Here is a 124688-nt window from a genome sequence, read left to right on the forward strand (position 1 = left end):
TTCAGCTCGCAGCTCCCTGAGCTGCAAGCTTAAATCCAGCGAGTAAATTACTGTATTAACGGTATTTACGCGCAATATTACCGTATTAATGGTAATATTTTTGGAGCACGAGTATTTCAGCGATCTCGCTAACAATTGAATACCCCCCTTACAGTTACATGGCCACTATAACAGCCCCATGCTACTGAATAATATAATGCCCCCACATAGGGGCATATTCAATTGTTCCCGTTTTCCGCAACGTAAAAAGTATTACCGTTATTACGGTAATACTAAGCCGGATTTCAGCTCGCAGCCCCCTGAGCCGCAAGCTGAGATCCAGCGTGAAAGGTACCGTAATAACGGTATTTACGTGCACTATTACGGTAATGACGGTAATAGTGCGCAGGCCGCGTTACTTTGGCCAGTAACTCCAACAATTGAATATGCCCCATAATGTCATATTACAACCATTTAGCCTTTTAATGCTATCATATAGCTTAATAATCCCTCCATATAGCCACTTAATGCCACACTATAGCTTTGTCATGCCCCATATAGTGTTATAATGCCACTATTATGAAGTACTGTGATGTCATTATGAGGCTATAGCACATAGTACATGCCTCTAAATGCCTCTATCACACCGCCCCCATGTCACTATGGGAGCGTAGCCTCTCTACCGGAGGGCTGCCTAGTGATGTAAAGCACTACACTGCCCCATAGATACTTCCTTCTCCTGCAAACACTGCAGCATGCACTAGTAGCAAGTGCGCTACGGGGCTGGCTGGGCAGGGGGGCATCTGCCCCTCGGGCAGATCCCATTGTGGGCTGCTTGGTGCTGGGTCACCGGCCTACCTGCATTTTTGTCCCTTAAAAACACCAGGTGACAATCTGATAGAGCCCCAAACTGTGTGTCACGCCGTGGTCAGTGTAACTTGGCCGCTATGATTTGAAGTCCCTTGTTTTACTGTAATTTAGGACTGTCACTTTCAAGGCTATGATTTTCAAGATCACTGAGGTAGAACACTGTAGCCAATCAATGTTCACACAATACAGCATTTAGGAGAGGAGTGCTGATCTTGTTGCTGCATGTAACAGGATGTGATGAGGATAATGCATGCAAGCAGGAAGCCATAGACTATGGGGCACTCACAGCTCTCTCTCTGCAACGATAGTTGCAGAGACAGAGCGGGGATCTTTGTTCGCGCAATTGAAGGAAGAAGAGGAACGAAGAGGACCAGTAAGAGATCCGGAGACACCGCGTCACGAAGAGGGGGGGTAAGTGTGATTTTTTTTTATCACAGAAACAGCAGTTTTTCGGAACTGCTGTTTCTGTGTTCCATTTTTCATAAATTTGAGAAATACATCAATCCTTATCCATGCGATAAGGATTGATAAGTATTTCTCGTTTTTCCCGATAAATGATAAATGTGCCCCTATGAGTTATATCATAGAAGGAGCTGGGTACTCCAACAGCACTGACTAGTGGTGTGGGGATCCTGCTAAACTGCAGTGGAAAGATTAGGGTGCCAAACATCCCTCTATAGGAAAAGCTTATGCATCCGAACTTCTCATTATTGACTGGCTACACGGGACCACTTCACGTGCTCTCCATGATGGGTATAATTTGAAGTATTTGTTCTCATTCTGCATGATTGCACTGTTGCATAGTACTGCTTATCTTTATGCTAGGGGGGGATTCACTTCCCCCCGAATCAACGCAGCGTGAAATGTATTACCGTTATTACGGTAAATTTAACCCGGCTTTCTGTTCGCAGGTCCGAAAGCAAAAAGTCGGCGTTGAATCTACCGTAATAACGGTATTTAAGCGCACTATTACCGTAATAAAGGTATTTAAGCGCACTATTACCGTAATAACGGTATTTAAGCACACTATTACCGTAATAATGGTAATAGTGCGCAGGCCGCTTTACTTTTTACAGTAACACGGCCAATTGAATTCCCCCCTAGATGTAACACTGGGTATACTTCCCAGAATCTGTCCTCATTATGTTTGTATGTAGAACTGCACAGTACCACTTTGCTGGTTTTTTTTATACGCTTGGTGTAATTTAATTTGTTCTTATATAGATTGTTAGTATTATTATTATCTTTTAGTTATAAAGCACCAACATATTACTCAGAACTGTACATTGAGGGAATCTTGATACAAATATCATACAATGACATGGAACAGCAGACAAAGCTGACCCTGCCCAAACGGGGAAACACTTTATACATAAGGTACCGGAAGGTTATGTTAGGGGTATCAGTATAGAACGTCAGTATCACCATGACTCTGTGTTATGTTCCTGATCAAGTCCCTGGAAAATGCACGTACACTTTGGCAATTATTCAATACCACCTGCTCCTATCTGACTTTTGCAGGGCCTGTTCCATGCTGTAATGCTAACCACAGGATTTGATAGCCTCAAAATTCCACTATAGTTTCCTATTAATAAATTATATTTTGTCACCTCCAAACATTTATCCTAGTACTTGCAGGGAATGAGGAGACACACAGTATAATGGATGGGTAGCACGGTGGCTTAGTGGTCAGTAATTCTGCCTCACAGCAGTGTTCAATTCCTGACCATGGCCTTATCTGTGTGGAGTTTGTATGTTCTCCCCGTGTTTGCGTGGGTTTCCTCTGGGTGCTCCGGTTTTCTCCCACACTCTAAAAACATACTAGTAGGTTAATTGGCTGCTATTAAATTGCCCTTAGTCTCTCTTGGTCTGTGTGTGTGTTAGGGAATTTAGACTGTAAGCTCCAATGGGGCAGGGACTGATGTGAATGAGTTCTCTGTACAGCGCTGTGGTATTAGTGGCGCTATGTAAATAGCTGATGATGATGATATCTCAGACAAACACAGTAGCGGATTTCTCAGTATGGTTGAGGCTATCAAAAAAGAAAACATTCTCAATGTCTGGGTAATCGTTATTTGCACTTTATTTTTTAATAGAACATAATTCATTATCTGCTTTTGACTTCAAAGGTACAGTGCCCCTAGTGGTCAAATTATTACAGAAAATGGTACAAGCCTTACCAGCTTTAGATCAAAGCACATCTTCAACATGGAATACACATTATTTTATTCAAGTAAACGATATGCAAAATGTACAATCTCCTACAAACAACAATTGTGGGTTTATCTTGGGAATTGGCAAAATGATTATGAAATTATTTGGCAAATTTGTTATTTATCATGGTAATCCAATATCATTTTTCAGAACAGCTCCATTGCAACTGATATAAATAAGCTTAGGAGAAATATAGTAAAATTTTTATTCTGTTAATGTATAATTTTATTACAGCAAAAAATGCCTTTAACTATTGTGAATAGTGAATAGCAGCAATTAGTGTTGGCAAATAACCATTTTATAACAACCAACTTGCTCCATCAGCTGACACTCTTCTGCTTCTGGCTGGATAATGAAGAATTATTAAATGGTGTTGTTAACCTGTAATGAACACTTTCATTCACTGATAAGATTTGCAGCTATTTCCTGCAGCTGTGTGAGTAGATGAATAACATTATTATTGATGTGTTTGTATTTTTGACACAAGTATTATTTCAATGCTCCTGACCAGCCACAGTATATTTACATCAGTTGGAGACTCTGGGATATATTTGCTAAACTGCGGGTTTGAAAAAGTGGAGATGTTGCCTATAGCAACCAATCAGATTCTAGCTAGCATTTATTTAGTGCATTCTGCAAAATGACAGCTAGAATCTGATTGGTTGCTATAGGCAACATCTCCACTTTTTCAAACCTGCAGTTTAGTAAATGTACCCCTCTGTCTCAATCCCAACATTTATTTACTGTAGCTAGTTATGGCTGTCATGTGCTTGTGTTCCATATGCCCTTGTAACAGACCAAGGTTCCCCTGAAGGGCGATGAACTGAAATGCTAAGTACTGAATGGAAAAGTTCATAGTGGCGCAGGATCGGTGGTAACCTGGTTATGTCATGTCGATGATATCCAGGAATTCCCTGTTTGGTGGGGGCTCTAGTAACAGTGTAGAAGAGGTTTATATTGGATCTCCCCTGGCATTAAAACTATGAGATGCAGTTTTACCAGTACCTAGCAGGACCAGGTGGTGTGGGGAAGCCCAGGTGCCCCTCACCACCTGCCCCCAAAGCCTTTGCGCTCCCGAGGCCCACGCTCTGACATCGCCGGCCCCTTACTAAATTATGCTGTTGGGACCCACAATGCACCATTCTGGCCCTGTGTACTACCTGGATCTATTAGCTGCATACATAAAACCTATTATTAGATCCAAATAAAATAGGGTTTAATAATATTAGTGTGTAGAGAAGATCCATTAGAACCTCTCCTCACTATTGGGTTTCCCCATATTGTTAAAAACAATTTAAAATCAAACGTTTCACTTATATAAAGCCCATTAAATAAATAAGATATTGGGCCTATTTCATTAAGGAAAGGAAAGCAAGACAATAAGTAACTTTGAAACTTGGCAAAACCATGTTGCAATGCAAGGGGTGCAAATGAGTTTATTATTTTGCACATAAGGAAAATATTGTCTGTTTTTTATGTAGGATGCAAATACTTTATAGCTTTATTTTTACACTGACATTAAAAGTTGATCTAGGACATGCCCTACCCAAACTATAAATCTGTCCTCACATATTAAATTTACCTCCCCCTCCAATGCAATATGGTTTTGCCAAGGTCCAAAGTTACTCATTTTTAGGGCACAATTATATTCTATACCTCAAACACATTACACAATACAGATACATGGCTCTCAAGCAAAAACAAAGTCATTTTTTTCCTATACCTAGGACTTCCATCATATTAAAAAAAAACGTAACACCCGTGTGAAATGAAGTGTGCTTAGGTCATAAATTCTACCCAATACTTTGTTTCAGGTAGAATGGTTTTAAGAAAATATTCAAACTTGGGTCCACCAGGAGTTTAAATTATGCAAAAACAGGTGTTTGGGTGGGAAAAAAAGTGACTGGACTGTACTGGCAAAACTGGAATACTTAGGGGCCCTAAGAATCCCGTGTGGCCCATTTAGGAGTGGGGGCCACCATTGGATATCCTGGTATCTTCACTGGCCAGTCCGAGCCTTGGTACCACAGCCATCCAAGTCTCATTGCCTCTCTGTCTGTCTGTGTGTGAGTGTGTCTATAGTAGGGAATTTAGACTGTAAGCTCCAATGGGGCAGGGACTGATGTGAAGGAGTTCTCTGTACAGCGCTGCGGAATTAGTGGCGCTATATAAATAAATGATGATGATGATGATATTTTCTTCGGGTATCCATGCCTTAAGAATAAAGTTTCCTGGAGGCTGTGTCAGTGATGTCACAGACGAAGGATCAGCCATGTTTGTTAAGGGAGTGAGAGATTATATTATGAAAAAAAAAACCCTGAGAAGTCCCTCTAGTAAATGGGGTCGTCTGCTTGCCGACTGCACTCACTAATCATAGCACATATGACTAAGTGCTGATTCCGAATTCAAGTAATGAGCTTTTCAATAGTATATAGAAGTTTTCACGTGTTCTATGGTTGCCACGGTAACCTCCTATCTCCATTCCATCCTTAAACAGTAAGATGGGAGTATTATCCAGATTACAGTCGCACTCCTGCCATTAACCATCTTCTTTATGGCAGTTAATGTGAAAAGATCTATCTTTATCTGTGTGGCAATGATTAGTGACGTACTTCCCAATGTTAAGTGTATCTGGCCACTGTCAGCCGCCACGGACACTTCTCGGCTGATCAGAAGTTAGGTTGTGTTTTCTTTAAGGCCATAGCAACACAAATCTCTTGCAATCTCAATGCCACGTGTGCATATTATCTGTAGCCTGCAGTGCATTCTGACTGTGATTACACAATAGGACCTATACATATATTTACCATAACATATGGAGATCAGCAGCAGATTCATAGGCATCACGTGATCATTTCTTAGAACTATAAATAAAGGCATCATGCTGAGAACAAGATACAGAAGATCCAAATATAGAATTAATATGGGGTCAACTTTTCTCTGAAATAATGTATCTGTGTATTCACCGCTTGTCCTTAATCAGCCATATGTCATCAACAATCGTACCATCCTGGGGAAAATACAAAAGCAGGTTATATATTACTTTTGGGGATTATATATTACTTTTTTTGTATACTGGAATGTATATTTGTATTTTTATTTATCATCTATAACAAATTCTCTATATTATGATCAAAAACATTTTCATACAGATTAAAGATAAACCTATAATTGAAATCTTTTTTCTTTAGGAACCCTAAAAAAACCATTTTAAATATTATTTTTACCTTTCATTTCAAAATTCTAAAATAAAATGTTTTTAATTTCAATATAATATATAATGTTGTAAGGTTTTTTTTTTTTCAGTATTTCTTGTTTGTTTTGGGTTTTTTTCTTATTGGCCAAGAATGACTCTGACGGTTGGTGTTTTGCTTGACTTAGTATAGGTCGAACAGCCTTGCCCACGTAATGTGATAGTCTGTGAAGAGGCTGCCCCTGTCCTTTACTAGACCTCCGAAAAAATTATAAATAGGGGGAATAAAGATAGGCAGCCAACTCAGACTCGGCGCGGGCAAGGCATACTTTGGAACTTTGGTGTGGGCAAGGCTACTTTGAAGGAGAAACCTTGCAAGTGAACCTCGGGCATTGACTTGAAAGTTTAAACATGGAGAGAGGTGAAGACCAGATCTAGGTCTCACTGCGTAACCTGATCATGAAACAGAAGATAAACATGCAACACCGCTAGAAGAAATGTCTTGACCTAAGGGATAGAGGCCAGCAACATCTGGACAAGAATTGTGAAAGCAGAAACCTGATCCCTTGAGTGAACTTAAGACCAGCCTTCTGTTCAGATGACTCTGAATGAGGACAAAAAGGTGAGTTTAACAGAAAAGTGCCACAAGGGAAATGGTGATTCATACACCTGTGAATATAGCTGTCCCATAGTTTATGGTAGGCCCTGGATGAGATAGGCTACGTAGCATCACTTGAATCACCCATTTGTTTGTGCCTTAGGGACTGAAGAGCACCATTGGTAAGGCTAAGCACAATGGAGTAAATAGCCAACATTATATTACACTGTAACCACATCTGCATAGCTACATCTGTAGGCAAACTAGATAAGTGTTAGGGGTGTATTCACAAGCCAGACAGGATGGCTCTTTGTGCCTGATTTAATCACCTTAATCACCCTGTATTGTATTCCTATGCCTTAAGATCCTGAGACACAGAAGAAAGCCAAACACACCCCTACAGCCTGAGGCTATTCTGCAGTTATAAGAAGGAGCAGTTCAGTATTCAAGGGATTAACAAATATCAAGCTGGTGTAGGGAGTAATGGTCCCTGCCAGCTGACAGAGGACGGAGATCTGGAGAAGGACTATGAGGACCCATGTTGCTCTTCCTTTGGATAAATTACCCTAAATCTTGTTAATCTGTGCACTCTCCAAAAGCAAGGTGACTGCTGCCCTGCATGCAGACACTGGGGCTTCGCAATCCTGGGACTTGTCCTAAGAAGCGTTGAAGGAGCTGGTAACAAAGCGTAAGCCTACAGTCGGATTGCCCAAGGCAGCCATAATAGGACTGGTATCGTATTGTATGTATTACCCTTGTGTCCAGTAGGCTGTTCAGCCTCAGGAGACGCCAGTTCTTCACATTGATCTTTTTAAAAAATCTAGGAAGAAGTGCCAAAGGAGGGAACAGTTTGCCCAGAAGGAAAGGTTATGGGATCATCATTGTGTCCACTTAAAGTACATGTGGCTCCCACGAGTAGTAGCAGTAGCGGGCTACCTAGTGGTTCAGCCTTGAGACCATGAGATCCATTGGCAGGCCAAAGTGAGACACTATCCACTTGAAGAATTTCGGATGTACGGACCATTCTGTGGGGTGTACAGTCTGCTGACTGATGAAGTCTCCCAGTTCTCCACTCTTGGTTTGAAATTGGCCAACAGGATGACTCTGCAGCTTAGCTCCATTTCTGCCACGGCTAGAGAGTTGCAGGTGCCACGTTGGTGGTTGGAACACTGTCATGGGAAATACATTACAAATCTTCTCAATTTGTTTGATTTTCTTCATCACAGCTCCTCCGCCTCGCTCTTCATAGTGCAGCTCATGACTACCCAGGGGAACGAGCTAACTCCTGTAATGTCCAACTATAGTCCTAAGGGAATGACCACCCCTGTGCCAGGCAAACTGTCCTGAGCACCAGGAAGGTGCTCAGAAGGAGACCACAATCTTCAACCTATGCCAAAGAGTGTAAACCACTCAGGACACACAAATCCAGTGAGACAGGTGAAAGACAGAACTGTCCCACCCAGATTCAGAGAATACTTTATGATCTGTCATCTTTGTTCCAGCAAAGTGGTCTGCACATAGGTCATCATGGTTTCCCAAGAGGAAGCAGTAATCATAAGATCATGCAGGTATTGGATAATGGTAATCCACTGCTACTGGAAGTGAGTCACAATTGATGGCATCAGCTTGGCGAACACCTGACTTCAAAATAAATGGCTGCCGTGAAACTGCCCCTATAGGGAGATAGACATCCTGGATGTCAAAGAGCAGTCTGTCCAGTCTGTGAACTGTGCAGTGATGGACTGTAGATCCTATGTTACTGCAGATCTGCAGATATCTATCACATGCAGGAGGAAAGGCTAAGCTTCTCCTTGAGTCCATGTGACATCTCCAACATGGGACCACTATTGACCTCAATTCCCCAAGTAGACATTTCACTGTGGCTGAGTTTAGGCTTTGAACCCACAATTATTAGCAGGAAACCTTAAACAGGTCTTATGTGCTGAATCTTCACACTATGCCAAAACACTAAATGTGAGACACTAGGAGCACCTGATTCCCTGTTGAGAAGAAAAAAGAAGTGACATAGCTGCCAACCTGCTGCCTACAAGGTCAGATACTGAGAACAAGCAGGGACCCCATGTATCAGACAAGGCCGCTAATGCATACGCTCATTCCTTCTTTGTCCTCATACTACAAACCTCTGCTGTATCCCACTGCCCAGGGAGAGCAGAAGAGAGACACGAGTGAGGGAGGAATAGTCCACATCAAGAGTAGGGGTCAGAGGGAGAGACCAGAGTCCCTGTGACACTCCAGACATTACGGTAAGTAATGACTGATGACATTTTCTTCAAACTAAAAAAATGAAGTAAAGACTCAAGCACAGACCTTTCCTATGGCTCTAACCTTCTTGCCAACGGCACTTTAAAAACTGGAGGAAGGCATGAAATGAGGATAAAAGTGCCTCTATCCAAATTACCTACCCCTGCCCTCACCTCCCTCTGTAACCTATTGTCACGAAATCAGAGTCAGGATGGGCCTCGAAGTCTGTTCAGGTGGATCCTACCCCTAGAGAGGTGCGGAGTCTATCGGAAAGAGAGGTTTCACCAGGGATCCCTGCAAGGGAATATGGGCTTAGCGGCTGTCTAACCACAGGTCACGGTCCTCTAGGGGGAGATGAGCAAGACTAGATGGAGGAACAGGAGATATTGGTTGCAGTAAGGATATGTCAGAGTGGGTCGAACAGGTAAGTGGAAGTTCAGGATTGTAGGAGAGCAACAGTCTGCAGGATACTGATGCATCGGGGTCCTCATGAGACGGATGGCCCTGGAACAGGATCAGAGGAGATGCACAGCGATATGTAGAGTAGTGGCAGCGTCTTAACTGCAGAGACGATACAGGTATACACAGGTGAGCAATAGACTGCAGGGTGATAAAGCACTGAGGTCCTAATGAGCTGGAATATATATATATATATATATATATATATATATATATATGTATATATATAGATACAAGGGGTGTAAGGTGATTAATTTCCATTGTCAGTAGCCTTCAGGTTACACTGAATAACAAAATAAAAATAGGGGGTGCGGGTTGTGTTTACCAGTTTAGTAGATGGGCATGCTCCCGTACCCACCATATGTTGTTTTGGGTGTACACTCCTATTTTTCTTTCTCAATTTCTTTTGTATTTACAAAAGGGTTTACAGTGAACTGAACTACACATCTGAATGGAAGGTCCCCGTACCCCCCACAGGATGTGGGCCCGCAGAGCATCAAAGCCTTGACAATTTTCAGGGGTTAATAGGGTGCTACTGCCCAAAAACATATCCCCAACGCCTTGGCAAGGATCCCAAAGACCCTTTTGATTTCAGCTAGTCCTGGGAAAGAAGGGTTTATCTCAACATTTTTGGGAGGGTAGATTACCCAACTTCTTGTCTCTCACACATCCGCTTACATATACCAACTGTTTGGAAACTGCTGTCACACAGAGCATATTAAGCACTGATTATAAGCTGTGACATTTATAAATGCTGCACTTTTCCAGCTGCAATGGAAATTCTATACAAGTTACACATAAACTCTTCTAAAGCCGGAAACGCACTAGTGTGAAAACTTAAAGTTCCCGTTGACACCACTTTTAAGTTGCTATGAAATAGCACCCCCCAGTGGCACAATTATGAAGGAAAATGGTAGAATATTTGATTGACTGCACAAAGTAATATCTATTAAACCAAAACATCATCATTATATATCTCAAATCTCATATCAAAATACTCTCCCTCCCGCCCTCTTAGATCTACCTCTGACCTACGGCTTGTCTAGTCTCTGGTAACCACCTCTCACTCCTGCCTACAAGACTTCTCCTGTTCTGCTCCCTTCTTATGGAATTCCCTCCCACGCTCAATTAGACTTCCCCAAAGCCTTCAAATCTTTAGATGCTTTTTGAAAACTCATCTCTAATTTAGAGGTGACCTTATCCTTGATAACACTATTCACACTAATGCACCCTCACAACTATCCCAATCTCCACTCTAAGCCACACTCACTCCTCTTGTTTTAGCTGTGCCCTCTTCTCTTTAGCATATAATCTCTCTAATGAGCAGGGTCCTCCATACCCTTTGTTTTCATGTCTGCATTTATTTTGTCTGCCTTGTATGTCCCTGTTTTATGTTTGTCCTGTTTTCCCTACTGTGCGGCGATGCGGAGCACTGTGGCGCCCTACAAATCTACGACAATAATTAGAATCATCATTTATTTCTATAGCGCCACCAATTCCTCAGCGCTGTACAGACAATATCTGTAGCTCACATCAGTCATTTCTCCGACAAGAGACCCTCTTATATTAATCAAGAAGAACTAACAATGTACATTATCCCATATGAACCAACCACTCAAAAATTATACAGTAAATCACTTCACATTTGTACTTATATTCTATTAGACACCATGGGAATGCTGTGGAAGCCATAAACTGAAAGACTCAATGTACATTTGTTTGCCAGACCTGCTTTCAACACCCTCTCAGTCCCCTTAGTCTGCTCATTTACCAACACATACACTCACCTGGTCATCTGACACCTGTTGGATGTGTATGTGAGTCTTGTTCGCTATGTTAATACGCGTATAGCCATAATCTTCAATCCTTACTGCGCTCCACTCCCGATGCAGCGGAAAGAAAGGATCCAACCGCTCACTACACCCCTGCAGGAGAAAACCAGAACTGCACAATGAAAGACTGAACTACATTTATATAACCTTAACCCACTCACCTACGTCCAACACATATCCCACCTCAGACGACAGGCTTATTCTAATTATCTGGAATACGCCAAGTTATCTGTATCATTGTCTGTCTGTCTGATCTACTAAGCAGTAAGTGGCCTTGTTCTTATAACCCACAGAATCATCAGCTATTTAAATAGCGCCAGTAATTCCACAGCGCTGTACAGAGAACTCACTCACATCAGTCCCTGCCCCATTGGGGCTCACAGTCTAAATCCCTGACACACACACACACACATACAGACTAGGGTCAAATTTGATAGCAGCCAATTAACCTACTAGTAAGTTTTTGGAGTGTGGGAGGAAACCAGAGCACCCAGAGGAAACCCGCGCGAAACACGGAGAGAACATACAAACTCCACACAGCTAAGGCCATGGTCAGGAACTGAACTCGTGACCTCAGTGCTGTGAGGCAGAAGTGCTAACCACTGTGCCACCATGCTGCCCATAGATGATAATGAGATAGCAGCTACATTCACTACATCCTCTCATGTCGCTCTCATCACCCCCAATGTTTCTCTCACCGCAGATCCTGTGGTTATGTGGACAGGGGCCGGGGGATTGGTGTACGGAGCCTCAGGAGATCCTTTATAAACCTGAAACGAATGAAGATCTAAGTAAGAATTCTGCACATTTGTCACTTCCACAAACAGATCATCAAATATTCCTCATGAAGCAGAGGAGTAAATATCACGTAGTGTTGAGTTCAGACATATGAATAATAACTCCCTGGGATATTGTAGACTGACTGCAGTACTCACCGTACAGTTGTAGACCGGCCAGAGACGCTCATAGGAATGTTCATGTGCCCAGATCTCCAGGTCCACCCCTGAGGACAGACAGAATAGTTTACTCACCTGTACATTTCCTCTTCTTGCACAGCTGATTGGTAATAAGTAGCCAAATAGTAACTTTCCCCCCAGATCAGTAAGTAAAAATACAGAGACATAGAAATTGGGTATGGTAACTGGTTGGTGAGGTGCAATATTGTGTCTAAATAAATGTAATTAATTTTCCCCTGAAATTCTCCCTTAAATGCTCCTAAAGGCACTCTGTTTTCTGAAGCCTGCATTGTATGACGTGCAAATTTTGCAAAGCAAACAAAAAAAACAAATTCATAATCACTGGAGCATTATGATGACAGAGCAATAAGCACTATTTATATATAAAGGTCTAAGGACTGTTTTACTCTCGTTGTAAATGTCAGACCTGTATGGAAAACAAAGATTCTAGGCAAGGCTTGTAGTCACATATTTACTGAAATACCGTATTTAAAGAACAATTCCTCCAATGCGTACTGTCCTCCAGGTAATCCTGTGCGTATCTGAAACACAGCACATAAACCAACATAATTACTCCTTCAGTCGAGTTGAGGCCACCTACAAGAAATACGGCATCCTCCTTCATTATAGGACGATAATCAGCTTCAGCCTACCCATCATTGTATTACACACCTAGGGGGGGATTCAATTAGCTGCGATGTTCCTTCGGCTGCAAATTTTTTACGAAAATCTCCACTGATATTTCCTCGTACCCCATAGAGGTGTAAGGAAAAATAAGCAGAGATTTTATCATAGTAACGGTTAATTGAATCCTCCCCACCCCCAGTTGAAGACATAATATACACAACCCTCCACCAAAACCCTAGGTAGAGAAGAACCTTCAACTTTCGTCGCCGAGAGACAACTCCTGTTACACAGTTGACAAAACATCTTCAATTATACCAAATTAAGGGGGGGAAACACAATATAGACATATGCTAAATTGACAGATCCACTGAACCTGAACATTGAAACATCAATTGTCCAAAGAACAACCCACCAGGTTGTGAAGAACGTCTGAGATACTTCCAAGACCTCAAGAAAGACCATTCAGAGGAAACCTGAAGATTGAAACATCAATTTTCCAAAGAACAAGCCACCAGGCTGTGAAGAACCCCCAAACGTCTGAGATACTTCCAAGACCTCAAGAAAGACCATTTAGAGGAAACCAGAAACCAGAATTTCAAAGCTGCATTAGAAGGTTAAACGTAAGGCAAACACAATCTACAGTAATGACTTCTCTTCAGGCCTCTCTCAGATCCCTTCCAACCCATGCGTTACTTCTTCAGGTCATTGCCCCCTCAAATCTTTATCATTAATTTTTGTTCCTTAGAAGGTCTGCTCACCCCACCACCCACCTATCCTCCCACCTCCCTGCACATCTCTATATCTGTCCTTCTCACCGTGCTGTCATGCTTGACACAGTCGTCACTATCGAAATTGGTACAGTACATGGGGCGGTGTCCCATTGTGATGATCCACGGGCGCTCAGAACGGCGAGCCTGGTTGGTGGCTTTCTGTAGGAGACAAAGGTCTGAGGTCATGCATAATGGATTAAGGCGATATTCACCCTAACATGGGTATTAATACTCAATCATATACTGCCAAAAATGTAGGTCCGCACTGCTTCTCTATTTGTATCTAGCTATCAGTTTAGTGTCTTGGGTGCTCGGATCCACCTGGAAATGCACTTGTTGAAAAACGTGAAAAGTGAAATCAAAGTACAAAATTATTATTACCAGTTATTTATATAGCGCCACTAATTCCGCAGCGCTGTACAGAAAACTCATTCACATCAGTCCCTGCCCGATTGGGGCTTACAGTCTAAATTCCCTAACACACACACACACACAGACTAGGGTCAATTTGATAGCAGTCAATTAACCAACTAGTATGTTTTTGGAGTGTGGGAGGAAACCGGAGCACCCGGAGGAAACCCACACAAACACGGGGAGAACATACAAACTCCACACAGATAAGGCCATGGTCGGGAATTGAACTCATGACCCCGGTGCTGTGAGACAGAAGTGCTAACCACATAGCCACCGTGCTGCCCACAATATGATTACAGTTTAAGACCCCCCCCCCTCCTTCACCTAAACATTTTCATTTTGTTCTAAATATGATGTTTTAATTTAATTTATGTCTTAAATATATTAAGAGAGTGATTATGGGTGTCTGTTATCTGTGTCACTTCTTATTGCACTATTTGCATGGCATCTATAAATGTCCTTTTCTGCTAAATTGCAACTAGAAAGTGCAAACTACATCCCACTTATACTACAAGGTGAGCGCCGTTCTCCTCTATCTCACTGCACAAAACGAAATCTCTTTTTTGCAAATGTAGGCACATGTTGGACTTCATTTCAAGTTATAATATGGATAAAATCCAGCGAAAGGGTACAAACTTACACCTGGACAAATCATGTTGCAATGCTAGCGGGGGCAAATTATGTTCATGCTGGGCCATAGCCGGATTAAGGGGGGGGCACAGGGGGCAAGTGCCCCGGGCCCCCCAAAGCCTTAATCCAGCACTGTGCTGGGCATATACTGCTTACATGTAGCACACAAATACTGTGGCATCTTTATTTTAAAGCTATGATTTAGAGTTGAGCTAGGTAGCAAACCCCTCCTTCTGTAAATCTGTCCCCACATATTAAAGCCCCCACCCCAGCAGCACAGCGTGGATTTGCCGCTTCCCCCCTGAGCATTGCAATATAGTGTGTCCAGGAACGAATTTTCAGTTTGTTTTGTTGCTTTTAACTCTAAATTAAGTATTTTATTTTAGTTTATTTTAAGTGCTTTAATATACAATAATAAATTAATGAAACATCTATCCTCTCTTTCCGTACCTTAAACAGGCCATGTTTTAAGCATTACCCTGATATTGCACACAGTTTACATGACCACACACAAACGTTGTATCTCACCTGAAGATCTCTCTGCAGCCATTTATACTGCTCCCCCACCAGCTCTTGGCCATATTTCAGGTAGAAATACACCTCTGTGGAGAATGAGATGATGTGAGCAGGTCCTAGATCCCAGCTGTGGAAACATGGATATGTTAATGTCACCGGTCTCTCCTGCATAATTATGTGGCACCAATATATCATCTACTTACCTGTACCAGAGACCCTCTGTCTTTCCTGGCATGGAAAAACGGTTACGGTAATTGGAGAAGTTACTAAAGAAAACAAGAGGGGGACAAATGTAATCATTTTAATAACTGAATTCTACATACCATCATAGCTGCGAGTCACACTTACAGCTTAAGTGCAATTATAAGTACTAAGTGTCGAAGTCAGCTAATTGGATAAAGTCATTTCAATTAATATTGAGCAAACTTGGTTGTCTTTGACTGAAAATATGCGTAGAGCGCGCCACGGCGTGGAAGGACGTATCCAGCCGCAACAGGTGGCAATAACAGTTTTTACACTTTTAAACACATTCACACGAACACACACATTTGTAATTAGTACACATTAATTGTAGTTGCAGTACATAGTTATTTATGTCAAAATATAGCGGTATTTATGTTTAATATTATAAGTTATATGCATGTTAGTAAAACTCAAGGTTCAGGTTGCAGGAACTGTGTCATGTTTAGTATCATTTTAATCCCCTATTCATCAGCAGCTGTCTGGTTCATTCGCCGAAGAAGTCGCACATTGCATACTCTAGTTAGTGATGTTAGGGAATAAATGTTTAAAGTGATACTGACTATAAAATGCTAATAGACTAGTTGAAACTGGAGTCTGGGCAGGAAAATCAGAGCACATCCCCTGGAGAGATGACCCCCACCTTTGTATATTTTGGTTTGAACTGGCCTATGACCTGCAGTACACTGGACCTTCCTGAAGACTGGACCAATAGAAGCAAGCCACATCATCTGCTTTGCTTTACTGTATTTCTGACTGCATATAAGCAGGAGCTTTGGACTTAGTGACCAGTCTTCCTTGACCACAGCCTTCAGACCTGAATGACTGTTCACTGGATCCAGAGCGCCTGCGATAAGTAACGGCTGTACTTATTATTATTTCGCTTGAATTATTCTGCTACTTTTGGATAATAAATTAATTTGTGCTTTGGAAACACAAATCGAGATTCGACAATCGTTATTGGATAGCGACAAAACATGCATAACACAAGTTATCCCCAAGGTAAGTTGTAGCTAGGCTAAATGTATAAAAGAAATTGTACTCCTGAAGCAGTAACACTATTTTTTAAGTACTTTTTTTATTTTATTTTAGACAGGTACAGTTGGGAGCACAAAATGCGTTAAACTTTGGATGAGGCCCAAAGTGACTTGTCCGCGGTCTTAAGGACTAAAAACCAGTATTCAAATCGGGTCACTAGTGCATTGATTTTAGAGTCAGTGCTCTTAACTATTGAGCCATTCATATTAGACATTAACGGTTCCTGAGATTATACGGATAATAATGTGAGCATTATTCAGTTTCTGACTTCTATAACACATGTACTTCTCAGCCAATTACTAGTCTAAAGTACAGGAGTATTAACACTCACTAGGCCTCTTCGTGATTTCCAGGACACGTCATGTAGGGAACGTAAGCCGCAACTGACTCAATCTGACGCATAAATTCATCCCCCACTTGAGCATCGTCCTAAAAGAAGCAACGGATGATGAGAACTGCTGTATACAGGGCATTTGTCTCTGAGGCACGAGGCACTCTGAGGCTCCTAGTGACCCAATAGGCTACATTCTTGTAATGATTGTTTACAGGACAGAGGCATCAAAAATATTCCTTTAGTTTGGAAAAGTTCCATTTAAGTAGTTAAAAAAGAGGTGATCCTGGGATTGGGGTAAAACCACAACAAAAGTAAGTTTAACATTATTTTATCTTATATAAATGACATTTTATCCTTTGAGGTTAGTTTCTGTACATATCAGTGGGTACACACACAGGGTTTACTGTGCTATGTACACCGCACGCTGAATGCAGCATGAACAGATGTGAACAAAGAGATCATTGATTCCTCTAAAAAACATGAGGTGGGTAGAGACTGACACTTTTGTCAAAAACTGTCTGGATCAAAAATAAAATACAACAAGCATGTGGGGTCAGCGCTTGAAACAAGTACAGTGTACAACACACTTCCCACAGAGATTATTGGTCTCTAATGTTCCATTCAAGCTGCATTCACCATGTAATGAATGCAAATAAATGCAAACCCCATACCACTGCATGTACCCAGAGTCTGATCCAGTTAGGGACTGTCTAATAAGAGGTGTTAGCAAAAAATATAAATATTCTTTACCTTGTCCATATCATAAGCAAAATCACCTGCAAGAGATAGATATAGTGAGACCCATTCAGCTGTGTACGTTGTATACAACACATCTCTCTCAAGCTTGAGTCACACAACCATTTTTATTACACACTTCATTCTACTACATTACCCTTCGCTATTCATAACACACATCCTAAACACGTAGTACACTGCTTCCACCAATGGCAGTACACTGCACTCTCCACATGTAATACACTGCTCCCACCAATAGCAGTACACTGTACTCTCCACATGTAGTACACTGCTCCCACCAATGGCAGTACACTGTACTCTCCACATGTAGTACACTGCTCCCACCAATGGCAATACACTGCACTCTCCACATGTAGTACACTGCTCCCACCAATGGCAATACACTGCACTCTCCACATGTAGTACACTGCTCCTACCAATGGCAGCACACTGGACTCTCCACATGTAGTACACTGCTCCCACCATTGGCAATACACTGCACTCTCCACATGTAGTACACTGCTCCTACCAATGGCAGTACACTGCACCCTCCACACGTAGTACACTGCTCCCACCAATGGCAATACACTGCACTCTCCACATGTAGTACACTGCTCCCACCAATGGCAGTACACTGCACCCTCCACACGTAGTACACTGCTCCCACCAATGGCAATACACTGCACTCTCCACATGTAGTACACTGCTCCTACCAATGGCAGCACACTGTACTCTCCACATGTAGTACACTGCTCCCACCAATGGCAGTACACTGCACCCTCCACACGTAATACACTGCTCCCACCAATGGCAATACACTGCACCCTCCACATGTAGTACACTGCTTCCACCAATGGCAGTACACTGTACTCTCCACATGTAGTACACTGCTCCTACCAATGGCAGTACACTGTACTCTCCACATGTAGTACACTGCTCCCACCAATGGCAGTACACTGTACTCTCCACATGTAGTACACTGCTCCTACCAATGGCAGTACACTGCACCCTCCACACGTAGTACACTGCTCCCACCAATGGCAATACACTGCACTCTCCACATGTAGTACACTGCTCCTACCAATGGCAGCACACTGTACTCTCCACATGTAGTACACTGTTCCCACCAATGGCAGTACACTGCACCCTCCACACGTAATACACTGCTCCCACCAATGGCAATACACTGCACCCTCCACATGTAGTACACTGCTCCCACCAATGGCAGTACACTGCACCCTCCACACGTAGCACACTGCTCCCACCAATGGCAGTACACTGCACCCTCCACACGTAGTACACTGCTCCCACCAATGGCAGTACACTGCACCCTCCACACGTAGTACACTGCTCCCACCAATGGCAATACACTGCACTCTCCACATGTAGTACACTGCTCCTACCAATGGCAGTACACTGCACCCTCCACACATAGTACACTGCTCCCACCAATGGCAACTGCACTCTCCACATGTAGTACACTGCTCCTACCAATGGCAGTACACTGCACCCTCCACACGTAGTACACTGATCCCACCAATGGCAATACACTGCACCCTCCACACGTAGTACACTGCTCCCACCAATGGCAGTACACTGTACTCTCCACATGTAGTACACTGCTCCTACCAATGGCAGTACACTGTACTCTCCACATGTAGTACACTGCTCCTACCAATGGCAGTACACTGCACCCTCCACACGTAGTACACTGCTCCCACCAATGGCAGTACACTGTACTCTCCACATGTAGTACACTGCTCCTACCAATGGCAGTACACTGCACCCTCCACACGTAGTACACTGCTCCCACCAATGGCAATACACTGCACTCTCCACACGTAGTACACTGCTCCCACCAATGGCAGTACACTGCACCCTCCACACATAGTACACTGCTCCCACCAATGGCAGTACACTGCACCCTCCACGCGTAGTACACTGCACTCTCTCCATGCCATTTGGGTAAGAAATTATGCTATTTTACATCTCATTACTGCTTATTATCTTGTGTTATCTTTAATTGTGTGGTCTTCTATTAGCCCAGATGGGTCTCTTCCACCTCTAAGTCTATAAGTATTCAGCAGGGTTCTAAGACCATAGGTCAGTATGCTATCTGTTTCCATATTTTAGCCTCAGAGGTTGGAATAAAAGAGACAGCCACCTTTTGGTAAAGCCCTGAAGACAAGACCAAGGAAGAGCTCACAGGCCGTGAAGTTGCAGTTTTCATGACCAAACTAATTACTCTGTGTAATGACATTCTCATGCTTTGTCACTTGGTCCTCCCTCATCAGCTGCTGCCTCCTGGGATGAGCCTGAGGGCCAAAACTTTTAGGTCTCCCACCGCAAATTCCATTACTTCCAATGTGGGTTCCTGATGAACTCTGGACCCTAACTAGACTCAACACCTCAGATAAATTACTGCCATAGTGGGCTCAGTACTACCAGCATTCATGTCAACATCATCATCCTCACCATTTATTTATATATATATTGCCACTAATTCCGCAGCGCTGTATAGAGAACTCATTCACATCAGTCCCAGCCCCATTGGAGCTTACAGTCTAAATTCCCTAATACACACAGACACACACACACACAGACTAGGGACAATTTGTTAGCAGCCAATTAACCTACCAGTATATTTTTGGAGTGTGGGAGGAAAACTACGCAAACACGGGGAGAACATACAAACTCCTCACAGATAAGGCCATGGTCGGGAATTGAACTCATGACCCAAGTGCTGTAAGGCAGAAGTGCTAACCACTGAGCCACCTTGCTGCCCCTACTCTTCTCATCTCCACATAATTACCTTACTCTCCAATCCAAGCATTATCCAATAACACACCAGTACCTACCAACATGCAGTATGGCATCATACATGTTCATCTGTGTGTCCTTCTGGAGCCGTGACAAGGATTGTGCATTCTCATTTCCCATATCCCCAAACACAGCCAAGCGGGGGCCCCAGGAAGGCTCACTCTTCAGCACATGGAAGTAGAACTGGGGGCTCCAGCCAAGGGAACTGCCGCAGTGATAAGCTGAGAGACGGCGAGCGTGAGAGAGGGAAGGTTACACAGGAGACGTGAGACAGTCACAAAATATCACAGAGATCATAAAGAGACAACAGGGAGAAAAATGTTATAAATAAAATGCTGAAAACAGGATAAGTGACACATTTAAAGGGACATTATACTAAAACATTACTTTACAATTATTGTCATATTCGGGTGACTTTTATTTACTTTGGGGACATGACCAATAGAGGTCAATCACACCCAGTAAAAGGTGACACACACGTGAGGAAATTGTCACATATGTGACCCCAGCCTTCAGCTATTCAGGTTCCCCCAGATTGTCACTTCAGGGGAACACTGCACCTCAGGCTTTTGCTGCCAGCCCCCTGGCCAGTGGACCACGATAGACTGTCCATAATCAGTGGGGTTTCTATAACTTCCTAGGACACTGCTACACTTGACCTTAGCTTAGTGGAGCTTCAGGACATTCCCTACATCTGACCTGCAACCAACAAGCAACATGACATCACCCATTTATAAAACAGTAAACTACCCTGAGGTTCAAGCTTGTGTAACTCAGGGTGAAATTCCTAGGGGAATATCTACTAAACTGCGGGTTTGAAAAAGTGGAGACGTTGCCTATAGCAACCAATCAGATTCTAGTTATCATTGTTTCAATACATTCTACAAGATGACAGCTAGAATCTGATTGGTCTCCACTTTTTCAAACCCGCAGTTTTGTAAATATTCTCTTAGTGTTTATTGCTAAATTGACTTGGTGGTTTGGACCCTTCATCAGATGCTAAATATAGTTGAATACTTTTATTCTTTATAAGGTTCTCACAGGGCTGTACAGGAAGGTGTATGCAAATGTGTTGCACTGAACATTAATATAGAAGGTAAGTCCCTACAAACATATGCACATATTTATATTATGTAGTTAACATCAAAGACAACTGTTCAGGACCTGATTAAGTGTTCAGGCAGCCCAAGGTTAATACACTCATAGCCCCGCCTTACACGACAGACTAACACACGGTTTCAGGGGCAAACGCAGGATTTGTAGAGGAGGGTTTCCACATCACGCCGCCAGTAGGTGTGACCAGCATGCATGGGGGCGTGGCTAGCTCTCCAACTCTTCCTATTCCCATAATATACATGGGCAATGCTGCGTGCACTACTGTTAGGTGCATGCAGCTCTCTCTTTTCGAGCAGAGCTCATGTCGCCATCTTTGTTTCTCCTGCTCGCTTATCCTTCAGCGCCCGCCCAAGGATGACTCATTGTCTTCAGCCTTTACCATAGGAATACGTCAGGAATAAAACTTTACTACATATTGTCCTTCAGGTTTCCTCTTTACTTTGGAGAACAGCTATTCTATTATATTTTAAAAATAATTTCAGTTTACACCTCTCCATGTCACAGTTTTTACCCTCCAAAAGCCTTGCGCCCTAGGCTGAAGCCTTGTCAGACTATTGGATACAGACCCTGCTCCTGCTGGACCTAATTATATGACTGATTTCAGAAGGAGTTAATTTTAGTGGATCAGAATGTTCTAAATGTGGGATATCAGCAATAATGCGTCTGATTCTGTGCAGGAATGCAAAAGTGTCATTTTGTTTTACAGGATAGAGATATAGCTCTGAAAAATGTATCTTTTCTTCTTACACCTCCTGGGAAACTGAGGTTAACGGATGTCATCCACTACTTTCAATGGAACACAATTTGCTGCATCTAGAGCCTGATTCATTAAGGATCTTAACTTAAGAAACTTCTTATTTCAGTCTCCTGGACAAAACCATGTTACAATGCAAGGGGTGAAAATGAGTTTTCTGTTTTGCACATAAGTTAAATACTGACTGTTTTTTCATGTAGCACACAAATACTTGATAGCTTATTTGTACACTGAAATTTAAAGTTGATATTTGTGTGCTACATGAAAAAACAGTCAGTATTTAACTTATGTGCAAAACAGAATACTATTTTGCACCCTTTGCATTGTAACATGGTTTTGTCCAGGAGACTGAAATAAGAAGTTTCTTAAGTTAAGATCCTTAATGAATCAGGCCCCTAGACACAATTTAATGTGAAAGTGCTTTAGTATGCACACATAGCAATGTCGATGAAGACTAAAAATTGTGACAATTCAAATGAAGGTAGCGCCTAGTTCTCCTTAGTCTCATAAAGGGGAGGGTAGAACAAGTTGTATTTTGGTATAAAAAAGTAAAACTTCAAATGAATTCAGTCTCAAACTAATCACTCGCTAAATGTATCGTTAAAACTAGATGGATGACGAAAGTGTGGATTGGGGACATGATATAGCGCAAAATATGTCCATTTTCTCACAATAAAACACTAGACACCTCCACTTTAAACGTCCTCCGTGACATAAAACAGACAGTTAATGAGAGATAATGAGAAATATCTAACGAGATAGACCCGAGCTTGTCTTACCGTATCTCTGACCAGGATCCAGGTTTTTCAAAGTAACCCGATGGATAAACATCTTTCTCTGCATTTGGCCCCCATCCACAAACAGAGTGGAGTCACCGTACGCGGTAAGATTGAAGGAGGGGGGCCCGGGTAGAGGATAATACTCCACCACAGAAGGGGTCCAGCTGAAGGTGGTCCATGTCACAGTCATAGACGCCGGGAGACCTGGACAGAAAGAAATATATCACTGCAGACATCACACATCTCAGCATTAATCAAACCATTTCTCTGGCTGATAAATGTGAAGTCCATTTTCACCTGTTTTCTATATGCAGGCGAACTATATAAGACGGGTCTGTTTGCATTCAGTACAGTTTCATTATTTGCTTACTCCTGCCCAGAATCCCTTTACGTCTCCCAGAGCTCTCCCGTCAGTTTATTGCAGGTTTGTAAATCCTCTCACAATACAGTAGCTTGGGGGTGTGGCCTATTGTCAAGTGTGTGATGTCATTGGGAGGAGGACATGATGTCATTGTTGGCGCGGCCAGGAAAGGTCTGAAAATATGACAGTGCGAGGTAGCAGATGCAACGCCCGGAGTATGCCCATATCTGCACAGAAGGATCATATAAAACTACGTATAGCATATACATTATCCTGTACCAGGCACAATTACCAACAGACCGTTAATGTTATTGAGATTAGTGTCCCTTTAATTTGGGTGCCTCCCGAGTCTGAAGGGAAAATCAACATTGTGAGTTAAATAGATGCAAAAAAGGGGGTTTCCTTGGAAAATTGGGTGAGATGGGATCCCTTTTTGATAGAAGTACATGAGAAAGTCATCTGCCTTTGGAGAAAAGGTAAGAAAATTGTAAAACAGGGAAAAATTGATGGTGAAGTATTTCCAGGAGAATGATCATCATCATCATTGTGTATTTATAAGGCGCCACAACACTACACAGTCATGGACAGTCAGAGTTACAAATCATACAACATATAATTGCACATAAAAACAGAACAAGTACAGACGGGGTTCATGAAGCAGGGGCAGGGGCAGGGTACAGAGCCCGGCTAGTGACAGCTCACACTGACTTCAGATTCTTTATAACCTGGCAAGGCAGTTGTGAGATTTAATTGCCATATCTGTTTTAGGGTGATACTAAACAGCAGCTACAGCAACAAAGGCATAATTACCATATCTCATTACCTCCTCCCATGCTCACCTCCAAGACTTCTGCCGTGCTGCCCCCAATCCTTGGAACTCCCTAGCCCACCTCACTCACCTCTCCCCCAACCTTCAGTCCTTCTAACGCTCACTCAAAACTCACCTTTTCAAGCTCACCTATCCTACCACCTCCTTATCCATCACTTCCTCTTCCTTGCCTACCATCTCCATCATTTCCCAGTTGGTCCTACTGCCTCTCACCACCCCTCCCTCTAGAATGTAAGCTCTCGCGGGCAGGGTCCTCTCTACCTATTGTCCCGTGTCTGTCTACTGTCTGACTCCCTCGTACGTCCTGTCATGTCTTTTGCTGCACTCTTTGCGAGTCCCCATAGCATTACTCACACTCATCTGTGCGACTTATGTGTATTACAACATCTATTTGTTACTGGCTTCTGTATCTGGCGCTACGGAATCTGTGGCGCCTTATAAATAAATAAACAATAATAATCATAATAATAATAATAGTAGCGTAGGGGGGATAAACCTTCCATGACAACGTCTCATGTGTATATGTGTTTTATGTAAAGGTGACATGTACACAAGACCACCTCCCCTCCATACAGATGGTTTGGTCATGACAAATGATCACAAACACTAACCACACACAATGATGGTACTTACCTGTGTATGACAGGTGTACCTGCTCAGGTTGGTACCAGCCAATGTTAGCAGAGTTTACACACAGCATGGTCACACTCAGGAGGAGAATAGATATCCACATACTGCCTGAAAGATACAGAGGTTAGATTTCACAGTAATCACAAATCGGTGTTTAATAATATTTTTTATTTCCAACTGATAGATTTGTCGTCTTTAATACAATAACTCTGAACTCAAAGGGGCATATTCAAATGACGGTGGGATCGCCGAAAATCCCGCGCTCAAAAAATATTACCGTTAATACGGTAATATCGCCGAGCTGCGAGCTGAAATCCAGCGAGTAAATTACCATATTAACGGTTTTCCCGCGCAGGATTACCGTAATAACGGTAATATTTTTTGAGCGCAGGATTTTCGGCGATCCCGCCGTCAATTGAATATGCCCCATACTGTCAATACTGTCAATAGGACAATGTCATTAAGGACCTGAGTCATTAAGGAGAGCAAAGCATAAAAAAGGAGTAACTTTGCACCTGGGCAAAACCATGTTGCATTGGAGGGGGAGGTAAATTTAAAATGAGGGGGAAGATTTACAGTTGGGGGTAGGACATGTCCTAGATCAACTTTAAATTTCAGTGTAAATATAAAGCTATCATGTATTTGTGCGCTACATGAAAAAACAGCCAGTATTTACCTTGAGTGCAAAATAATAAACTAATTTGCACCCCTTGCATTGTAACATGGTTTGTCCAGGAGCAAACTTACTCCTTTTTTTGCTTTGCTCTCCTTAATGACCCAGGTCCCTGGTGTTTTCTGATAGATTAATATGCAATAATAGCGGCCTTTTTGACAATAATTCGAGACTGCAGATTACTCTTTAAAATCCTGGAATATATATCCCCCTGATTCTTAAGAAAGTGATGTGAGAGGTTTCTATATCTCCTTTGTGAACAAAAGAGGGCGCAGTCGCTAGAAGCAGCATGATATTAAAAAATCCGCCTGGTCCTTATATTACCCTTAAAAAGGGACAAATCTGGGGTTTAACAGACAAATGGTAACTCTGGGAGGATAAACCCTCGTAAGTTTCCGATTTTTGCTAGGGACACATAGGGGGAGAAATCAATTACCCGCAATGAGCCAAACACCACGTCAACGTCTGGCTCCGCTTATTCCTGGGTACCCGATCACCACGGATTATCCTACACACATCTATGGTGTGCAAGGAGAAGATCCATGATGTTACATCACTGCACAGTACCTGAGAGGAATTGAATTCCCCCTATAGGGTGTTTTATATCTACCCGCAGGAGGCTTGTGGGCGCTGCTGATACACTCTGTTGATGGTGGTAGCCATCCTGTTTCTCGCACGCACCTCCACTATTTATAAACTTCTCTCTTCTCCCACTGGCTGCGGCTTCTCCGCCCCCTTTCACCTAGACCAATTAAGGCAGCTGAGGCTACAAAATGGTGCCAGGGCTACAAGTCTATGCAAGTTGTGCTATCCTGACTGTTTGGCTACTATTCCGGTGCGTTCCTGCTATCAACATCACTCTGGTGTATTCCTGGTATCATCATCTATCCGGTAATAATCCTGGTATCTGTTCTTGATTACATTTACCGCAGATCAAGCCTGGTATCTGTGCGGAGGTCCACGACCTTGGACTGTGGTACTCCAAGAAGCTGGATTGGGACTTTTAAGACTGTTTGTCACCTGATGAAAGAAACTTTTATGGCAAAATTTGGCAGTAGAAGGAAGGTGCTACTGCTCCCCCTTTCCACCCATGGTGTCTTTTCAGTTCCAGATTGAACACCAGATTTCCAAAAAAAAGGCAAAGGCAAGCAGAGACATTTTTCTTGTGGTGACTGCCGACCTGACCTTAAGCCAAAAAATTCCATTTAGAATGACATGTCCAGGATGTAGGAGACTCGCTGTATCAGCTCTAACCTGGGCATGCTTGTTCTGTAGCCCCTCTGAGGGCTGTTCCACTCACCTGAAAGTAGTCTTTGCCACAAGCTGTAAAGACCTTGATGTTGAAAAAAAGGTTTTTCTGAAGTCTTTCCATTCTCATATCCAAGGGTTCTTTGAAGGATGCCGATTCCAGGAGAAGAATCATAGTCTTCTTGGACAGCCAGGAGACCAAAGTGCCCACTACAGGCAGTTTCTCACAATTCCAGATTACTCGGCTAAAGGAGTAAACATCACCGAAAAATTGCAAAGTGCAAATATGCACCATTAATTATGGAAAAAATGGCAGGACGGTGGGTCCAGAAAATGTAATGCAGAAGTTGGTTCCGGTCATTGGGATCCTGGATGCTCAGGGTCTAGAGTGCAGCCCTGATAAGGTAGTGGATGGCCTCTGAACTGGACAAAATTTTGTTGGACTCAAATGGGTGGTCAAGTTGTCCTGAGCCTCATCCTCATCCCTGGCTACTCTGTCCTCCTTTTCCAAGGAAAGATCCACCACTGACTTATCCAAACTGCTTTCTTGGAGAGCAGGTGTTTGGCACCTCCCAGCCATGCTCCTCGGGAAAGACGAGGTCACCTTCCCAAATGGAAAAGCTGAAACTTTCCCTTTAAGGTTGTACCACAAAAATCATCACTATTTGGGGGTAGAGGGCACATCTTATTCAGAGATGGAGCATGAGAGCGGGAGGGTAATAGAAGACCCTTCAGGGAGCCTACCTCCTAGGGGTGATATATAACCCACTATTTATATCCCCTTACTATTGAGGGGAAACAAGGGTCAGTTATAAATCACATCTATGTATGAAGGTATATGAATGGGAGAATGGGAGAAATGCATCACAAAACAGGTTTGCAATAAATGCACTGTTCCATCAATTCTAATACACTTTTGAAAGGTTTGCTTGGACAACATATTGTATACAATGAAAAATCCATCAAATGTCTTGTGTTAGATGTGTCTCTGTGACAAAATTGCTTGTGTAGACACGACCTAAGACACACTGGGGGAGGATATAATTTCAGCTTTAAAAACAAGGTGAACAAGTTGCAAACTATGAAGACAAAAGACATGAGAGCACAGACAGACAATACCTGACGTGAGGTTGTAATCTGGGTGGTGGGACTAGTTGCCTCTTTAGCACAGGATCATGTCAATGAACAGTAAGGAAATGAGGGGCTGAAGACAGTCTGGGAACAGCCGGAAACAAAACAAAGGGGACTGGCTTAGATAAGAATATCCTCTCTGCAACGTGGGTGCCCCCTTGTGAGTGAAACCAGTAGTGCACTCATGCAAATCAACTGGATATTCTTAGATCATCATCAATTAATATAGCGCCACTAATTCCGCAGCGCTGTACAGAGAACTCACTCATCCCCATCCATATCAGTTCCTGCTCCATGGAACTTACAGTCTAAATTATCAAACATACACACGCACAGACAGAGGAAGAGACAAGGGGCAATTTTGATAGCAGCCAATTAACCTATCAGTATGTTTTTGGAGTGTGTGAGAAAACCAGAGCACCCGGAGGAAACCCACGCAAAAGCAGGAAGAACATACAAACTCCACACAGATAAGGCCATGGTCGGGAATTGAACTCATGACCCCAGTGCTGTGAGGCAGAAGTGCTAACATCTTGAAAGACTGGAAATAACACTATTGATAGTAGCAATAGGCAGACTTCACAACAATGTTTAGGGGCATATTCAATTGTCCGCGGGATTGCCGAAAATCACGCGGACCGCGCAGGATTACCGTTATTACGGTAATCCTGCACGGGAAAAAACGTTAATACGGTAATTTACTCGCTGGATTTCAGCTCGCAGCTCAGGGATAATAATAATATATGGATGTATATAAATATACAAATAAATGTAGAAAATATACATAAAAAATATATGACCAGTGAGCTACAGCACTCACGGGACCCGAAAAAATACAACAGTTATTTTTAGAAGCACCATATATATATATATATATATATATATATATCTTTATCAAGACATTTAACAAGTGAAAAACACCATGATAAATACCTAGACAAGGTGCGGATGAGCACACATGATATACACATCATATGAGTATGAGTCATAAAATCAAAGGCAACATTATAGAGTGTGAGTCATAAAATCTCTGACAATAAGTAATCCTTCTAGGAGAGATAACCATCATACGCTGAAATCCATATAACAGTGATTTATTTCTGTTCCCTATTACTTTGTGCTTCCTTTATAGTGGCTGCCACACCGCCTCCTTAATTGAACTTACTTTTTAATCTTTCCTCTTTTTTTCTCTCTAAAAAAATGGTTCAGCGCCGATTGCTGCCATCCTCGCAGATGAATGTGTACTGTCACCTTGTGTTCCTCCACTCTTAGGCTAGGGACATACTACAGGATTTTCCAACCAATCTGTTATCTACAACGATTCTACCTATGGCTGAAGCTCCGATCAGTCGGGCAATTCATGTGTACACACTATATACGATTTACCTTCAGATCATACTTGCCAACTCTCCCGGGAATGTCCGGGAGACTCCCGGATTCTGGATGGGTCTCCCGGGAGAGTATGGCAGCTTCCCGCATCTGCCACTTCATAGTGAAGTGGGCAGAATTAGATCCATAAGGCACCGATTCTCAGGGAATCGTGGAATTTATATTATCCTGTTCTGCAAAATAAATATCTTGTTTTCCCACTTAAGTGCAAAAATAGGCACACTTGTACGCATAATCCGCACTTACCGAGTACACCACTAATCTGCCCACGGTCTACCATTGGATGGTGCAAACATTGGCACCCGTGCAGACCCGTCTCCTTGGCCCGGGAAGCCCATGCACTCCCCCAGATGCATTTGCGCAAAAATAGTGAATGCTGTCGCTTTTGCCAGTGACTCTTCTGTTACATATATACACTGTTCCTATAGAGTGTAGTAGAATTTGGCCACCACTCCTGTCTTCCTATTCCATGTATCTTCTACCAAAAAAGAACTAGGGGAGCTTATGTGTGACATAATGTGAACTGGGGGCACACTGAGAGAAAAAGGTTGCTGTCCCCTGCTGATATATATTCCACAATCTTGTTTGTCTCTCAAAAATGTATTCTGCTTTCTTTTTATGACATGTTCCTCAAATCTGTCTAATTTGTTTTATTTTGAGAGGTCTTGTAAGTTACTGTAATCTTCTAAGTCAAATAGGTTCCAACAATTCTTTGAAAATATTTACTTGCGAGTTTTCTGTATCTTCAATTAGCAGTTTCATTAGAAACGTAATAATTATTTTATGTTTATATAGCAATAATGACTTGTTTTATTTGAAACTCTGTAATATGTATAAGCACATATAAACTTTTTAATTATGTTATGCTAATATGCACCCCATTAACAAAATCAAGAGTGGTTAGAAAATAAACCTGCCAGTCACTGAATTATATATCTATCCCTGATATAGTCCACTGTAGACAGGATGAAAAGCATTGGATTTTAGCCAGGGCCGGCGCTACTATTAGGTAAACCAAGGTGGTTGCCTGGGGCGTTAATAGCAGACTTGCCAACTCTCCCGAAATATCCGGGAGACTCCCGCATTTTGCGAGAGTCTCCCGGGCGAGTGTGGCGATCCCCCGCATCTGGATAATTCTGCCCACTTCCTAGTGAAGTGGGCAGAATTAAGTCCCAAACGCCGCGATTCCCGGTGAATCGCGGTGTTTGGCCCCGCCCCCCGCTGTCAAATGACGCATTTTGCGTCATCACGTCATGGGGGCAGGTCCAAAATGACGCCACTTGGAGCCCCGCCCCCCCCCCCCGTTACGCCCACCTCCTCTGCAGGCTCCCGGATTTCACCAACAGAAAGTTGGTAAGTATGGTTAATAGTTAGAGGAGGTGCCTAAAATACTGAATGAGTGACATAATATCACTCATCCAGGGTTTTAAATGCACCTGGAGAAGCAGCCAGCAGTCTGTGATAGGCTGGCAGTGTGAATCGCAGCATTTTAGATCTAAGGGAAGTGGGCAGATGCTGGAGGCTGCCATACTCTTCCGGGAGTCTGGGATTCCAGCCCGAAATCCGGGAGTCTCCGGGACATTCCGGCAGAATTGGCAGGTATGATATAAATAAATTATGATGATGATGATGATTTTAATCTGGTTAATACGCACACAATAAAATAAAAAAAATTGGGGGGGGGGGGGTATAAAAGTAATATTTAAAAAAAAAACAAAGAAAAACAGTTCTTAAGAAAGTATAAATTACAAAGATCTTAAAAAAATGCTTTTTAATGTGCCCTTTTTATAGTAATAAGAATACAAACAAAAAAAACCCAGTATAAGTTGCATATGATAAACTATGTTAAGCAGGGTTTACAACTGTCCATAATTTCCAATGACAGTCTCAAGTTTTGAAGATTTCTCCCTGGTTCTTGAACTTAACCAATGCCACTAAATTCCTTTTTTTCTGCAATTGTTAACAATACATCCTTAACCTTTGGAACTTAGAAGTTAATATGTATTAAACATAGACATTTGAAATGCATGAGGCATATGTCATAATAACCTGATACCGTGCACGTGACGTGTCACGTGGTCAGACCCACCACCTCCGCAGCTCAGCGTCCCCGGGAGTCGTACGGATACAAGGTGAGCTTGTCAATCAAGTGATCCAGAGGGGCGGGGCTATATGACAGCATCTCATATCGCTGCAGTGGTCACCTGACGTGGGGGCGGGGTTACAGGACATGTAAATGAGCTGGCTGGTGATGGACGGGCCGGCGCTTAGGCTTTGGTAAGTGACATGTTGTATGCATGGAAATGTGATCTGCTGCAGGCACACGTGTGCTGTGTACATACATGGGGGTGCTAGTGATATGCACTAGTGACAGATGCCAGCAGCCTGTAAGTCTGCTGCAAGCTGAACATGCTAGTCACATGTATGATCACAGTGATCATGTGATGTGTACTAGGGATATATAGGCTGTATGTGGGTTGTCAGACTGTACCTATGAAGTACACATGATGCATAGTAACAGTTGTGGATTGCACCACTCCTTGCATGTTTCATATGTGTTTAATCCTATATGACTGGTCTCACTGCATGCTAGTGTCATGCCAATGGAACATGCCACTTGGATGTTTAGAACTAACAGTGACATCAGGTTTCCCATAACATTGTGTTTGTCTGTGGAAATCTTTAACTTGGACTATTGATTCTCAGAGTCCAGACTGGATGTTACAGATTAACCGGGTTAGTAGGGATCAGTGTGATAGGTGATCAGTGTAACTATCTTAAGTATATATCACCCAGAAAAAGAAAAGGGTGAAAGCTATAGAGAAAACAGACTATGTGGTGTCCTGTGGTTCTGTTTTCTATTACAGTTATGGGCCATGCCCATTAAGCATGTTACTTATGCATATAACAGTTATAACTAGTAGGATATGAATGAAATAAGTCCTTAAGACCTTGTGTTGGCAAATTTGACCTTGCTGTTGTCCCCTGTAATGTTATAGCTGCTTACGGAAGGTTCATGGTAATGAATGAAAGCCTCATAATACCACCATGTCCCACCTTTCACCCAGGAAGCAGTGTAGGGAGATGTATTTTATTCAGCTTGTAGGCTAATTACATGTATGTGTATGTATATGTATGTGTATGTGTATGTATGTATGTATATGTATGTATGTATCAAGGCCTATAAAGTGTTTGAAATGTGTGAAGTGATCCCTCCCCAGTGCCCACAGCTTGAATCGGACGCTGCTGCATGCGGTCCAGCTTGGCACGCACTTACTGTACATTGACTACGTGCATACGTTCGGTCCCCGCCCTGCTCTCACTCAGTAAATTGCAGGCTGTAGTAAGGGCCCATTGATGAATGGATGTTGCTGCGTTCACTGGCGTATGCTTTGGTTTTGGACATGTGACAGTATAGCTGCCAGCTTAACATGTTGGCCTGTGGAGCTGACAGGAAAGGTGACAGCAGAGAGACATCAGGAGCGGTGGCGTTGGAAGGGTGAAGATGGTGGTGAGACTGGTATACACTGGAGTTCTGTGTGGGGTTTTGTTTTTTTCATTGTTCCTCAGAGCATTAAGTTCCGCCCTCTCACCTGTGAACAAGTGCACCTGATTCAACACCACCAGGCCCCATTACCTTCCCTCTTACACTATCTTTTCCTGCACTATGACCAGTTCTGTTAATAACCAGAGCAGACTTCCCCATCCAGGTACAGGCTGCCCGACGTGTGGCCATAGAGCAGGGGTCTTAATGCTCAAATGATCCATTGATCTTGGGTCAGCCAGGTCTCAAAACAGTTTTGAAAGGTAAGGTGGCTGGGTGGACCTTTGTGACAGATACTGATCCTTAGAGGACCTGTCACTGGGTCATATACTGGTATTATTATTTTAATTAATAGTGCCTAGTAGGCAAACAAAAATATCGGCGCTTTCCATGCGAGAGAGCATTCTATTCATAGTACAAGTATATGGACAGGCTTCCTCCATCCCATAGATCAGGAGAGCTGTGGGATATACAGAAAGGTCCTGACTTACCTAACGTTCTGTTATCGGCTGGCTGCAGCGTCTTTCAGTGCCTTTATGGTAGGTAGGTGTGCATGGGGAAAAAATGCCTCCCCACCCAATTACAAAAGTATATTATTTTTAGTTCTGATAAGGCACCAACAGATGTGCATACATAATTGTGGACTGTATTAGTTGCTTTTATCCAAGGAATTTGAATTAACTTTATTTTTTAAAAGCCTGGAATTTGAGAACTAAGGAACTCTTAACAATTGAATGGAATTTGTCAGTATAAAACAAACAAAAAAAAAAGCAATGCCCCGTCTTCTCGTGCCTGATTCTCATCAACCTCATGTACACTAACTATCTATGCCAGTGTTAGGCTGTTGTATACCAGGAGAGCTGACTGATGTACAAGGGTCTTGTAAGAGACAAGGTGGTCCTGGATAAACACACAGCTATGTCACATCAATAAACATATGTATTAGACATTTCATCTGTGTAACTTGGGTACCAGGACACTACTATGATATTTAAAAGTAGACGTTACCAACACCAGTTGTAACGCTGTTTCTTCCCCATTATTGTCCTTTTCACATTGTGTTCTTGTCAATAAGCACAGTTGCAAACTGCGTATTCGTAAGCATTCCGGAAACCAGGGTAAGCAGTTTTATATTTGCATTGTATCTTACAGGTTGCACATTAGTGTTTAATTGATATTCATGTTCATTTTTGAAGTGTGGAATTCACTGGGGTGACTTTGTATTTCTGTCATAGTTTGAGCTCATAATGTCACAATTTACTATGGACCGCTATGCAATCTTGCAGAGACGACCACCTTACTTTGTGCATCATTGGCTGCCTCAAGGATATCCCGAATCAAGAAACGTTGTGTATGTGATGGATCTGGAGCCTCTTCCGGATGAGGTTCTCCTCTTGATCTTCAGCTTTCTGCCGGCCCGGGACCTGATTGCCCATTGTAGGTGCGTGAGCCAGCGCTGGAAGTATCTGGTAGACTCGCCCTCCTTGTGGAGGATGAAGTGTGAGCATGAGCGAAAGACTGAGATTCTGAGAGCCGCTGATATGTGTCACGACTTCTCCTGGCAGAGCGTTTGTCTGAAGAAGCCGTTTTCCCGGAACTTGGTGCGCAATTCATGTGGTGCAGGTGAGAGGACAAAGGCAGACTAGGTGGACCTGTACGTTCCTTTATGCTGTCACATTCTAGGTGTAGGAGAGAGTGGAGTATGTTGGCAGATCAGGAGCATTATACACAGATCAATGAAAGATTTTTAGTTATACCAAACTTACCCCTGCCCCTGTTTCACTGAGCAGTCCTGCTTGAAAAACAGAACATTCCACCATAAAAGGCTGTGTACGCTGCCAGAATATTGTGCATGCACAAAAAGACTTGCTCAGTGTCTCTGAAATTAGCATCTAAGATACAAACTAAACCGACGCATCCATGTTACATGGAGTATCTGTCCCTTAGGGCTCTAGTCTGCAGAAGGACAGGAATTGGAAGATCTGTAGAGTGGGGATCTTCAAGGATCCTATATATACGTGATGCATGCATAGATGTAGAGAGGTTTCTCCACAATAAGTAATGGTAAATCACTGGATCTAGGGACATAGAATCCTACTTGGAGCTTGTTTACTAACATTGCATTTAGGTGCAACATCTGCACTAAACCATCACAAGGAATCATATACTTCCTTTTATGGCATAACTTCATATAAACAGATGAGAGCTAATTGCTGATTGGCAGCTGTGATTTGCTGCACATTTAGCACAGAAGAGTACAGCATACATAAGCCCTAGTGAGTGGCATACACTGAGGCAAGCTAGGATTGTCCACGATCCTTTTTTAGACCAGAAATATGAATGATCTCTTTAAAATAAGAGATATTATAGGGCAGCCGAGGCAAAAGTGGAATCCCCCACACCACACCCTGTGCAAATCCTCCATTTCTCTCAACCATTTTCCTGTTGAAAAGTGAACGAGACAGAATTCAAGATAAAGGACTAAAAACTAATCGATGATAAACATTTATGAAGCCAATGCAGAACAACAATAAATGCACAGGGTTTTTAGTTTTCAAGACTTTTTGTAATGGAGTAATTTATATTCCCCCCCCCCTTCCTCCTCCTCCTGCTGCTGCTGCTTAAAATACTCCTCCCTTTAGAGTATTAAGCTGGATGCATGGTCAGTAAATATAGTACATATTTGGATACTTATGTAGATACATGGGCATATAACCCTAACCCTACAGTATGAATTCTAACCTACAATGGATAGACTGCAGGATGGAGCGATTGGCTCATGTTAGATAAAACGCTGGTCCACGTCGGACTTGTGCAGGACAAACGCTGCATGTCAGAGAACGTCCTCTGCCTCTAAACGCTGATTTCTATTCTTTTCCCAGAACAATTACAGCACTGGCATGCCCTACATAGAGCGGATGGTTGGGCGGTGGAAAACAACTATTCCGTTTTGGAAGGAGCAGAGAGCCAGACTTGCTTTGTCACCTCATTTTTGTAAGTAGCAGACTGGCCCATTTCAGAAAGGTAAGTCGTTCCCTTTTGTAACCCTCTGCAAACCTCTCCACAGATGGTGTGAGAAGACCCAGATCGTAGACCTTTTGAGAGCAGGACTTTGGGAACACTTCCTGGACGTCCACCAGCCTATCATCCACGTATCCGATTGGTGAATATAAACTGCATTCAGCATCTGCATGACGTTCATATACTAGAGCCGTCTTCTGGACAGATATCGTGAGAGACTGACATGAAATTGTGGTTTAAAGTACTGCCTCCTGGTTGGCTCTTAATGATCACATGACATTACACTTGCCCACAGGACAGCCCCCACCTATGGCTATTTTCCAAAGGTGGGGGCTGTCCTGTTAAAATGGCAGGATGTACAAGACCAAGGGAGAGGAATAGTGTTTTTATTCTAACAATATTATCACAGGAATATGTTAACTGTACGTTGCAAATAAATTTTACTCTGGCTGCAAGATTTAATGTTTTGTCAGTTCTGCATGACAGGTACACGTTATATCAGATGTCCACCCAAATTATCTTAACACTATTTTAAGCTGTGTTCAGATTTAAACATGTTTCATGACATACACCGTTTTTTATTTTTGCCAATTTTAATCAATAAAGTTTTTCTACAGATGTCTTGTATGCCATGCCTTATTAACCAGCGTTCAGCCAAACTTCTCTGAACACTGGTGGGCAAAGCATAGCTACAGAATCAGCAGGGTAATTCCAAATTCAAAAACTAAAGACAAGAATAACTTTTTCAAATCCCTGAAAACATGTTAATGTTTTTTTCAGACACTTTATGCCCAGTGTTGGCTTCTCCGTGTTTTTCTCCCAGGTATGCTGGGCGACGGGACTGTGGCTGCGTTTATGAAATAAAAGTCCAGCTCCTTGCTGTCGACAGGAAAACTGTGATCCAGGAATTTAAGGAGAAGCCTGAACCCATCCCGCAATGGAACGACACAAAATACCAACAGGTCGGATACTGGGGGAGTCGGTGCTTTCCAGCAGTTTGTCTTCAGCAACCGTATGTTAGTTACTGTCCTGAGCAAAGTCATCTAATATAGAGGTTCTCAAAGTCTTTAGGGACCCCTAACGGTGCAGGCTTTCCAGATCTCCTTTTTGGAGCACAGGTGTATTCATGACTGACTGGCTCATTATAACAGATCCACAGATGGTATAATTATTTCACTTGTGACCTGGAAAACCTGCACTGTTAGGGCTCCCTGAGGACTGGGTGTGGGAAATTATGATCTGGAATATATGAAACCTTTTCATAACTATATCCTGCACACTTGCGCCCTCTTCCGCCCCATGGTGTGCCACACTCATGCCCTCTCCTCTGCCCCGATAGGACATGCCCATCTCGCCCTCTCCTCTACCTGAAACGTTGTGACTTGTGCTCTCTCCACAGGTTTCTCATGAGTTCCACAGTTATGGACCTGGTGTGCGCTACGTGAGCTTTATGCATAAAGGAAAGGACTCGCAGTTCTGGCAAGGATGGTATGGCGCTCGTATCTCAAACTCCTCGGTCACGTTGAAGTGCAGAAACACAGAGCCTTGTACCCTGCCTTGCCCGCCTAGCATACTGGAAGAGGCATGACGATCCCTTGCCTTGTTCATACGACTTATGTTTCTCAGATCGCCTTTTTATATATATTCCTCGCTCTCTATCCGGATTACGGACTTGAAGTTTGGCTACTGTGTGTGTTACGGACTTCTATTTTTAAACAATAAACCATTGTTTTTGACAAAGTTCTCTCTGCTAAAAGGAAATAGTCAATTGTTGCATTTCAATCCTCTTATACAGGAGAAAGTACGGGGTTCGTGCTGTGAGGTCATCGTTGCATTGCACATATCCCCTGCAAGGCTTCAGACGTAAAATAACAATATGCGATGACACAATGGTTCTTCAGAATTCTCATTTACGGTTTGTTGTGGGCAGCAGTGGCTCAGTGCTTATCACTTCTGCCTCACAGCACTGGGGTCATGAGTTCGATTCCCGGCCTTATCTGGGTGGAGTTTGTATGTTCTCCGTGGGTTTCCTCAGGGTGCTTCGGTTTCCTCACACACTCCAAAAACATACTGGTAGATTAATTGGCTGCTAACAAATTGACCCTAGGCTGGCTGTCTGTGTATGTGTTAGGGAATTTAGACTGTAAGCCCCAATGGGGCAGGGACTGATGTGAGTGAGTTCTCTGTACAGCACTGCGGAATTAGTGGCGCTATATAAATGAATGGTGATGATACCTAGGTCCTCCAACACCCCTCTTTAATCTATTTATTCTGCACCCCAACTTCAAGACGGCTATGTTATAATCCACTATTCTAATGCAGGGTGTGAAATAACAGGCTTGTTACATTAATTGGCAGAACAAACCCTTTTACTGTCTCCTCGGAATGTTCAGAGATAAGAGCACAGCCCTGCTCTCCTCCAATCATTAATCCCCCCCTCCCCCACCGCTTCTGACCCTGTATACAAGCAATGGGTAGAGGAGTGAATGCCGCTGTATCGCACAGCATACTGCTACTTGGTATCACTGATAGGCTGTGAGCAGGGTACTCTGGACAAACTTCTGCCAATTAGCAATAAGCTTGCTTACATTATAAAGGTGTGCCACGTTTAGGGCACTAACAGCGTACCTGTGTAATGTTCTCAGTGCATTGCCTTAAACACGTTAGGCCACATACACAGTAATGTTTTTAACACTAGCAAAAATGTACAACCATATTTGAGATGCTGCTGTTACTAGTGTTTAGGAGATCACTGTAGGTTTAGCTTTGATAAACCGATAAACAGCTTTCTACCTACAGTTCTAAAGCAGGGGGAATGGAGGGTGGAACTGATGGTTTAGAGCAGGGTTTCCCAAACCCAGTCCTCAGGGCTCCCTAACAGAGCAGGTTTTCTGGATCACATGTGACATAATTAGGACCACCTGTTACAATGTGTCAGTCAGTAATGACTACACCTGTGCTCCGGCAAGGAGATTTTGAAAACCTGCACTGTTAGGGGTCCCTGAGGACTTGTTTTTCCCACTACCTTAATTTAATTACTACCCCCTCCTGCAAATGTTTACTGCAAACATTACTTTATCTGTGTGGGTTAATTTTGTTCTGTTCAGCCATGTATATTATTGATAGGCAACCTGATACACTTCAGGTACCACACGGGCGGCCCTCTAACCTACAAGAGGGCCGCACATCACCCCTAATCTCAGGAATAAGTTAAAACAATCCATTTATTAAAAGAGACACCTATCTGTAATCACACATCAGCTGGCATTCTATACAAGTGTTACAGGTCCGACAATAAAGCAGGATGGAGCTGGGGACCGCCTGCTGCCCATCACGTATAGCAGTCATACAGTAACATTATTTTATTCTTGTGCCCCTTGGACAGTGATAGCTAACCTGTGACACTCCAGGTGTTGTGAAACTACAATCCCCAGCATGCTTTGCCAGTAGATACCTAGCTGATGGCTTGCAGAGCATGCTGGTACTTGTAGTTTCACAACACCTGGAGTGTCACAGGTTAGCCATCACTGCCCTAGGAAATGACCTAAATCCGAAGTGCTCTCTGCATTACACCCAGCGTCTTGTCCATGGCCAGGGGAAATATACAAATGCCTCATTCGTAAGAGCTGAAAGGTAAAGCACTGTATTTAGTAACATTACCAGGAGAGCACATCCAAGCCAATAAAATAATCTAAAAGGTAGAAAACCCAAAGGTCATGTCACACTGAAGACATTAAAGGGCCAGGAAGTAAACATTGTATAACATTCCACAATAGAGCTGCCAATTATTTTCCATCAGCTGCTTTCATTTTAGCAGACAGGGTTGATTCTGGTAAATTTACATTAAATCTCCATTCTCAGAACCAGACTACTATAAATGTAGCGTGTTTACCATAACGTCACTAACTTCAATGTAGTGCTGGTACCAAAGAACCATTGTTTATTGACAAACAACATATTAATAGTCAAGATTGAAGGTGACTTACACATACATGATCAGGCAGTATTCACACGTGGCAGAAACTCTGTGTTTACACTGCCTGCTATGTACAGGTAAATATGTTAAAGTGTTACATGCCGCTGGGCACAAGCCTTAATGTTACTGAATAGATCAGTAATTGTACCACCTGGTCCCATAGGGAAATAATCACAATGTCATGTGTTGCAGACATGACTGCCCTGCAAAGATCATATGTTATTAGTGCAGCTAAACATAGGATACGATCAGCTCTGCTAAATCTAATGAAAGCAAGTGTCACCCAATAGCAATCCTGCACATAGATTGCAAATCAATTTAAAAAATAAATAAAATAAACATTAATTCAATTTATTTTTTCTAACTTTGAACACAAAGATTTGAATGGCTTCATCCCATGAAAATCCGACATAGTAAACAAATATTTTTGTTTCTGTTTTTACCCTCTTCCCTTTGCTGCAATTAGTAACCCCCTGCCCCCCATGAGGTGGAGACTGAGTTTCCACAATAGGTGGTGTTCGCTGCCCTCTAGTGGAGGAAGTGGTGTATAACAGCCCAAGAGTCACTATTGCTTCTTTTTCACATGGCCACAGTCATATTTTCCCCGGACCACTTTAAGTTTCACCCCGGGAAGATCCTGCGTACGCCCACCCTCCACCAGGACGATGTTGTGTTCCTGCAGGTTGTGTCCTTCTCCTGGAATAAAGCACACTACTTCCTTGCCATTGCTGAGACGTACACGGCAACACTTGCGGTTGGCAGAGTTGGGTTTCTTGGGCTTACGGATAATGGTTTTCAATACGACACCCTTGAGCTGAGGGCTGTTTCCCAAGATTCCTAGTTTGGGTGGGGGTCTCTTAGGTCGTCCTGCTCTGTGCATCTGATTCAGGGTGGCCATGCTACGAGAGTTCTCCGCTGGAGGGACATGGCTGGTTGGGAGAACAGCTCGGGAGAGGAAAGAACCTAGAGAGAGAAAGAGAGACAGTAAATGTAAAGAGAAAGTGGACTCTGAATAATCACTCCATTACAGCATAGCAAAATCCCATCTGTTTGATTCTCTTAAAGTACTTGTGAACATTGGAGGAAGCTGATTTGTGGGCGGAGTTAAAATCATACTTGCCAACTCTCCCTGAATGTCAGGGAGACTCCCTGAAATAGGGGTGATCTCCCTCACTCCCTTAAGAGTCTGGCATTCTCCCTGATGCTGAGCCAGTACAAGACGTGGTTGGCTTCGCCATCTGTGGCATGATGACACAGTTCAGAAATTGTGTCCTATGTCCATGTATTGATGCCTATGGAGGTGGCCATTTTCATGGAGACCAAGATTTAATCAAAGACTGACAGGTAAGACAACATGACTTCAGTAATGGAGACAGAAATGTAAAAGACACTTCAGTCTCTAGAGATTCATTAGCTGCTTTTCTTTAACGCATAGTTGCCTACTCCCCCTGGAATGTCCAGGAGACCTTCCGGGAGAGCAGGGCAACGTCCCGGTTCTCACCCCCGCAATAGATAGTGGTGGGGACGGGGCTTAATGACAAATATTGCCTCATATTAGCCCCACCCCCTGCTGTAATTGGCCCAAATTGTGACAATCATTTAGGGGGCGACACCAAAATGAGGCAATTCATTAAGCCCCGCCCCCGCACACCCAACTCTCCCGGGATCACCCTGAAGCCAACGAGGAAAAGTTGGCAAGTACGGTTAAAATCCATGAGAATGCAGTCTAGAAAGTCTATAGTAAGATACAGTCAAGAACAGGCCCTACTACAGTCTGTTAAATAGAACTCAACATAACTTTTTTTTTTAGTAAAGAATGAAACTCAGAGAAAACTAATCAGAAGAGGTACTTTTAAAACATTTCAACGCAGAGGGGGTAGCTTGGTATGCATCAATTATGATTATAAAATTCATTGCACAGAAAAGTTTGGAAAGACCGACTCACCCCATCGCCAAGCTGTGGAGACAAGATTCCGTATTCCGGCACAAGACATCTCGGATCAGACAGACATTACCTGCGAAGGTCCAAAACCATGATGTAACTTACACTAGTCCATGCTGCCTGCCAACATGTGTCAATGTAGGTGGAAGTATTAAAACAAAATACTGTTAAGAATCACACCATGGATGCGAGAACACCTCTCTGAAGTGCTGCCCGTATTCAGTGTCCGCAGTGATTTTCCGCTTATCCTTTGAAAACCCCTGTAACACATAGCTCGATAAAACTAGAGGAAATACCAGCTCAGCTTCTCATTTTCTTCTGCAGGTCTTTGGGGAACATTAACCCTTACTTTGCTGGAGTCATGTCCGAGATAACAGACTAATCTAGAAAGTAAACTCTCACGGGGCAGCTCTCTTCCTTATGTCTCCTGTTCATCCGCTGTCTGTCTCCCTCGTATACCCCATGCCATGTCTACATTTTGTACAGGCGTTTGTTCACTCAAACCCACGGAATTTATGCCCGTATCTGTAATTATTTGCACGTTGCTTGTTTTTTTTATATACGTTGCTTACTCTCTCTTACCTGACATTGCTATTGTGCGTAATTGCATTCATCATCAACATTTATTTATATAGCAGCACCAATTCCGCAGCGCTGTACAGAGAAAATTTGCCACTCGCATCATGTATTTGTTAATATGTTTAACCATTTGCATGCTTCTGGTCATGCTTGTTACATTCATGTATGTCATATCTGTAATCCTGAGCCCATCCCCAACTCTCTTGTTTTGTTAAACAGTGATCTTCTTTCAAATTAATGCAATTAGTAATCCATTGATTACAATTTTTTTTTATTTTACCAGCGATGTTGTAAAATTTTGGAACTTTTCCTATTCACATCAATGATTTTTCCACAATGTTTGCTACATGTAAAAACCCAATTGAAATAAATGGGAAACGCTCTGGTAATAAATAAATAAAACCAGGGACACTCATTTTCACCACCAGCCAGTCACAAGCGGGCATTGGGTCGTTACACTGGGGACGAAGATTTAATGTTGGATAAAGTGGTGAATTAGGGTTTACAGTCTTACATTCAATTAAAATTTATTTTAAAATTGTGTATGCGTTTACTTATTTTTTTACTATTTTAATATAATGGTCAGGGGTCCTTTATACAAAGATCATAAAGTTGCTAATCCAAACTTGTTAATCCACCACAGCCCAGGAGGGTCATAAGGAGCTTCCGTGCTTATCAACGCAAGGCTGGCAGTCTCTGGGAGGAAGAGGGAAGGGTGGGTATGGTGTTTTTTGACAGCCACCCCCAGAGGCAGAACTAGCAAGCTGTGGACCCCACTGCACGGAGGCGGAAACTGGGGGCCCTGACCATTTGTCAAGCAGTGGGCCCATGCACGGTACCTGCCACTCCAATGGTAGTTCCACCACAGGCCACCCCCATAGAGGCACCAGCTTGCTAAATTTCACAATAGCAGGGAGACTTCATGTGTAAACCAGCAAGGCTATCTGCCACCTGGGGCTGGGTAAAGATTTGGGTGGCAGGGGGCTATGCTACATTTACAAACCCCATTGCAATGAATGGGCCTACTGTTTCTGTCAATGGAACATGCATATTAGTTGTTGTTTTTTAATCTTGCTCATTCAATGGCTTTGGAGTAGCTGAAACCAGGGAAACCACTTTTTAGGCCCCTTACCCACTAGCATTAGAAGCCATGCATCTGCTGCAGGCTCATGCCTCTACTTATAACACACAGGTATGGACTGGTTACAATGTCACCACACACAGCTTCTAGTCTTTGCCTACTGCTCTTTCTTACATTCATTCTTAATTTTGCACAACACAATTGTGCAATGTGTCCCTGACCTGCTGCAGCCCCTCACTCACCTTGAGCTCCTGTATCCCCATCACCATGTGCAGCTACTGCCGGGTCACACAGCCTGTGGGCGGGGTTTACTGTCCTGCTACCAGCAATCCCGATGTTATCCTGCACTACAATCTGATTGGCCTCTAGCTGCAAGCCACGCCCATCATGAGATCTGATTGGTCTGTTTACGACCACGCCCAATTGACATCGCATCTTGTCACCAAGATCACGCCTCCTTCTCTGGTCGACCCGCCTTATAGCTACAACGACGCACTTTGTTTATTGGCCAATGGCTGTGTCAGTCACGGCGCTCCTGCCTCTGATTGGACCATTCCGGTGACAGTGACAGGCGCTGTACGATTGGTCGGGTGCCCTTAGTGAAGATGGCGGCCCGCATGCTGGCCCGGGTGTGTGCCCGCTCTGTGTGCCGGGGCCCCGCAGGGAGAAGGGCCCTGAGCAGCCGGCTGTACGAGCATGTGCGGGAGGGCTACAGTGCGCGGCCCCAGCTGGACATGGAGACTATCAGCCGGGACCTGGAGGCTGCAGAGCGAGAGCTGGGGGAGAGAAGACCGGGGAGACCCCGAGAGGGGGAGCTGCGGACGGTGGTGAGAGGAGGCGGCGCACTGACGTGTTTACTGTCATTATAGCACCATGGGGGCTCCACTTACTGCAGTGCTGCTAAAGAAAAATAAAGTTATAGGGTTAATTCTCTCATTGTATACCTGGTGTTGTGTATATTATATAGATATATACACCAAGGTGATTACATTGGTATTCCAAACTGCAATCTCTACACTCTGGCCACTATATATATATATATATATATATATATATATATATATAATTTATTTTATTTTTATTTTTTGCTACTGCGTTAATTGTAAAACTATCAAATTCGATTCCCATTACATTGTCCACACTGCTGCTTCTAAATTTCCACTGTGTGTGTTTGTGTATATAATATATATATTTCTCACACACTGTATAGTGCAAGCTCTTGCTCGCAGGGTCCTCTCCTGCACTTTCTTCATCTACCGCCTATGTTTATATGTACTGTATAGTTTGTTTTATATATGTTTTCTTCTACCCAGTAACTGATGCTGCACCTTACAAATAAATAAAGTAAAAATGTACCTCCCAACTGTCCTGATTTAGGTGGAATGTTCCTGTTGTTCTGACAGTCAGGACCTTGTTTCGGCTGCCAGAAGTGTTGGGATGTATGTCCCACTCAGCATCGCAAGGGATTTTTTTTTTTTGATTTTTTTTTTTTTTTTTTTTTTTTAGGAGAAACGTTTTGACCTAACACGTCACCAATTTGTTGTGACCATCTCCTTTTTGTGTCAAAATGCACATGTTCCAATTGGCTCCCAGTCTTAAAATTGGTGGCAAGTAATTTTTTTTGCCAACCAAAAATATGTAGGAGTCCTTTTCACTACTGAAGTGGTGTTACAACGAAGGGGGGAATGTTTGCTGTGAAGTTGACAGGGCTGGGAGTACCTGGGACAGGGGTCACTAACAGACTGAATCTATGAAATAAGTCACGGCTTATGAAATTCATATTCCTTAGGCCAACTGAAATAGATTAACTGATGGAACCTGTCATGTACAGAAGATGTGTGATTTATCTCCTTGCGCTATTACACTCAGAATGAGGTTGAGTGCTTCAGGGAGTAGTAAGCTCCCCCAAACGCACAATTTTGCATTATGATCATAAATAATGAAACAATGAAAATGTGACTACATGTCTGGGAAATGACTCAAGTTCATTTGAAAATGTAACCATTCAGATTTGATTCATTTAATTGCCCATTCATTAAAAACAGTTATTATATATCACTTAGTATTTGCAGATTTAATGATTGTAATAAAGTATTTTAAAATATAAACTGGTATAAATACTTTTATAAACAGGTGTAAAATATATCATTATCTTTGTCCCTCTTTGACAAGTAAATACAGAATAAACAAAAAAAAATACCAAAACAATCTAATACAATGAAAATAAAAATTCTGTAATGTTTGATTCCTTTGTCAAAATCTACTGCTGGCATATTATAAAGAATAATGTACAGCCTACAAATATAATGTATGAGAAGACACCTTCTGTGCTGTGTATAAAAGCACTAGGGCCCCAGCCTCATGCATTCATATGCATGGGGCGCCTCAGTGATTTATAATATATTATTTCCTAGTAGGGGGTGTATGTCTATTTGTTTTCTGCGCATGCTCAAAATCTCAAGTGACTGAAGTGTATTGTTATATGCTAGAAACATAGGGCAGTTTATAAGCTAAATGTAAACAAACAATTGGTCAATAAAGTAACATCAGCAGGAATTTAGGGGATGATGTCTTGTCTTATACTCTGAAAACCTGTGTTCTGTTGTGTGGTAGTGTTAATGGGAGGCCATGTATAAAGTAATCACCAGTCATCTTGTTGTAACAGGTTCGCTCCTGGGAGCAGCTGCAACGACTGAGACAAGACATCCACAGCCTGGAGGAGGAGAAAACACAAATCGCCAATGAAGTCAAGGGTCTGACGGTGAGCGCTGGGTGTTACGTGGTCCCTGATATTGATGGGGGAGTTGTATGGTAGGGGGGGGTGATCAGATTGTGTCCATTGCTGCATTATTCATAGCATGTCCACCATTGGGGTCATGATTGTGATGGGGTTTTATATATGCAGGTTGTGTTTTACTGAGGGACCCTATTATAGAGGGATGGTGTTATATACAGACCACATACAGCAATAGGGGGACTCTGGTATAGAGGGGAGGGGAGTTTTATATGCAAATCATGTGCATATTGGTACCTCTGCTAAAGAGAGAGGATTGTTCAATACAGATCATGGGGTCCCTGGTCTATATTGGATGACATTTTTACATATAATTCTGCTCAGCGCTAGGAACTATCATAGTGCCAATAGGCACCAACTGCCCAGAGGCAGGGACTGGCACAGTGCTTCTAATGACCAAGTGCCCAGAGGCAGGGACTGGCACAATGCCCGTATCTACCCACTGGCCGGAGGCAGGGACTGGCACAATGCCCGTATTCTCCCACTTCCCGGAGGCAGGGACTAGTGCTCTTCTTGTAATCGTTAACTGGCTGGACAAGAAGTGCGAGCTGCATTGAAGCGCACACAGAAAGAGACCATGGTCATTCATGCCAAGTTGAGGGTGTGCCTAGCGTTAGGCTGCCCCTAAAACTCCTCCCCTAAAAATTAAATTCAAAATGATAAGCGCCCTACAAAATGCTAAATAAAATTAAGCGAGTACCGCGGGGTAGAGCTCAGCGTGTGTGTGTGTAGGAACACAGGGCCCCAGGCGGTTGGCTACTTTGCCCTCCTTTAATTCTGACCATGGATATAATCCCCATTGAGTACATATTACCTCAATAACTCTAAAGCACATACTAATTTGTTTTCTTTCCACAACTACTGAGCTTCGTATATACCACTGTCTGCTTTATCCGGTGAGATCTATTTCTCATCTTTAAAGATTTAGGCTGCTGTGAATCTCTCTCTCCTATCGCTGCTTCCTAACTCTGTGTCTCTCCCACAGCAAACACACGATCGTCAGAGCATGCAGTCTGTAAGTACATGATTACTCCTTTCGTGATCTATAGCATGTGTCTTTGCTGTGTTGGATCTGTTGATGTTCTGGTCCATATTTATACTCCACTCAGTTAAACCCAAACCAAAAAAATATGTAAACACAGTCAGTATTACTGATGATATAAATATTAAGTATTAGGACATGGACTTGTGACAAAATAAGGTTAATTTACAAAAAACTTTTGCTGCAATTTTTTTTAATGGCTAAGCGCATGTGTTTGCAGGTCAAGATAATCTATACAGAGGGGGGAAATCTGCACTGATTGTTGGAGGAGTTGAGGGGGGTAATTTGCCTGGTTTTGCGCTTACAGTGGATATAACATGTACTCACCCTTAATTGAAATTGCTGGTGTTTGCGATGTAAAGTCTAAAATCTTGAAATCAAGATAAATCCCATCAGGCATTCTTCCACCTTTTAATATGACTTTGGAACCAACAAAAATTAAAGTTAAAAACAAATAGACAACTTTTTGGAAACCGAAAAGCATTTTTATATACATAGAACTATAGTTACCGCCATATAGGATAAAATGATGAAATCATAAAGCATTGCGTGTCAGTTATGTTTGCTTTGACGTCACTGGCAATGCCTTCTGTAGTCTGTACAGAATAGGAAACGAAAAAAGTGGTTTTCCTGTAGCGCTTACAATTAAATTTTTCGACATCATAGGAGGATATTGTATAAAAGCTGAGAAATCTGATAACATTCTCTAAAATAGCTGATGGAAATACTAAATTTACACCATATGCAAAGTATTTATTTAGGATGTAAACAATTATTTCTTTGTATGTTTTCTTTAAAGTTTTCTGCTTGCTTTCTTCCTAAAATCACACTTTTTTTTTTTGTCGTTCCTTATTATAATATGTTAAAAAAAAAAAAAAAAAAGACCCAGTTATGTATATTCTACAAAAGTAATGTTTTATTGTGGCATTAAGCCACACTCCCTTTTTTTTTTTTATTCATTAGCCTAAAAAGTGGCAGAAAAATGTCAATAACTTAATAGCATAAAAAGGTAACATCTTCCATTCTTCCCATTGTATAAGTTATTTTTTAATTAATTTACATCCTCAATTGATAATGACGGGCTCCTTCTATATGTGAATGTGGTTGGAGGGTTCTGCTGACTGCCAGACAAGGTGTGTTCTTAATGAATGAGTCTGACATAAGGAAAGAGGAAGTGTGTGCGTCAGACCGGTAGAAATGTTAAACAGCGTTAGTAAGTACTTTATTTCCACGCAAACATAATCATTTGCAAATTGTTTTACTGATATACATTATAAAACAGTGTGGCTTTCTCCTGGAAATAATTTGGCATTATAATGTCCTTGTACTGGAGAGCGATTATGAAACCTATGTTATGTGAGGACAAGGTGAAAACAGGGACTTGTAGGTGCACAATCGCTGGAGAGCTTCAGGTTACCAAGCCTGGTGTGAGATTCTGCTCATGTCACATGTGACTCAGCTCCCCAGGTACCTGTCAATCAGGAACAGAGGAAAGGAGATACGTCAGCAGCTTACAGCGCTCTACCAGCAGGAGACTGAACAAGAGGAATCCTTTTACCTTGAAGCACTTAAGCTGCCAAACAGAACCCATCCTGATACGGTAAGAATCAGGCACCACAAAATAATCACCATTTAAAGTTGTAATTTGTCGGTGGGGGTGAAGTTTTATTATGAAGACCTGGGGGTAGATTTATCAAACCTTCTAAAAGTGAAGGTGTTGCCCATAGCAACCAATCAGATTCTAGCTATCAATTTTGAAGTACATTCCAGAACATGATGGCTAGAATCTGATTGGTTGCTATGGGCAACACCTTCATTTTTGCTTTTTAGAACATGTGATAAATCTACTCCCAAGTCTGAAATAAGTGGTAACAGAGAGCAATAACTTGTGCTCAGCTGTAAAGAGTATAAATGCAGGGTTTAGTGTAAGAGTTGGCACATCTAAGCTTGCCACACATTACAAACCTGTTGGATGTATGAAAAATGTAGCCATGCCCATTGGAGGCTAAGTTGCCCTAATCAGATCATTTAGACATCATGGTAGATGAAGAGATTGTTATGTGATTATGACAAATGCCCCTCGCTGCTCCTGGTGAATGATCTCGCATTCTGCCATCTGGGTCATTAACCCACCCGTCTTAATCCGGCTACAATAATTGGCCAGTTTAGTCACAAATGGCTCAGCAGACCTATATGCACGGCCTGCTTCGGACATATATGTGAAATGTTACAAGTTGATTTTTCATATTGAATCAACTCCTATTTTGGGTTTATACAGTTCTGTGTGATTTTATTGTTATAATTTGTGTTTTTGTAAACTGTGAGCCTTGTAAATTCCGAATGTTGATGGATTTTTGAAGCAAAGATGGATTCTTTTAACAACATGCTTAAATGTCCTTGTATCCCATCCCTTGTTTGTTACAGGGGGCTAGTTTTACTAGATGTTGCCTATAGCAACCAATCAGATTCTAGCTGTCATTTTGTAGAATGCACTAAATAAATGACAGCTAGAATCTGATTGGTTGCTATAGGCAACATCTCCACTTTTCCAAACCCGCAGTTTAGTAAATATACCCCAAAGTCTTTAGTGAAGTGGTAATTATACCAGATATGATACCAGATAGTGCCTTTAGAATGCAGCACCATATTCCATGAAGCTAATGAATTCCCATTGATCCTGCAGCCTGTTGGGGACGAGAGCAACGCTCGAGTGTTGGAGGTTGTCGGGGTGAAACCTGGTAAGGACTAGAATGACTGGTGTCAGCATTTATCAATGTCGACGCGGGGTTTGGATTCCTGTTTACGTTGTAGGACGTTAGGATGAATGTTGTTAAGAGAGGCCTGTTTTTTTTTGGGGAGAAGAACCATCAACACTGCATAATTTATATTTAATTTGACTGTATAATTGACAGCTATTTTGTTTATTTAATTTTTTTACAAATTAATTTTTACTGGACTGCAAACACTAGGTCCAACAGGAAACCATGTAATATTTCATTGTAGTGTTGGTAACAGGGCATTGCCCTATATTAGAAGCATAAAACGTGATCGGGCCCCGGTCTGTGTTGGATTTGAGAGTGATGTCTGTTTAGCATGAGAGTTACTGTAGACATGACACAGATTACTGGGCTGATGGATTTGCTGGGCAAATATTCTAATCACGTTTTTTTTCTCTACCAGAGTTCGATTTCGATGTCCAAGGACACCTGGAGATCGGGGAAGATTTGGATATTATCAGACAAAGGTAATAGAGCATCACTCAGTCCTTGTCTAATCCTTATCCATCTCTATAGGATGTATAGAGGTAAAACGTCTGCAGCTCGTTAATTATACATGAACCTCCTGTATGTAACGAATGTCTCATTAAGTAATGGTGACCTCGGGCATTTTCCGGGCTGAGGTCTTATGTTCATTCTGTCTGTGCTGTAACCTGGGAACATGCGTCAGCGTGATGTGTTTATCAGGACGGAATGGTTGCCATCAATATATCTTACTATGGAACCTATGTCTGTTGCTGTATCTTAGGCCAACGTGTTTGTTTATGTACAACAATGACGTTGTCTAGAAAACAGGATTATAGCTGATAAATTAATCACAGTAGGAAAGAGGATTGTGGCCGACGGGCAAAGTCTGCGCTGTGATATTAAAGGGACATGGAGCAAATATGACAGTAATGGAGTTTCAATGACCAAGGGAATTGTGACGTTTGTTTTCCAGGCGCCTGGCACACATCTCTGGTAACCGCTGCTATTACCTCCGCGGAGCTGGCACCATGTTGCAACACGCTCTTGTCAATTTTACGATGGAGAAACTTGTGAAGAAGGTAAGGAGAACGGCTCCTCACCATACGGTGGATACGCTGGTCTTGGCGTTGGCCCCGTCTGTGTATCACTCCCCCGTCTTCTCTTTCCTTGAAATTGACTTTTGGTTTCCCCTACAGGGTTTTATTCCGATGTCTGTGCCGGACATGCTGAGAGGAGTCATATTTGTGAGTTCACTTTGTGTCGCTGCGTTCGTTACTCTGATGGAAAATTAACATTTGTGCACAGAACCAACACAGATATTGACCTTCAGAGATGTTTAAACTTAATATCCGCCCAATTTCTTCTCCGCTCTCCTCTTGCTCTTTTCTCGCCTACCTCCATCCACCTGATGTGTCCCAGGAAGGTTGTGGTATGCAGGCCACCGCTCACAGCTCTCAGGTTTACAGCCTGGATCCATCCGCACATCCTGACTTACACCTGGCCGGAACCTCGGAGGTCGGTATTGCAGGTAATGCTACGTACATATACGCAGAGGCTCCTCCCTTGTGTACGTTTAGAACCAATGACAATGCTGCAGCTGGGGGAATTATAATGTATCCGCCCCCCCTTATTGCAGCCTGTTTTAATGGAAGTGCCAATAGCATGAGCAGAAATTAATGAATAAAGATTTCCGATTCAAATCCATGGATCTAGTTCTCGAACCTGTGTCCCGTCGGTGGGATCCGTAGTCTGCACCCTAAACCCACCTGATGTAATGTGGGAGGAAGCTGAGTGTGATTCAGTCGTCTAACACTGTGTTTTGTATTGCAGGGTACTTTATGGATCATGCTGTACAAATGTCTGATCTCCCAATAAGGTGAGCCGTATCCTGTGATATTACCCCACCTCTGGTCATACCACCTTCTGTATTAACCTGTTTTGTTTTTAATTATATCTGACAACTTCTGCTATATACAGACATACTGGACCTTCATATGCGTCCTTGGCTGTATGAGTTCTCCACTTAGCTCTATGTATCTTATCTCCTTTACTTTGGGCAGATATGAGCACATCATTGACTGGAGTGATAGGGAAGGAAAGAATTGTTGTGGATGCTGCATTGTTCAGCTTATACCGTATCCTGTGTCTCCGTGTCTGATCCTGACCTACTGCTCTGTCTGGGAGAACTGTCAAGTTCTTCCACTTCTTAGAACAGGACACTTGGCTTCTGTAGGTCTGCAGATCATTCCTCCACATACAGCACAAATCAGATTGTTATTACAGTACTGCTCCTACATTGTATATCACTACATCCATCCACAATCTTTTTAGTCATTGCCAAGTAATGTTATAATTTTGCTATTGATAACGTTTATATCTGCAGATCATTTAGTCAGCGTTCAGCACATTAGACTTGATCTATGCACTCGGAGACGGTGCTGCAGATCCTTTCATACTTCACTTCCTAGGACTGTATTTCAGATCAGAGGCTAAAATCCCATCATTCCCTCTGTGCTCCTAGGGGAATCCTTCAGTTCTAGAGCGCCATCCACCTACTAACCCTTATTGTGGTTCTAGGCCTTCCATCATAACCCAGTTATCTAAATGGTGAGATGTATTAAAATCTCATCTTCAGACACGTCCTAGCCCTTGTGCACCATCCTGTGCCTCCAAGAGAGTTCTACACTTCTCTTATCTCTCCATGGTGGAGCTGTCCCTGTAATTCTTCTGCTCCTCTCTCTTTGCTGTTTTCCTGGACTCTGAGAGTCGTATTTATGATTTTTGAACAGGACTGTTTGCTGCAGCACATGTTACAGAGCAGAGACTGAGACCGGACGGGAGACGTGGGGTCTCTATCGAGTCCACCATTTTACCAAGGTCAGTCTTTCGCCCGGTGTCTTAGGCCACCGTCCTAATCCTGGGTATATCGGTTACAACCGTCTTCACTCTTCAGGTTGAGATGTTCGGGGTCACGGCCAACGAGAGTGGGAAGGAAAGTCAGGAGTTGTTGGATGAGTTTCTGCAGATCCAGAAAGAGATTTTCTCAGATCTCGGTTTACACTTCATGTGAGTTAAACGCGCGTTCATCATCTTGCCGTAGTGCCGGGAAGGATTGTGTGTCTGTGTGTGTGTCTGTGTGTGTGTTTCAGGCTGTGTGAGCAAATCTAGTACTTCTGTCACAACCAATACCCTTTCTGTCTGGTGGATTGATTAGTTCTTTGTATATTTGGTTCTGTCTTGCAATGATCCCTTTAGATCTGTGTCTGGTTGAATGATTTGGACGATGTATATGCTTATGTTCTGAAAATACCTCTCATAACTCTGCCGAATGCTTTACAAGGATCCTCTGTTTAGAGCTGAGGTCACCAGTGTATTGCTTAGTTTTGTGTTTGTAAACCTGATTCTATGTTACGTTTCTGTTCTGCATCCAGGTGTTTGCTCTGATTTAGCAGGAATACTTCCTAGAACTGTATGTGACTGTCTGCCAATGTTTGTTATCCTAATGATGTTTGTGCCTTTGTGCCAGGGTTTTGGAGATGCCATCTCAGGAACTTGGGCTGCCAGCCTACAGGAAGTATGACGTAGAGGCTTGGATGCCAGGTCGAGAGAAATATGGAGAGGTACATATTAGAGAAAGACCTCTAACTGTAAAACAAAGCTTTGTGTGTGTATATTGTATAATATTCATCACCGTACGTGTAGTAATCGAGCAGTGAAGACAGGGGGCGCTGAATCACAGCTTTAGTAATGTTCAATGCAAGTTGGTGAATAATAATGTACACATCCGTGTCAATGTTATATCCTTCTCCCCTAGATTTCCAGTGCATCAAACTGCACCGATTACCAGAGCCGGAGGCTGAACATCATGTATCAGAGACCTGATGGGGGTCTGCGTCATGCTCACACAGTGAGTGTACAAACACCATGTGTGTTCTGGATCATCTTACATTAGCCAGGCATGCCTGTATAATGTCCACATAGATACATATTTGGTGTGCGCTATACTTGTAATGACATTTTTTTTGTAATGTGACTTTTAGAGCCAGACAGAGTCGTCTGGCTAAATAGCAGAACCAGGACACAGCCTGAACTCTGATATTCTTTCCTCAATTTATTTGGGTTGTAAATCGCCCTGACCTGTCCTCTCGTTCTTCGGTTATTGATATCTTTTATGGCTGATGTATAGTACAATTTAACACATACTTGTTAATAGGGGATTGGTCATTATACTAACTGGTCTTTATACTTGCAGGTTAATGGTACGGCTTGCGCTGTCCCACGACTCCTCATCGCCATTCTGGAGTCCAACCAGTTAAAGGTGAATGTTTTAGAAAAATGTTTCACCTGCCTTTGCCCTATGATGTACTGCCTGAGCTTTCTCTGCCCCCTCTTGTTTTACTGCCTGTGCGTTCCCTGCCCCCGACACGTTTTACTTCCTGAATTATCATTGTCCCCTACACGTTTTACTGCCTGAACTCTCCTTTGCTCCCTACACGTTTTACTGCCTGAACTCTCCTTTGTTCCCGACACGTTTTACTGCCTGAGCTCTCCTTGCCCCGACACGTTTTACTGCCTGAGCTCTCCTTGCCCCCGACACGTTTTATTGCCTGAGCTCTCCTTGCCCCCGACACGTTTTACTGCCTGAGCTCTCTCCGCACCCCTCCTTGCTTATCGCCTCCGGTCTCCCCACCCAAACCTACCATTTCTTTCTCTAACCCATCCCATTTAATGTTGCATCTTCTTTTAGGATGGCAGTGTACGTGTTCCTCAGGTCTTACAACCGTTCATGAACACTGACGTCATAGAAAAGCCACCTTACACTCCACAGAAATACATCGGGCCCAATCAGAGGAAATATGAAAGAAAGATAACGTGACCTTGTTGGTGGAAGGAACATTGACCATGTATCGGGATGAGGAGTGGACAGAGATAGAGTACTCATCTAGAATAATAAAGACAGTGGGACCCATGATGATCTCTGTACGGCTGCTGGAGAAAGCTGGACCCAGCCCCAGTTCTATATCATGTTTTATAAATAAACTTAATGACAAGCTATGTGCTTATAATTCATGTCACTATAATAATCTGTTCATTATATATGGAATAATGTTTCCCTGCTCTAATTTACAAATAGCTCTGTGACCACACATATGCACTAGGCTACAAGTGAAGCACTTTTTAAATTAGCTTGTAGAATGTCAAAGTGACAGTAATATTTCTTATTCCATATAAAACAAGTGTTTATAATGATTTCACAAGTAAGTTTCTGCTAATAGTATTTACAAGTGTTTATACATCTGTTAACATCATCTGTGGATTATATGCTTGAAGTCTTAAAATAAGGTCATTGGTGATTACCAGAGGGATGTCCTCCCGGCACAACTACATGAGATACAATACTGCCTACTATAGTATGTGTTCAATCATAATGTTATGTTGTACACCCCATATATATGATCTGTGAGGGGGGGGGGGGGGGAGTAGTGTTAAATAAATCAGAAACTGAACCACCCTGATGAGTAGAGGAGTCGGCCCACTGGGTGCAGGTTAGAGAGAGTAGTTTGGAGACACAAGGAGAATGTTGATAATCAATAGGGATATTCCCAAGATGATGGTGATGATGTCAACAGAGAAGAAGAGAGGGAACCAGTCATCCGGTTAGTATGTACTTGAAATTATGAAAACGTGAGTGATGGGACATTTGGTAGATTTGGAGTTGGGGGTGACGTGTGGAAGGTCAGCAGGTTGGGCAGTGGCTGATTGTGTGATCCGTGTCTCTTGTTACTGCCGGAAGGTTGAGGTTTATTGAGCGGAAGAGATCGTGGGTTGAGGTTACAGACAGCGGACATTCAGTAGGACATATTTACAGGATTTTGAAAGTGATAGAGGACAGGTAAATTGTTTGAGGTTTCTATAATATTTTGAATTGGAATGACTTGTGATTTGCTTATATAAAATATGTGTGTGTGTGTATGTATGTGTGTGTATATGTATATGTATGTATATGTATATGTATGTATATATATATATATATATATATATATATATATATAAAGCAGATAGAGATAAAAACAGATGACAGGTTGAGAATTTTACAGTTAATGAATAAAAACAATTATCTAATTGTTAAGAGGAGCGAGGAGTAGGGATTGGGCAACATGGCTAAAGGGATGTGATGCTGGGAAGGAGGAGAGACATTGTAATTCTAAGGATAATGCCCTAGAAGGACAGTAAGCAAAGCAATTTGTTAAACATTATAGGTTTTGAGACTAAGTGACAAGAAGACAAAAGACTATAGAAATAGAGAGCGAAAGAATAGAAAGTTCCCATATACTTTGTCCAGGTCAGTAAGATAAGAGCAGTATCTGGGTGATGCTGTTCACTGTTACATTGTGTCATTTAATTGTGCTTAATCCATCACTATAGGTCACTTAATGAGGAGACCACAAACACAGCTGCCCCTAGTAAATCCCAGTAGGTACAGCGCAGAGTACACTGTCCTATATATCATCTGAAGCACGACCAGTGGCGGATCCAGGGGGGGGGGGGGGGGCGATCGCAGGGGCTTGCTGCCGGCGGCTGCACACTGTGCAGGTCCGTGCGGCAGTGATAATATGCTGCCCGGCTGCTCTGATTGTGTTTTAAACACAAAGCAGCGGGACAGCACATTATCACTGCCGCACGGACCTGCACATACTGTGCAGCCACTGGCAGCCTTAGAAGTTAGAAAGGGGGCGGGGCTTAAATTCCCCCTCCCTCCCTCCCCTATATCGCCCGGGGTAGAAAAAAATTCTAGATCCGCCCCTGAGCACGACTAGAGGTCTCTGTCTCTGTAGTACATAGACCAGTGTTGGCTAGCCTGTGACACTCCAGGTGTTGTGAAACTACAAGTCCCAGCATACCCTTCCAGCAATAAACTGCTATATATTGGCAAAGCATGCTGGGACTTGTAGTTTCACAACACCTGGAGTGTCACAGGTTAGCCAACACTGACATAGACAGTGGACCTCTGAACAAAGGTGCCGTCGTTTAATCTAAATGTGCTTATCTATCTGTCCCCTAGAGGGGTGCACCTGGAAAAGCACCTGCCCCTTCCTTTGTGGCATTACGGGTTCAGCAGATAACGGTGGAGAGAGTATGTTAGTCACTGCTAGGTCCAGCCTGATGTCAGTTCTGGATCAATACTTGCAACTGTTCTAGTCTATAATCTTGGTTGAGCCGTACCTGCCTCTATTAATCACGTAAGTGAGGGGACATCAGGACTGTGATACACTTTAAGTGGTAGAACTGTGGTTTCCTATATAACATACTCAGGAAGGTACAAATGGTGGCATATTGGCTGTATAAGCACCGATCTCTACAGACTCTGAGGATGTCTACAAACGAAGTATTTCTGTGGGGAGATAAAGGCTTTGAATCTCCCTATGATAGTAGATGCTCTAGAATCTCTTTTAAATATCTTGTCCTGCAAAAGAAAATCTTTATTTTTATGTATTTATCTGATTTCTCCTGCCAAGAACCCTCCATACATTTTGTGATTGCTGCTGTTATCTCCATTTTATTGGCTGATCACAGTTTAATACATATGGGCACTTTTATCAATATTCCTCAAAAATTAAAAATAGTGATCAATCCTTATCGCATGGATAAGGATTGAACTATTTCTCAAATTTATTAAAAAATCTCCACAGGAGCAGCAGTCATGAAAAAATGCTGTTCCTGTGAAGTTAAAGACTTACCTTTTTACTGCCTCTTCGTTCCCGAAGCTGCTGTGCGATCCATAGAAGTCTTGTGCGCATGCTCCCTCTGAAAACTTCTTTCCACTTCACTGTGGCAGAGAGCGGAGTGTGACAGGGAGGGATCATGTGATCCCTCCACACATGCGCTGTGTGACAGGGAGGGATCGTGTGATCCCTCCACACATGCGCTGTGTAACAGGGAGGGATCATGTGATCCTTCCACACATGCGCTGTGTGGCAGGGAGGGATCATGTGATCCCTCCACACGTGCTGTGTGACAGGGAGGGATCGTGTGATCCCTCCACACATGCGCTGTGAGACGGAGGGATCATGTGAGACAGGGAGGGATCATGTGATCCCTCCACACATGCGCTGTGTAACGGAGAGATCATGTGATCCTTCCACACATGCGCTGTGTGGCAGGGAGGGATCATGTGATCCCTCCACACATGCGCTGTGAGACAGGGAGGGATCATGTGATCCCTCCACACATGCGCTGTGTGGCAGGGAGGGATCATGTGATCCCTCCACACATGCGCTGTGTAACGGAGGGACCATGTGATCCTTCCACACATGCGCTGTGTGGAAGGGAGGGATCATGTGATACCTCCACACATGTGCTGTGTGACAGGGAGGGATCGTGTGATCCCTCCACACATGCGCTGTGTGGCAGGGAGGGATCATGTGATCCCTCCACACATGTGCTGTGTGACAGGGAGGGATCGTGTGATCCCTCCACACATGCGCTGTAAAGCTCTGCTCTTCGGTGCAGAGCTGAATAGTGCAGAGGAATAGCAGAAACGGTAATGTATGTCAGCCTGAGCACATTACCGTATGTGTAAAAGGATTTTCATTCATTCTTAAATTGCGGTACATAGCAGTCCCTATAGACCTCTATGGGGACTGCTATGTATAACAAAGAAAAGTGCAAAGCAGCAGATATCTGCTGCGATGCACTGTTGATAGATTAGAGAAATACTTTAATTGGCGTCTATTGACATGAATATGAGGTTTAATAAATATGCCCCATAGTCCCTCTACTATCCACCTGTGTGATGGAGAGCCAGGCGTTCCGGATAACACGTTAATGTGGTTTGGATCGTAGTGTCTTCAGGCAGTGTTCCATCCCCATCCAGGTGGTAGGCAGGAGCCCCTGCAGCTAGCATTATACAGACAAAGACAGGCACAAAGGAGAGGGGGACACCTGCCAGGGATCTAGCGGGAACAATAGATAGGAGGCGGATGGAACTATGACTGTACATTAACTGTGTGCCTGCCACAGACGCCAAACAATAATTCCTCTTTATCCTGTTGTTTCAGAAGTCCCACAACACATCTGCGTCCTGGTAACACGTCCTTGTTGTGTATTTAAATATCTGTGTTTAATTGAAGGTTTTCTGTAACCTGGAACTTTCAGCTTATAATTGCATATAACTAAACACAACGTCTGTGAGCACGTCACTGTCGCATTATTCCTCTTACCAATCACTTTAAAACCCCAGAAACTTGTAGTTTCATAATGGTCCAATTTCAGCCTCGTTCACAGGCGAAAACCACAATTCTTCAGTGCTGTGGCTGCTGCTGGCACTAATAACCTCTGGATTAAAAGGATAGAGCTCTTGTCTTGTGACAGATAATTGTGGAACTGATCGAGTGTTCTTTTATTTCCCCTGGTATCCATATTGAAACTCTATCTCACTGTATCTGCTGTAAACAGAAACTGATGAATTCCTGCAACTACAGAAGATTCTTCCATTGGAAGATTTAAACGTCCATTTGGGGTTTTTTTCCTACAGAGGGGCTTCCAAATGTAAAAGGTTCCGTTGAAAGTGAACTAAATGGGGGAAACTCAGGATTCCTACTGGTTTTGTTGCATCAGCAGTAGAGCAGGAATATAATCATCATCAGTTATTTATATAGCGCCACTAATCCCGCAGCGCTGTACAGAGATCTCACTCACATCAGTCCCTGCCCCATTGGAGCTTACAGTCTAAATCCCCTAACATACACACAGACCGAGAGAAACTAGGGTCAATTTTGATAGCAGCCAATTAACCTACCAGTATGTTTTTGGAGTGTGGGAGGAAACCGGAGCACCCGGAGGTAACCCACACAAACACAGGGGGATCATACAAACTCCACACAGATAAGGCCAAGGTCGGGAATCGAACTCATGACCCCGATACTATGAGGCAGAAGTGCTAACCACTAGGCCACTGTGCTGCCCCCAATATAAAACTTATAATAACTACAGCATATATAACTCCCATACTAGTATAATGCACAAACACTGTATAATAAGATATGGTTTGAATGGAAGCATTCCGTAATAGATGGCCTAAGTGTCGCATGTTGCTTTTGACCAAGAACCGTTTCCTCTAAAGCAGGACAGTGCAAGTCTTCACTGCACATCAAACTATCAAGCTATGCAACCATTTTCCCATGATTCCACTTGAGGATACCTACAAAAAGATCATTTTCTGTTAGGCTGTCTGGTCAGATAACGAACCTGCAGAACTGATATACGGAAGTCTTCACCTATAGCAGCCGCCTTTCCTGTAGAGCTAGACGCGCTCACAGGTACTCGGATGCCCCCAGGATTTAACTCCAATGTAGTGTATGTTCGTTATACTAAATCGAAGCTGCAGGGCAGGAGGCAGCGGAGATGGTGATGGATGGTCAGACGTAAGCCGAGGTCAGAGGTCACTTGCAGGGTAGAATAGTCAGATAACACGCCAAAGGTCAGGGTCACAGGCAGAACAGCAGAATCCAGGGTACAGGCCAAAAGGTCAGGGTCACATGCAAGCAGGCAAGGTCCAAGAAACAGGCAGAGGGTCACAACAGATATCCAACAATCAAAGTATCCAGAGCAGGTCAGCAACAGTACACAACTGGGACGCTATAACCGGCAAGGAGGCTAAGCCCTCCCTGCCTTAAATACAAAACACAGCCAATCAAAGCCTAGCTCTGGGAGCATCCACAGCCCCTGAATAATACCTACATAATTATTTAATTAGCCCGCAGGCTTGTGAGGATGTTGCGCAAGCGCCCGGCTTCCTTACCTTGCCCGGATGCGGCGCTGAGGAAAAGCTTAACGCAGGTGATATTTCCTGCACTACTGCATTAAACCGCAGTCCCCATACAACTCAATGCGGTCTGGGCAATTTTATATTTTAGCTTTTTGTAGCTGAACCGCGATGGCTAAACGTCATGTAAAGATGGGGACAGCTTCGAAGGAGAGGGAACCTTTGTCGCACATGCGCGCTAAACCTTGAGTCTTCAATAGAAAAAAGTAAGCGCCAGGACAGCCTCCTATCGGACGTGCTGTCCTGACATGACGTGTAGATTAAATTGAGCTGAAAAGTCATCTGTCATCGTTGTGACGACAGATGATACTTAACGGGGCAAAAACCTGTTAATAATTAAACAGGCCCCTATGTCTCCATTTCACCCCTTACATGTTAAGTTCTCAACAACAGGGCCATCTTTACCCTCTGTTTCGGTCTGTAAATGTATATATCACCCTTTAGCAATTGTACAGTGCAAGCGCCTTATAATACTGGTTAATAATGTCTGTGTTGTGTCTGTACCACACATAGTTAAAACCCCATTGGGCCCTATGCAAGATACAGGTTTGGGGCCCCTTCCCTCCACCATAACGAGTTAGAGTAATCCGGGCTCCTCCATGCCCACTGGCCCTTAGACAGGAGCCTAGGCTGCCTAATGGATAATCCGGTTCTGACACTAAGTGACCTGCAGGATTCTGTATCCTGAGAAATGATCCAGGACCGGCTCACCGCTCGTATATGTGAAGATAGGAACCATAAGGTGGTGACTTGTAGGATGTAAAAGTAGGGAGCACAGATCTGACCTTCACTTCAGGGTGTTTTTAAACAGATTTAGCTGCAGTTGTAATTCACCTCTAATTCTGTTCTGTATTAATGATTTGATGGGACCAGACGAGTAAAGAATAAAAGCTTTGCTGGGGAGGAACACACACAAGTCTGTGTATCTGGCTCCGATACCTACAGGAGAAGGAGTAGCCGAGAGGGACCTCTGAGGTGATGATCTGTGGAGTGCTAATGAGACTGCCCAGCTGTTCTGGATGTAGTCACAGGCAGGAGAGGGAGGTGTGAGAGACACAGGTAGAGACAGCTGGGGGGGGGGTCACATGATGACATTCCCCGTGCATCCTGCCAGCTATATAATCTGCTGCAAAAACAGACTCAGCAAACTCTGGACCAGTCTCCCTGCATCCTTCCTGTGATCTCTTTCTGCAGCCCCCTCACCTACATCAGAGACCCCCCTGTCTGCAGCCTGGGCAGAAGGATTGTCTGCACATCCAGGATGGGTCCAGTGAAATGTTTACTGCTTGCTGCTGTCTGGATACAAGGTAAAAACTGCAGTGTTAGAAAGGATCTGTTTATCTATTTATGTGCAATGTCAGTGCAGACCCCGTCCTCAGCACTACAACAAGGTGAGCCCTCCGTCAGCAGTAATGCAAGATAGGAAATTCATCAATATATGGGATGGATTTTTAATTTCTCCTGGGTCCTTCCATTTATCTTGGGGATCTCTCGTGATAAATCTCTTAACAAACAAATGACTCTGTGGAGATCCTTTTACACATGATATAATCAACGTAATAACCCATTTCTCTGTTATGTTAATATTATTATGATCCTAGTAATTATCGTCTTCTTCCCTGCTATTTACACTTCCTCCTATCATGTTTTTAATGGTATTGCCGGCTGGATCAGATTTATAACCTATATGGTTGTATGATCTTGCACGTCCCTGAGTAATGACTTGTAATAACAGTATATAGTGGGACAACAGTCTCCTCTCGCTAGTACGGCACAGTGTGGAGCCCTGATGGGTATACACAAATATTACTACTTTCTTTGCCTCCCTGTAAAATACCTTATAAATTTATCTCTCTTATCTCTTAGTCTCGTCCATTCCCCTGTCCAGCAAGCTATCTGAAGAAGAGGAAAAGGTGAGAGGTCTTGTTCTGAATAAGTACATGTATTATGTAGTGAGGCAGATTATGCATTAGTGCAAGTAATTTCGTGTGTGTGTGTGTGATGTACATCAGTTAGAATAATACCCCAGAACAGCTCACAAATGTGAGCTTTGATAAACATTCAGGTTCTATCATTAAATGTGGTATATGGAGACTGGTGTTCTAGAGAAGACAGTGACCGCTGCAAACAATGAGGTTGACACTGGGATGCATGCTTAAATGTTTTGATCAAAATATGAACCAATAGCCCATGTTTTTTCATTTTTCTAGATACACACAGATATGCAGTGTTAAGGATAAGCGCAGGCAACAATTGTCTTTTTCATTAGCTAATGTATTTCCCTGGCAGAGAAGTTATAGTACAAAGTTTAGCCACTTTCAATGAGTTCCGTGGGGTAAAAATGTCAGATTTAAAAAAAACAAAAAAAAACGGGTTTGCTACTTACTTGTATAGATGTTCAACATATGGGGATGCCAACAGCATCGAACTGCATAGGGCAGTGGGACACTCCTTCACAAGGCTGGTGGGTCCACAATGGTGGATAAGTTCATCTTCTCAATGATTCTCTTCTGAATTTCATGTAGGACTTTGATTGGCTTCCGCATCTCAGGTGATGAAAGCTCCTCTTATATCCTTTATGCACCTGATGAAAATACTTGTGATGGACCTGTGATATTTACTAAACAAGTCATGTTAATGATGATCCAGTAGAACATTGGAAACTCCCAAAATGTTAATGTCTTAAAGACTGACCAGTGAAATGTGTCTCCTAAATTCTGATGTTTGCTTAATTACCTCTGGAGAGACATTACCTGCAACAAAATTTGTTTAAGTTGTAGAACATTCGATACGGTTCTATACATTAAAGATCTTATTGAAATACAGAGATCACTGTTCAATAGCTATTGACAAATATTTAAACACTGTCACGGTATACTTGCCAAGTGTCAAAGCTGCTTAAATAGCAGTTACATCTCTCTGTAGACAGCAAACGGCAACAATACCGAACAGAATACCTTGTTTAGCAGCGCTCTACACAGTGACAGTGGGAGGAGACACTGATTATGTCTGGTTATGATATCCCTCCCATTAACTAGTGCAGCAGTGCTCCTCACAGTGCCGGAAGAAATGGCACTCTGTGATTATCTATGTGTATGACATTATCATGCAGCAGTGTATTTACTTTCTCTGGATTCAGAGACTCTGATAATATACTTATGTATCTATATCTATGTTTTATGGAAATGAAAAGGTTGAACATGCCGAATAGTATAACCTGTTCCTGTCTCTTTAGGTCACAAAGTGCATCATGGAGGTTCTAGCAGAGTCTCTGTCCACACAGGGGTCAGGCAGGGTCAGCAGCAACTGTGTCCGAATACTCAAAGAAGGTTGTGAACAATTTTAATTTTTTTGTGCCTCACTCTTTATACCTTCTTACTCTGTGTACTCCTTCTGTCTCTGTACACTCAGACACTCTCACTCTGTGTACTCCTTCTGTCTCTGTACACTCAGACACTCTCACTCTGTGTACTCCTTCTGTCTCTGTACACACAGACACTTGCACTCTGTGTACTCCTTCTGTCTATGTACACTCACTCTCACTCTGTGTATTCCTTCTGTCTCTGTACACTCAGACACTCTCACTCTGTGTACTCCTTCTGTCTCTGTACACTCAGACACTCTCACTCTGTGTACTCCTTCTGTCTCTGTACACACAGACACTTGCACTCTGTGTACTCCTTCTGTCTCTGTACACTCACTCTCACTCTGTGTACTCCTTCTGTCTCTGTACACTCAGACACTCTCACTCTGTGTACTCCTTCTGTCTCTGTACACTCAGACACTCTCACTCTGTGTACTCCTTCTGTCTCTGTACACACAGACACTTGCACTCTGTGTACTCCTTCTGTCTCTGTACACTCACTCTCACTCTGTGTACTCCTTCTGTCTCTGTACACTCAGACACTCTCACTCTGTGTACTCCTTCTGTCTCTGTACACTCAGACACTCTCACTCTGTGTACTCCTTCTCTCTGTACACTCACTCTCACTCTGTGTACTCCTTCTGTCTCTGTACACTCAGCCACTCTCACTCTGTGTACTCCTTCTGTCTCTGTACACTCAGACACTCTCACTCTGTTTACTCCTTCTGTCTCTGTACACTCAGACACTCTCACTCTGTGTACTCCTTCCGTCTCTGTACACTCAGACACTCGCACTCTGTGTACTCCTTCTGTCTCTGTACACTCAGACACTCTCACTCTGTGTACTCCTTCTGTCTCTGTACACTCAGACACTCTCACTCTGAGTACTCCTTCTGTCTCTGTACACTCAGACACTCTCACTTTGTGTACTCCTTCTGTCTCTGTACACTCAGACACTCTCACTCTGTGTACTCCTTCTGTCTCTGCACACTCAGACACTCTCACTCTGTGTACTCTTTCTGTCTCTGTATACTCAGACACTCTCACTCTGTGTACTCCTTCTATCTCTGTACACTCAGACACTCTCACTCTGTCTACCGCTTCCGCACCCATTTTCACATATATATATGGCTTTCCTCTAAATAGTAAGTAGACTCCATAGTCTGTAACCAGTGGCTGTCTATGGAATCAGTTAGTCGGGGGACTTTTAGACTCTATGGCTGTTCCCATAGGGATCCATTAGTTACAGATTCAGCAATGTATCTCATGTGATTATTCGCACATAAAGCCCTTCCTATGTCTCTTCACACCCAGACACTTTCTGTATTTCTATACACTATAACTACAATTTCTGCACATTTTGGATGACACCGTCCCTTTAAGGCACAAAACCTTGGACAATATACAGAAAGCAGGTTGTGTTCTCTACACACTTATTTATGTCTCTTGTGTTACAGTCAGAATGTTTTTGGCTTTTACAGATGAGCGTCTGATCTCCGTTCTGCGTCACCAACATCTTCTCAGAGAACTGGAGGATCTGACCCATCGAGGTAACTTATCACGGAAAGGGGCTGAGGAAATTTAGGGATCATTTCTCATATTCCAGCTATGCTTTATACAAAACAGACAAAACAGACATACAAGTAGTAAAGGAAACAGTCCAGGATGACTTCAGTTCAAAGTCGACCATGATAACAATTATTCAGTGACAAACTGGATTATATACTTCTGTCCTTCATCTTAATGCACTTTATACCCTTATCCTAATACTAACCTCTACATTACTATGATAACCATATACGTCATCCTGTGTAAACTAATCTCTGTATTTAATCACAGTACCAGATTTAATTTGCCTATTTTGAGCTCATTCATAACTTCTTATCCCCTCCCATTAGTTTATTCTACCTGTGCTACACTTTATCATATCTGCCCTGCCCATTATCTGCTTTTTATTCTATCTACATTGCATTTTATCATATTTTCCTCTCACTGCACCTTATTCTACCAATGCTGCCTTTTTTATAACTATGTATATTCAGCTCCTCTGGCCCTTTTTCTATTTATACTTCTTGCATTAGAATTTATCTAATACAGCATGTTGTCTAAATGGCTTTTTCAGTGCACTTTATGCTATCAAATTACCATTTTTCTTATTTCTCTGTACAAGAGTTCACCCCTCCCTGTATTTCCTATCAGCTACCTCTGTATACTGTGCACTCCTGTCTATAATTACAGTCTCTCAGTTTCATCTATAGATTATTGCCTCCCTACAACACTTCCTGTCTCACGCCCGATGTGAATATTTCTGTACAACCCCTATATTACTAATGCCCTTCTGTGTTCCCTCTGCTGCCTGCTAAGGGCGTGCTGTATCCTATGTCATTCTCCAGTGCTGCCTCTATTCTAATCACCCTCTACGTGTTTCCTGTTTTTGGACTAGCTATATACTATTCACCTTCTCAGTGCTTTTTGTTTCTCAACTAACTATGTACTATTCATCCTCTCAGTGCTTCTTGTTTCTGGACTAACTATATACTATTTACCCTCTCAGTGCTTCATGTTTCTGGACTAACTATATACTATTCACCGTCTGTGTTTCCTGTTTCTGGACTAACTATATACTATTCACCCTCTCAGTGCTTCCTGCTTCTGGACTAACTATATACTATTCACCCTCTCAGTGCTTCCTGCTTCTGGACTAACTCTATACTATTCACATTCTCAGTGCTTCCTGTTTCTGGATTAACTATATACTATTCACCCTCTCAGTGCTTCCTGTTTCTGGATTAACTATATACTATTCACCCTCTCAGTGCTTCCTGTTTCTGGACTAACTCTATACTATTCACATTCTCAGTGCTTCCTGTTTCTGGATTAACTATATACTATTCACCCTCTCAGTGCTTCCTGCTTCTGGACTAACTATATACTATTCACCCTCTCAGTGCTTCCTGCTTCTGGACTAACTATATACTATTCACCTTCTCAGTGCTTCCTGTTTCTGGACTAACTCTATACTATTCACCTTCTCAGTGCTTCCTGTTTCTGGACTAGCTTTATATTATTCACCTTCTCAGTGCTTCCTGTTTCTGGACTCGCTATATACTATTCACCTTCTCAGTGCTTCCTGTTTCTGGACTAGCTTTATATTATTCACCTTCTCAATGCTTCCTGTTTCTGGACTAACTATATACTATTCACCTTCTCAGTGCTTCCTGTTTCTGGACTAACTATATACTATTCATCCTCTCAGTGCTTCCTGCTTCTGGACTAACTATATACTATTTACCCTCTTAGTGCTTCATGTTTCTGGACTAACTATATACTATTCACCGTCTGTGTTTCCTATTTCTGGACTAACTATATACTATTCACTCTCTCAGTGCTTCCTGCTTCTGGACTAACTATATACTATTCACCGTCTGTGTTTCCTATTTCTGGACTAACTATATACTATTCACCCTCTCAGTGCTTCCTGCTTCTGAACTAACAATATACTATTCACCCTCTCAGTGCTTCCTGTTTCTGGAATAACTATATACTATTCACCTTCTCAGTGCTTCCTGCTTCTGGACTAACTATATACTATTCACCCTCTCAGTGCTTCCTGTTTCTGGACTAACTATATACTATTCACCTTCTCAGTGCTTCCTGTTTCTGGACTAGCTTTATATTATTCACCTTCTCAGTGCTTCCTGTTTGTGGACTAACTATATACTATTCACCTTCTCAGTGCTTCCTGTTTCTGGACTAACTATATACTATTCACCTTCTCAGTGCTTCCTGTTTCTGGACTAACTATATACTATTCACCCTCTCAGTGCTTCCTGTTTCTGGACTAGCTTTATATTATTCACCTTCTCAGTGCTTCCTGTTTGTGGACTAACTATATACTATTCACCTTCTCAGTGCTTCCTGTTTCTGGACTAACTATATACTATTCACCTTCTCAGTGCTTCCTGTTTCTGGACTAACTATATACTATTCACCCTCTCAGTGCTTCCTGTTTCTGGACTAACTATATACTATTCACCTTCTCAGTGCTTCCTGTTTCTGGACTAACTATATACTATTCACCCTCTCAGTGCTTCCTGTTTCTGGACTAGCTTTATATTATTCACCTTCTCAGTGCTTCCTGTTTGTGGACTAACTATATACTATTCACCTTCTCAGTGCTTCCTGTTTCTGGACTAACTATATACTATTCACCTTCTCAGTGCTTCCTGTTTCTGGACTAACTATATACTATTCACCCTCTCAGTGCTTCCTGTTTCTGGACTAGCTTTATATTATTCACCTTCTCAGTGCTTCCTGTTTGTGGACTAACTATATACTATTCACCTTCTCAGTGCTTCCTGTTTCTGGACTAACTATATACTATTCACCTTCTCAGTGCTTCCTGTTTCTGGACTAACTATATACTATTCACCTTCTCAGTGCTTCCTGTTTCTGGACTAACTATATACTATTCACCTTCTCAGTGCTTCCTGTTTCTGGACTAACTATATACTATTCACCTTCTCAGTGCTTCCTGTTTCTGGACTAGCTTTATATTATTCACCTTCTCAGTGCTTCCTGTTTCTGGACTCGCTATATACTATTCACCTTCTCAGTGCTTCCTGTTTCTGGACTAGCTTTATATTATTCACCTTCTCAGTGCTTCCTGTTTCTGGACTAACTATATACTATTCACCTTCTCAGTGCTTCCTGTTTCTGGACTAGCTTTATATTATTCACCTTCTCAGTGCTTCCTGTTTCTGGACTAGCTATATACTATTCACCTTCTCAGTGCTTCCTGTTTCTGGACTAGCTTTATATTATTCACCTTCTCAATGCTTCCTGTTTCTGGACTAACTATATACTATTCATCCTCTCAGTGCTTCCTGTTTCTGGATTAACTATATACTATTCACCTTCTCAGTGCTTCCTGTTTCTGGACTAACTATATACTATTCACCTTCTCAGTGCTTCCTGTTTCTGGACTAACTCTATACTATTCACCTTCTCAGTGCTTCCTGTTTCTGGACTAGCTTTATATTATTCACCTTCTCAGTGCTTCCTGCTTCTGGACTAACTATATACTATTTACCCTCTTAGTGCTTCCTGCTTCTGGACTAACTATATACTATTCACCGTCTGTGTTTCCTATTTCTGGACTAACTATATACTATTCACTCTCTCAGTGCTTCCTGCTTCTGGACTAACTATATACTATTCACCCTCTCAGTGCTTCCTGCTTCTGAACTAACAATATACTATTCACCCTCTCAGTGCTTCCTGTTTCTGGAATAACTATATACTATTCCCCCTTTCAGTGCTTCCTGCTTCTGGACTAACTATATACTATTCACCCTCTCAGTGCTTCCTGTTTCTGGACTAACTCTATACTATTCACCTTCTCAGTGCTTCCTGTTTCTGGACTAGCTTTATATTATTCACCTTCTCAGTGCTTCCTGTTTGTGGAATAACTATATACTATTCACCTTCTCAGTGCATCCTGTTTCTGGACTAACTATATACTATTCACCTTCTCAGTGCTTCCTGTTTCTGGACTAACTATATACTATTCACCTTCTCAGTGCATCCTGTTTCTGGACTAACTATATACTATACACCTTCTCAGTGCTTCCTGTTTCTGGATTACCTCTATACTATTCGCCATATAAGTACTTCCTGCCTCTGTGATACCTCTATAGTATTCTCCCTCCAGTATGTCCTGGCCATGGACTAACTCTATACTATTCCCCCTCAGTGCTTTTTGCTTCTGGATTACCTCTAGACAATTCATCCTCTCAGTGCATCCTGGATCTGAATTACCTCGATGTTAGTCACCTCATCAATACTTCCTCTTTTTTGACTCCCGTTTAAAAATAAAAATAAATATTTACACTTTTTCATTAAAATTCCTTCTATCCATGTTCTCTTGAAGACACCAGATTTTCATACCTTCAGCTTGTTGCCTCACTGGGTGTGCATGGCACAGACTGATGTAGGCACATTTGTCTGTAGTGTATACTTGTAAGTGCTATCTATACACCATGCACTATTTCCTGGCAGGGTCCAGGGTCCATTTTCATGTGGTTCACAGATACTGTTTTGTTTCCCTAGAAAAGTCACAACAGCATGAGGGCCATGAGAGCAGCGAAGAGGAGGAGCTTAGAAAGAGAGGCAGCGAGACTCCCATACCTGCCCCCAAAAGAGAGACTGAGACTAAAAGGAGATCAGATAGTGAGGAATCAAACGAGTTTGAGAAGGTAGAGAAGGTGGAGGTCAAGGAGAAAGAGCACGGCACATTGGCTGAGGAGAAAGCCCATGAGATGCTTGAGGAAGAGGAGGACAAGAGAAGCGCTCCTATGAAGAGATCTGAAGACCAGGAGAAAAGATCCGGGAAGGAAGTCCGAGGTGACGTAGCCACCAAGAGAAAAGACAAAAAACATTTTAGCGATGAGAATGAGGAAGACAGCTCAGAGGAAGGTGAACATGATAGAGGATACCACGGGAACAGCAAAGGGTGGTACAACAGGAACCATGAGGGATGGGAAGAAAAGAAGCGTGGATCACAGAGGAGGATGGCCGAAGATCCCAGTCAGGAAGAAACAGCCCAGTTTGAGTCTGAAGACAAAGGCATGAAATACTTCAACACCAAGGATCACATGCAAGGTTACTACGGGGAAGAGAAGAGACATATCCACCATCCAGAAGAAGTGGACAGGAAGAGGGACTACTATGGCCCAGAGGAAGAGGAGATAGAGAGGGAGAGGCACCACCACAATGGGAGGCCTGTAAGTCATGGACACAGAGAGGAGGAAGAAGAACGGGAGTTGGAGGAAATGGAGGAACGAGAGGAACACAGAGCTCAGGTGAGATTATGACATTCCAGACGCAAGATTTACATTATATTTAGAAGCTGTTTATCTTATAGCATGACCCTGGGGAACTTTATGTGGACCAGTAATGGGTATGTTAGTGAATTAGTATAGAGAAGTTGTAGGCACTGCAGGGAGGAGTAATAGGCAATCGTTGCATGGTGAAACCGGGTTTATCTGTCAATTTATACTGTAATGATAGGTACTTATTGGACCAGAAAGAGATACAAAGAGTACACAGTTGATATTACCCTCTAGATAAACTGTGCTTTGAAGGTGTGAGCTTAGATTTATTACAGTGTCAGGATAGAAACAATCTCTCTGTTTTTATTATATCTCTGTCTATTTGTTATTATCTCAATTTATGACTGTTGTTCAGAGAGACTGTTGGACTTTAGTAATTTCATATTAATGGAAAGATCACCAACAATAAACCGGCTTATCACTTTGCACTGTGAAATCTGTATTCTGGAGTCCAACCATGAGTTAGGCCCAGACGTCTTCTGGCGTCCCAGACATCTTCTCTCCCTTCCGCCTACAATACTTCTTCCGTGCTGCTCCCCACTTGTAGAATTCCCTACCATGCCCAATCAGGCTTTCTCACAGCCTTCAAATCTTCAGAAGTTCTCTGAAAACCCCATATCTTTATTAGAGCTTGCCCTACTCCCACCTATACTACCCACACTAATGCACCCTCACAACTGTCCCGATCTCCACTCGGAACCACACTTGTTTCAGCTGTCCCTGTTTTATGTATGTCCTGTTTCCCCTACTGTACAGTGCTGCAGAGCACTGTGGCTGCTTTTCAAATCTACAGTAATAATAATATTGTTGATTAATCTGAGGGTATAGGTACACACAATACAAAATAATGTCAATTAAAGTGCACCTTTCACCAACTTATAATAAAGGAAGCCATTTGGTTAGATGAACCAATACTCAAGTCACATGATCCAAGACCAATAACAATGTTTGCCTATGTTTGTGTGTCCTTCAGGAACGGGACATCCATGAGGTAGAGGAAGAGCTTAGGAAGGCAGCCGAACGACTGCAGGAGATTCACCGGGGCTGAGGGAAGGGGAAGGAGATTTCACCCTCTGTCTTCCAGTCTATAACCTGCACACACCTTGCACGTATTCTTGTATCTTGTACATACACAATTCCCTACTATTCACCCACATTCTCCTGGCTATATACTGTTTTAAAGATAGAGGGGGGGTGTTTTTTTTGGCTATACTAAAGTGAAATTTTAACCTGATGTTTGCTGGGAACAGATCTTGGCTCCAGAGTATCCAGGAGTAGATATGTCTATATTTTAAATAATCTTCCATCTGCAGTGAATGTGGTTCTCCAAAGGTGGCTGTCATTGCGATTGGAATTTAAGCAGAAATGGCAACCAGTGGACTACTGGTCTACTGCTCATCAATAACAGTAATGTACACGTCTTTGTCTTACACAGCTGCTCTTTACAGAATTATTTTGTTCATTAATTAAGTTACAATTAACAAGAGAGGCAGTGTCAGATGAGGACAGAGGAATAGGGTCTTGGTTAATTTTGGGAGTCACCTACAAATGTACATATTTCGACGGGCACAGATGTAATTTCAATGTCTGCTCTGTGATCATTTTCATGTCTTGCTTTGAGAACCCAATAAAAATGACAAATTCAAGTCCACGTTCTTTGTGTATTGATTACGATGGGTGGGTCTCTGAGTCAGTAGAGGTCCAGGTTTCTCAGTTATCTTCTACTGGCAATCGGGAGAAGAAATGACTCTCTTATTTCACTTTGTCTCAGTGCAATCGGAGTAATCCCATAAAAGCGAAAGGTTGTCCACGTTGGTTGTAATAGACCACATAAAAGTCCACGGAGGCGGATGTCTTATTCGTCACCATTCAGCGGACAAGGCCGGCCTACGCATGGTAAAGTAAGATGGGCCGCTGATCTGTCTCTTACAAGGTTCCGGCAGTGATCTCCGTTCCGTCGCCCGCTCTTCGCATTGAGGGACATCAGGGGGGTGTTCCAAAGTGGATTTAGGTGCCTTTTGAAGGACTTTGTCCACATGTGACAGTAAAGCCGGGAAAAATTCAGCAACCCCTTCATAGCCTGAAAAAGAGATAGAGTCAGCAAGGTGTTTAGGAGACTACTTATGGAAACACCGGTCACACTATGGAACCCTTTGGTAGTTAGAACATCACAGGAAGTCTAATCTCATTGTCTTCATTGTAGTTTGCACAGGTCAATGTGTATGAAAACCTTTTGGTTTTTTTCTATGTCTTGGGAACAATCATGATACAATGAGGTGGGATTTATGTTCACTCAGTGCTGTCCTTGCCTTACCGTTTGTGTTACCTCACTCTCCTCATAGCTTTTTGTTCCATTTGCCCACAATAAGCTGTGAGGAAGGGGACGGGGTGGAGGCATGAGATACACACCTATTACACAAATACATTTTTATTGAACAGAATACACACATTCAATTGCCCTCATAAAAATAAAAACAAACAACAGACACGCATGGACACAACGGAGGTAACCAGTCTCTCTCCCGTTATTGTGGAACTAGGAGTTCCAGAATGCCCAACATGCTGGGAGATATAGCCGGACAGTCACAGGCTGCACAATTCTGATGTATACAGTACTGTGTAGGCAAAGAGAAGTATTGGGATTCAGGTTGTGAACAACAGGGTTTTCTTTATTGGATTATTGTTTCCCAATGTCAGGTGCAGCACAGCTGTAATGTAAGGTAAACAACTAGGTGGTCTCGTATTAATTGTTTATAGTCCTAAAGTGAGAGTCCCAGTCATTCCCTGTAATTGTTTTTTAAAAGCCATGTTCTGTTACTCCTCTGTTCTAAGAGCTCCAGCCTTGTATGACCATCATCATCGGCTATTTATATAGCGCCACTAATTCCGCAGCGTTGTACAGAGAACTCACTCACATCAGTCCCTGCCCCATTTGAGCTTACAGTCTAAATTCCCTAACATACACACGCACACACAGAGACTTGGAGGAAATCCACGCAAACACTGGGAGAACATACAAACTCCACACAGATAAAGCCATGGTCAGGAATTGAACTCATGACCCCAGTGCTGTGAGGCAGAAGTGCTAACCACTTAGCCACCATGCTGCCCATAGACCAGACTGGTGCTGTCAGGCTCTCTGAACTTGATACGACATCTGGCAACAAGAAAGGTTGGAATCAAGTGTCCCACCAATATTGCCTAAGTAAGCAGCGAATACTGCTTGATGGTCTCTTCCGAAACCATGCTCAATGTGTATGTGTGGGGTTCTCAAAACTACAGTATCTTTGTACTTTAGTCAATGGGCGATGTAATGACCAGTGCTAAAGCATACCTGGAAAAGCGTTGACATCAATGACAGCACAGCGACCAGACTGTGTGTCCACAATTAAATCCACGCCAAAGAGAGACATTCCCAGAGCCTCCTGCAGTCCCTTAACCACCTGTCTGACAACATCATCCGACGGAGGAAGCGCCTCTGGGTACAGGGGTGTCTGGAAAAAGAGAAGAGCATTCTTGAAACCAGCCCTCCTGTGCTCTTTACCAATATATTGCTGGTAAGCCATGTTTTTGGGGGTTTCCAAAGGGACAGCACAATCAGAGGAACAAGTCCCTACCCACAATCCCCGGTGGTACATTAGTCCTGTAGCTCAGTGCTGTCTAAGTATTTATACGAAGATGAGCAAATACATATTTTACTGCATTGGTGCTGGGCAAATGCTATTAAAAAAAATACTGTTGTACATATAAATTGTCAAGAAAGGTGGGGATGCATTTAGCATTCTTTCTGACATGAAGGGACACACCTGAATGCCTATGGATTTACTGCTACCTGTAATACCTGTGATCTCACATATTCAACTCACACAGGGATAGATTTATCAAACCTCTGACAATGAAAAAGGGGAAGTGTTGCCCATAGCAACCAATCAGATTCTAGCTATCATGTTCTAGAATGTACTAGATAAATTATAGAATCTGATTGGCTGCTGCTGTGGGGTAGGATAAACCTACCCCACAGTCTTGTGATAGGTGTGACTATATCCATTCACCTCCCTTAGACATTCGGAGGTAATGGATCACACTATTTCACCTCACATAGACACACACGCGTGGCCATAGTAATCTCACACAGACACTAACCGGTGGTAGACATGACCAGATTAATTCATTTCACAAAGACATTTACCTGTGATGGGTGTGACCAGATTAAGACATTCACCTGTAATGGCTGTAATCACACTATTCACCTCATATAAACACTCCTATGACCATATTAATCTCAGATAAACACTAACCTATGACCAGATCAAACCACCTCTCTTAAGCTGGGTACACACTACAGAAATTTCAACCAACTTTTTATGTTGAGCGATTTTACATGCGATCGATGTTCCGATCGCTCGGTCCATGGACTGCATACACAGTAGCCTTGTTTAGGAGGATAAAGGGAAGAGCGGACGTCCCTTTAGCGACTTTTTACAGCCATGTTGTCGTGAGCAATGACTGTAATTTCATACTCACTGTTGTGGATCGGTTGGAAGTTTATACACACTACACAGCGGAAACGAGATTGGAACGAAAATATTAAACGGTACGACCAACCAAATGAGGCGACAATCGTCCATTTGGGCAGACTTTCGACCATCGTGTCACTGCACACACTGACCCGACTTTTGAACGAGCGGTCATATGTCGGCTGATTTAGCCGATTATTGGATGAAAACTGTGTAGTGTGTACCCAGCTTAAGACACTCACCTGTAACAGGTATGATCATATTAACTCACCTCAAGTAGCAACTCTGCTGTGATAGCTATGACAACACTCACTTGAAATAGCTTTGACTAAAATTCACCCCACACGGCAGGTAGTATCATACTAATTCACGTCACCTATACACTCACCTGTAAAAGGTGAGCAGACTGACTCATCCGGGTGGAGCACATCTGTGGACCACAAACGCTCATGCACTTAGCTAAGAGAAGTCACTTACACCTGTTTTGAAACATCCGCACTAAACAAGTGACAACATTCCAGCGTTATACACTCACCTGTGAAAGGTGTGAACAGGACTCTGCTTTGGAAACCTCGTGGCTGTTGAAGAAGATCGTTGTTTGGTCTGGGGATAGGAAAATTTGTGAGGGATATTTGTGACAAAACAATTAGCAATTGCTGTTTAAAGAGGATTCTACGGCATTGGTATAGGTGTATGGTTTAAGATCACATATTACAGTGACACTTCTCTACAAGTGGCGAACATTAGATTTTCAACTTGATAGGTCATGTTGGTAGATATGTTAGTATTTCACACTTGTTTTCCATGTACATTATGCAATGATAGATAAAGCAACTTATGTCAAAATATTTTTTAACATCAGTGAATAAATTCTGCCCAGTTTACAAACTTTCCCAGCTACATTTTACGTTGTTCTCTTGAAGTCATGAACAGGTGTCTGAGGCATCAAGCTGCAGAATTTCTTTGTGCTTCAGCGAAACCTTTCAACATATCTCAATAGTGACTGTAAGGACAGCATGAATCTTATGCCTCTAGCTCAAGATCGTTTGTCCCAGAGTTTTGTGCCCAATAATGTTAAGGGGGATATCCAATCACTGGCGATGTGGCACTCGGACCGCACCACGATGTACGGCTGCGCACACTGTCAGCCAATAAAGCAGAAATCTCAGGTCATTGTTCTGCGCACCTCTGTGGGGTCCTCTATGAACCCCACTTTACCTGAGGTGTCTTTTTTTTTTTTTATAAGAAAAATATGAATTTAATACAGAAATGGTGTAAATAAATTGCAATTGGAAATTTTTCCTACTAACTAGGATACCAAAGTTCAGACCTAGGGAAACAGCCTGCATGATGCTGTCTAGTTTTTTTTGTTGTGTTTTAAGCACTGTTACGCAATATATATTAACTTGTAAAGCCTAAAGAATCAGAATAGATGTCAAAAACCACATCTAACATAAGAGAATAGAGCAATCCAGTGAGTAATTAATTAGCCACGATGTTCCGCTCAACATCACGACTGAGCATATTTTCGGGTACTCCAAATCCGCAATGTGACATCACTGCGGAGTGCCCTCACCACCGTTCCGCTGAAAATTGAAGTACCTCCATAGTCTGTAGTTGGCCAGTATTTATAAATAGGGACAATTCCAGGAACATATATTTTAACCTGGAACTGTCTCTAGAAATTGGCAATTATGCATATGAAATACACAGCACATAGATAGCCATTGCAGGATTAATACCAACCTGTCTCTCCCAGAGGGAAATTGCGTATGGAAGGTCTCTGCACCACAAAACGCTGTGAACCCACAACAAACACCTTGTACAGTGTGGCACTGTGGTTAACGAAGCTCTGCAGGAGGCAGGGTGGGGTCACTTCCTTCAGACCCTGCTCGTTAAATATCAGGGACATCTGCCATGTAAGAGAGCAGGAATTAGACAGCGATTTCTAAAGCAGGCCTGGCCAACCTGTGGCTCTCCAGATGTTGAGAAACTACAAGTCCCAGCATGCTTTGCCAGTAGGTAGCCAGCTGATAGCTAGCAGGGCATGCTGGGACTTGTGGTTTCACAACACCTGGAGATCCACAGGTTGGTCAGGCCTGGTCTAAGACAAGTTTATTACAAGAAGATATATAAAAGGACACACTTAACTAAAAATACAAATGGTGTTGTATTAAAGAGCTACTTGTAGCATTCACAAGTATATGTGTAGAAGTTTCAGGAACTCATCAGAAGTGAAGATAAAATTCAAACTATGACAGAAGCACTCAAACGCATACTTGCCAACTCTCCCTGAATGTCAGGGAGACTCCCTGAAATAGGGGTGATCTCCCTCACTCCCTGAAGAGTCTGGCATTCTCCCTGATGCTGAGCCAGTACAAGACGTGGTTGGCTTCGCCATCTGTGGCATGATGACACAGTTCAGAAATTGTGTCCTATGTCCATGTGTTGATGCCTATGGAGGTGGCCAATTTCATGGAGACCAAGATTTAATCAAAGACTGACAGGTAAGACAACATGACTTCAGTAATGGAGACAGAAATGTAAAAGACACTTCAGTCTCTAGAGATTCATTAGCTGCTTTTCTTTAACGCATAGTTGTCTACTCTCCCGGAATGTCCGGGAGACTCCCGCATTTCTGGGAGACCTCCTGGGAGAGCAAGGCAACCTCCCGTGTCTCGCCCCCGCAATAGATAGGTGGCGGGGGGGGGGGCTCAATGACGCAATTATCACATAATCTTAGCCCCCCTGGTGTAATTGGCTAAATTGTGACAATCGTTTAGGGGGTGGAGCCAAAATGATGCGATTTGTCAAGCCCCACTCCTGCACGCCCACCTCCCCCAGGATTTCCCTGAAGCCAACAAGGAAAAGTTGGCAAGTATGCTTAAACGCTATACTGCATAAATTTACTAAAATATCTAAACTAAATTAAGTTTGTGAAGGGAGTTTGGCCAATTGCTACCTAGGTATATATCCAGCTTTTCCAAAAACTTTTTCAAAGGGGTTATTGCCATATATAAGCATAACAAATCTCAAAGTACAAAGAAAAACATGAAAGCACGAGCACAGCCCTTGTCCTATTCAGTGAATCTTTTAATCTTAAAAGAGGAATGATAAAGACTTCATATATATTCACATATAGTAAGTCAATGAAGTGTGTGAGTTCCAAGGAACTGCCTACATTTCATGTGTCATATTTCTTCATGTTAAAGTTTATATTATTTTCTCTTTAGTGTTGGGCAACTGGGCAACTATTACCCATGGTCACCCTATTAACCCTGACTGTTCTCAATAGGTAATCTCCTCGCTATCACAGTGTTTTCCCTTCAGCTTTACCTTTTACCTTCTTCCCCCCAGGGCCGGTGCTAGGGTCCTCGGCGCCCTAGGCACAATGTAAAATACTCCCCCCCGTCTTTCCTTACCTTGGCTCCATAAAGCTGCTCCTCTCTGCCGGGTCCCGTCCCTCACTGACACTGTCGGGCCGGGATGATGATGTCACGCCCGACAGTCAGTGAGTGGAGGGGAGGAGACGGAGTGCCCCATCAGCTGTTGGAGGGGTGATCCATAGCCCCTCCCCGTGGATCCATCTCAAGCTGTACGGCGGCCGTTTAAGGTATGCTCAGCGGTCGCCGCACAGTTTTAAACTACACTAGTAATTGCTTTTTAATTCTGAGGCGCCCTGCAGAGCCCGGCGCCCTAGGCAACTGCCTAACCTTGCCTAATGGGAGCGCCGGGCCTGCTTCCCCCTTAAGTGTTTTTGTGTTTTTCAGAGTTTGCAGCTAGTGAGATGTTTATTTTATTTCTTCTCTCTTCCCTTTGTCTCTAGAGGCTTAAAAGGTATATTGTCTACATTGTAGACTGGGAATATTTACTTAAGGTCCTTATAAAACAATTTGGATTTTCTGACCACTTCATACTAGCGGTTCGGTCACTTTATATACTGAACCGCCTCTTGTCTCCTGCCTTACCTATAACAGGTGGTTCTAGACAGGAATGGCCCCTGTCACGTCTCCCTTTCGCTCTTTCGAACCTAGCCCAGAGACTTATGGAACCTGTATTGCAGACAAGTAATACAAATAATCTCTTTTTGCCGGTGACATACTGTTCAGACTAACGAGACCTCTAGCACTTACTAAATGCACAATTCTTACTACAGCAGTTTAGCTGCATATCGTTTGTTTTTTTCTATCAACACCTCAACATCTCATAATATAACACTACCGGAAAGGGATGTTCATGTCCTGAAATGTAACTTTATCCTGAGTGAGATTCACCGTTGACTTGCTATATGCCAGTAATTGTATACCAGTTATTGCTCAACAGAAGCAGAACCTGCAAACTTGGCGCAGTTACATCAATTCATGGCTTAGTTAGGTAACTGCGGTGACTGTCCTACCCAGGATGATGCATTTGTTCCACACATTAACCATTCACAGCCCAACCCTGGTAAGTGATAAGACCTTGGAGGACTGCAGATAGTGTAATGACACATAGTAACCCTCAGGGAGATCAAGAGCAAATGATGTACAATTACATAAGTGGTATCTAGGGCTTCAGATGTCACTATCTCCTTGTGACTCCATAGGCTGCAATTTAATTAATAATAGTTCAGCTACAATATTCATTGTGTGTAGATAACAAGGGCACTAAAAAGCACTATTGGGAGACAGAGAGAGAGAGACAGAGAGTTCAGAGAGGGAAGATTAAAGGTAATTAAAGCATCAATTCATCTAGACTATGAACTAATTTAATAGGATAAGGCACCATATAGAATTCATAAACACAATATACATTTGTATTTACATTTTCTGTGACTGCTATTTTTACTGTCCATTGGCTTAAAAAGACAGGAACTTTTCTAGAAGAAAACGTTTCCCATATAATCAAGTATCCTGAATCCTGATAAATTTCTGAAACTTTTACATGTTATATTGTTATATATATATTATAATAACTAGCTCATAGCCGACAACTACAGACAAGAAAGAAAGACATATGTTAGTGGAAATAACAAAATACACATCTCGTCATGCTAAATGGCGGAGGGACTGAGGTCACAGGAGACACTATTATCCATATATGGTAGACGAGCCCTCCAATTTTCCCTTTTGGCCGTAACTTAAAATTGTCAGGGACTTAAAATTTTAGCGCCTGGGGGGAATAAAAAATCCCACCCCCCTAGCCCTAAGTTTTAGCCAAATGAACCTAAAATACTCATAAACAGCGCCCCCCTTCAGCATTGGGCACTGGGCGGATTCTCCTCTCGCACAGCCCTAGTTCTGGCCCTGCCATCTGAACACTATCCTTGAGGCCACCCCAAGATTTATATAGAAATCAGCACAGTGGCTTAGTGGTTAGCACTTCTGCCTCACAGCACCGGGGTCATGAGTTCAATTCCTGACCATGGCCTTATCTGTGTGGAGTTTGTATGTTCTCCCTGTGTTTGCGTGGGTTTCCTTCGGGTGCTCCGGTTTCCTCCCACACTCCAAAAACATACTGGTGAGTTAATTGGCTTCTAACAAAATGTGTGTGTGTGTGTGTTAGGGAATTTAGACTGTAAGCCCCAATGGGGCAGGGACTGATGTGAGTGAGTTCTCTATACAGTGCTGCGGAATCAGTGGCGCTATATAAATAAATGATGATGATAAACTGATCTCCCATACGCTAGCAGATGACAAACAGTGGCAAAACACTCACTCACCCCCCCCCCCCCCTTCCCTCAATCAGCCCTTAAAAACCTGGTTTAGCACATACCCTATATGGAAAAAATGACATTCTAACTCCATAATAGAGATTGTGTATATAGACGTGTGGGGATCATTATTGGATCCCATATCCAAGCACACTCCTCCCATAATAATGGGACTTTTTAACTCCTTAGTGATTTCCAGTTTTACATTGATAAAAAACGCTCCAGGCTCTTATAATCCATCAGGATCAGAATTTAAAAAGGGTCTTTTTTACATACCCTACCCATATTTCCTGTAGTAATACCCTGACCTTTTTCTGATCCACCCTATTTTGTTATCGAATCTTTTGTCTGTTTAAGACATTGGGCTAGATTTACTAAGCTGTGGGTTTGAAAAAGTGGGGATGTTGCCTATAGCAACCAATCAGATTCTAGCTGTCATTTTGTAGACGGTACTAAATAAATGATAACTAGAATCTGATTGGTTGCTATAGGCAACATCTCCACTTTTTCAAACCCGCAGCTTAGTAAATCTAGCCCATTGACTGTACAAGTTATTTATTATGTACCTTCATCTGTACAATTGCCTGCTTTAGTTCTTTTAGTGACCATTTAAATAAAGAATGAGAAAAAAAATACACACCTCATGTGAGCTCGGACCATGGGCCACTCGAGTTTTGCAAACTGCAAGAGAGAAAATAACATTATTTATGGCTGTTTAAAGCAACATTTACAATTCACTAATCATAAGATAGACCGTTACTAACGGAGACATTGCCCCACCGATCACATGACAAACCCCAAACACTCACTTCTATACCCAGCAATCTTTCAATCAACAAATGCTAATTACTACAAAATACCCCTGATCTGCAGGATTAGTCCTGGTTTTTTAACAATATGTGCGTGATGGTTTTCATCATCACCATTTATTTATATAGCACCACCAATTGTGCAGCGCTGTACACATCAGACCCTGCCCATTGGAGCTTACAGTCTAAATTCCCTAACACACACACACACACACTAGTGTTAATTTTGTCAACAGCCAATTAACCTACCAGTATGTTTTTTGAGAGTGGGAGGAAACTGGAACACACCCACGGAGAATACACAAACTCCACACAGATAAGGACATGGTTGGGAATCGAACTCATGACCCCAGCGCTGTGAATCAGAAGTGCTAACCACTGAGCTGCCAACAATTTTATTTTAAACACTGATTAATTGCACAGTATCACTTAGCGAGTATTGTATCCAGCATATAAAACAAGCCGTCTATACTAATTCCGTATTTATAAACAACTCCATTGCATCACAGTACATATGCTCTAGCCTTCTTAGTAATGCTTCCTTTGCTCTCTACACTCTGTCAATTTCAGAATCAGTTACTTTCTATGTGCAAATACAAATGCATAGTACTACTTCTCTCAATCAGCATGTAGGGTGCAACTCTCACAATCTATATATGCTATTCTGTTGCATATATAACCCATGGCATAGTACTATGCCTCTTGTCCTGTATACAGGATGTAATTCTCAGTGTTTTCCAACAGTCATAGTCACTGGAGGGATGAAAATATAATGAATATCTATTGTAATCATGTTGTTTTGTGTCATATCATTGTATTGTTCTGTCTGACGCATTTGATTTCTATAGATGCACCTGTCCTGCAGCAAAGAATCTTGTATACAGATATTGGCAACTATGCAACTTGTACACACACTAATGTGTATGAAAAAAAAAGCAAAACATACATCAAATAGAGCACTAGAAACAGACATAACAATAGTACACCCACAGAACCAGGTGACGTAGTAATACCTGCACTATAACTCATTCTGCACACAGTGACACACCTCAAGAACTTTGCTCTCTCTCAGACTGTGCGACACTGATCCCCACCCCCACCTGAGATAAGGAGTCATTAAACCAGGGAAAGCGCTACCACCTCCTTGTACCCACAGGATGGTAAATACTAGACAGGTGAATATATATATATATATATATATATATATATATATATATATATATATATATATATATCTCTATCTATCTCCAGTTTCCTCCCACACTCCAAAAACATACTGGTAGGTTAATTGGCTGCTATCAAATTGACCCTAGTCTCTCTCTGTCTGTCTGAGTGTGTATTAGGGAATTTAGACTGTAAGCTCCAATGCGGCAGGGACTGATGTGAGTGAGTTCTCTGTACAGCGCTGCGGAATTAGTAGCTATATAAATAAATGGTGATGATGATAGCTAGGGGACCTCTCTTAGGACCGCTGTCCATGTTTTTCTTTCACAAAGTGACCTTCCCTGTGTGTCCTAATTTTTAACCCTCTCCCATCCAGTTTTTATTTTATCCAGAGTAGATTAATGGAGAGGAAAATGACAATTGCACAATTTTTCTTTCATGAAATAATTTTTTCTTGTGGCACTGTTGCTATCCCTGAATAAATATCTAACCCCACGTAGCCAAGCTACTGCGCCCATTTGTGAATGAAGAAACACTGATATTCATATAGTTCAGTGTTGGCTAACCTGTGACACTCCAGGTGTTGTGAAACTACAAGTCCCAGCATGCTTTGCCAATATATAGCAGCTTATTGCTGGAAGGGTATGCTGGGACTTGTAGTTTCACAACACCTGGAGTGTCACAGGTTAGCCAACACTGATATAGTTCCTCATCGATTTTAAACTGACGTCCTTTAACGTACGATCGTGGAAATTTCCAACGTACAATGTCCTAGGTCAAAAACCGCACGCCAAACACATACATGTAGACTGGACTATCACATGTTAAAGTAATGGATTCCAGATCAGATCACGCTTACTGATGGGGAAAGTGAGGTGGGTTCTTGCCAGCGTCACAACATCACTTCGTTTGGTCATCAGCTCCACACAAGGGGGAGAGAACACAGCACTGACCCCTGCAGGACAGAAAAGGTAACGCAATTAGCGATTGGTACTAATGCTTTGGTTCATCCACCTGCCATCTTGCACTGCAGCCCTGGCTCACCGATCTGTCATTTAGGATTGTGCTACAGATGCCCTGCCATCGTGAATAGCCCCACTGATGCCATGACTTAGGGATGAACAAACAATTTCACATGGTTTGGGATTTCCTGGCCAGTTATGGGGGGTCTTGGATCAACTAGCAAATAGAAATTCATGTTCACTTATAAATCGATTACTTGAAGTGGAATTGCTAAAAAAATAAAATACTACTTTTGAAAAGTGAAAAAGAAAGATTGAAAAATAAAATAAAAATACTAATTTTAAAAAAAGACAAAAATAATAAGATTAACAACATTACACCAAAATAACTTCTTACAATCCAGCTTTCTTGTCTGAATAGGAAAATGGGGAAAATTTGGCAAAAATAGAACAACTATTGAACGTAACTATGTGAAACTAACTGCAACTGCTCATCTCTGTTCTGGCTCAACTGACCGCCATTTTGTACTGCCAGAAAGATGTATTAGCCAATACGTCTCTCGATGCAGTATAAACCCCCCCTTGTCTCTTGCATCACATGACAAATAATTTAACAATGCAAACTTTAAAATCATATACTAAAATGTGGGCTAATCCTTGCTATAATTTATATTAACCCTAATGTAGCTCCCTGTGGCTCTTCTCCTGACCTTGGTTGTGGTTCTCCAGGCTGCGTAGCAGGTGGTATGACTGGAATCGGTCAAGCAGTGTGTGCAGAGCAGGTAAGGGATCCAGGAGGATGGTATAGGGGTGTGTGTCCAGATAGACCTATGAAACCCAATTAATAATCGGTACTGCAAAATGCTTCTCAATATTAGGACTGAGATAAAGCAGTAGGTATTACTGGAGAAGCATAAGCAAATGGCACTATAATGGCATCACTAGGCAAGTAATGTATTACTAGAGCAGCAAGAATAGCAGACATCACTAGGCAAGTAAGGGCAGCAGGCATTACTAGATGAGTAAGAATAGCAGACATCACTAGGCAAGTAAGGGCAGCAGGCATTACTAGATGCGTAAGAATAGCAGGCATCACTAGACAAGTAAGGGCAGCAGGCATTACTAGATGAGTAAGAATAGCAGACATCACTAGGCAAGTAAGGGCAGCAGGCATTACTAGATGAGTAAGAATAGCAGACATCACTAGGCAAGTAAAGGCAGCAGGCATTACTAGATGAGTAAGAATAGCAGGCATCACTAGGCAAGTAAGGGCAGCAGGCATTACTAGATGAGTAAGATTAGCAGGCATCACTAGGCAAGTAAGGGCAGCAGGCATTACTAGATGAGTAAGAATAGCAGGCATCACTAGGCAAGTAAAGGCAGCAGGCATTACTAGATGAGTAAGAATAGCAGGCATCACTAGGCAAGTAAGGGCAGCAGGCATTACTAGATGAGTAAGAATAGCAGACATCTCTAGGCAAATAAGGGCAGCAGGCATTACTAGATGAGTAAGAATAGCAGACATCCCTCAGCAAGTAAGGGCAGCAGGCATTACTAGATGAGTAAGAATAGCAGACATCTCTCAGCAAGTAAGGGCAGCAGGCATTACTAGATGAGTAAAAATAGCAGATATCTCTAGGCAAGTAAGGGCAGCAGGCATTACTAGATGAGCAAGAATAGCAGGCATCACTAGGCAAGTAAGGGCAGCAGACATTACTAAATGAGAAAGAACAGCAGCCAGTGCTGGATGACTAAAGGCAACAGGCTTTACTGCGAAAGATCAAAAATCATCACTACACAAGTAGGAGCAACAGTGAAAGATTTTACGCAAACCAGACAAAAAAAAGGAGTAGCAGACATTATTAAATGAGCAAAAACAGCAAGTATCACACACAATTAAGGGGAGCAGGCATTGCTAGATGAGTAGGAAAGCATCAATTGACAAACAAGAGGAGCAGGCAACACTAGACATGGTAAAGTAGCAAGAACTTTAGACTAGTAATACCAATGGGCTTTAGTATACTAGATGTGGCTGTGGGCATTATTAAACTCTGCAGAAGGTTTCCTCATACGAGAGGGGTGCAGTCTTAGCTTCTCTCCCATTCTGGCTAGTGCATGCACTCTGTGATGATGGTGCTGCTGGTTTTCCAGTCAGGGTACATGAAGAATACACACAGAACACATGACAATAAGACATGTAATCTGCAAAGGTCTAATCTTCGGTACAGACTGGCAGCCCCCTCTGTGCGTACATGATAAAAGCATTTTAACATCAATGACACAGTTATATCAAATTAAATATTCACGCATTTAACTTCTAGCAAGTGATTTACACACCACTAAAGTATACATAAAAAAGAAGGAAAGGGAAAGGGGTGTGTTGGCCATACAGACAACTTTCCCCTGGATCATTGTGCAACAAGTATAAAGCATTTACTGCATTTCTGTCTACTGTATAGCTCAGCATCTCCGCCCTAGTCCCGGGAGCGGCAATCGGTGTCTCTTATGTGGATAGGTTAGTGTACCCTTTTCTCAAAGTCACATAAACATATGAGACTGTAATGCAGGTCCTATAGAGGGGTAAACTCCAGAGCCTCCACTACAATCTTGGGAAAATGTATGTGTTCCCATCTAATAAGATCAATGTAGGATAAGATTTAAATCATATGGAATAAACCTTCAAGGGGATTAAAAAAAACACGGGCACATCACAGTATTTACCGCAGCTTATTACGGGAGTACCCCAGCGACATGTACCCGGCTGAAGAGGGCAACCCAGAACTGTGACCATGTTTTGGGTTCACATCCTAATCCGGTCGCCCTACTTGGCCTGGTACGCTAAATGAAAGCTTTGTAGACAGTTTTAACAAGCGTGGTCTCTGCACTGAACACAATTTTATTATAGGCATGAGTACGTGTGACGTAACCCCTCTCCGCATTATGGAGAAGTTAATAAGAAGAAGTGATAAAGTCTAGTGCCGCAGGTCTACTCTGAAGCTTATCGTCACACCACGATTATTACATTATTAGATTTAGACATAAATAATAAAACCATATTATCAGACATTGCTACGGGTTCTCCATCTTTTTTTTTTTTAGGGTTACCTGAAGCTTTTGGACGAGGTGATGGGAGGTCAGGTCTTGACCAGCTTCCACCAGGAGGTCCGACAACTTGTGGATGATCAGATCAAACGGCCCTTGGCTATTGAGACATTTGGTGAGGTCAACCTGAGGAACACAAAACACAGACGTAAGCCCGGGAGGAGCTTGTAAGAAGCCGGCATGATATGTTTTGGTGATTACTGAAGACCGCAGACAGTCAGATTGGTCTGGCCTTGTACCAAACTGTCCAATCATTGCAGTGCGGGTCGCCATCCTAAAGTAATTCATTTGGATTTGATACAACAAAATGAAAATCCAGATTGCCTGAAGACTTTCTTTATAACTTTACTGAGTAGTGGCGGATTGGCATCAAAGGACTCATACCACAGTATTTAGAGGAATACTATAACAGCATATTAATGCAATTCCAATAGCAGCTGTCTGACCCACTAAGCCACAGGGACCCATAGTACTGTGCTATAATAGTTACACACTTGTTGGATATCTGCCTGGCATTCCATTGCAAAAATCACGTTATATTTTCAATGTCCCAGGCACTTTTACTCCCAAGAAAGAAAGCTGCTAAATTAATTGGGCTAGTTTATCCCTAATAAGAGACTATCATCTCTGGGAGATCTTTTTTTATCAGCTCTCAGTTATCTGTTTTTGTTAAAATATGTCATCTATGTACCTGAAAGCACCTCTCAAGGACACTGAAGCTATCACAGATTCTCTATCACTCTCTACGTTCTAGGAACACGCCTGAGGAAACGTTCATTATAAAGACACATTCAGGCCTGGGTGTCACTGAGGTGTCATGAAAAGAGCTAGAAATATTTGGAAAATTCTTACCTCTGTTACATCATAGCCGTGATTCCTGGAAAGCAAACACAAGGAGAATCAACATCAAATCAACATATACATAATATATAATGTCACTCATTTAAGAGACTCATTTAAAACAAAGCAAGAACAAAAATGAGCAAATATGCAACATAGCTAAAGCACGTTGCACTGGGGGGTGGGGGTGGATTTAAAAGGGAATGGAAGGGGGGATGTCCTAGCTCAACTCTAAATTGCAATGCAATAATAACGCTGACCAGTATTTGTGTTCTACTTGTAAAAACAGCAAGTATTTCCCTGCATGTGCAAAAAATTGCATTGCACCCCTTACATTGCAACATGGATTTTCCAGGAGCAAATTTGCTCCTTTTTTTTTTTTTTGCTTTGCTCCTAATGCTAAATGAAGTCCCTAGTCTTTTTTATTTTTCTCAGGGCCCCAGGACTGCATCCAGGCTACCCCTGGAATCTAAATTAGATTCACACCTTCCTCATTGGCTGTTAATGGGAAAGGGGGGGTGTGGAGACGCCAGAATTTAGGGACTCCCTTGACAGTAGGCCACCCTCATAGGCAAGGGGGGGGGGATGTCCTGGTGCCTGGAAAACCCCCTCCAAGCCTGGTGCACTGTGTAATTGAGGTGGCTGGATCCTGCTCCCACTTCACACAGCTCTGCTTGAAAAGGGAGAGCTGTGTGCACCTAACAGTAGTACACACAGCATTGCCCATGTATATTATAGGGATAGGAAGAGTTGGAGAGCAGCCAAGCACTGTCTAAAATTATAGCTACGCCTCCATGTATGCTGGTCACGCCCACTGACGGCGTGGTGTGGAAACCCCCCACTGCAAATCCTGTGTTTGCCCCTGACCCTCTCTGATCCCGCCAGTCCTTGTGAGGAGTGAGGGACGTGGCCTCGATGAGGCGATTCGCGCCTTCAGGCCTCACCGGGCAGATCCTGATGACTCGATTCTCATCATTATGGCCCCACCCCCTGTCGCCGGAGCAATGAATACTATAAAATATGCTAACTATACTAAAACGAATTAAAATCTTTGTAAATCACTGAAACGTAATAAAATACAAGATGGATGTTATTATTCATTCAGTCGCTAAAAACAAACACTATTGGGAATCAATAGAGAAGTCTGCACATCAGATTAAAAAGAGGAACAATTAAGAAGGAATGGAGGATAGTGGTCCAAAAAAAGTACCGTCAACTTATTAAACCTTTGTTTATGACCTCAACATAGGAAGCTTATTAAGACCTGTGCTACATTATATCTATAGAGAGTATAACTCACAAACACCCAGCAATTGATATAGATCAGACACTTACAGATGATAAAAAATAAATTATTTTCTTTGCCAGCACTATTGAGGGCATAATGTAAGCAGATGTCCCACTGATGTACAGCAAGTACCTGACTTACTGCTGAAGTCTATCTTGCTATTCATGCCCAGTCTATGACTAGTACACACAACAGACAGGAGATAGAAGAGGAGAGTAACTAATATCTATGACCCAGCATGACAACCTACCTCCACCCCTGGGTACAAGGGTGGAGATTAAACACAATCTTTTGATAGTTTGACACACATAATAATACTCCTGTACACATAGCAGGAGGTGTGATTACAGTTTACACCTAAGGACAATCTATAACTGATTGTGTAAAAGACACACCAAATGTCATTTATTAAACACAAATACCATAAACGTAGATGATTAACGTCATTGGGCCTGATAATGATTTGGTTCACGTTGCGCGCAACTTACACAAAAAATAGACGCCTGTACAACAGTGTTCAGCTAAGTACCTGTAGCATATACACTAGGTGTACGTCAGGCTTACATCAGATACACACACATACGCAAACACACAACCAGGTCGTAAGGACACTAAAAGTTTGCTGCCGTAAATAATATTCCTTCTTGCCCGGAAATGAACGTAGTATGGAATATTGTCGCACTAGTTTGTTTATTTTATTACAGATTTTCTTTGTACAATATTTATTGTGTAAGTACCTATTATTGCTTTCACAAATAACACTATATCATCTTAATTTGAGGTATTACTGAGGTGAAACCTGCCAACTAGTACTAAATAGGAGTTTGAGGAACAGGAAATTGGCTTTACAATGGTGCCTCATAGTAAAGTCAATTTCTCTTTCCCTATGTAGAAATGAGTAGCAAAAAAAACATTTTTAAAATACAATCCTATAAGACAGGCGTGAGCAATGAAGGAAGCACCTATCAGCTTCAGAGGTGAATTATGCAATCAGCCAATCAGAAGCAGTTAACTAGTGCTGGTGAGCGTGATCATCTTGAGCATGTATTTGCACCAGTCCTGACAAGCGTATAAGGGTCTGTGTGCTGGTCTTCCTCGCCCTACGTTAGATCAACCCTTCCCTCCTCCGTTGTATCTCTCACGCTGTAAGGAAGCGTCAGATGTGCGCACATGTATGCGTGCAGATGCACGCACTCTCCTCGTGCGCACACACAGTACAAATGTTGTATTTTACGTTACACAAACGAGCTAACGTCCAGCTCATTTATACGTATTTTGCACCTTTCTCATCCATTTAATATTCAAATCTAATATGGATGTGGGGAAGTGGGATTGTTTATTAAACTGAATACATGAAATTATGATTCTTATTTTAGTGGAAGTACCCCGGGGATCTGTCAGAGGTACCACAGTGGATACATGTAGGGGACGTAGATGAGGGGATGGGCATAGAACAGCACTGTGCCATCTTATAGTGCCAGCCTCCATCAGACATACGTGCATTGCAGGCGAGCAGTTGTTTATACACATAATGTGGGCGCACGGACACTCCAGTCTGTCATTCACTAACATTAATAAGTGCTTCAAACTGTGTTGTGCTGCACCACACACACATGTAAGAACGCACTAATTATTATTAAGCAACCTAGGCTCCTGCCTTGGGCTCGTGGGGCACGAAGCGGTCTGGATTATAGAAACCAATTTATATTTGTGTGTTGTTTTTGACAAATGGCGGAGGGAAAGAGGCCCATACCAGTGTCCTGCCTAAATTTGTTTAGCACCATTTACAATATATTTTTCAGTGTGTTTTAATACTGTGTGAAAGAGTAACATACATATTTATAATAATACTATATACAATGTGTCATACAGTAATACACATGTACAATGATACTATATATACAGTGTCATACAGTATCACACATGTACAGTAATATTAATGTGTGATACAGTAACAGAGACATGTACAGCAATATTATATATGTGTTATACAGTAACACATGTGTACAGTAATATTATATATGTGTCATACAGTAACATACACATGTACAGTAATAATGTGTGATACAGTAACACACATGTACAATAATGCTATATATATATATATATATATATATATATATATATATATATATATATAGTGATACAGTAACACACACTTGTACAGTAATATTAATGTGTGATACAGTAACACACATGTACAATAATACTTTATATACAGTGTGATACAGTAACACACACATGCACAATAATGATATATATCCAGTGTGATACAGAAACACACATGTACAGTAATACTATATATACAGTGTGATACAGTAACACATATGTACAGTAATACTATATATATAGTGTCATACAGTAACACACACATGTACAGTAATACTATATATATAGTGTCATACAGTAACACACACATGTACAGTAATTCATATAGTGTCATACAGTAACACACACGTACAATAATACTATATATATAGTGTCATACAGTAACACACACACATGTACACATGTACAGTAATACTATATATACAATGTCATACAGTAACACACACATGTACAGTAATACATATAGTGTCATACAGTAACACACACATGTACAGTAATACTATATATACAGTGTCATACAGTAACACACACATGTACAGTAATACATATAGTGTCATACAGTAACACACACATGTACAATACTATATATATAGTGTCATACAGTAACACACACATGTACAGTAATTCATATAGTGTCATACAGTAACACACACATGTACAATAATACTATATATATAGTGTCATACAGTAACACACACATGTACAGTAATACTATATATATAGTGTCATACAGTAACACACACATGTACAGTAATACTATATATATAGTGTCATACAGTAACACACACATGTACAGTAATTCATATAGTGTCATACAGTAACACACACGTACAATAATACTATATATATAGTGTCATACAGTAACACACACACATGTACACATGTACAGTAATACTATATATACAATGTCATACAGTAACACACACATGTACAGTAATACATATAGTGTCATACAGTAACACACACATGTACAGTAATACTATATATACAGTGTCATACAGTAACACACACATGTACAGTAATACATAGTGTCATACAGTAACACACACATGTACAATACTATATATATAGTGTCATACAGTAACACACACATGTACAGTAATTCATATAGTGTCATACAGTAACACACACATGTACAATAATACTATATATATAGTGTCATACAGTAACACACACATGTACAGTAATACTATATATATAGTGTCATACAGTAACACACACATGTACAGTAATTCATATAGTGTCATACAGTAACACACACGTACAATAATACTATATATATAGTGTCATACAGTAACACACACACATGTACACATGTACAGTAATACTATATATACAATGTCATACAGTAACACACACATGTACAGTAATACATATAGTGTCATACAGTAACACACACATGTACAATACTATATATATAGTGTCATACAGTAACACACACATGTACAGTAATTCATATAGTGTCATACAGTAACACACACATGTACAATAATACTATATATATAGTGTCATACAGTAACACACACATGTACAATAATACTATATATATAGTGTCATACAGTAACACACACATGTACAGTAATACTATATATACAGTGTGATACAGTAACACACACATGTACAGTAATACTACATATAGAGTGTCATTCAGTAACACACACATGTACAGTAATACTATATATACAGTGTCATACAGTAAAACATACATGTACAGTAATACTATATATACAGTGTCATACAGTAACACACACATGTACAGTAATACTATATATACAGTGTCATACAGTAACACACACATGTACAGTAATACATATAGTGTCATACAGTAACACACACATGTACAGTAATACTATATATACAGTGTCATACAGTAACACACACATGTACAGTAATACATATAGTGTCATACAGTAACACACACATGTACAATACTATATATATAGTGTCATACAGTAACACACACATGTACAGTGATACTATATATACACAGTGTGATACAGTAACACACATATGTACAGTAATACTATATATACAGTGTCATACAGTAACACACACATGTACAGTAATACTACATATACAGTGTCATTCAGTAACACACACATGTACAGTAATACTATATATACAGTGTCATACAGTAACACACACACATGTACAGTAATACTATATATACAGTGTCATACAGTAACACACACATGTACAGTAATACTATATATACAGTGTCATACAGTAACACACATACAGGTAACATGTTTTGTATACTGTATTACATTAGGTAATGTTGAAGCACATATTGTCAGAGCACCTGTACATATCACAGTCTGCTGAGAGTACAACACACCTGCAAGAAGACAGATTTACCTGCATAGTTCCTCAAATATATGAAAATTAAGTTTTCTTTTCTTTTTCTCATTCAGGCAGACACCGATCTTCTTCCTGGTCTGCAGGGCAGGCATGATCACTGCACCTACCAGTCCCTAGACTGGAAACCAGTCTGCTCAGTAAGCACCAGTCTGTTCCAGTCACCTTTGACCCCCCCACAACATGCTGCCTGTTCTCTACTGAGCAGAGGGCGAGGGGTAGAGCTGGGTAAAATACACATACTGCGGGGCGGGAAGGTATCAGCTGATGGCCATAAATATTGATTAGGTAACAGTAACCAGGGATATTGTGTGTGACACTCCTTGTGATGACAGCAGCTACAGTAAGGACTGGGATAGGGGATAATGACCAGAAGTGTGACAGGCTGCATGTTCCCTACACGTTATAAACTCTCTGCCAGTGCTTTAAGCTGTACTTATAATAACAATATGTCTGTTAGATGTGGATATCAGGGGAGCAGACGTACGTCATAGCTTGCACAGCACTTCAATGGCTGAAGAGAGAGACTTAACATTTGTTATCTCAAGATAAACAACTTCATTCTCTGCAAAACACTTGTCTGCATCTTGGCAGCCAGTTGAATTAATACATAGAGCTACCAATACTCCAACGACAAGGACGTAAAGAGTGAATGCTGCTGGTTGGAGTGACTCGGTCAATGCAGGGGTTTATCAACACAGAACTATAGAACGGACCCTGTAGTGTGGAAAAGAGGGGCAATGGTAAAATAGGAAAAAAATGCTTCACGGTTGATGACATAACGATATCCCCTTACTCATATCCTTAACACTATCATATGAATAAAGGAAATAGCACCAAACGTGTTGGCAAATAGAAAGTCGTTTATTTAATTCAGTAAAGACGTTATATGGTGGGGGAAGAACACTGTAAGCAGATCGGCCAATGTCAATCTGGATGTCCCTTCGCAGGTCACTTACCCTCTGGACAGCCATACTTATACGCCATTTTACCTGAGAGCACCCTTGTCATTTATCTTTTAAACAGGGACAATAATCCCAGGCATTCAAGAACCCGAACCCTTCTTGGTTAATCGTAATGTAACCACCAGAGAGCCCCCAGGGGTGGTACTTGCACCGAACCTAAGTCAACTCTTCGAAGGGAACGAGTGTTCTCCTGCCAAACCAAAGGCTGCACCAGCCATGGGTCCATTAACCTATGTATAGAGCTTGTGTACCACGGAGCTTCACACATCATCGGGTTTGCACCAGAACCCGACCTACAGAACAGAGCTCGTGACCAACGAAGCTTCACACATCATCGGGTCTGCACCAGAACCCAACCTAGAGCTTGTGCACCATGAAGCGTCACACATCATCGGGTCTGCACCAGAACCCGACCTAGAGAGCAGAGCTCATTCACCACAAAGCTTCCCACATCATCAGATCTGCACCAGACCCTGACCAAGAAAACAGAGCTCGTGTACCACAAAGCTTCACACACCATCAGGTCTGCACCAGAACCCGACTGAAGACAGAGCTCATGTCACGAAGTAGGATTGCGGCACCTGCGGTTATTGGCACTGCTACACTAGGAGGCGCGGAGTCTAACACGCCACTGGTCTTCACCAGGACCCCTGCAAGGAAGTTTGGATTTTGCGGCAAACAACGTGCAGGTCGCGGCCCTCCCAGGAAGCTATCCGCGAGATGATGGTGGAAATCGTGGTCGTACAGGCTGAGGTCCGGAACCGTGTGGGCATATGAAGTACCAAATCAGGAAGCAGAGAGTAGTCAACAAGCCAAGGGTCAATCCGGAGAGAACAACACAGAACCAAGGGAGTATCCAAATCAGAGTCAGGAAGAGCTGGGTCAGTACACAGGTCAGCAGACAGGATATGTAGGAACATGAAGTGCTGGAGACTAGACTACTAGATTACTAGTTGCTCTGGCACCCTAGTGATGTCAGAGCAGGATATTTATAAAGGGAAGTCTCATCTCATTGGTGGTCAGACGCGCTGACTGCCGACAGGAAGCTGGGGTGCGCATCCCGTTGCTGTGTCAACGGGCGCGCATGCGCCCTGGGGCCTCCGGAAGAAGCATCCCCATTGCCTAGCAACGGGGTGCTAGAGGAGGAGAAGACGTCCGTTCCCGGCTAGCGAGGACGCGCGGTGACGGCGTCTGACAGCTCATACACGACAAAGCTTCACACATCATCGGGTCTGCACCAGAACCCAACTGAGAAGACAGAGCTCATACACCACAAGCTTCACACATTGTCGGGTCTGCACCAGAACCCAACTGAGAAGACAGAGCTCATACACCACAAAGCTTCACACATTATCAGGTCTGCACCAGTACACCAGAACCCGACTGAGAAGACAGAGCTCATACACCACAAAGTTTCACACATCATCAGATCTGCACCAGACCCCGACCAAGAAAACGGAGCTTGTGTACCACGAAGCTTCACACACCATCAGGTCTGCACCAGAACCCAACTGAGAAGACAGAGCTCATACACCACAAAGCTTCACACATCATCAGATCTGCACCAGACCCCGACCAAGAAAACGGAGCTCGTGTACCACGAAGCTTCACACACCATCAGGTCTGCACCAGAACCCAACTGAGAAGACAGAGCTCATACACCACAAAGCTTCACACATCATCTGGTCTGCACCAGAACCCAACCTAGAGAGCAGAGTTCGTGTACCAAGGAGCTTCACACATCATTAGGTCTGCACCAGAACCTGACCTAGAGACCCCCCCCGTAGAGCACCTCTCCTGCTACTGTCAGAAGGAAGGCAAACTCCAGAGCCAGCAGTCGATAATGGGAGGGAGGGCACCCTTTCTTGAGTTCAAGAGAGCAAGATCACTCCTCCACGAACTTAATAGCCTTTCCCTTAAGTGTTACCCTCATGACACCCACATTTGGCGGACCCAAACCTGTGGGAACGAAATGAACCTCCTCTTGGTAGTTCTGCATCTTTCATTGAGGCCTTCAGGAAGGTCTTGGACGAACCTGGGAGAGTGTCTTCTGCTGCAGCAAGTTTGCTTTGTCTTTGCCAAGGTAAGCTTCTGTGGGACAGTACGCGGAACAGTTCCCGGACCCTGATGTCAGAGTTAAAATTGAATAATGAAGCTCTAGTAGCGACCTTTTGGCAAGGCCTGGTCAACCGGATCAAGGATGAACTTGTTTCCAGAGATCTCCCTCCAGATCTAGATACACTCATTTCTCTATGTATCAAGGTGCATTTGCGTTATCAAGAATGCACACAGGAACGCTCTTCTACCAGGCACTCTGTTCCACGATTGGCACCCCAATTACAAAATCCAGTCCTGCGCCAGGAAGAACCCATGCAAATTGGACGTTCTCGGCTGTCTCCGGAGGAATGTAAGAGATGTTTTAAGCAGCGTCTCTGCCTTTACTGTGGAGATTCTGGTCACCTTCTCAGAGCCTGTCCTAAGAGACCGGGAAACCCCTCCTCCAAAACGGTGGTAGGGAGGCCGCTTTATGGGAATCCCCAGTTGCTCCCTATTCCAAAAACTCCTCAGAACTCCTCGCGGCTGTCACCTTGAGCACCCCTAAAGGATCTTACCCCACCACGGCCTTTGTGGATTCTAGCTCCTCCGGGAACTTCATCTCGGCAGCTCTCGCTTCCTGACTGCAAATTCCTCTGTTGCTTACGGCAGTAGATGGTGATCGTGTCAGCAACGGTTCCATCTCCTTCGTTACTTCACCAGTTTGGCTGATGGTAGCTTTTCACAGTGAGACTATCCAGTTACTGGTATTGCTTAAATCGTCATCTTGGTGTTACCATGGCCCCGGATGTATTTGCCTCAATTGAATTGGGATCATGGGGATGTGGGGTTTTTGAGTGTCATCACAGAAGTATGTCCGGGGTCCTTCTCCCATGCCTCGGGTAGTTGGCCATTCCACGTTGGCAGATTCTACTCTTCCTCCTGTGTATGCGGATTTCCAGGATGTCTTTAACAAAGCTGAAGCTGAAAGTCTGCCTCCACATCGATCCTGGGATTGCTCAATTGTATTAACACCTGGGCAACCCATTCTCAAGGGTCGGATTTAACCCTTGTCTCGACCTGAGACATTAGCCATGTCCCAATATATTACTGAGAATTTAAAACGTGACTTCATTCGCAAGTTTTCTTCTCCGGCTGGGACAGGGTTTTACTTTGTCAAGAAGAAGGATGGTTCACTACATCCGTGTATTGATTACCATCCCCTTATCCACATCACCGTTAAGAATCGTCACCTGTTACCCCTATCTCTGACTTGTTTGATAGAATCAACGGTTCCCAGATATTCACCAAACTCGACCTTCGAGGAGCCTACAATTTGATTCATATTAAGAGTGGAGATGAATGGCCCTGCCATCTTCCAATCGTTTGTCTTCCAGGACTTATTGTATACCTCCGTTGTAGTCTACCTGGACGACATATTTATGTTTTCTAAAGACCTTGTCTCCCATCGTGAACAAGTCAAAGAAGTCTTACTCAGATTACGCAAATACCATATCTACTACAAATTAGAGAAATGCGTCTTTGAAGTGCCACAAGTATCATTTCTTGGGTTCATTGTGTCCGGCGAGGGCCTACAGATGGATCCCACTAAAGTATCCACTATTTTGGAATGGCCCCAAACCCAGGGTCTCAAAGCTATTCAGAGATTCATTGGATTTTCTAAATCCTACCGGCAATTTATCCAATACTTTTCCCCTATCATACACAGCATTAACTAGAAAATCCGCTAACCCCAAAGTTTGGTCTCCGGAGGCCATTGCCACCTTCGCCACCCAAAAGAAAGCGTTTTCCTCCGCACCAGTTCTTGCTCAACTAAATCAAGAGCCACCATTCTTCTTAGAAGTCAATGCTTCCTCTGTTGGTATCGGAGCAGTGCTTTTTCAAAAATTTTCTGGTACTCACACTCCTTGTGGGTTTTTCAGCAGACGGTTCCTTTCCAGTGAAAGCAACTATGGAATTGGAGATAAGGAGCTTCTTGCCATCAAAGCCGCACTCAAGGAATGGCGTCATTTACTGGAGGGTGCTCTTCATCCAGTCACTGTATTTATCAATCATCAAAATATCGTGCTCATCCGAGAGGCTTGATGTACTCAACCCTCGCCAAGCATGCTGGGCATCCTTTTTTGCACATTTCAATATAACTCTTACATTCTGTCCAAAAATTATTTGTATCCAAAAGTCCTGCTAGTAATGTCAAACAGCTTCTACAAGGTAGAAGCTCTGATACGCAATGAACTTAGTATATGCGCAAGGTCTATTTAGAGTATTAGTGGTTTCCCACAACAGTGTTTTACATTGCAGCAAAGCGCCAGAGATGACCAGCAATTTTGAAGATCAGGGTAAAAATCACATCTTGATACATTTGATAACTTTTGGACTAAAAACACCCGCGATTTGCTGTGATTTTAACACGCTGAAAAAAATCGGACCTTGATACATTTACTTCCCAGGGGGTAAATGTATCAAGCTGGGAGCTTTTAGCAGGTTTAAAAAGTGGAGATGTTGCCTATAGCAACCAATCAGATTCTAGTTATCATTTATTTAGTACATTCTACAAAATGACATTGACCATCTCAAACAATGTGTTTGTGGAGTCTTCTATTGCATTAAAGTTTATTTGAAAATTGCGTGTGTGCTTGTTTTCTACTCTTTAGCTGGTATGTGTGGATTGCAGCCAGACATGCTGCAGGATGCAATGAGACCTGTATCACTGTATCACAGTCAGGTGAGGGCCACAGATTAGAAGGCTTGCAGGCTGCTCTGCTGTTTAGGATTCAGGGCCTTAGCACAGGGGGACATTGAAACTCACCTACTGCGGAGCGTTTCCTTGCATGATGTTAAATCTATTGTTATCTAGGTTGTGATTACACTGTTGTGTATACCTGAGACAACATAACACAATAGTTTATGTCACTATGAGATGTTTGGAAGATCCTGTGTATTTGTGTGAGACTCGCTTGAGCGGAAGCACTGTGAGGCTGCAGGTACGCTTGTCGGATTATTCAAAAAATGTGGGGCAGCCGGTATTCACGGCAGGCGCGCACTGTGTCTGTACATACAAGGTAGCTCAGAATAAATTACCGCTGCTGTTCAATGATTTTGTCATATACACAGACATGATTGCCAAGCATTTCTTCCTACAGTGATTATGTTAAACAATTTAACGAGGAGGGAGATGCCAGGTTCAGTGTGTGGAAAGACATGAGTCACTTTTAAATCTATTTTACTTTATTTTATGCATAGTGCTCCAATTTATAGAAGAACGCCTTATATGGAGAATCCCAAACATTCTGGCTTTTTATATATGATGCAATTATATCCGTATATATAGCAACCCATCATCCTCAACATCACCATTTATTTATATAGCGCCACCAATTCCGTAGCGCTGCACAGGGAATATTTGTCATTCGCACCAGTCCCTGCCCCATTGGAGCTTACAGTCTAAATTCACTAACATACACACAGACTACTGTAAATTTTGCCAGCGCCAATTAACCTACTAGTATGTTTTTGGAGTGTGGGTAGAAACCGGAGCACCCGGAGGAAACCCACGCAAACACGGGGAGAACATACAAACTCCGCACAGATAAGGCCATGGTCGGGAATCGAACTCATGACCCCAATGCAGGCCCGGACTGATATCAGCGTGCTTGTTATGTATCATATAAATTGGAGGTATGGGTCATTACATATCAAAACAACTGATTTACTAGCACAGTGTAAAGACTGAATGTTGGTTTGCACCATTTCAATAAATCAAGCTCAGTGAGCATTTTTTTTTTATTAAATACTATATTTTTTATATATTTTAAGACAAATCTACCCAAGATAGAATAATACAGGAGGAAGCTCATTATCCTGCAATTCTTGGTTAGTGTTAAGGAATGACCCACTTTTCTAGGAGAAAACAGCACATTATACACAATGACAGTGTCTAGTATACAATGAGATAATCAGCTCCACTGTATCCAGCTAAGCAGTCGTTATAAAAATAAACTAATATTGCAATGACTTTTCATACATTTTAAGTGAGTGCAGCTCTCTTTTCTACCCTCTGCGCGTGGAAGGCCCCAGAAATGTTCCCTGATATCTCAGAGATCCCTGGAGAGACATTTCATTTTTAAAGACATCTGTATGGAACTCTGGCTGCTGCTATTGTTCCTGTGTATCTGATATTTGCCTGGATTTTGAGCCCTGACATTGCTATACTTAAGGCATACATGCCAACTCTCCCGGAATGTCCTGGAGACTCCCGAATTTCGGGTAGGTCTCCCAGAATCCTGGGAGAGCTGCCGATTCTCCCACATCAGTCCACTTCAATAAAATTAGAGCCGGCATGTACAGGCAGAGGGGGCGTGGCTTCGCAATTTGCGACCTTTTGGCCCCACCCCCAGTGATGTAATGCTTGTTCGGGGTCTTTTTACTACTGTTACTACTGTAAAAAGATGCATTACATCACCGGGGGCGGGGCCAAAATGACACAAATCATGAAGCCCCACCCCCTCCGCCCATACACCCCTCGTGCCCTCCAGGATCTCCCGGACCTGGCCAACATAAGGTTGGCAAGTATGATTTAAGGGCTGTGTTTCTTATGTCTCAGTGTTTGGCTGCAAATCCTGAATGCTTCTTATTTTAATGAGTACAAACTGAATATCAGCCGTGAATGCTGGTTGTTGCTTATTTAATATGTTTAAACCGAACGTCAGCCGTGAATGCTGATTGCTACTTATATAATATTTGTGATACGGACTTCAGCCCCTCCCTTTACTGCTGCTGTCTTTGTACCTGATGTCTACTGTAGCTTGTTCACTGTTTATTCCTCCTGCATATATCAGTCCCTGCCCCTGGAACATTGTGAGAGGGTGCCCAGCCGGGAGCACGTGAAGAGGGCGAAGGAGACTGGATTTACCCATCCTGGGGTCCAGGGCAGGTAGGCCCATTGCTTTCTTCCTTACAGGTCCCGATGCCGGCAACAGTAGGCAAGTGAACTAGTCAGGACTCACTTCCCCCTTTCTGCAAATCAGCAGCCAGGAAGGTGAGCCAATCCAGGCTCGCCTCCAGCTGTTTGTATTTTTGACGGTGCAGTGAGCCAATCAGGCTTACCACGTCACTGCGAAGCACTACCGCGTCACGCAATGATGTAGGCGCAACAACAGCTATTTAAGCCCATTGGGTAGTTTGTCGGCAGAGGGTGAAGGAGATGGACGTCATCGGACGTCCGGAGCGTCGGACCTGGAGAGACTCCGCTGGGTCATGAAAAGAAGAAGATGATCACGGCAGAAGGGAGCCCTTGTAAGAGAAGAGAAGGGGCGCCGCTGACTGGAGGGTCTGGTAGACCCGAAAATGACGGGAAGAAGCTGAGTATTCTGCGCGGAACAGGTAAGTATTAAACCTATAGATAGGTTGGGCACTAGGCCCATGGGCAATTATGGTTTGACTTTGGGCGCAGACCACTTAGGGCGTTAGGCCCTTGATGAAGCAGGGCGCAAGGCCCTTGAGTGTATTAGGGCGCCAGGCACGTAGGTACCAGGTAAATAGACCTGGAGTACCAGAGAGGCCTAAGGGGCACAGCAGGCTATGATTCCTGAGGGAGCAGAGTCCAGGCCATAGGCCTGAAGGTTTCAAGTGGCATTAAGCCAGTAACTATAGGTGCAATTCCCCATAGAGAGACCGCACCCAGTCTATCCTCATTGTAAGTGTAGGTGGCCATTTTGTGGTGTACTTGTATTGTGTGCTATAGTAACTGTGACCATTTGTGAGTTGGTCCGGTTGAGTAATACACTGTGCTGTGTGTTATTATCTTGTATTGTACCTAACTGTGCGTCTCTTTAAGTATTTTCCCCTGTAGGATCAGAAGTAGGGCCCTCATTAAAGTTAGGCTTTTGGTATCCTGTAACGTTTGCATTCTGTGACTTGTGTGCCCTGGAACTGGTGGGGTTAGACAGCGCAGTGCACTACACCCAGCGGAGGTTTAGCATCAGCATTTGAGCAGCAGCCGATCACTTAGACTGTTGATAGGATTGGGCGCTGCTTGTTTGCTGTTATTGTCAAGTTGTAGAATAACACTGGTGTGGGAGGCACATTAGCGCTAGGTCTTTGGTTGTTGTCATATCACCCCTGTCTCTAGGTTCCAAGTGGCAGTGTGCAGACAGCTATCAAGAGGAAGCTACCGTTTTCCCTGGTGAGAAAAAGTTTTGTCTCTGTCTTGGTAGGGCTCTCACCCGTACCACGGTGAGTAGGGTATTCGGGCAGGATTCTTCCCTGTCCCGAATAGTCGTAGCCCCGCGTGAAGGCCTAGAGCAATCAGAGGTGTTGGCAAGCGGGGTAGAGTGAAGAGTCTCTACTGCTGGCCTTCACCTCATACACCCCTTCTCCATCCAACCACACCACTGTCTTCTAGCAATTTGCTTTCCTCCCTAGGTTGAAGTGCTGAGGGGTTTGAATACGAGCTGGGATAGTGGGATTGCTGATGAGTAGTGTACGTCTCTTGCTCAGCAGGTTGCACCAGCGCACACTATCTATTCCCAAATATCCTGCACTGCAATTATCTGCATGATCTCCGTTTCCGCATCTCTTGTGCAGTACTTTTTGTTATATTGTATCACTACCACTAGTGGGCACATTCTCATGTTAATTCTGTATCTTGTCACAGACAGACCACCAGCCACTGGGGTCTATACTTCTGGATAAGCACTATCCGTGCTGCGATTTGTTACACAATAATCCGGCCCCACATAATGGATCCCGCTGAGGTTTCTGCCGTTTCTGAAGAGAGAACCGTCCAAACACTTCAAACTCAGGTGTCAACAGTGCAAAAACCATTAGGTAGAACTACAAGTAATTCCTGGGGGTAAATGTATTAATATGCGGGTTCTTCAACACCCGCGAGTTCAGCGTCTTCGGCGATTAAATTTCAAGCGGTGCTGCATTGTAAAGGGAAACTTCCCTTTACAATGCAGCGCCGCTTTAAATTTAATCGCAGAAGACGCTTAACTCGCGGGTGTTGAAGAACCCGCATGTTAATACATTTACCCCCTGGACTGCAACCAGCAGCAATAATGAATAACACAGATACTGAATCATTTTATGGATTGCTGTGTTACCTTAGATACCAGGTTAGAGAAACACAAACAAGGTCAAAGTTATACCAGGTCCCATGTTTCCAGTTCTGGGCCTTAGTCTCGTCAAAGTTTGGACTTTGACATTGAACCTATGTAGGTGGGAAGTGTGGACCATCAGCACAAGAAAAATCAAGAGGAAGAGACTTTGGGCTAGATTTACTAAGCTGCGGGTTTGAAAAAGTGGGGATGTTGCCTATAGCTACCAATCAGATGCTAGCTGTCATTTTGTAGAATGTACTAAATAAATGATAACTAGAATCTGATTGGTTGCTATAGGGAACATCTCCACTTTTTCAAACCGGCAGCTTGATAAATTTACCCTCTGGAGTGTCTGGAAATCGCTTTTTGAGGAGAGGGGTACTGTCACATGACCATGTCTGTGAGGTTTTTTTTTTTTACATTTAGCTTTTTTTTTTTTTTCCGTTTTAAATCTAGTGCTTTATGTTGTCATTTTGACTGTCTATTTTGTAAACTGTAGACATTTAAATGTCTACCTTTAACTGTGTCAACATTTGACTTTATGTTGTCGACATCTTGCGTGTACAACAGCATGGGGCTAGTTATGTGGTTAAGTCTCTACAGAATCTGTCCAGGAGGTACGAGTCATACACCTTTGCTGCATTAGTTTCCATGGTGGGACAATGACGAGTGATGTCATCACAGGTACTGCACATTCACCTGGGTCTATAAGTATCTGATAACTGCAAGCACATGGCCAGATTACCAAGTCCCTTGGACCTGTGTCTTGTGTTTCCAGGTATTCTGCATTTGTGGACCAAACATCAGTGTGAATTGTTTTTTTATCTCCTGTGTAGTTGACCGTGGTTTAACCCAGACCACTGCTCACCATTACCTATGACTCAAACCTTGGCTGTGAATATAACCGCTGAGTAATTCCTGCTTAAATATGGACTTTAGCTGTGAACTCTTACTTATCTGTTTCCTGAAATATCAGACATCAGCACGGACCTCTGACCGACATTATTATACCTGTGTATCGGATATTAGCCGAGAGTTTGAGCACTGACGCTGCTATACTTAAGTGCTGGACTTTGCTATGTTTCCTATGTCTCTGTGTTTGGCTGCAAATCCTGAATGTTGCTTATGTTAATCTGTATAAACCGGACGTCAGCCGTGAATCCTGATTGCTACTTATTTATTGTTTGTGAACAGGACTTAAGCCATAAACGTTACCGCTGTTACCTTAGTACCGGATTTCTCTTGACCAATTTGCCACAGTTAAGCTGGGTACACACCAATAATCAGTCCAATAATCAGCTCAACCAGCCGACATACGACCACTTGTTGGAAAGTCGGGTCAGTGTGTGTAGTGACAAGATGGTCGATAGTCTGCCCAAATGGACGATTGTCACCTCATTTTGTTGGTCGTACCATTCAATATTTTCGTTCCAATCTCCTTTTCGTTGTGTAGTGTGTATAAATTTCCGACCGATCTGACCAAAGTTGCTTCAGTGTGTCTGAAATTAAAATCATTGCTCACGACATCATGGCTGTAAAAAGTTGCTAACGGGATGACTGCTTTTCCCTTAGTCTAAAACAAGGCTAGTGTGTATGCAGCCCATGGACCGAGCGATCGGATGTAAAATCGATCGGCATAAAAAGTTGGTGGAAAATTCTGTAGTGTAGCTCAACTAACTGCTGATCATCATCTCTGCTTGGTAATCGTTTATGCTGATTACTCTGATGTGAAGGGGGCGCTGATCCTTTCTCCATTGTGTAACCTGATTTCTTGCTGTTGCACAGTTGTTGCTTTGGCGCATAACAACCATTAGAGGGCGCATCCCCTTGTTACTTCTGTATGTTGTAGCAGGGGCCAACAGCCACTGGGGTCTCTATCTCTGGCTTAGCACTATCAGTCCAGTGATTTATTACATTATCAGGTAAAAACACAGGTCAAATATGGTATTATACCAAGGGTAGCAGTAATGAGTTGCCTTATTATGGAATCACTGTTCCTCTCACGCACATATCCAAAGGACCTGCATACTGGCAGCTGTCTTGTGATAGTGGAGCTGACGGGCACACTTGTGGTCATGTCACTACATTACAGTCAACAATACAGAGGCGTGCTAAGTACTCATCGCATCTTCACGTATCTGTGCATCAAGTGGCTGGCAATTGAGTGGGGGGCGGGGTATCTGTGCATCAAGTGGCTGGCAATTGAGTGGGGGGCGGGGTATCTGTGCATCAAGTGGCTGGCAATTGAGTGGGGGGCAGGGATCTGTGCAACAAGTGACTGGCAATTGAGTGGGGGGCAGGGTATCTGTGCATCAAGTGGTTGGCAATTGAGTGGGGGGGCGGGGTATCTATGCATCAAGTGGTTGGCAATTGAGTGGGGGGGCGGGGTATCTATGCATCAAGTGGTTGGCAATTGAGTGGGGGGTGGGGTATCTGTGCATCAAGTGGTTGGCAATTGAGTGGGGGGGCGGGGTATCTATGCATCAAGTGGTTGGCAATTGAGTGGGGGGTGGGGTATCTGTGCATCAAGTGGTTGGCAATTGAGTGGGGGGGCGGGGTATCTGTGCATCAAGTGGTTGGCAATTTAGTGGGGGTCAGGGTATCTGTGCATCAAGTGGCTGGCAATTGAGTGGGGGGTGGGGTATGTGTGCATCAAGTGGCTGGCAATTGAGTGGGGGGGCGGGGTATCTGTGCATCAAGTGGTTGGCAATTGAGTGGGGGGGTGGGGTATCTGTGCATCAAGTGGTTGGCAATTTAGTGGGGGTCAGGGTATCTGTGCATCAAGTGGCTGGCAATTTAGTGGGGGGCAGGGTATCTGTGCATCAAGTGGTTGGCAATTGAGTGGGGGGCGGGGTATCTGTGCATCCAGTGGTTGGCAATTGAGTGGGAGACGGGGTATCTGTGCATCAAGTGGTTGGCAATTGAGTGGGGGGCGGGGTATCTGTGCATCAAGTGGCTGGCAGTTGAGTGTGGGGGGGGTATCTGTGCATCAAGTGGTTGGCAATTGAGTGGGGGGCGGGGTATCTGTGCATCTATTGGCTGGCAATAGAGTTTGGGGGGCGGGGTATCTGTGCATCAAGTGTCTGGCAATTGAGTGGGGGGCGGGGTATCTGTGCATCAAGTGGCTGGCAGTTGAGTGTGGGTGGGTATCTGTGCATCAAGTGGCTGGCAGTTGAGTGGGGGGGAGGGTATCTGTGCATCCAGTGGCTGGCAGATAAGTGTGGGGGGGGATCTGTGCACCAAGTGGCTGGCAGTTGAGTGAGGGACGGTATCTGTGCATCAAGTGTCTGGCAATTGAAGTTATCTTTGCAACAGACGGCCGGCAGTTGGGTCTTATCAAAGCAACAGGTGGCTGGTATCTGTAAAGGTGTAATCTGTGTAGAGAGCTGGCATTTAGTGATATTTATATGCAGTATGTGCCTCCCAATGGATAGTGCTTGCACAGTATATAACAGGCGATTAGAGAATATCCATGCAGCATATGGTTGGCAATTTGCCATAGCTGGCAATGATGGTATTTCTGTGAAATACTTGGCTTGCAATAGGGGGGGGGGTAACTCTGTAATATATGTCTGTCAGTCGGGGTATCTGTGTAACATGTGTTGTCAAGTTGGCCATATTTAGAGAATTAAAAGGAAGATTAAATGGAATGAATACAGTTTGCTGTACTGTCTACCAGCAGTATCCCAATAAACCTATATAACCATGTCTATAGAACCAAGTCTTCACCTATAGAAGCCCCTATTTCCCGTAGAACGCTATGTGCTCACCAATACTCTGCTGCCCTCAGGTCTGTGCATGCAATTATATAGGTTTATACATGGACGGAAACAAAGATTATAAGAACATAACCCCACAAAATGTAAGTGAATATAATAACCTAAGCCTTCTAGGAATAGGAACAATAGCAGTAAACAGATTCAATAAAAAAAATCCTAGCAGATGCTAACAGAATCATGGCAGCCATATGCCAAGGTCAGGGCAAGCAGCAGACCGATATATAAACAGGAACAAACAGTGGTCAGTATGGGCGACAGTTGGGATCAATAGTAACAATCAGAAGTCAGTACACAGAGCAGACAGGACAACCTGTAACAAGCTGTGGTTAGTATGTGCAGCATATAGGATAACTGGTAACAGGTTCAGGTCAGTTCAGGCAGCAGACAGGACAACTCGTAGCAAGCTGTGGTTAGTATGGGCAGCATATAGGATAACTGGTAACAGGTACAGGTCAGTACAGGCAGCAGACAGGACAACCCATAACAAGCTGTGGTTAGTATGGGCAGCATATAGGATAACTGGTAACAGGCTCAGGTCAGTTCAGCCAGCAGACAGGACAACCCGTAAAAAGCTGTGGTTAGTATGGGCAGCATATAGGATAACTGGTAACAGGTTCAGGTCAGTTCAGGCAGCAGACAGGACAACTCGTAGCAAGCTGTGGTTAGTATGGGCAGCATATAGGATAACTGGTAACAGGTACAGGTCAGTACAGGCAGCAGACAGGACAACCCATAACAAGCTGTGGTTAGTATGGGCAGCATATAGGATAACTGGTAACAGGTTCAGGTCAGTTCAGGCAGCAGACAGGACAACTCGTAGCAAGCTGTGGTTAGTATGGGCAGCATATAGGATAACTGGTAACAGGTACAGGTCAGTACAGGCAGCAGACAGGACAACCCATAACAAGCTGTGGTTAGTATGGGCAGCATATAGGATAACTGGTAACAGGCTCAGGTCAGTTCAGGCAGCAGACAGGACAACCCGTAAAAAGCTGTGGTTAGTATGGGCAGCATATAGGATAACTGGTAACAGGTATAGGTCAGTACAGGCAGCAGACAGGACAACCCATAACAAGCTGTGGTTAGTATGGGCAGCATATAGGATAACTGGTAACAGGCTCAGGTCAGTTCAGGCAGCTGGACAGGACAACCCGTAAAAAGCTGTGGTTAGTATGGGCAGCATATAGGATAACTGGTAACAGGTTCAGGTCAGTTCAGGCAGCAGACAGGACAACCCGTAACAAGCTGTGGTTAGTATGGGCAGCATATAGGATAACTGGTAACAGGCTCAGGTCAGTTCAGGCAGCAGACAGGACAACCTGTAACAAGCTGTGGTTAGTATGGGCAGCATATAGGATAACTGGTAACAGGTTCAGGTCAGTTCAGGCAGCAGACAGGACAACCCGTAACAAGCTGTGGTTAGTATGGGCAGCATATAGGATAACTGGTAACAGGTTCAGGTCAGTTCAGGCAGCAGACAGGACAACCTGTAACAAGCTGTGGTTAGTATGGGCAGCATATAGGATAACTGGTAACAGGTTCAGGTCAGTTCAGGCAGCAGACAGGACAACCCATAACAAGCTGTGGTTAGTATGGGCAGCATATAGGATAACTGGTAACAGGTACAGGTCAGTCCAGGCAGCAGACAGGACAACCCATAACAAGCTGTGGTTAGTATGGGCAGCATATAGGATAACTGGTAACAGTTTCAGGTCAGTCCAGGCAGCAGACAGGACAACCCATAACAAGCTGTGGTTAGTATGGGCAGCATATAGGATAACTGGTAACAGGTTCAGGTCAGTTCGGGCAGCAGACAATAAATGGTAACAGGCTGAGGTCAGGACGGGCATCAGACAGAATAACTGGTAACAAGCAAAGGTCAAGGCAGGAGGCAGAATGGTCAAAGACGAGCAGGTACCATAACGTTTAGACAACAATATGCTACAGCACAAACACCTAGGTGGGCTTTTAACAGCTTCACCCTGTTCACCGGATAAATTCTTAGAACAGGATGAATGAGAGGTCTTCACTTGTAGCAAGCCGACTTTCCTGTAGAGAGCGATATTCTCACTGGTACTCCGATGCCCTCAAGACTTGAGCTCAAAGTAATAAGCATTTATAGTAGGTGCCAGGGAGCTAAGATGTATAGAGAATGGCAGGAACTGGCAGACTAGGTACAGGAACACCAGGTGGTAGACGAAAGAGTAGCCGGAGAGGATGCAAATTCTCAAGGCAGGCAGCAAACAGGAAAATAGAGACAAGCCAAAAGGTCAGGGCAGGCATCAAGCAAGGGAGGTCCAGAAATCAAGCCAAGGGTTGAGACAGGCAGAAGACAGAGAATATCCAGGAACAGGCAAGGTCAGGCAACAATCAGCAGAATATAGAGCAACACAGCAGGCTAATGAGTGCAGAAAGAAAGGTTATGTCCTCCCTGCAATTTAGAGTCATTAGGACCAATAAAATTGCTACATTAGGAGCGGGCGTCTCATTGCAGTTCACAGTACAATTGCAGTCAGGTGACTGGCAAAGCCTAACATAACGCTTAGGCTGCTTGGAAGAGGCAGAAATAGCGGCCAAAGCGGAAGAGAGCGTCCTGGCTGCCTAGCAACAGCCAGGATGGAAAAGTCATCACGAGTCAAACTGCGGGTTTGAAAAAGTGGAGATGTCGCCTATGGCAACCAATCAGATTCTTGCTGTCATTTTGTAGAATGCACTAAATAAATGACAGCTAGAATCTGATTGGCTGCTATAGGCAACATCTCCACTTTTTCAAACCCGCAGTTTAGTAAATCTAGCCCACACAGTTCAAGCGGGCAGAGAGGCGTTGGAACACCTGAGTCTGCCACCTTTCCTTGTACCAGCCTCTGTCCACAATCCTGACACTTTGATGCAGAGAGTGGGAGGATTCCTTCTCTTTTCCAATCACCCCTATATACTATCACTTACCTAGGATTCACAAAGCTCTTATATTTACCTGGGCATTCCAATTAGATTTTTTTTCATTTTTGAGAAGAAATACTTTTTACGTAACTGTCACACACACGTATAGTAATATCTAATCCACCTTCCTGGATCTCACCCTTTCAGTGTGTGATTCTAGCATTGTGACTTCTATTTGCCGGTAACAAGTTGACACTGACAGTTGTTTACACTTCCACAGTGCTAATCAGAAACCATGAAAATGAAAATGAGAAACTGTTCATTAAAGGAGACTTTCGATATACAGGCTCCTGAATTTGTTATTTTCTAGAGAGGGGCTGTTCATTGGACTTGTTAAAAAATAATTATAAAGATGTCAGCTGCCTAGTTAGCAATACTCTCCTTAAGGTGGATGCTAAGAAAATAAGGAAAAAACTGATTTGATACCAATTTATCATTTATTTACAAATTTAATAATTCATCATATTACATTAAAAAGAGATCCCAAAATATCCCATTTTAAAACTAGATAGTTTTCTAAAAACTTATCTTCTGACTGATCCCAAGAAAAATGAGCAAATTTGATGAAGCTCCAGGGGGTAAATGTATCAAGGTCCGATTTATTAAGCGTTTTAAAATCGCAGAAAATCGCAAGTGATAACCCGCGTTATTAGTCCCCAAGTTGCCAGATGTATTAAACTGCGATTTTGACTCTGATCTAAAAAATGGCTGGTCATCTCCGGCGCTTTGCTGCGATGTCAGACACTCCCGTGTTTAGCTAACTCTCCTGTGTTTCCTTTGTGTTTAGTAAACACATCACTGTTACACTGTCTGTCTATACAGCCGGAGCTTCGGCAGCTGAATTTTTTTTTAAAAATAGATAAATGCTCCCAAAAAAAAAGTTTGGTCTCCCCTCTATTCACTATGATCCCTAGTCCTGCCGGCATACTGCTGGTTACGTGAAAATCGGGGAAAGAATTTGCGTGGGGTCCCCCCGATTTTCACTGAACCAGCACTAGGCAAATCAGCCTGGGGTGGGTGGCACTATAGCAGGGGGACACGCGGCAGGGGTCCCCCTGCCATAATGACAAACCAACCCCAGGCTGTACAGCCCTGGGTTGGATTCCCTAGGGAGTAGGGTCTGCTGAAAAATATGAGCGGGACCCCCCTCTAGGGACAACCAGCCCAGTGCTGAAAGCACTAGGACTCTTCCTACACCCCTGGGCGGTGGATGTAGGGTAATAACGGCGATAGAAATGTAAAAAAACTAACAGACGCCATTTTGTTTTGTGGAACTACAAGTCCCAGACAGCCTCGATGCCATGAACAGTCTGGGCATGCTAATGCTTGTATAACTACAAGCACCAGCATACCCATGGCAGCCAGGGCATGCTGGCACTTGGAGAACCACAAGTGCCAACATGCCCTGACACTCGTGGCTTGCTGACACCTGTAGTTCCACAAAATAAAAAGTTTACAAAACCACAACTCCCTCATTCAAACCACATACATTTAACAAAAATAATAAAACCCCAATAAAGACACTAAATACCCTCATTTATGCCACATAATTTTATTAAAAATAATAAAAGCCCAATATACTCACCACTGATGTTTTCATCTGTTGTCAGCAGCTTTTAATCCTATAATGTGTGTAAACCAAGTCCCAATAAATTTGTATCCAAAGTCTGTATCATCTGCTGGCGGCAGATGAAAACATCACTGGCTATAAGGAGAATCGGTGAATAAAAGTCAAAAGAGAGCATTTACTATCACACGTATTCTTCTGGTACTGCATTGTACTGTGATTAATGAGAGCATTTATTTATTAATTCACCACTGACCAGTTTACGATCTATATTGGATGTGTCCGGAGAGACCAAAAATAACCCCATTGGAAGAGTTGTCCCTCATTGAGAGCCTCGTCCAGGATTTATTAGTGTCTGCATAGAGTCCTTTAAAAGAGATCAATGTGTGCGTTGTCTTCAGGTCCTGATGTAGTGTCTATTTGTTAAGGCCCATAGGAATATTTGACAAGCATTTTGGAGCTGATTATCTTTTGATTGGCAGACTGATTATGGGATGCAGAATATATTAGATTGTGTGATCTAGCTGAAAAGTAGATATTGCAACTACATCTGTTTTCACTTCTACAGAGCTGTTGTGGTTTGATTTGTTATTTTGTTACCAGCTATTGGAGTAGTGATGTTGTCAACAGAAGATTGCAACATAAAATGGGGAAAGTGGATATTTTGTCTGTCTCTACAGAACTTTTGTGAATTGAGTGAACACTTTGTTATCAACCAGATTAGTGATAATATTGGATGACTACAGAAGAGACTGAAGATATCTAACTACTAGTGGGAAGGGTCCCTCTGGTGGCCTAATCAGCATATATCTGCAGCTGATGGATACTGGCAACCAATACCAGAGGATTTAATAAATACATGGGTGTTTAACACAGTGCACATGATGTATTTTGGGGTGCAGTGTAATTAGCTTACGCCTCTTCCTCCAGCAGATAAAAGTATAACGACTACAAAACAGAATACATTGGTAAACGTCAGTCTCCTCCAGTATTATTCTTTAGCAGGTGTAAGATTGCAGTAATCCAGGGACTCCTCTACCATGCAGTTTCCAACCTCATACCAGCGGCAGCCGTGCTTCCAAATAGCGACCCCCCCCCCCCCACTCACTGTACGGGGCTGCTCTATGGAGTACCTGCTAGGTAGGAGCTATCCAGACTTCCACTGCCTGTATCACTAACACTGTGTCTGCTGGGGAAGATGTTACTTCTGGGGTACCCCTGAAGGTGGGGATCCCCCTTGCTGGTACCTTACTGTGCCTCATTACACTGACTCTTATAACTGCCAGTTGAACTTGTTGGGGAACCCTCCTCTGGTGCCTCCTGACACCCTGGCCTTGGGCGCTCCCTTATGCCCTCACCCCCTTTTCTTAAAGATGGTATCAGCTAATTAATGGGGTACTCACCCCCTTTTCTTACAGATCCAGGGTCTATTTAAAGTTGGTGGCTCATGGCATCAGACATACAAACCCTCCCCCCACCTGGGTCCCTGGGACCGCACTACTACCATCCCCCAAGTCCCAGCGAGAAGACTGCCCAAATCTCTTATAGATTCAGGCTCCCGTGTCACTGGTCAGCAATGGTGCTTGGTGCCTCGTTTCCTGATGTTGCCCCCTGCCGCCGCCAGGGGACAGGGCCAGTTCGTGCAATGTGACAGACGTTACACCAGTCTTGCCTAGTGTTGAGATAATAATGTTGCGTTCTTCAGTTATGTTTCTTTAGGATTGTATGAGGTCCTATTAGTTGGTTTTTTTATTATCTTTTAATCTTCATACAGACATACGCATTCGCTTTTTAGGTGCAAATGAGCCTCTTAAGAGTGCACACAAGGAGAGCACCTAAAGGTGTGACTATCTCGTTCTGGTTCATTACCAGAGGGAGACCTCACAAGTACTTACCTGTTGTAAATGACTCACATTGTCTCCTTCCTATGGCTGTACTGACTCACTCACTGGGAATTGTCCCCAAATTACCCTGTATTTCAAATCTTTATATGGATGGCATTGTTGTTCACAGAAACCTGTAAAAGTAATATGAATATTTTATGGCCTATATCTCACAGCAGATGATTACTGCATTTAAAAGATGCATTGTGTAAACACCATAGTTGGCAACATTTAAAAGATTTCCAGGGACGTGTTACCGAGGGCCAGGTTCATTTATGATGAGGGTGCGGTGCCTTAATCTACAGTCTCCATTATCCATCATGATCCATCTTCAGCCATAAGTCCATTTCAATGACGCATCTTGTGAGATAAAGCTCTGAGCCCGCACTGGGACAGGATCTTACACCAGTGAGCGCAACTGCATGTAATTCATATCCGAATGCACATAGCTGGGGTGGGAAGGGGCGGGGCGTAGGCACATAGGCAATATACAGTAAGGGCGTGTGTACGTAGACGCGGCCGATTCAAGTTCAGGACATCTCTTAAGTACATGTTTTTAGCCCTATCATTTGCACCATCAACTAGGCGTCATTTGAGAAACAAGAATATTGGTCCTGCACAAATTAAATTTCAATGCCAGGACGCATACCAGCGTGGTGCCCAACATCCTATTAAGTGACTTTATATTGGTATTTATGTTTTCTTACACTACCTGTATGAGCACAATTCTGATCTCACAGCGCCCCCTGTTGGCCGTATTATCTCATCAGTGTATGAAGATTTTCCCGTGAGAAACAACTCGTAGCACCCAGAACCTCATAGTCCCTCTTTTTGCAATGTCCCCATATTTTTTTAGTATTCATCATTTGCAGATTATTAGTTTGCTAACCTCGGTAGAGATCTGCAGAATACTGACCAAATATTTTTGAGAAAACAGTAAAAGTCCCAAAATCTGGCTTTCATGTGACCCCTTGCTTAAACACCTACATAATGACTTACAAAAAACTATATATTACCGGCCAATAATAACAATTAAAAATCATGACATATGTGGCTACAACATGATCCACCAAGCCACACCAAAATATATCATTACTAAACTTCATTATAATGTCCTATTTTTGCATTTTACTATTATTCTTCAATGAATATTAACTTACAAAGCCCAGGAAGATCTGGTTAGAATTCCATGAAGTATACACAACAATGCCCTTTACCCTCTGGCATTACATTTGCATCACAAACACAAAAGTGCTAACTGCATGTGATAGCCCATATAAGAGGTAAGCATTTTCACATGTGTTCGAAATGTGGTTCACATTGGGTACACCCCCGGTTGACATGTGCTAAATGTGCACGCTTGTGTTTGCGAATGCGTCCATAACACAAACGGTACGACCTTTTCCCATTTATTTCAATAGCACTTTCCCCTCCCAGAGAATACCATCCCTGTGCTGAACTAGTAAAAACGTTGATCACACATCAATAGATTAATTGAATCTCTACTGATGTGGAGAAAAAAAAAAGAACAATGCTTTGAAGCTCCATTTATGTCAATGGCCCATTCATTTCAATGACCTATTCATTTCAATAGGCGATTGGAATGAATATGCCATTGACATGAATGGGAAAAATACAGCACAAAAGTAATGTACCTGCTCTTGTTAACCCCTACTAGTTATGTACATAATGCGCTCCTATAGAGATAAATGATCTTTGTCAAGTACGCTGATATGCTTTGAATGCACTGAAATAGATTTAGCAGAGTCAGTTAAAATTAGGGATGTGCACCGGCGACTTTTGAGGTCTCGTGTTTTGTGTTTTGGATCCGGATTTTCCTTATTTTTGAGGTTCGGATTTGTCTCACAAAACACTTGACGAAAGGTCTCGGTTCGGATTTAAGGTATTGGATTCGGATTTTTTTTGAAAAAAACATAAAAAGTTTAAAAATCAAGTTTTTGGGCTTATTTTCACTCCTAGGCTATTATTAACCTCAATAACATTCAATAACAAGCATTTCCACTAATTTACAGTGTATTGTGAACACCTCACAATATAGTTATTAGTCCAAAACGTTGCAACAAGGTATCTTTCTGGACTGCGTAGAGGAGTGGGTCACCACAATATATATTAAAAACCCTGAACTTTTATGAATCGCACCAATAAATGTACCTGGACTGCGTAGAGGAGTGGGTCACCACAATATCTTAAAAACCCTGAACTTTTATGATTCGCACCAATAAATGTACCTGGACTGCGTAGAGGAGTGGGTCACCACAATATCTTAAAAACCCTGAACTTTTATGATTCGCACCAATAATTGTACCTGGACTGCGTAGAGGAGTGGGTCACCACAATATCTTAAAAACCCTGAACTTTTATGATTCGCACCAATAATTGTACCTGGACTGCGTAGAGGAGTGGGTCACCACAATATCTTAAAAACCCTGAACTTTTATGATTCGCACCAATAATTGTACCTGGACTGCGTAGAGGAGTGGGTCACCACAATATCTTAAAAACCCTGAACTTTTATGATTCGCACCAATAATTGTACCTGGACTGCGTAGAGGAGTGGGTCACCACAATATCTTAAAAACCCTGAACTTTTATGATTCGCACCAATAATTGTACCTGGACTGCGTAGAGGAGTGGGTCACCACAATATCTTAAAAACCCTGAACTTTTATGATTCGCACCAATAATTGTACCTGGACTGCGTAGAGGAGTGGGTCACCACAATATATTAAAAACCCTGAACTTTTATGATTCGCACCAATAATTGTACCTGGACTGCGTAGAGGAGTGGGTCACCACAATATCTTAAAAACCCTGAACTTTTATGATTCGCACCAATAATTGTACCTGGACTGCGTAGAGGAGTGGGTCACCACAATATCTTAAAAACCCTGAACTTTTATGATTCGCACCAATAATTGTACCTGGACTGCGTAGAGGAGTGGGTCACCACAATATCTTAAAAACCCTGAACTTTTATGATTCGCACCAATAATTGTACCTGGACTGCGTAGAGGAGTGGGTCACCACAATATCTTAAAAACCCTGAACTTTTATGATTCGCACCAATAATTGTACCTGGACTGCGTAGAGGAGTGGGTCACCACAATATCTTAAAAACCCTGAACTTTTATGATTCGCACCAATAATTGTACCTGGACTGCGTAGAGGAGTGGGTCACCACAATATATTAAAAACCCTGAACTTTTATGATTCGCACCAATAATTGTACCTGGACTGCGTAGAGGAGTGGGTCACCACAATATCTTAAAAACCCTGAACTTTTATGATTCGCACCAATAATTGTACCTGGACTGCGTAGAGGAGTGGGTCACCACAATATCTTAAAAACCCTGAACTTTTATGATTCGCACCAATAATTGTACCTGGACTGCGTAGAGGAGTGGGTCACCACAATATCTTAAAAACCCTGAACTTTTATGATTCGCACCAATAATTGTACCTGGACTGCGTAGAGGAGTGGGTCACCACAATATCTTAAAAACCCTGAACTTTTATGATTCGCACCAATAATTGTACCTGGACTGCGTAGAGGAGTGGGTCACCACAATATCTTAAAAACCCTGAACTTTTATGATTCGCACCAATAAATGTACCTGGACTGCGTAGAGGAGTGGGTCACCACAAGATATATTAAAAACCCTGAACTTTTATGATTCGCACCAATAAATGTACCTGGACTGCGTAGAGGAGTGGGTCACCACAATATCTATTAAAAACCCTGAACTTTTATGAATCGCACCAATAAATGTACCTGGACTGCGTATAGGAGTGGGTCACCACAAGATATCTTAAAAACCCTGAACTTTTATGAATCGCACCAATAAATGTACCTGGACTGCGTAGAGGAGTGGGTCACCACAATATATATTAAAAACCCTGAACTTTTATGATTCGCACCAATAAATGTATCTGGACTGCGTAGAGGAGTGGGCACTGGGCACCACAATAAAATATATAAAAAACCTTCAACAGATCTGCATTACACTACACATACGGCTGCTCCTCCATCCTCTCCATCATATACATGTTGGAGTTTTAGCGTGTGACAACCTCTTGTTTTTGATAATGTCAGTGCATTTGGAATATTTTTCAATTTGCCCCACACCACTGAATGTACTTTATCTATGATACGCAATACGCATCTATCTATCTTGACTGCGTAGTGTGGTGGCCCCGGTACACAATTTGGTACCGAGGCCACAATATAATTAAAAAACCCTCCACGTGTCGGAATTCCACCAAACAAGTATCTGGACTGCATAGTGGGGTGGCCCCGGTACCCAATTTGATACCGGGGCCACAATACCTCCTCCAAACATGCTACAGACAATTCGTCATTGAGAGACCCCAGACAGACAGGGTCGAAGTGTTATTGTTTGACTTTGTAAACCCAAAAAAATGTCCCTGTTGCACATAGTCGTGCAATGAAGACTGACTTTTTCATTTAAAGGCACGATCTTTAAAGTGTAGTGTTTGTAAGTCTAAGTCATATTATACTTTTGGTAAAATTGGTTTTTTTTGTTCCTCTTTATGGTAATTAATTAGTAATAGAATTAAAGTAGGAAATAGAATTAAATAGAATTAAAGTAGGAAATAGAGTGGTATAGAGTTGTAGTGTGGTATAGATAGAGTGGTCCACACAATATAATAATAAAACCCTCAACTGGTCTGAATTCCACCAAACAAGTATCTTGACTGCGTAGTGTGGTGGCCCCGGTACACAATTTGATACCGGGGCCACAATACCTCCTCCAAACATGCTACAGACAATTCGTCATTGAGAGACCCCAGACAGACAGGGTCGAAGTGTTATTGTTTGACTTTGTAAACCCAAAAAAATGTCCCTGTTGCACTTGCACATAGTCGTGCAATGAAGACTGACTTTTTCATTTAAAGGCACGATCTTTAAAGTGTCAGAAAGAGAGAGAAGACACAGGAGAGGAGAGTTGTAGCTGGGGACCTGGGGTGGAAGCTCCCAGGCTCCCCCAGCATTGCCTGGAAGTCTGAGCGTGGTGACTGAGCCAGGGCAAGGAATGTGTGCCCTGGATGAGGGGGAGAACTCCATGCCACTATAGTGAACCCAAGAGAGAGGGGGACACTGCACATGGAAGAGGCCCTGGAGTGAGGGCTGCTACAAGAGGCATGGTAGCTGTAGTGTCAGATCCTGAGGCTGAGAGTACACAGAGTGACGTGTCAGAGCACAGGAGACATTATCCCCGCAGAGGAGGGATGAGCTGCAGTTGAGAGGTATGTTGTTGAAATAGGACATGCACACTTTAACAAACCAATCATTTCAGCGACAGGGCCTACCAAACAACTTTGACTGAAATGATTGGTTTGTTTGGGCCCCCACACCAAAAAAGCTATTCATCTCTCCCTGTACAGACTAAACAGGCTCTACTGAGGCAAGATGTCGTCCTCATCCTCAACCTCTGATTCCTCTCCCCCTACAGTGTCTACTTCCTCCTCATCACACATTATCAATTCGTCCCCGCTGGACTCCACAACCACAGGTCCCTCTGTAGTATCTGGAGGGCAGTGCTGTACTTCATTGAGGAATTGATTATTCATTTTTATAAACATCATTTTTTCAACGTTGTGAGGAAGCAACCTCCTTCGCCGCTCACTGACCAGGTTCCCCGCTGCACTAAAAACTCTTTCCGAGTACACACTGGAGGGGGGACAACTCAGGTAAAATAGAGCCAGTTTGTACAGGGGCTTCCAAACTGCCTTTTTTTCCTGCCAGTAACAATATGGACTGTCTGACATGTCTACTTGGATGGTGTCAGCAAAGTAATCATCCACAATTTTTTCTATTGTCACAGCATCCAATGCAGCGAGAGTAGACATGTCTGCAATGGTTGGCAGGTCCTTCAGTCCGGACCAGATGTTATCAGCATCCCCGCCAGTGCCTCTTTTGGGAAAACTGAGCTTTTTCCTCGCAGCCATAGATGTGGAAGAAAATGAGGGTGGAGCTGTTGGCATGTCACGGTCCTCTTCAGAGGACAATCTCCTGACCAGCAGGTCTTTGCACCGCTGTAGACTTGTGTCCGCCGGAAACAGAGACACAACATACGCTTTAAACCGAGGATCGAGCACGGTGGCCAGAATGTATTCCTCTGACTTTAAAAGAGTGACCACCCTCGGATCCTGGCAAAGCGTACGAAGGGCTACATCCACAAGAGCTACATGCTTGCTGTAATCGCAATGGCTTACCAGCTCCTCCCTCACTTTCTCCAGCTGCTTCTGCAACAGCCTGATCAGGGGAATGACCTGACTCAAGCTGGCAGTGTCGGAACTGACTTCTCGTGTGGCAAGTTCAAATGGCTGCAGAACCTTGCACAACACGGAAATCAGTCTCCACTGCGCTTGACTCAGGCGCATCCCCACTCCTTTGCCTATGTCGTAGGTGGCTGTGTAGGCCTGAATGGCCTTTTGCTGCTCCTCCATCCTCTGCAGCATATAGAGGGTGGAGTTCCAGCGCGTCACAACCTCTTGTTTGAGGTGATGGCAGGGCAGGTTCAAGCTTTTTTGATGTGCCTCTAGTCTGCGGTAGGCACTGGCTGAATGCCGAAAGTGTCCAGCAATTTTGCGGGCCACCGCAAGCATCTCCTGCACACCCCTGTCACTCTTGAGGTAATGCTGCACCACCAAATTAATGGTGTGGGCAAAACATGGGACGTGCGGGAAATTGCCTATATTTAATGCCCGCACAATGTTACTGGCATTGTCTGACACCACAAATCCCCATGAGAGTCTAAGTGGGGTAAGCCACTGGGAGATAATTTCCCTCATTTTCTCTAATATGTTGTCAGCGTTGTGCCTCTTATTAAAGCCTGTAATGCACAATGTTGCCTGCCTTTGCATGAGCAGCCATTTTGTAGATGCTGCTACTGATGCAGCTGTTGCTGTTGCTGCGGAAGGGGATGCATCTACCCAGTGGGCTGTCACAGTCATATAGTCCTTCGTTTGCCCAGAACCACTTGTCCACATGTCCGTGGTTAAGTGGACAGTGGGTACAACCGCATTTTTAAGAGCACTGAGGACACTTGATCGTACTTCTCTGTACATTTTTGGTATCGCCTGCCTAGTGAAGTGGAATCTCGAGGGGATTTGGTACCGGGGACACAATACCTCCATCAACCCTCTAAATCCCACTCCACTGATGGCGGACACCGGGCGCACGTCTAACACCAACATTGCAGTTACAGCCGCAGTTATACGCTTTGCAATAGGGTGACTACTATCGTATTTGGTGGTCATGGCAAACGACTGTTGGACGGTCAATTGTTTGGTGAAAGACTTAGCGGTCTTACGACTTCCCCTCTGGGAAGATGACCGACTAACAGCAGCAACAGCAGCAGTGGCAGTAGTAGGCGTACCGCTGCAGGATTCCTCGGATGAATCCCGTATTGAGGAGGACTCAGTCTGGCTGCTGACTTGGGCTGCAGGACTGAATCTGATGGAGATTGTGGAGGAAGTTGACGAGGAGGGTGTTGCTGGTGTGTATCCAACTGGACCACGGGATTTAGGTGTCCCTGTACCGATGAGGGTCCTAGCCCCAGTTCCTGAACTAACCACTGAACTATGAAGGTTATTCAGGTGATGTATAAGGGAGGATGTTCCTAGGTGGGCAAGATCCTTACCCCTGCTTATTTGAGCTTTACATAAGCTACATATTGCCATACATTGGTTGTCTGGATTTGGATAAAAATAACTCCAGACCGAAGAGGTGCATTTTTTGGTCTTCTGACCAGGCATGACGATGGGCTTTTTCATCCCATGGACATCAGCTGTTTCCCCCCCTGGTGCCTCATTTACAATAACCACATCACCATCCTCATCATCAAGTTCCTCCACAGCGCCAGCTACATCATCAATAGCCTCCTCCCGAGCCACCTCTTCCCGTACAGTGATGGGAAGGTCAGGCTTGACAACCACCAACACCCTTGGACTCGCCTTGGGGATTTGTGATAATTTCTCTTTAGAAGGCAGAGTTGTTTGCTGTTTTGTTGCTGACAGCATAACTCTCTTCAATTTTTTGTAGGGGGGGGGAGGAGGAGGAGGGCTAAGATCCGTGGGTGAAGCTGAACCACTAGTCATGAACACGGGCCAGGGCCTAAGCCGTTCCTTGCCACTCCGTGTCGTAAATGGCATATTGGCAACTTTACGTTTCTCCTCAGATGATTTTAAGTTTCTCTTTTTGCTACTTTTTCTTAACTTGGGCTTTTTGGATTTTACATGCCCGGTACTACGAGATTGGGCATCGGGCTTGGAAGACGACGTTGATGGCATTTCATCGTCTATGTCATGACTAGTGGCAGCAGCTTCAGCATTAGGAGGAAGTGGGTCTTGATCTTTCCCTACTTTATCCTCCAAATTTTTGGTCTCCATTATATGTAGCACAAGATACTGCAGAATGTGTGAGCTTGGTAATATTGCAGTACCAATGGACTTATACTGCTGGATTGGTTTTGCAAATTTGGTTATAATTATTATTTTTTATTTTTTTTTTAAATTTTTTATTTTTTTTTACTTTTTTCTTATTTTTAAAAAACTTGGGAATAGTGGGGAAATAACTATGCCCTTAGAAGCACAGAGCACAGGACACAGCACCACTGGACTGAACAGGACACGGCACAGGACCCAGCAGCACTACGGAACTCAGCAGGACAGAGCACAGGACACAGCACCACTGGACTGATACTGCAGAATGTGTGAACTTGGTAATATTGCAGTACCAATGGACTTATAATGCTGGATTGGTTTTGCAAATTTGGTTATAATTATTATATATTTTTTTTTTTTTTAAATTTTTTATTTTTTTTTACTTTTTTTTTATTTTTTAAAAACTTGGGAATAATGGGGAAATAACTATGCCCTTAGAAGCACAGAGCACAGGACACAGCACCACTGGACTGAACAGGACACGGCACAGGACCCAGCAGCACTACGGAACTCAGCAGGACAGAGCACAGGACACAGCACCACTGGACTGATACTGCAGAATGTGTAAACTTTGTAATATTGCAGTACCACTGGACTTTTACTGCTGAATGTGTGAACTTGGTAATATTGCAGTACCAATGGGCTTATACTGCAGGATTGGTTGTGAAAATTTTGTGGTAATTAAAAAATATTAAAGTAGTTTTTGGTATTTTTTAAAAAAACTTTTTTTTATTTTTTTAAACACAGGGGAATATTGGGGAAATAACTATGCCCTTAGAAGCACAGAGCACAGGACACAGCACCACTGGACTGAACAGGACACAGCACAGGACCCAGCAGCACCACTGACCTCAGAAGGACAGAGCACAGCACACAGCACCACTGGACTGATACTGCAGAACACAGCACAGCACAGCACAGCACAGCACAGCACTAAACAGCACAGAACTAAACAGCACAGAACTAAACAGCACAGAACTAAACAGCACAGAACTAAACAGCACAGAACTAAACAGCACAGAGGACCACCTAACACACCCTCCCTCTACCCTGATCAATGCCCGAGTGAAGATGGCGGCGACTAGCGGGGAATTTATAGGATCCGAGTATCGCGAGATCCGACAACGGGATTATGAGTCAGAGCCTCAGTTTCACTTTTGAATTTGGCGCCAATACCCGGATCTGTCTCGGATCCGACTCGGATCCGCAACGTTCGGGTGGGCTCGGATTTCAGAAATCCGAGTGCGCTCATCCCTAGTTAAAATATAGCACATTGCAAATGCAGATAGATGCAAGTAACGTAAATGGGTGTGAACACATAGTGGCCAATTTAACTTGGTAATGTTTCATGAGCAACAGAGTCTAAGATGATGACAAACATTCTGGAGCGATGTCTGAGACATCCACCACCTGCGTAGGCATCATGTGGGTGACTGGAGCAGAAGAGTGGTGCTGCATCCCTCCTACACAATCCCAGGCATTAGGCATTTCAATGCCAGGACGCACACACTGGCCACTTGGTGGTCCTACATCCTATTAAGTGAATTTATATAATGGTATTTCTGTTTTTTCCCCCACTACCTGAATAAACATAATACTGGTCTCACAGCTCCCCCTGGTGGCTGTGTAATGTCTTATTAGTATAAGTAGATTTTTGCCTATGAGAAATAAACTTGTATCATCCGGAACCTCACATTTCCTCTTTTTGCAAAGTTTACTAACCTCAATAGAGATCTGCAGAATACTGACCTCTTCCAGATATCTGCTGGGAAATAAATATTTTTGTGAATACTAAGAAACAAGAAAAGTCTCACAATCTGGATTTCCAGTGAACACTTCCTTACATCCTAGACACCTAACTAA

General features: G+C 42.9%; 6 protein-coding genes across 8 annotated transcripts; 3 read left to right on the plus strand and 3 right to left on the minus strand.

Annotated features, from left to right (window-relative positions):
* Positions 1–2908: 2908 nt before the first annotated feature.
* ACP7 (acid phosphatase 7, tartrate resistant (putative)) lies at positions 2909–28133 on the minus strand. 2 transcript variants are annotated; one of them, XM_075186810.1, is made up of 14 exons: positions 27997–28133; positions 24960–25060; positions 23137–23340; positions 20526–20708; positions 17683–17708; positions 16930–17027; positions 15524–15586; positions 15333–15447; positions 13806–13919; positions 12848–12905; positions 12343–12410; positions 12106–12177; positions 11363–11500; positions 2909–6073 (listed from the first exon to the last, which is right to left on the minus strand). In XM_075186810.1, exons 2-14 carry the CDS (start codon positions 25057–25059, stop codon positions 6026–6028), a joined length of 1287 nt encoding a protein of 428 aa, XP_075042911.1. In that variant the 5' UTR covers position 25060; positions 27997–28133; the 3' UTR covers positions 2909–6025. The 2 variants fall into 2 exon arrangements, with proteins under 2 accessions (XP_075042911.1, XP_075042910.1); XM_075186809.1 differs by having other exon boundaries at positions 24960–25064.
* A 3461-nt stretch (positions 28134–31594) lies between these two features.
* Positions 31595–37702, plus strand: FBXO27 (F-box protein 27). Of its 2 annotated transcripts, none has more exons than XM_075186814.1 (6): positions 31595–31674; positions 34228–34564; positions 35824–35935; positions 36009–36104; positions 36786–36924; positions 37362–37702. In XM_075186814.1, exons 2-6 carry the CDS (start codon positions 34300–34302, stop codon positions 37548–37550), a joined length of 801 nt encoding a protein of 266 aa, XP_075042915.1. In that variant the 5' UTR covers positions 31595–31674; positions 34228–34299; the 3' UTR covers positions 37551–37702. The 2 variants fall into 2 exon arrangements, with proteins under 2 accessions (XP_075042915.1, XP_075042914.1); XM_075186813.1 differs by having other exon boundaries at positions 31602–31674; positions 34177–34564.
* A 2571-nt stretch (positions 37703–40273) lies between these two features.
* On the minus strand, positions 40274–43887 carry MRPS12 (mitochondrial ribosomal protein S12). Its single transcript, XM_075186815.1, has 3 exons — positions 43783–43887; positions 41884–41953; positions 40274–40901 (listed from the first exon to the last, which is right to left on the minus strand). The coding sequence occupies exons 2-3, from the start codon at positions 41930–41932 to the stop codon at positions 40504–40506; spliced, it is 447 nt and encodes a 148-aa protein (XP_075042916.1). The 5' UTR covers positions 41933–41953; positions 43783–43887; the 3' UTR covers positions 40274–40503.
* A 176-nt stretch (positions 43888–44063) lies between these two features.
* On the plus strand, positions 44064–55186 carry SARS2 (seryl-tRNA synthetase 2, mitochondrial). The gene is made up of 16 exons (XM_075186812.1): positions 44064–44367; positions 46206–46301; positions 47320–47349; positions 48836–48976; positions 50060–50114; positions 50557–50620; positions 51094–51199; positions 51317–51364; positions 51540–51648; positions 51951–51996; positions 52910–52997; positions 53074–53186; positions 53647–53740; positions 53935–54027; positions 54373–54438; positions 54868–55186. Exons 1-16 carry the CDS (start codon positions 44146–44148, stop codon positions 54994–54996), a joined length of 1500 nt encoding a protein of 499 aa, XP_075042913.1. The 5' UTR covers positions 44064–44145; the 3' UTR covers positions 54997–55186.
* Positions 55187–61902: 6716 nt separating this feature from the next.
* Positions 61903–72848, plus strand: CCER2 (coiled-coil glutamate rich protein 2). Its single transcript, XM_075186818.1, has 6 exons — positions 61903–62252; positions 62812–62858; positions 64181–64274; positions 65791–65859; positions 70421–71172; positions 72176–72848. Exons 1-6 carry the CDS (start codon positions 62207–62209, stop codon positions 72248–72250), a joined length of 1083 nt encoding a protein of 360 aa, XP_075042919.1. The 5' UTR covers positions 61903–62206; the 3' UTR covers positions 72251–72848.
* On the minus strand, positions 72834–94234 carry LOC142102155 (inositol-tetrakisphosphate 1-kinase-like). Its single transcript, XM_075186817.1, has 10 exons — positions 94044–94234; positions 88301–88325; positions 87452–87574; positions 85057–85174; positions 84244–84339; positions 82052–82092; positions 77466–77631; positions 76255–76322; positions 74537–74696; positions 72834–73282 (listed from the first exon to the last, which is right to left on the minus strand). The coding sequence occupies exons 1-10, from the start codon at positions 94136–94138 to the stop codon at positions 73065–73067; spliced, it is 1110 nt and encodes a 369-aa protein (XP_075042918.1). The 5' UTR covers positions 94139–94234; the 3' UTR covers positions 72834–73064.
* Between the last annotated feature and the right edge of the window lie 30454 nt (positions 94235–124688).

This window comes from Mixophyes fleayi, chromosome 9 (assembly GCF_038048845.1).
Source record: "Mixophyes fleayi isolate aMixFle1 chromosome 9, aMixFle1.hap1, whole genome shotgun sequence".
Taxonomy (NCBI): Eukaryota; Metazoa; Chordata; class Amphibia; order Anura; family Limnodynastidae; genus Mixophyes; species Mixophyes fleayi.

Excerpts from the sequence above, each read along its gene's own strand:
- MRPS12 (XM_075186815.1), bottom strand. The coding sequence starts at position 41,932 with ATGTCTTGTGCCGGAATACGGAATCTTGTCTCCACAGCTTGGCGATGG. Across the intron at positions 40,902-41,883 it reads CTCCACAGCTTGGCGATGGG|GTTCTTTCCTCTCCCGAGCT; the intron begins GTGAGTCGGTCT and ends TTCTCTCTCTAG.
- FBXO27 (XM_075186813.1), top strand. The coding sequence starts at position 34,189 with ATGTCACAATTTACTATGGACCGCTATGCAATCTTGCAGAGACGACCA. Across the intron at positions 35,936-36,008 it reads TGCTTTGTCACCTCATTTTT|ATGGTGTGAGAAGACCCAGA; the intron begins GTAAGTAGCAGA and ends ACCTCTCCACAG. Across the intron at positions 36,925-37,361 it reads ACGACACAAAATACCAACAG|GTTTCTCATGAGTTCCACAG; the intron begins GTCGGATACTGG and ends CTCTCTCCACAG.
- ACP7 (XM_075186810.1), bottom strand. The coding sequence starts at position 25,059 with ATGTGGATATCTATTCTCCTCCTGAGTGTGACCATGCTGTGTGTAAAC. Across the intron at positions 15,587-16,929 it reads GGAAATCACGAAGAGGCCTA|TAACTTCTCCAATTACCGTA; the intron begins GTGAGTGTTAAT and ends TGTTTTCTTTAG. Across the intron at positions 15,448-15,523 it reads ACAGAGGGTCTCTGGTACAG|CTGGGATCTAGGACCTGCTC; the intron begins GTAAGTAGATGA and ends ATGTTTCCACAG.
- SARS2 (XM_075186812.1), top strand. The coding sequence starts at position 44,146 with ATGGCGGCCCGCATGCTGGCCCGGGTGTGTGCCCGCTCTGTGTGCCGG. Across the intron at positions 44,368-46,205 it reads AGGGGGAGCTGCGGACGGTG|GTTCGCTCCTGGGAGCAGCT; the intron begins GTGAGAGGAGGC and ends TTGTTGTAACAG. Across the intron at positions 51,365-51,539 it reads TGCTGAGAGGAGTCATATTT|GAAGGTTGTGGTATGCAGGC; the intron begins GTGAGTTCACTT and ends GATGTGTCCCAG.
- CCER2 (XM_075186818.1), top strand. The coding sequence starts at position 62,207 with ATGGGTCCAGTGAAATGTTTACTGCTTGCTGCTGTCTGGATACAAG. Across the intron at positions 62,253-62,811 it reads TGCTGCTGTCTGGATACAAG|TCTCGTCCATTCCCCTGTCC; the intron begins GTAAAAACTGCA and ends CTTATCTCTTAG. Across the intron at positions 62,859-64,180 it reads TATCTGAAGAAGAGGAAAAG|GTCACAAAGTGCATCATGGA; the intron begins GTGAGAGGTCTT and ends CTGTCTCTTTAG.
- LOC142102155 (XM_075186817.1), bottom strand. The coding sequence starts at position 94,138 with ATGCCTGCCCTGCAGACCAGGAAGAAGATCGGTGTCTGCCTGAATGAG. Across the intron at positions 87,575-88,300 it reads ACGGCTATGATGTAACAGAG|GTTGACCTCACCAAATGTCT; the intron begins GTAAGAATTTTC and ends TGTGTTCCTCAG. Across the intron at positions 77,632-82,051 it reads ATGGTCCGAGCTCACATGAG|ATGTCCCTGATATTTAACGA; the intron begins GTGTGTATTTTT and ends CTTACATGGCAG.